This window comes from Cherax quadricarinatus, chromosome 68 (genome assembly GCF_038502225.1).
Source record: "Cherax quadricarinatus isolate ZL_2023a chromosome 68, ASM3850222v1, whole genome shotgun sequence".
Classification (NCBI taxonomy): Eukaryota; Metazoa; Arthropoda; class Malacostraca; order Decapoda; family Parastacidae; genus Cherax; species Cherax quadricarinatus.
This window is the reverse complement of record NC_091359.1, coordinates 19,461,132-19,593,631: the sequence shown is the minus strand read 5'-3', so window position 1 is coordinate 19,593,631 and position 132,500 is coordinate 19,461,132. Positions and strand designations below refer to the sequence as shown.

Below are 132,500 nucleotides of genomic sequence, written 5' to 3'. Positions count from 1 at the left end.
TCAGTAGCCAGCAGGCTGTAAAGAAGATAGGAGAGGGTGTAGCACGCTAAGAGTTGGCGCCATTTCCCTAGTTTCTCTTTCACACACACAAAAAAAAAAAAAAAAAAAAAAAAAAAAAAAAAAAAAAAAAAAAAAAAAAAAAAAAAAAAAAACTTGGTAATAAGTTATTGCCATTGTAATCCCTCTCCTGCAATAAGTACACATTGGATTGTCATGATTTTTGCAGATATTCTTGAGGAATGATGGTTCTACAAACACCCAGGGAGGATTTGCCATATTGTGAACAGCTTTTTGTTAATGATTTTTTCCTCCTTTAAAAAAAATTCAACATTTTTTTTTATGGAATCTACTGACATTATCACTAAACTGTCCTGGTTCGTTAATAATCTAGCCTTTATCTTTCATCTGAGGTTAACTAGAGCATTGTACATCTTCAGAATTTAGTAGAACACAAGTCCTAGGACCCATGAAATTGTGCATAATTTATTTTTTCTACCTAACTTGAAAGCTAACAGTCAAAACAAACACAGCCTGTATGTTTTTTTTATGCTGCTTAATCCACTGTCAAAATCTCATTGAAATTGGACAAAAAAAAAATATTGGTGATTTCACTTGCCCCTCAGAGAGATTTGTGCAATGTGGACTAAAGTGTATTCATTTGTGGAGGAACATCACCCTGAGAAAGCTGTTGCAATCTGTGATGGCGACTTTTACAATGACAAAGCCATGTCCTATTTTAGGCAAATCTTAGAGAGATGCCAGAAACAGATCTCTCTGGACAGATATCTTGTGACAGGGGTCCAGTGACTCAAGCTGGTCCTAGTGGCATTAAAAAACAAAGGAGGGAAGTGACCCTAGATAAGGACTTGGTACCTAGAGTCCTTATGGAGGGGGATTCCCTTTCCAAAGAATAACCTCTTCCCTCTCCCCTCCTCAGTCTTCCATCCATCAACAACGGCCATCAATAAAGGTAAGTGTCATGTTGAATTTTCATTCTTTTGTGCATGTAAATCCATCTTTAAGGTAAAAATTTTTTTTTGTTAATACTTCTGGGTGTCTGGAATGGATTAATTGGATTTACATTATATTTCTTAAGGAGAAAATGGTTTCAGTTTTCGCCGACGTCCATTTTCCAAGGGTTCACTGTATTTTCTTCAAACTATATAAGAATCACGTTACACAGTATATAAAAACATGCAATGTTTATATGCGATGTATGTTTAATAATAATCACTTTTGGGCACATTAAATGTCTTATTTTTGGTTAATATAGACATTTTCATTAATCCATCTATGATATTTTCTTCAAAATTACATAAGGGAGGGAGGGTGTAGGGTAAACATTATCTTTTCTCTGATTCATTGTTAGAGAAAAACTGAATATGGTGTCTGGTCCAGTCACCGCCTTTCAAAAGCATTTGTTTACAATTCTCGGCAAGAATTATTCATTACTTCTCCCTTTGTTTATGATGGCATCTAAAGGTAGTTGTTGGAAACGATTAAACCTAGTGAACATGGTATGTTGATGTAACAATACGGCTGTGTAGTGTAGCCTAGGGGGGATACACAAGTGTACCTACATGTAGTATTTGTAGTCTTCATGTAGGGCGAGAGGCGAGTAGTAATTTGTAGGAATTACCTACATTGAATTCCTACAAATAACTACTACTCACCTCTCGCCCTACATGAAGACTACAAATACTACATGTATTTTAAGGTAATGAGGGGGATTCCCAACTCCCTCCCTCTTCCCCGCCTTCAATACGCCAACAAGAATCTTCAACAAAGGTATGTAATGTTCATTTATTATTAAAATTTGTGCTTTATATTTATTTCTCATTGTTTTGTGTATGTAAAACTAGCTACTCTATAAAATGTATTTTTTTTAATGCTTTTGGGTGTCAAACAGATTAATTGGATTTACATTATTTCGTATGGGAAATGTTATTTCGGTTTTTGGCCATTTAGGATTTAGGAAGATCATCTGGAATGGAATACAGCTGATAACTGAGGGTCCACTGTATTAAGAAAGTTCAAACTCTTGAAGAGCAGTGGGGCGTGTTGTCTGGTGCAGGAGCTGGCGATCATCTGAACAGCAGCTTTTTGTCGAGTTATTAACCCTTTCAGGGTCCGTCCCGTAGATCTACGGCTTCACGTTGAGTGTCCAAACCGTAGATCTACGTCAAAATTCTAGTTCCGTCAAATTTAGCATGAAAGCGCTCACAGGCCTACATGTAAGAGAACGGGTCTGCATGGTGGGTGTGCATCATAAACAAAAAATCTAGGCGCCCGCATAGCACTGTGGGAACGCCGGCTCAGTTACCCTTGTTCACCATGCCTCGTCGCAAGTCAGCTCTCACTCCCCGGAAAATTGGGACTCTCCTCTTCCTATCTGATAGTTCCGACACTGATGGAAGTGGAAATGAAGACGAATTCTACGGCTTTGATCAGTTAGTGACCGAAAAGAATGACCAGGATATCAATAATAATGCAGAAAACCCTGACGATCCTCAACCTTCTACCTCTGGTGTGGGCACTCGTGACTCACGGTCGATTGTTCCTCAATGCAAGAGAAAACTAATATTTTCGCGTGGCCAGGCCTCTGACTTCAGTAATGATGATAGTGACGTGGATTGTGATTTTATTGCGCTCGACGATCATTCGAGTAGTGATAGTGAGGAATCATATTCACCAGTGAAGCGTCGGTATGTTCGCCACCGCATGCGCTCGGGTAGTGTACCCTATGCTGTGCCCAGGGGACGGAGTACATCCCGTGGCCCTACACCAGTTTTAGGTAGTGATAGTGAGGATGATGTGGCTACACTTGGCATGGATAGACCACAGGCATCAGTGGATGATGATAGTGGCACTGCCATGCGTGACTCACCAGCCCAGGGTGGGACCCACGCTGCTGACTCGTCAGTTCAAGGACAAAGCGGAGCGTCAGCCACCAGCCCACCACAACCAGCCTATGATGTCCAGTATCCACCAGCAAACCGTATGTGGGATTGGCAGCAAAATCCCAATTTTGTTCCCAAGCCCCACCACTTTGATGACTCTCAAAGTGGAATTCTACCTACTTGTCCCCTTGAAACCACGGCCAATGAACTGGAATTCTTTGAATTATTCTTTGACCAGCCATCTCATGGACATTTCAATGCTCAATGCATATAATATGTACCAAATAAAGATTGGCAACAGACCACCGTATGGTGAATTTTGTTTGTCTGTTGTCAGACAACTCATAATGAAGTACCAGGTAACAACACCTGCTATACAACAAGGTCCTCGAATTACTCAGGATATACCCAAGCGTTTGAGGAGGGAAGGTGATCATTTCATAATACAACTTCCTTCAACTCAGAAGAAATTTGCTCAGAAGAGATGCATCGTCTGTGCACAAACAAAACGACGGCAACAAAGACGCAAAGACACTCGGTTTATGTGTGAGGAATGTAAGGTGCCTCTGTGCATGGTGCCTTGTTTCAAGGAGTTCCACAAGCTCCAGCAGTTCTAAAACCATGTCCAGTGATTGTAAATATATGATAGAACATTAGTATTATACAAGATTTGACCATGTTTATTGTAATAAACAACAGTGGTAAACAGTAATATGATAATAACTTTAGTGCGGTTATTGTGTTCAATACAGTGAGTTTACATACAGTGGACCCCCGCATACCGTTGGCCTTACATAACGTTAAATCCGCATACCGATACATTTTATCGCTACGATTTTGCCTCGCATACCGCTAAAAAACGCGCTCAACGCTGTTCGTCCGAGACACGTCTAATGTGTGGCCTTAGGGAGCGGTCAGGTGAAACATATCGACTTCTTTATTTTTCAACCGATTACGTTCATTTTTGGTGTACTATTAGAAGCTTATATCAAATATCCTGTGCTGAAGTTTCAATCATATCGGCCAAAAAGGAAATGAAATATGCAAAATTTACGAAAAATTGCATTTGGCAGGGGAGTCCTTCTCAGTGGTACTTGGAAAAGTGGTTTTGACACTTGCTGCTGATAGAACACCTCTAATTCCATCACTGTAAGTGTACCTATTCTAAAATAAACCTTATCTTCATGCTAAAAAAAAATAAGTTTCATAACTTTTTTGACATATTGGAAGATGTCGGTCTTGTTGCCCACATAAATCTAAAAATATTTGGGATAGTTCAGAGAGGTACACTCCACCTTGTAAAGCAATCATTCTCCTATGTTTGTTGTGAAAATCAAGTCAATTCAATCATAAATAAAGATGGATTGCCCCTAAATAGTTAAATAAGTTACTTTCGAGATATAGGCCGAAGCGCGCGGCACCCCAGCTGCCTGCGAAATAATTTTTTTCCCCGAAAAATTCGCTTTATTTTACACTTTTTGTGACCTACGAGTGTTTATTACAGTTAACCATTGTAAATCCGTTTTCTCTCATCACTTGTAAGAGATACGAAACTTCAGGGGATACACCGATAGAAATTTTTCCCTCTTGGGCATCATATTATGCTATATATTATTTTTTACGGTGTGCTTTTTATGTTTATATGCTATTATTATATTGCATTATGTCATAATAGATCAATTGTGATAGATAAATAAGCCTTATAATTGATATTAGCGTGGGTATGGAATATTTATGGAATATTTTGTTGGCTGGAGGTGTCGGCCATTTTGGGTACTATACCCAGGGTACCTGACTGGTTACTTGACCATATTAGCTCCGCCCGCTCGGGCATGATCTCGGACAGTGAATTTGTATTATATTAGACAAAGATATAAGAAAACGATAAAAATAACACGGGGAAAAACGTAAACAAAGCCGAGTCAGCGCTTCTTGCGCAATATGACGCATCAGCACTGTCACCATGCCTGTTATAAATGGCTGTAATTCCTTTTAGAAACATCGTACAAGGATAATAATTATACCAGAGTGTAGCCAGAAAGTTCAGCTATTTTTTGGTAACAATAACTCCATTTTCATATGTTTTCGAATTTTTTTTTGCTCCGCGCGCGTGAACCTGACCGCTCCCTTAGCCAGCCTCACATGTTCCGCCGGTGGCATTGTTTACCAGCCAGCCTCCGCGGTAACATCCAAGCATACAATCGGAACATTTCGTATTATTACAGTGTTTTTGGTGATTTTATCTGCAAAATAAGTGACCATGGGGCCCAAGAAAGCTTCTAGTGCCAACCCTACAGGAATAAGGGTGAGAATTACTATAGAGATGAAGAAAGAGATCATTAATAAGCATGAAAGTGGAGTGCGTGTCTCCGAGCTGGCCAGGTTGTATAATAAACCCCAGTCAACAATCGCTACTATTGTGGGCAACAAAAAGGCAATCAAGGAAGCTGTTCTTGCCAAAGGTTCAACTGTGTTTTCGAAACAGAGATCACAAGTGATGGAAGATGTTGAGAGACTCTTATTGGTGTGGATAAATGAAAAACAGATAGCAGGAGATTGCATCTCTCAAGTGATCATAAGTGAAAAGGCTAGGAAGTTGCATCAGGATTTAATTAAAAAAAATGCCTGCAACTAGTGATGATGTGAGTGAATTAAGGCCAGCAAAGGTTGGTTTGAGAGATTTAAGAAGCGTAGTGGCATACATAGTGTGATAAGGCATGGTGAGGCTGCCAGTTCGGACCACAAAGCAGCTGAAAAATATGTGCAGGAATTCAAGGAGTACATAGACAGTGAAGGACTGAAACCTGAACAAGTGTTTAATTGTGATGAAACAGGCCTGTTTTGGAAGAAAATGCCAAGCAGGACCTACATTACTCAGGAGGAAAAGGCACTCCCAGGACATAAGCCTATGAAAGACAGGCTTACTGTTGATGTGTTCCAATGCTAGTGGTGATTGCAAAGTGAAGCCTTTATTAGTGTATCACTCAGAAACTCCCAGAGCGTTCAGGCAAAAGAATATCCTCAAGGCTAATTTGTGTGTGCTGTGGAGGGCAAACAGTAAGGCATGGGTCACTAGGGACTTTTTCTATGACTGGTTACACCATGCATTTGCCCCCAATGTGAAAGATTACCTAACTGAAAAGAAATTAGACCTTAAGTGCCTCCTGGTGTCAGACAATGCCCCTGGTCATCCTACAGACGTGGCAGAGCGACTTTATTGGGACATGAGCTTCATTAAGGTGAAGTTTTTGCCTCCTAATACCACTCCTCTCCTGCAGCCCATGGACCAGCAGGTTATTGCAAACTTCAAAAAACTGTATACAAAAGCTCTGTTTGAAAGGCGCTTTGTAGTGACCTCAGAAACTCGACTGACTAAGAGAGTTTTGGAGAGATCACTTTAATATCCTCAATTGTGTAAACCTTATAGGTAAGGCTTGGGAGGAAGTGACTAAGAGGACCTTGAACTCTGCTTGGAAGAAACTGTGGCCAGAATGTGTAGACCAAAGGGATTTTGAAGGATTTGAGACTAACCCTGAGAGGAGTATGCCAGTTGAGGAATCAATTGTGGCATTGGGGAAGTCCTTGGGGTTGGAGGTTAGTGGGGAGGATGTGGAAGAGTTGGTGGAGGAGGACAATGAAGAACTAACCACTGATGAGCTGCTAGATCAACTTCAACAGCAAGAGGCCAGACCTGAGGAAACTGGTTCGGAGGAGGGGAGAGAGAAATTGAAGAAGTTGCCTACTACAAAGATTAAGGAAAGTGCAATGTGGCTGAAAGTGCAAACCTTTATGGATGAAAATCACCCTCACACAGCTATTGCAAGCCGTGCTGGTGACTATTACACTGACAATGTTGTGAAACACTTTAGGGAAGTCATAAAGGAACGAGAGGTACAGGCCACTATGGACAGATATGTTGTGCGACAAAAGTCCAGTGACTCTGAAGCTGGTCCTAGTGGCATTAAAAGAAGGGAAGTAACCCCAGAAAAGGACTTGACACCTCAAGTCTTAATGGAAGGGGATTCCCCTTCTAAACACTAAGACTCTCTCCTCCTCCCATCCCATCAATCATCACCAGATCTTCAATAAAAGTAAGTGTCATGTAATTGTGCATGCCTTTTTCAGTTTGTGTTTATTAAAATTAATATTTCATGTGGTAAAAATGTTTTTTTTTCATACTTTGGGGTGTCTTGCACGGATTAATTTGATTTCCATTATTTCTTATGGGGAAAATTCATCCGCAGAACGATAATTTCGCATAACAATGAGCTCTCATGAACGGATTAATATCGTTATGCGGGGGTCCACTGTATATACATTATATACAGTATTGGTCTCTCAGGCCCCAAATGTTAGTAGGAATAGAAAAAAATTGAAAAAGAAAAGAAAACTATAAAAACCACAAAATAATGTAATGCGCGTATGTAGAATTCGTCGATGTTGCCGCCACCACATCATTTTTGACAAACTTCTTGGCACTGTATCTCGGTAAGTACTGATCAGAATTTTTTTTTTTTGTCTTATTACCTTCACAAAACTATGCTCTTTAATTCTGTAAGAAAAAATAATTTTTTTGTTTTTTTCAAAATTTCTTGGACACTGGAGCACCACTTCAGATTTTGGCCTTGGACCCTGAAGGGGTTAATGGTGTAAGGCGATTGGTCATAGTAGATCCCCAAGAGCAAATATCATAGGTGAAGGAAGGGTACATTAGAGTGTGGTATAGTATAATTTTTGTGCACAATTTGAAGAATTTAGGGAAAAACTATCATTAATTAATTTTGCACTAAATCAAAATTTGCACTATTTCAACTCGCTACTCAAGACCTGGCCACATTTCTCTTTACCATTCAGTATTTCAAGACATTTCCATGGAAATTTTTTTCGAGTCTTAAGGCAGCCGATTTTACTGTTTCAGTCAAATTTGCTTTAATTTTTCTTGGCCTATTAACCAACCTCACCAGCACTATACTGTACTTCATTCTGTATATTTTTTTTTCTTGCAATCTTTCTCATCCACTACATTAAAATATCTCTTCACCCATTCAATATCACCCTTAAGCCTTTGACTGTCGCAAGCCCCTTTCTGAAACTGTCATTCTATGTCGCAAAATGTTTGAAAAAAAAAAAAAAAAAATTTTATCAAATGATAGAGAATCCTTTCCCGATGCAAATGACACTAAAATTAAAAAATTTGATCGAAAACTTACAGAATTACGCTCCCGTGAAGTTAGCGATCTCGGCGATATATACATATCGGCAATTTCGCTGACTTTAGAGCCCTATTTTCGGCCAATTCCATTGTTCCAGTCGACCAAACTCATAGCAATTTATCTAGAACTCCATTTTTTCTATCAACTGAGTACAAGAAACTGCCCATTTACCAATTTTAACTACCCAATAAAGTGGTCAGAATCTGGCAATTTGGCCAATTTTACACAAATTAAAAAAGATGCCAATTTCAAAATAGGGTCCAGAATAAACAATGCAGACATTCTTGGCACTAAAATAACATCCTCTGTTCATTAGTCACATCTCCAGGCCCCTCTTATATTACTCTTGCTTTCTATTTTGATTTTTTATTCACACAAAAAATAGAAGATTTACTGTTATGCAGACTACTGCAATATTGTAAAAATGGTATAAATAACATCAGTGCACTAGTGAAAAAATATTAGACTTCCCAGTTGACGTGTATTGGACGTGTGGTGTGATTTGTTTACTTTTGAACATTGGTAAAAATCGAACATTTCCACTACTTTGAGCTCAATTTCAAGGTCGTTTTTGTTGTGAAACTAATCAAAATCACCACTATTTGTTTTCCAATCTATCAAATGACACCATGAAAACGAGAATACAACAATAAATACATACTATACGAAAATACACCTCAAAGTTGTCATTATAATTCAAAAAGTCAGAATTTTTTTTCTCATTATGCATTGCATGCTGCAGGATTTTTTTTTATACAGTGCACACTGACCACACAGACCCATTCTCTCACATGTGGGCCTACCAGCTTTCTCCTGTTTGATCTGAAGCCACTAGAATTGTTGAGTATATATACGTCTGAAACGCTGGCTCGTAAGACGTATATACATGGTCGAAACAGTCAAAGGGTTAATGATAAAAAGACCTAACCCTCTAAACCTGTGAGGGATCATACGGAAACGAGGGAATGGGAGGCAATATGGTTTGGACCCAGGTAATGGAGGGTAGCTCCAATTCCTTGGATCAAATATATTTCACTAGCATTAACCCTTTCAGGTTCGAGAGGCCCTCTCCTAAAACTTCTCAGGGTTGAAAATTTTTCGGGAAAAAAAAAAAAATTATTTTGTCTAATGAAATGATAGAGAATCTTTTCCTGATCATAATGACACCAAAAGTATGAAATTTGATGGAAAACTTACAGAATTATGCTCGTGCGAAGTTAGCAGTCTTGCCGATGTTTACGCATCAGCGATTCCGCCCACTTTGAGCCCTACTTTTGGCCAATTCCTGTTTACTAATCAACAAAAATCATATTTATTTTGCTACAACTTCATTTTTTCTATCGAATGAGTACAAGAAACCACCCATTTACCAATTTCAACTACCCAATAGTGGTCAGAAATTGGCAATTTTGCCAATTTCACACAAATTTCAGAAGATGCCAATTTCAAAATAGGGTCCAGAATAAACAAGAAAGACATTCCTGGCATTAAAATAACAAGTTCTCTGTTCGTTAGTCATGTCCCCAGGCCCCTCTTATATTTCTTTTGCTTTCCACTTCGAATTTTTATTCTTACAAAAAAAATAGAAGACTTACTGTTATGCAGACTACTGCATTAGTGTAGAAATGGTATAAATAATATCAGCGCACTTGTGAAAGAATATTAGACTCGCTAGTTGACATGTACTGGAAGCTTGACACAATTTGTTTACTTTTGACCTTCGGTAAAAATCGAAAATTTCTGTTACTTTGAGCTCAATTTCAAGGTTCTTTTCATTGTGAAATCAGTCAAAATCATCTCAATTTCTGTAATACTTCTTCCATTCTATAAATTGAGACCAGGAAAACTAGAATACGTACAACCATAAATACCATGCGAAAATACAGTGCAAAGTCGCTGTTCTAATCCAAAAACACGGTCAAAGATTTTTTTTTTCTCATTACGCACACTGACCACATAGACCCATTCTTTCATGTGTAGGCCTACCAGCATTCTCTCGCTAGATTTGAAGGCGCTAGAATTTAGGTGTACTAGTACGTCAATAATCCTGGCGAGTAAGCCATACTAGTACGTCGAAAACCCTGAAAGGGTTAAGGCACCCTCTATTGACTGTAAAGGTAACACTCACAGAAAGAAAAAGTCACTGACTCACCTGCAAACAATGGAAGGCTAACCCTGGGCCTGTATAAAGCTTCTTTTGACAATTGCCGCACTTGAAGTGTCTGGCTCGCTGATGTAGTATTAAAACCCTTTCATCGTCGAAGTCACGGGTGCAGTACCTAGGATAGCATGTAAGCAAGTTTATTTTGGTACAACTGCACAATTTTTGGATGTACACAATTGCCTTGCAAAATAACATGCACACAATTGCCTTGCGAAACACATGAATTACCTCGGATAAACAAAAAAAAAAGTCAAACAAAATGACTTGCTATAAATGATGCGGATGGGTCTATGAAAGATGAGGTGAATCATAGAATTGATGAGGGGAAAAGAGTGAGTGGTGCACTTAGGAGTCTGTGGAGACAAAGAACTTTGTCCTTGGAGGCAAAGAGGGGAATGTATGAGAGTATAGTTTTACCAACGCTCTTATATGGGTGTGAAGCATGGGTGATGAATGTTGCAGCGAGGAGAAGGCTGGAGGCAGTGGAGTTGTCATGTCTGAGGGCAATGTGTGGTGTGAATATAATGCAGAGAATTCGTAGTTTGGAAGTTAGGAGGAGGTGCGGGATTACCAAAACTGTTGTCCAGAGGGCTGAGGAAGGGTTGCTGAGGTGGTTCGGACATGTACAGAGAATGGAGCGAAACAGAGTGACTTCAAGAGTGTATCAGTCTGTAGTGGAAGGAAGGCGGGGTAGGGGTCGGCCTAGGAAAGGTTGGAGGGAGGGGGTAAAGGAGGTTTTGTGTGCGAGGGGCTTGGACTTCCAGCAGGCATGCGTGAGCGTGTTTGATAGGAGTGAATGGAGACAAATGGTTTTTAATACTTGACGTGCTGTTGGAGTGTGAGCAAAGTAACATTTATGAAGGGGTTCAGGGAATCCGGCAGGCCGGACTCGAGTCCTGGAGATGGGAAGTAGAGTGCCTGCACTCTGAAGGAGGGGTGTTAATGCTGCAGTTTAAAAACTGTAGTGTAAAGCACCCTTCTGCCAAGAGAGTGATGGAGTGAATGATGGTGAAAGTTTTTCTTTTTCGGGCCACCCTGCCTTGGTGGGAATCGGCCAGTGATAAAAAAAAAAAAAAAAAAAAATGAAAACTAAATACCATACTGTATTTTACACATTACGTACATGGCTGAGTGTAAGGTTATTTAGGCACAGGTAAACAAGTACAGTTATCATACATAGTGCAAGTTACCTAGGATAACCCAAAAAAGTTAGACAAAGCAACTTATTTCCATTGGGGTTATAAGAGTGTGATGAGAGATATATGATGTGAGCTCAAGTTATTTCCATAACCAGAATTGGTTATTTAAAATACCGAGGCTCCTTTCGAGTGCTAAACACATTAAAAAAAATGCACACAAACACCACACATACTGATACATACATGTGTACAGTACTACCTTAAACATTGTGTTAATGTGCAATATCTTGTGTTAATGCCTAATATCTTACAAATTGTGTAAATGTACAAACTTACCTTACACAATAATTTAAATATTATGTTAATGTATACAGTAGAACCTCAGTTGTCAACCACATTACTTGTTGAACAAATCGATTTTCAAATGAGAAAAATGTCCTGGTTTTCATATGTTCTCTTGGTCATCAACGAACAATGCGAACAGCTCAGGTCACATGCTCACAGAATGGACAAGGAGTCAACAGCATGGGTCTTTGTTGTTGTGAGATGAGCCACAATGGGTCCAAAGAGATGAAAGCGAAAAGAAAAGAAGTAAAATGCAAGGGGAGTTCTGGAAGGATCATTTCAATATCCTCACCTGCTTGAGGCTGACAGACAAAGCCTGGGGGAGTGTGTCTTCCTGGACCATGCAGTCAGCATGGAAGAAATTGTGGCCTGACTTTGTAGCAGCCAGGGATTTTGAAGACTTTGAAGATGAGCCTGAGCTGGTAGAGGATATTGTGACCCTGGGGAAGACCTTGAGCCTAGAGGTGACTGAAGATGATGCAGAGGAGTTGGCAGGAGAATAGAACAGAACTCACCACAGAACAGCTTGCAGGCCTTCTGAATGAGCAGCAACAGACTGCAGCAGAGGAGCTGTCATCAGAGGAAGCGGGAAGGGATAATGTGCCCTCCGTACTTGTAAAGGAATGTGTGATAAATGGCGTGCTTTCAGCATTTTATGGAGAGGGAACATGGACACAGGGGTCATCCCCCCCCCCACACACACACTAAAAACATATATAGCCCCACTCCACTGACAAATAGAACACAAAGAGTAATAGTAAACAGAGTAAAGTCCAAGGCAGCCACGGTAAAAAACTTAGTTCCACAAGGCACAGTACTTGATCCCATTCTACTCATCCTCATTTCTGACAGAGATGTAAGCCATTGCTCCGTGTCTTCCTTTGCGAACGACACCCAGATTACCATGGCAGTGACCTCCATTGAAGACACCGAGGGAGACTCCAAGCGAACATCAACCAAATCTTCGAATGGGCCACTCAAAACAATATGAAGTTCAACGAGGAGAAATTTCAACTATTTAGACATGGAAAACTCGAAATTAAAAATGTGTCAGGGTATACGACAAATTCTAACCACACAATAGAGCGGAAAAGTAATGTGAAGGACCTGGGAGTGATAATGTTAGAGGATCTCGCCTTCAAAGCCCACAACAATGTACCTACCTCATCTGCTAGAAATGATAGGATGGATAATGAGAACTTTCAAGACTAGGGATGCCAAGCCCATGACGATTCTCTTCAAATCGCTTGTGCTCTCTAGGCTGGAATACTGCTGTACAGTAAAGGCCCCCTTCACGGCTGGCAACATTGCAGACCTGGAGTGTACAAAGAACTTTCACGGCACACACAAGTACGATAAGGCACCTAAATTACTGGGAACAGTTGAAGGTCCTTGATCTGTATTCCCTGGAATGCAGGCGAGAGAGATGCGTGATAATACACACTGGGAAGGTCCTGGAGGGATTGGCACCAAACCTACACACGAAAATCACTCCACTCCCTATGAAAGCAAAAGACTCAGCAGGAGATGCAACACTCCCTTGGTGAAAAGCAGGGGCGCCACGAGTACATTGAGAGAGAACACAACGAGTGTCCGGGGCCCCTGACTGTTCAATTGCCTCCCAGCATACATAAGAGGGATTACCAACAGACCCCTGGCTGTCTTCAAGAAGGCGCTGGACAGGTACCTAAAGTCAGTACCTGACCAACCGGGCTGTGGTTTGTACGTCAGCTTGCATGCAACCAGCAGTAACAGCCTGGCTGATCAGACCCAGATCCACCACAAGGCCTGGTCTCAGGCCTGGCCGCAGGGGCGTTGACCCCCCGAAACCCTCTCCATGTAAACTCCAGGCAAGTGCAGGAGTTTGCTGAAAAATAGCATCCAGACAAAGCAGTGGCCATCAGTCTCTCTAACATGTACAATGACAGTGTAATGTCTCAATTCTGACAAGTGTTAAAACGGAGCCTGAAACCAAACATCACTGGACAAGTTTTTAGCGAGACAAAGAACCAGTGAGCCAGAACAAGGTATTAGTGGTGAAAAGAGTCAAAGAGAAACAACACGAGGACAGTTGCCTGACATATTAAATGGGGACTCTCCTTCCAAGCAGTAACATACCCCCTCCTCTCCTCTACCTTCTGCTTCCAGTATGCCATTAGCTCTCCTAACAGGAAAGGGGCAGTTAAATTTCATTTATTGTATAGTATTTCAGTTAAAGGTTTCTATTAGTAATCATTTTTAGTTTTATGTGGTAGTACATTTTAATAAATTATTATATTGTCATATTGGGTCTAGATTATTATTATTATAATCAAGGGGGAAGCGCTAAACCCGTAGGATTATACAGCGCCCAGGGGGGGATGTGGAAGGCATTCAGGCTTAATTCGGGGAACTGGAGCACAGATTCAATTCCCTAAATCAAGAGCCCCTCACCAACATCAAGGAACCTTCCATGAGGGGTATTGGGTCTAGAATGGATTAATTCTATTTATGTTATTCTTTAGGGGAAAAATCGTTTAGGTTGTCGAATCGACGTCTGGAACAAATTAAGTTCGACAACCAAGGTTCCACTGTAATCCTAATAATAAACCTAATAACAATAATAGGGTCAGCCAGCCTTGGTGGGAAATGGCCGATGCGTTAAATATAATAATAATCTTAACATCTACGTGTACAAGGTATACAGGCCTAGCTGATATCACTGACATACTGCTATATATAAAGCCCCTTATTATGCAGAGCATTTTGGGCAAAGTCAATTTTGTCCACAACTCCCTCCAGGTAAACTCCAGGTAAGGCTGTAACCCACACCAGTCTACTAACACCCAGGTACCTATTTTAGTGCTAGGTGAACATGGACACCAGGTGTCTTAAGGAAACACATCCTAATATTTCCACCTGTACTGGGGATCGACCCCGGGACCTCGGTGTGTGAACTAAGTGTGCTACCACCGTTGTATTAGTGTAAACGTATAATACCATCTTAAACATTGTTACTGAAGAATACTATCTTAAACATTGTGATAATGAAAAATATTTATACTGAACAATGTATTAATGTTTTACAGTATACTATATCAATTAATGTCTATAGTTATAATATTGTATTCAGGGGAAGCACTAAAGCCGTATGGGATGCACAAGGATAGAAACTGTTGGTATTATTATTATTATTATTATAATCAAGGGGGAAGCGCTAAACCCGGAGGATTATACAGGAAACTGTTGGTAGTTATCCTGAATATTTTAAATCTTGAGGAAGCACTAAGCCCGTAGGGATCACACAGCACATGGAGGGAATGAAAGACAATGGGGGTCGTGGGGAGGTCAAGATAAGGTTAGATACATCCAATGCCTTGGATCAGGTGCCTACCTTGAAGTTATCGTAAAAAAAATTCACTTATAATGATCGACCAAAAAGGCTACATTCATGGGGGAGGCGCTAAACCTACATGGGCCATATAGGAGGTAATAAAGTTCAGATCCGAGGAAATGGAGGAGTAGATCAAGTTCCCGGGATCAAGAGCCCCCCCTTGAAGTCAGCGTAAATAAATCTGAACGTTATCTTACGCTATCGATCGACCCAAGAGATCACATTCATGGAGGGGAGGCGCTAAACCTGCACGGGCCACAACACTCCCACGGAATGGGAGGTAACAAACTTCAGATCCGAGGAAATGGAGAAGGGGTAAATCAAGTTCCCGGGATCAAGAGCCCCCTCCCCTAACAAGCATCAAGACACCGCCAGTAATCCCCCCCCCCCCATCATAACCAGCGCCATAATTCAAGCACTTATATAACCCTCCCCATAACTCCCCCATGACCCACACCACCATGAACTCACCAACACACCCATGGCTTGGTCTGTGGCTTCTTCCTGCGTCCCATAATGGTGAAAAATGGTGTTGAGAGCGAGGAGGGAGGTGAGTGAGGCTGAGTGAACAACTACCAGCCGCCGCAAGATGGCGACACCCAACATTAAACCACCGCCATATTTAAACAAGTATTTCAACCATTGACCGGTTTTAAGTTATTATTTGTAAATAAACTTGTCCAGTGGGTTCAGCTATGGGTGGGGGAGATGTTTTAACACTCATATGGGTGGTGGAGATGGTTTAACACTCAAATGGGTGGTTATGGATGGTTTAACGCTCACATGAGTATAGGGGATGGTTTAACACTTACATGAGTGGTGGGGATGGTTTAACACTCACATGAGTGGTGGGGATGGTTTAACACTCACATGAGTGTTGGGGATGGTTTAACACTCACGTGAGTGTTGGGGATGGTTTAACACTCACATGAGTGTTGGGGATGGTTTAACACTCACATGAGTGTTGGGGATGGTTTAACACTCACGTGAGTGTTGGGGATGGTTTAACACTCACATGAGTGTTGGGGATGGTTTAACACTCACGTGAGTGTTGGGGATGGTTTAACACTCACGTGAGTGTTGGGGATGGTTTAACACTCACATGAGTGTTGGGGATGGTTTAACACTCACGTGAGTGTTGGGGATGGTTTAACACTCACATGAGTGTTGGGGATGGTTTAACACTCACGTGAGTGTTGGGGATGGTTTAACACTCACATGAGTGTTGGGGATGGTTTAACACTCACATGAGTGTTGGGGATGGTTTAACACTCACATGAGTGTTGGGGATGGTTTAACACTCACATGAGTGTTGGGCATGGTTTAACACTCACGTGAGTGTTGGGGATGGTTTAACACTCACATGAGTGTTGGGGATGGTTTAACACTCACGTGAGTGTTGGGGATGGTTTAACACTCACATGAGTGTTGGGGATGGTTTAACACTCACGTGAGTGTTGGGGATGGTTTAACATTCACGTGAGTGTTGGGGATGGTTTAACACTCACGTGAGTGTTGGGGATGGTTTAACACTCACATGAGTGTTGGGGATGGTTTAACACTCACATGAGTGTTGGGGATGGTTTAACACTCACATGAGTGTTGGGGATGGTTTAACACTCACATGAGTGTTGGGGATGGTTTAACACTCACATGAGTGTTGGGGATGGTTTAACACTCACATGAGTGTTGGGGATGGTTTAACACTCACATGAGTGTTGGGGATGGTTTAACACTCACATGAGTGTTGGGGATGGTTTAACACTCACGTGAGTGTTGGGGATGGTTTAACACTCACATGAGTGTTGGGGATGGTTTAACACTCACGTGAGTGTTGGGGATGGTTTAACACTCACATGAGTGTTGGGGATGGTTTAACACTCACATGAGTGTTGGGGATGGTTTAACACTCACATGAGTGTTGGGGATGGTTTAACACTCACATGAGTGTTGGGGATGGTTTAACACTCACATGAGTGTTGGGGATGGTTTAACACTCACGTGAGTGTTGGGGATGGTTTAACACTCACATGAGTGTTGGGGATGGTTTAACACTCACATGAGTGTTGGGGATGGTTTAACACTCACATGAGTGTTGGGGATGGTTTAACACTCACATGAGTGTTGGGGATGGTTTAACACTCACATGAGTGTTGGGGATGGTTTAACACTCACGTGAGTGTTGGGGATGGTTTAACACTCACGTGAGTGTTGGGGATGGTTTAACACTCACATGGGTGGTATACGGTGGTTTAACACATAGTTAACAGTGTAGTACTGGTACTAAATTACCAGTACCACACTACCAGTACAACACTACCAGTACTACACTACCAGTACAACACTACCAGTACAACACTACCAGTACAACACTACCAGTACAACACTACCAGTACTACACTACCAGTACAACACTACCAGTACAACACTACCAGTACAACACTACCAGTACAACACTACCAGTACAACACTACCAGTACTACACTACCAGTACACTACCAGTACTACACTCCCAGTACACTACCAGTACTACACTCCCAGTACACTACCAGTACTACACTCCCAGTACACTACCAGTACTACACTACCAGTACACTACCAGTACTACACTACCAGTACACTACCAGTACTACACTCCCAGTACACTACCAGTACTACACTACCAGTACTACACTCCCAGTACACTACCAGTACTACACTCCCAGTACACTACCAGCACTACACTACCAGTACACTACCAGTACTACACTCCCAGTACACTACCAGCACTACACTCCCAGTACACTACCAGTACTACACTCCCAGTACACTACCAGTACTACACTCCCAGTACACTACCAGTACTACACTCCCAGTACACTACCAGTACTACACTCCCAGTACACTACCAGTACTACACTCCCAGTACACTACCAGTACTACACTACCAGTACACTACACTACCAGCACACAACACTACCAGTACTACACTCCCAGTACACTACCAGTACTACACTACCAGTACACTACCAGTACTACACTCCCAGTACACTACCAGTACTACACTCCCAGTACACTACCAGTACTACACTCCCAGTACACTACCAGTACTACACTCCCAGTACACTACCAGTACTACACTCCCAGTACACTACCAGTACTACACTCCCAGTACACTACCAGTACTACACTCCCAGTACACTACCAGTACTACACTCCCAGTACACTACCAGTACTACCAGTACACTACACTACCAGTACACTACCAGTACTACACTCCCAGTACACTACCAGTACTACACTCCCAGTACACTACCAGTACTACAGTACACTACCAGTACACTACCAGTACTACACTCCCAGTACACTACCAGTACTACACTACACCAGTACACTACCAGTACTACACTCCCAGTACACTACCAGTACTACACTCCCAGTACACTACCAGTACTACACTCCCAGTACACTACACAGTACACTACACTACACCCCAGTACACTACCAGTACTACACTCCCAGTACACTACCAGTACTACACTCCCAGTACACTACTAGTGCTACACTTCCATTACTTTACTAGTACTACACTCCCAGTACTTTACTAGTACTACACTCCCAGTACTTTACTAGTACTACACTCCCAGTACTTTACTAGTACTACACTACCAGTACTTTACTAGTACTACACTCCCAGTACTTTACTAGTACTACACTACCAGTACTTTACTAGTACTACACTACCAGTACTTTACTAGTACTACACTCCCAGTACTTTACTAGTACTACACTCCCAGTACACTACCAGTACTACACTCCCAGTACACTACCAGTACTACACTCCCAGTACACTACCAGTACTACACTCCCAGTACACTACCAGTACTACACTCCCAGTACACTACCAGTACTACACTCCCAGTACACTAGGAGTACTACACTCCCAGTACACTACCAGTACTACACTCCCAGTACACTACCAGTACTACACTCCCAGTACACTACCAGTACTACACTCCCAGTACACTACCAGTACTACACTCCCAGTACACTACCAGTACTACACTCCCAGTACACTACCAGTACTACACTCCCAGTACACTACCAGTACTACACTCCCAGTACACTACCAGTACTACACTACCAGTACACTACCAGTACTACACTCCCAGTACACTACCAGTACTACACTCCCAGTACACTACCAGTACTACACTCCCAGTACACTACCAGTACTACACTCCCAGTACTACACTCCCAGTACACTACCAGTACTACACTCCCAGTACACTACCAGTACTACACTCCCAGTACACTACCAGTACTACACTCCCAGTACACTACCAGTACTACACTCCCAGTACACTACCAGTACTACACTACCAGTACTACACTCCCAGTACACTACCAGCACTACACTACCAGTACACTACCAGTACTACACTACCAGTACTACACTACCAGTACACTACCAGTACTACACTCCCAGTACACTACCAGTACTACACTCCCAGTACACTACCAGTACTACACTCCCAGTACACTACCAGTACTACACTCCCAGTACACTACCAGTACTACACTCCCAGTACACTACCAGTACTACACTCCCAGTACACTACCAGCACTACCAGTACTACACTCCCAGTACACTACCAGTACTACACTACCAGTACTACACTCCCAGTACACTACCAGTGCTACACTCCCAGTACACTACCAGTACTACACTCCCAGTACACTTCCGGTACTACTCTCCCAGTACACTACCAGTACTACACTCCCAGTACACTACCAGTACTACACTCCCAGTTCATTACTAGCACTACACTCCCAGTACATTACTAGCACTACACTCCCAGTTCATTACTAGCACTACACTCCCAGTACATTGCTGGCACTACACTCCCAGTACATTGCTGGCACTACACTCCCAGTACATTGCTGGCACTACAGTCCCAGTACACTACCAGTACTACACAGTACTACACTACACCAGTACACTACCAGTACTACCAGTACTACACTACACCAGTACACTACCAGTACTACCAGTACTACACTACACCAGTACACTACTACCAGTACACTACTACACTCCCAGTACACTACCAGTACTACACTCCCAGTACACTACACTACACCAGTACACTACCAGTACTACACTCCCAGTACACTACCAGTACTACACTCCCAGTACACTACCAGTACTACACTCCCAGTACACTACCAGTACTACACTCCCAGTACACTACCAGTACTACACTCCCAGTACACTACCAGTACTACACTCCCAGTACACTCCCAGTACACTCCCAGTACACTCCCAGTACACTCCCAGTACACTCCCAGTACACTCCCAGTACACTCCCAGTACACTCCCAGTACACTCCCAGTACACTCCCAGTACACTCCCAGTACTACACTAGTACACTAGGAGTACAACACTCCCAGTACACTACCAGTACTACACTCCCAGTACACTACCAGTACTACACTCCCAGTACACTACCAGTACTACACTCCCATTACACTACCAGTACTACACTCCCAGTACACTACCAGTACACTCCCACACTACCAGCACTACACTCCCAGTACACTACCAGTACTACACTCCCAGTACACTACCAGTACTACACTCCCAGTACACTACCAGTACTACACTCCCAGTACACTACCAGTACTACACTCCCAGTACACTACCAGTAGTACACTCCCAGTACACTATCAGTACTACACTCCCAGTACACTACCAGTACTACACTCCCAGTAAACTACCAGCACTACACTCCCAGTACACTACCAGTACTACACTCCCAGTACACTACCAGCACTACACTCCAAGTACACTACCAGTACTACACTCCCAGTACACTACCAGTACTACACTCCCTGTAAACTACCAGTACTACACTCCCAGTACACTACCAGTACTACACTACACCAGTACACTACCAGTACTCCCAGTACACTACCAGTACTACACTCCCAGTACACTACCAGTACACTCCCAGTACACTACCAGTACACTACACTCCCAGTACTACACTACACCAGTACACTACCACTCCCAGCACTACACTCCCAGTACACTACCAGTACTACACTCCCAGTACACTACCAGTACTACACTCCCAGTACACTACCAGTACTACACTCCCAGTACACTACCAGCACTACACTCCCAGTACACTACCAGTACTACACTCCCAGTACACTACCAGTACTACACTCCCAGTACACTACCAGTACTACACTCCCAGTACACTACCAGTACTACACTCCCAGTACACTACCAGTACTACACTCCCAGTACACTACCAGTACTACACTCCCAGTACACTACCAGTACTACACTCCCACTACCAGTACACTACCAGTACACTACACTACCAGTACTAGTACACTACCAGTACTACACTCCCAGTACACTACCAGTACTACACTCCCAGTACACTACCAGTACTACACTCCCAGTACACTACCAGTACTACACTCCCAGTACACTACCAGTACTACACTCCCAGTACACTACCAGCACTACACTACCAGTACACTACTAGTATTACACTCCCAGTACACTACCAGCACTACACTACCAGTACTACCAGTCCCAGTACACTACCAGTACTACACTCCCAGTACACTACCAGTACTACACTCCCAGTACACTACCAGTACTACACTCCCAGTACACTACCAGTACTACACTCCCAGTACACTACCAGTACTACACTCCCAGTACACTACCAGTACTACACTACCAGTACACTACCAGTACTACACTCCCAGTTCACTACCAGTACTACACTCCCAGTACACTACCAGCACTACACTACCAGTACACTACCAGTACTTTACTAGTACTACACTCCCAGTACTTTACTAGTGCTACACTACCAGTACTTTACTAGTACTACACTACCAGTACTACACTCCCAGTACACTACCAGTACTACACTCCCAGTACAACTACACAGTACACTACAGTACACTACCAGTACTACACTCCCAGTACACTACCAGTACACTAGGAGTACAACACTCCCAGTACACTACCAGCACTACACTCCCAGTACACTACCAGTACTACACTCCCAGTACACTACCAGTACTACACTCCCAGTACACTACCAGTACTACACTCCCAGTACACTACACACTCCCAGTACACTACCAGTACTACACTCCCAGTACACTACCAGTACTACACTCCCAGTACACTACCAGTACTACACTCCCAGTACACTACCAGTACTACACTCCCAGTACACTATCAGTACTACACTCCCAGTACACTACCAGTACACACTCCCAGTACACTACCAGTACTACACTCCCAGTACACTACCAGTACTACACTCAGTACACTACCAGTACTACACTCCCAGTACACTACCAGTACTACACTCCCAGTACACTACCAGTACTACACTCCCGGTACACTTAGTACTACACTCAGTACACTTACACTTAGTACTACACTCAGTACACTACCAGTACACTACCAGTACTACACTTCCAGTACTTTACTAGTACTACACTCCCAGTACTTTACTAGTACTACACTCCCAGTACTTTACTAGTACTTCACTCCCAATACTTTACTAGTACTACACTTCCAGTACTTTACTAGTACTTCACTCCCAGTACACTACCAGTACACACTACCAGTACTACACTCCCCAGTACACTACCAGTACTACACTACCAGTACACTACACTACCTCCCAGTACACTACCAGTACTACACTCCTACCAGTAGTACACTACCAGTACTACACTCCCAGTACACTACCAGTACTACACTCCCAGTACACTACCAGTACTACACTCCCAGTACACTACCAGTACTACACTCCCAGTACACTACCAGTACTACACTCCCAGTACACTACCAGTACTACACTCCCAGTACACTACCAGTACTACACTCCCAGTACACTACCAGCACTACACTCCCAGTACACTACCAGTACTACACTAGCAGTACACTACCCACTCCCAGTACACTACCAGTACTACACTCCCAGTACACTACCAGTACTACACTCCCAGTACACTACCAGTACTACACTCCCAGTACACTACCAGTACTACACTCCCAGTACACTACCAGTACTACACTCCCAGTACACTACCAGTACTACACTCCCAGTACACTACCAGTACTACACTCCCAGTACACTACCAGTACTACACTCCCAGTACACTACCAGTACTACACTCCCAGTACACTACCAGTACTACACTCCCAGTACACTACCAGTACTACACTCCCAGTACACTACCAGTACTACACTCCCAGTACACTACTACCAGTACTACACTCCCAGTACACTCACTCCCAGTACACTACCAGTACTACACTCCCAGTACAAGGTATATAGCATCGACACAATGCCTAACCCTTCTAGGGTAGGGTAGGTGCCTGAGCCCGAGCCTTTAGCTCATAAAACTGTCATTCCCATTTGCTCCCTTGGGGAGGGGGATGGCAGACCAGAGAGGCCTAGCTTGTGCCTAGGCCTGGGGACAGTTGGTCCCAAAGATGAGGAGGTACTTGTATCTCCTCCCATGGGAGACTTAGGTCTCAGACACTCCCTAAAGAGGGAGCCAAGGCCGGGCCACCACTTGGAAAAGGCCCGGGCCGGGAGAATACCGGCGAATCTTTAATAATAATAATAATAATAAGGTATATAGGTCTAGCTGACATTAATGACATAATGCTATATAGAAAGCTGTTTGCTATGCTGAACATTTCTGGCAAATTAGGTCAGTTTTGTCCCAGGATATGACCCACACCAGTCCACTAACACCCAGGATGTGACCCACACCAGTCCACTAACACCCAGGATGCGACCCACACCAGTCCACTAACACCCAGGATGTGACCCACACCAGTCCACTAACACCCAGGATGTGACCCACACCAGTCCACTAACACCCAGGATGTGACCCACACCAGTCCACTAACATCCAGGATGTGACCCACACCAGTCCACTAACACCCAGGATGCGACCCACACCAGTCCACTAACATCCAGGATGTGACCCACACCAGTCCACTAACACCCAGGATGCGACCCACACCAGTCCACTAACACCCAGGATGTGACCCACACCAGTCCACTAACACCCAGGATGTGACCCACACCAGTCCACTAACACCCAGGATGTGACCCACACCAGTCCACTAACACCCAGGATGTGACCCACACCAGTCCACTAACATCCAGGATGTGACCCACACCAGTCCACTAACACCCAGGATGCGACCCACACCAGTCCACTAACATCCAGGATGTGACCCACACCAGTCCACTAACACCCAGGATGCGACCCACACCAGTCCACTAACACCCAGGATGTGACCCACACCAGTCCACTAACACCAAGGATGCGACCCACACCAGTCCACTAACATCCAGGATGTGACCCACACCAGTCCACTAACACCCAGGATGCGACCCACACCAGTCCACTAACATCCAGGATGTAACCCACACCAGTCCACTAACACCCAGGATGCGACCCACACCAGTCCACTAACATCCAGGATGTGACCCACACCAGTCCACTAACACCCAGGATGCGACCCACACCAGTCCACTAACACCCAGGATGTGACCCACACCAGTCCACTAACACCCAGGATGCGACCCACACCAGTCCACTAACACCCAGAATGTGACCCACACCAGTCCACTAACACCCAGAATGTGACCCACACCAGTCCACTAACACCCAGGATGCGACCCACACCAGTCCACTAACATCCAGGATGTGACCCACACCAGTCCACTAACACCCAGGATGCGACCCACACCAGTCCACTAACACCCAGGATGCGACCCACACCAGTCCACTAACACCCAGGATGCGACCCACATCAGTCCACTAACACCCAGGATGTGACCCACACCAGTCCACTAACACCCAGGATGTGACCCACACCAGTCCACTAACACCCAGGATGTGACCCACACCAGTCCACTAACACCCAGGATGCGACCCACACCAGTCCACTAACACCCAGGATGTGACCCACACCAGTCCACTAACACCCAGGATGTGACCCACACCAGTCCACTAACACCCAGGATGTGACCCACACCAGTCCACTAACACCCAGGATGCGACCCACATCAGTCCACTAACACCCAGGATGTGACCCACACCAGTCCACTAACACCCAGGATGCGACCCACACCAGTCCACTAACACCCAGGATGCGACCCACATCAGTCCACTAACACCCAGGATGTGACCCACACCAGTCCACTAACACCCAGGATGTGACCCACACCAGTCCACTAACACCCAGGATGTGACCCACACCAGTCCACTAACACCCAGGATGCGACCCACACCAGTCCACTAACACCCAAGATGTGACCCACACCAGTCCACTAACACCCAGGATGTGACCCACACCAGTCCACTAACACCCAGGATGCAACCCACATCAGTCCACTAACACCCAGGATGCGACCCACACCAGTCCACTAACACCCAGGATGCGACCCACACCAGTCCACTAACACCCAGGATGCGACCCACACCAGTCCACTAACACCCAGGATGCGACCCACACCAGTCCACTAACACCCAGGATGCGACCCACACCAGTCCACTAACACCCAGGATGCGACCCACACCAGTCCACTAACACCCAGGATGTGACCCACACCAGTCCACTAACACCCAGGATGTGACCCACACCAGTCCACTAACACCCAGGATGTGACCCACACCAGTCCACTAACACCCAGGATGCGACCCACACCAGTCCACTAACACCCAGGATGTGACCCACACCAGTCCACTAACACCCAGGATGTGACCCACACCAGTCCACTAACACCCAGGATGTGACCCACACCAGTCCACTAACACCCAGGATGCGACCCACACCAGTCCACTAACACCCAGGATGTGACCCACACCAGTCCACTAACACCCAGGATGCGACCCACACCAGTCCACTAACACCCAGGATGCGACCCACACCAGTCCACTAACACCCAGGATGTGACCCACACCAGTCCACTAACACCCAGGATGTGACCCACACCAGTCCACTAACACCCAGGATGTGACCCACACCAGTCCACTAACACCCAGGATGCGACCCACACCAGTCCACTAACACCCAGGATGTGACCCACACCAGTCCACTAACACCCAGGATGTGACCCACACCAGTCCACTAACACCCAGGATGCAACCCACATCAGTCCACTAACACCCAGGATGCGACCCACACCAGTCCACTAACACCCAGGATGCGACCCACATCAGTCCACTAACACCCAGGATGTGACCCACACCAGTCCACTAACACCCAGGATGCGACCCACACCAGTCCACTAACACCCAGGATGTGACCCACACCAGTCCACTAACACCCAGGATGCGACCCACACCAGTCCACTAACACCCAGGATGTGACCCACACCAGTCCACTAACACCCAGGATGCGACCCACACCAGTCCACTAACACCCAGGATGCGACCCACACCAGTCCACTAACACCCAGGATGCGACCCACACCAGTCCACTAACACCCAGGATGCGACCCACACCAGTCCACTAACACCCAGGATGCGACCCACACCAGTCCACTAACACCCAGGATGTGACCCACACCAGTCCACTAACACCCAGGATGTGACCCACACCAGTCCACTAACACCCAGGATGCGACCCACACCAGTCCACTAACACCCAGGATGTGACCCACACTAGTCCACTAACACCCAGGATGTGACCCACACCAGTCCACTAACACCCAGGATGCGACCCACACCAGTCCACTAACACCCAGGATGTGACCCACACCAGTCCACTAACACCCAGGATGCGACCCCCACCAGTCCACTAACACCCAGGATGTGACCCACACCAGTCCACTAACACCCAGGATGTGACCCACACCAGTCCACTAACACCCAGGATGTGACCCACACCAGTCCACTAACACCCAGGATGCGACCCACACCAGTCCACTAACACCCAGGATGCGACCCACACCAGTCCACTAACACCCAGGATGCGACCCACACCAGTCCACTAACACCCAGGATGTGACCCACACCAGTCCACTAACATCCAGGATGCGACCCACACCAGTCCACTAACACCCAGGATGCGACCCACACCAGTCCACTAACACCCAGGATGTGACCCACACCAGTCCACTAACACCCAGGATGTGACCCACACCAGTCCACTAACACCCAGGATGTGACCCACACCAGTCCACTAACACCCAGGATGTGACCCACACCAGTCCACTAACACCCAGGATGCGACCCACACCAGTCCACTAACACCCAGGATGTGACCCACACCAGTCCACTAACACCCAGGATGTGACCCACACCAGTCCACTAACACCCAGGATGTGACCCACACCAGTCCACTAACACCCAGGATGCGACCCACACCAGTCCACTAACACCCAGGAGGATGTGACCCACACCAGTCCACTAACACCCAGGATGTGACCCACACCAGTCCACTAACATCCAGGATGCCTAACACCCACACCAGTCCACTAACACCCAGGATGACCCAGGATGTGACCCACCAGTCCACTAACACCCAGGATGACCCACACCAGTCCACTAACACCCAGGATGTGACCCACACCAGTCCACTAACACCCAGGATGTGACCCACACCAGTCCACTAACACCAGTCCACTAACACCCAGGATGCGACCCAGGATGTGACCCACACCAGTCCACTAACACCCAGGATGTGACCCACACCAGTCCACTAACACCCAGGATGTGACCCACACCAGTCCACTAACACCCAGGATGTGACCCACACCAGTCCACTAACACCCAGGTACTTATTATACTGACGGTGAACATGGACAGCAGGTGTAAGGAAATAATTTCAATGTTTCTACCGTCGCCGAGAATCGAACCCGGACATTGCGAAGTAAAGCGAGCGCTTTAGCCACCAGGCCACGCCACACTGTTACTTATGAATAAATAAGTTTATTTAGGTACAAGTACACATAAATACAGTTACATAAATTATCATATATAGCAGTATATGTGTACATTACCCAGGATGACCCAAAAAAGTCAAAGTGACTTATTTCCATTGGAGTTCTTGTATATTTTTATCTCAGCGTACATTACGTCTTTTATTGATATTAAATATTAAAATGATCTGCATGATTTTATACTGATATATGAAATGTGACATTTTTAAGAGAGATTGAAGTGTTGAGTGAAGTAGCGGAGATGTTAACAAACAGTGGTAGTGGACACAACACTACACATTATACTGCTATATTTAACACTCTCTACACCTCTATATGATGTTGGTCTCAGTTTTAAGGTGGTCTCTGGTTGAAGGAGCTTGGAAGGTCAGTTTTCACTCACCGTTAATGATATTATTTGATGAATACATTAAAAAAATGTTTTATTACGATGTTGATCAAGATGATTCTGTGTGAGAGACAATCAATACTAATGTTTCTAAATTAATAAATCTTTTAAGGCAGAAAAATTGATGTCATTGAGGGGCTTTTGATGCCAGGAATTGTAACTATCCTCCATTTCCTCGGATCGAACCTGACTGCCCTCCAGTTCCTTAAGCACTGCAGGACATTTTGGGTTTAGCGCTTCTCCATATTTATAATAATTAAATACTGCGATAAATAATTACGAATAACATTAAAAGAAGCCACATTACCATCGCTGCTACTCTATACTGCTACAGTGAAGAGGCAGGGCCAGGAGCTGTGACTCGACCCCTGCAACCAAAACTAGGCGAGTACATCCTGCTACAGTACAATATATATATATATATATATATATATATATATATATATATATATATATATATATATATATATATATATACACTGCTATAGTACAATATATATATATATATATATATATATATATATATATATATATATATATATATATATATATAAATACACTGCTACAGTACAATATATATATATATATATATATATATATATATATATATATATATATATATATATATATATATATATATATATATATATATATATACTGCTACAGTACAATATATATGTATATACTGCTACAGTACTGTTATTATAGCAGGCTTTCAGCAGCAACAGCCTGGTTGACCAAGCAAGCACTAGACAACCCTGGCCCATGGCCAGGCTCCGAGAAAGAAAATCCCCAAAAAGAAAATACATTTTATCATCATTCAACACTTTCACCTCATACATAATAACTGTCTTTGTAGAAGCGCTCAGATATGACAGTTTAGACAGTCACTCCAAACTGTCAATATCCCAAACATCTCCTTTAAAGTGCAGGTATTGTACTTCCCATTTCCAGGACTCGGGGCCAGCTAACCGGTTTCCCTAAATTTTACCCTTCACAAAATATTACCCTGCTCACTCCAACAGCTCGTCAGGTTCCAAAAACCATTTGTCTCCATTCAAACTTTCTCTATAAGTATTACAATGCTGAGTTTACAGAATTTGGTTATTGTGTGGTTTACATGTAGTAAAATAATAATTACAGAGTGTAGCACTAGAACGCCTAGCATGGCTAGGCATTTCGGGCACGCTTTCTGGAAATCCAAGCCCCTCGCCCACAAAACCTCCTTTACCCCCTCCCTCCAACGTTTTCTAGGACGACCCCTACTCCGCCTTCCTTTCCCTACAGATTTATACGCTTTCCAAGTCATTCTACTTTGACCCATTCTCTCTAAATGACCAAACCACCTCAACAACCCCTCTTTAGCCCTCTGACTAATACTTTTAGTAACTCCACACCTCCTGCTAATTTCCACACTCCGAATTCTCATTGCCCTTAGAATGGACATCTCCACTGCCTTCAGCTGCCTCCTCGCTGCATTTACAACCCAAGCTTCACACCCACATAGGAGTGTTGGTACCACTATACTTTCGTACATTCCCTTCTTTGCCGCCATGGATAATGTTTTTTTGCCTCCACAGATGCTTAAATGCACCACTCGCCTTTTTTCCTTCATTTCTATGGTTAACCTCATCCTTCATAAACCCATCTGCTGACAAGTCAACTCCTAAATATCTGAAAACATTTACTTCTTCCATACTCCCTTTCTCTAATGTGATAATGTGATGTCCAATTTTTCTTTATCTAAATCGTTTGATACCCTCATTACCTTACTCTTATCTATGTTCACTTTCAGATTTCTATCTTTATACATCCTCTCAAACTCGTCCGATAACCTTTGCAACTTTAGAAGCTCCCATAAGCACAGTATCATCAGCAAGAAAGTAACTGTGTCAATTCCCATTTTGTATTTGATTCCCCATAATTTAATCCCACCCCTCTCCCCAACACCCTAGCATTTACTTCTTTTCCAACCCCCATCTATAAATATATTAAACCATGGTGACATTACACATCCTTGTCTAAGACCTACTATCCCAGGAAGTAATCTCCCTCTCTCTTACACACCCTAACCTGAGCCTCACTAACCTCATAAAAATTCTTTACAGTATTTAGTAACTGACTACCTATTCTATACACTTGCAACATCTGCCACATTGCTCCCTTATCCACTCTATCATATGCCTTTTCTGAATCCATCACTGCAATGAAAACTTCCCTTCCTTTTTCTAAATACTTTTCACATATATACTTCAATGTAAACACTTGATCTACACATCCCCTACCCACTCTAAAGCCTCCTTGCTCATCTGTTCTTGCAATAATAGCCCTACCATACACTTTACTTGGTATACTCAGTAAACTTTTTTCTTTATTAGCGCACTGGCCAATTCCCACCAAGGCAGGGTGGTCCAAAAAAGAAAAACTTTCACCATCATTCACTCCATCACTGTCTTGCCAGAAGGGTGCTTTACACTACAGTTCTTAAACTGCAACATTAATACCCCTCCTTCAGAGTGCAGGCACTGTACTTCCCATCTCCAGGACTCAAGTCCGGCCTGCCGGTTTCCCTGAATACCTTCATAAATTTTACCTTGCTCACACTCCAACAGCACGTCAAGTATTAAAAACCATTTGTCTCCATTCACTCCTATCAAACACACTCACGCATGCCCGCTGGAAGTCCAAGCCCCTCGCACACAAAACTTTTACCCCCTCCCTCAACCTTTCCTAGGCCGACCCCTACCCCGCCTTCCTTCCACTACAGACTGATACACTCTTGAAGTCATTCTGTTTCATCCTATTCTCTCTACATGTCCGAACCACCTCAACAACCCTCCCTCAGCCCTCTGGACAACAGTTTTGGCAATCCCGCATCTCCTCCTAACTTCCAAACTACGAATTCTCTGCATTATATTCACACCACACATTGCCCTCAGACATGACATCTCCACGGCCTCCAACCTTCTCCTCGCTGCAACATTCATCACCCATGCTTCACACCCATATAAGAGCGTTGGTAAAACTATACCCTCATACATTCCCTTCTTTGCCTCCAAGGACAAAGTTCTTTGTCTCCACAGACTCCTAAGTGCACTGCTCACCCTTTTCCTCTCATCAATTCTATGATTCACCTAAAATCTGGAATTCATTACCTGTAAATATAAAAGAAACACTACCTGTTTATAAATTCAAGTCTCTTCTCAAAGATCACTTACTCACCCAAAACCAAATAAATACTGAATAACTGAACCTTATAAATTGTATATCTTAAATGTTTCTCACAATTATATCACATAAATGTTAAACCTAAAACCCAATCTAACCTTATTATTTTTTAAATACACTACCTAACAGAATCACTACCTAACTGAATGCAACCATATGACCTGTCTTTGTAATACTCACTTGTGCTTTATAGTAATCTGTTTACATTAATGTTTTATGACTGATTTCATCATTGCTTAGTTAATCTTAAGTTAATTTTAAGCCAGCCCGTAATGCTATGCATAGTATAAGTGGCTTTGGCATGCTGCTCTTATCTGTATTTTTTTGTACCTCTGTGTGTGTGCTCAAATTGGAAATAAATAAATAAATAAATAAATAAAAAATCTTTCATAGACCCATCCGCTGACACGTCCACTCCCAAATATCTGAATACATTCACCTCCTCCATACTCTCTCCCTCCAATCTGATATCCAATCTTTCATCACCTAATCTTTTTGTTATCCTCATAACCTTACTCTTTCCTGTATTATCTTTTAATTTTCTTCTTTTACATACCCTACGAAATTCATCCACCAACCTCTGCAGCTTCTCTTCAGAATCTCCCAAGAGCACAGTGTCATCAGCAAAGAGCAACTGTGACAACTCCCACTTTGTGTGTGATTCTTTATCTTTTAACTGAGTAAACTTATTCCCCTATAATTTTTACAATCTCTTTTCTCCTCCTTCCTTTTATATAAAGGAACTATACACGCTCTCTGCCGATCCCTAGGTACCTTCCCCTCTTTCATACATTTATTAAACAAAAATACCAACCACTCCAACACAAGACACAGATCTCTTTTTGATATACCTTGTGTCCATATCACACTGTGTAAAAACTCTATGCACATAAAGGGCCCCAAAATATGGAATTCATTACAAGAAGATATTAAAGTAACCCAGTCTGGAAATCAATTTAAGACTCTTCTCAAAAGCCACTTAATCACCCTAGACTAAATGCTAAATACTCAATACAGTACACACACACTCACTTGTGTACTCCCACATCATAACTTCAACGATCACTTTGAACCTTTTATCCATTGTTGACAGGAATATAATTGAATCATTGTTTTCACAAGAAGCAGTTTTGAATATATGAATATATCTTTTGTCTTATACAAATTTTGATTCACTTATAATTAATAATCTACTGTACAACTATGATATAATCCTTAGTGTTAAGTAGTGTGTAAGCCAATAATGTTAAGTTGGCCCATAATGGCTGGGAATAATAGAGGCTCTCTTTGCATTGCAACCCACTATTGTAAATACAGAATCTCAATGTACTGTTTGCAAAGACATAAAATAAATAAATAAAAAAAATAAATATCATCCCCTGCTTTTAACATTTCTGTCATGATCCCGTCAGTTCCAGCTGCTTTACCCCCTTTATTCTACATAATACCTCGCGCATCTCCCCCACATTTGCATCCTGCTTCTCTTCACTCTTAAAAGATGTTATACCTCCCTGGCCAATGCATGAAATTACCGCCTCCCTTTCTTCGTCTACATTTAAAAGTTCCTCAAAATATTCCCACCATCTACCCAATACCTCCAGTTCCCTATCAACTGACTCCCCTACTCTGTTTTTAACTAACAAATCCAGTTGTTCCCTAGGCTTTCTCAACTTGTTTATCTCACTCCAAAATTTTTCTTATTTTCATCAAAATTTCTTGACAGTGCCTCTCCCACTATCATCTCTCCTTTTGCACTCTCACCGCTGTCTTCACCTTTCTTTTACTCTCCATTTATGTACTTGGCTCTTCGTATAACACTTCTGCTTTGTAAATACCTCTCATAAGCTACCTTTTCTCTTTTATCACACCCTTTACTTCATCATACCACCAATCACTTCTGTTTCCTCCTGCACCCACCCTCCTATAGCCACAAACTTCTGCCCCACATTCTAATATTGCATTTTTAAAACTATCCCAACCTTCTTCAACCCCCCCTCCCCCCACTATTCATACTTGCACTAGTCCACCTTTCTGCCAATAGTTGTTTGTATCTCACTCTAACTTCCTTCTCCCTTAGTTTAAACACTTTAACCTTTCTTTTACTTGCTGTTGCCAATTTCCTTTTGTCCCATTTACCTCTTACTCTAACTGTAGCTATAACTAAATAATGATCCGATATATCCATTGCCCCTCTGTGAACATGTACATCCTGTAGCCTACCCATCAACCTTTTATCCACCATTACATAATCTAACAAACTACTTTCAGCAGACCCTTGGGATGCATAATTTTGTCTTATATTGTACAGATTTCTTACACAACGCCTCACCCAAAGAGACAGTATTTACGTACAATCAGCAAGAAGCGATTGGAAACTATGAAAAAAGCCACAGAAGGCAGCTGGCTGCCACCGCCACCACTGTGGCTGCTGCTGCCACCAACACCACTGTGGCTGCTGCCGCCACCAACACCACTGTGGCCACAGTGATCATGTCTTCACCTAAATATACATCCGTCTTGACCACACCTGTGGTTACATGTGTGACAACCTCACCACTAATTGTAGATAAACACAAGCTAGGTGTGGGGTTATGGATTGGGAAGATACTAGAGTGGGAGAGTAAATGGCGGATGCTTTCTGCCACTGCCGGTGTTGCCATCACTTGCCATATTCTGGCCTCTTTTATTCATTCTAGCATTATTTTGTCATGCCTCCTGAGAGGCTGGAATGGATTAATTGCATTTTAATTAATTAAATGAGGAAAATTGACTCGGCATATGAACAACTCAGGATACAAATAAGGTCACGGAACAGATTAAATTCATAAGCCGAGGTTCCACTGTATATCTTTCCTATTAAGTACAGTATTGTTTGTTAAGTGCTAAACCCTTATGGGTCATTCAGCACAAGACACAGTAGAGGCTCAATCCTCCGTCTGCTGAGCGCCAAACAGACGTGCTTAATTGTACTTGCCTACCCCTCTTAGGTACAGTATACTTAGTTGCTTTGAATATTAGGTTATGTATTTAAGCAAAGAACATAAGAAAGAAGGAACACTGCAACAGGCCTACTGACCCATGCGAAGCAGGTTCATGCCACCCCCCTGGCCTATAGCAATGACCACCTAGTCGGGTCACTTCCGCTTAAGGAAGGAGCACAGCACCAGACCTGGTAGCCCTAGCTAGTCAGGTCGAACTCACACTCACCCACACCCACTCGTGTATTTATCCAACCTATTTTTAAAACTACACAAGGTCTTAGTTTCTATGACGGTCCTCGGGAGTTTGTTCCACTCATCCACAACTCTATTACGAAACCAGTGCTTTCCTATGTCCTTCCTGAATCTGAACTTTTCAAACTTGAAACCATTGCTGCGAGAACTGTGTTGGTAGGATAATTTTCAGCACGCTATTTACATCCTCTTCATTTATTCCTGTTTTCCATTTATACACCTCAATCATATCCCCCCTAATTCTACGCCTTTCTAGAGAGTGCAGATTCAGGACCCTCAGTCTATCCTCATAGGGAAGATTTTGGATACATGGGATCAACTTTGTCATCCTCCTCTGTACATTTTCCAGTGCATTTATATCCATTCTGTAATATGGTGACCAGAACTGTGCAGCATAATCTAAATGAGGCCTAACCAAGGATATATAGAGTTGAAGAACAACCTGAGGACTTCTATTATTTATACTTCTTTATATGAAGCCAAGGAAAATATTTTTATTTGTTAATTGAAGCTTTGAAACCCGCAGGCTGTGAACCCTCACATCCCACTGATCAAGTTTCGGAAAGGAGGATTAACAGAATTTGGTAAGTGGAATTGGTCACTATACAGTTTTATTAAGTTTATTGAGGTACAGGTTCACATAAGTGAGTGGTGGTGAAAGTGTTCAATGATGATGGAATTTTTTTTTATTCTTTCTTTTTGGGTCACCCTACTTTGGTGGGAAATGGCCTACACTGTTTAAAAAAAAAAAAAGTTCACATAAGTACAATTATCATACATAGTTTAACATGCATATGTGTAAATTACCAGGATAACCCCAAAAAAAGTCAGTGACTTGTTTCCATTGAGTCCTTGTATTACAGTATCTTAATATGCAATATGATCACAGTAAACAGGTGATTTCAGAATATGCAAAACAACCACTGTGAAAGAATAGAGAAATTCCAAGCGCTTTCGTGACTACTCACATTATCAAGGAACAATAAAAATAATGCATCAAAAGAAGGCATATAAAGGGTCTAGACCACACCTCACTATCACATCCCACAACAAAGCAACACCTGACGTGCGACTCATAAGAAAGGGAACACTGCAGTAGGCCCGCTGGCCCAACTAGACAGGTCCTTCACACAACCCACGAACAAACTATTCTACCCAAGAATTAAGAATTTAATAATACATTGGACAAATAATAAATTTTAATACATATTCTTAATTCTTGGGTAGAATAGTTTGTTTGTGGGTTGTGTGAAGGACCTGTCTAGTTGGGCCAGTGGGCCTACTGCAGTGTTCTCTTTCTTATGAGTCGCGCATCAGGTGTTGCTTTGTTGTGGGATGTGATAGTGAGGTGTTATCTAGACCCTTTATATGCCTTCCTTTGATGCATTACTTTTATTGTTCCTTGATAATGTGAGTAGTCACGAAAGTGCTTGGAATTTCTTTATTCTTTCACAGTGGTTGTTTTGCAATATCTTAATACATGTATGTGGAAAAATAGACACAAATGCAGTATAATATGATCCTTGATTGACTATGTTTTGCCCATAGTGGGCTTTATCAAGTCAGGTCTGTCTGTGACTTGATAAAGCCTACTGTATGGACAAAATTAGTCAATAAAGGATTGCATTATACTGCATTCGTGTCATATTTTTGTGTTGATATTTTATACCATTTACATACAGACCGATAGTGCAAACGTCCCATATCATGAAAATCTTTGAAAGGGTTCTAAGAAGCAAGATCACCACCCATCTAGATACCCATCCGTTACACAACCCAGGGCAGCATGGGTTTAGAGCAGGTCGCTCTGTCTGTCCCAACTACTGGATTACTACAACAAGGTCCTGGATGCTCTAGAAGACAAACAAAATGCAGATGTAATATACACAGACTTTGCAAAAGCCTTTGACAGATGTGACCATGGTGTAATAGCGCACAAAATGTGAAATAAAGGAATAACAGGAAAAGTTGGTACGTAGATGGATCTATAATTTCCTAACAAATAGAACACAGAGTAATAGTTAACAGAGTGAAGTCTGAGGCAGCTACAGTGAAAACCTCTGTTCCACAAGGCACAGTACTCACTCCCATCTTGTTCCTCATCCTCATATCGGACATGGACAGGGATATAAGCCACAGCACCGTGTCTTCCTTTGCAGATGACACTCGAATTTGCATGATAGTGTCCTCCATTGCAGACACTGCAAGGCTCCAGGCGAACATCAACCAGATCTTTAAATGGGCTGCAGAAAACAATATGAAGTTCAGTGATGAGAAATTTCAATTACAATGGACCCTCGGTTATCGGCCGTAATCCATTGCAGAAGGTCGGCCGAAAACCGAAATAATATTTCTGATAAGAATTAATGTAAATACAATTACTGTAATGCGTTCCAGACACCCAACAGTATTCACAAAAAATAGTTTTTGTAAAGATAAATTATAGTTTTACATACACAAAACAATGAGAACTAAATAAAATAAATACATGAACAGTTAAATCACTATTACATACTTTTATTGAAGACTCTTGTTGACTTATGGAAGATAGGGAGGAGGAGAGAGGGAGGATTTATTGTTTGGAAGGGGAATCCCCCTCCATAAGGACTTCAGGTATCAAGTCCCTCTCTGGAGTTACTTCTCTTCTTTGTCTTTTACTGCTACTAGAACCAGCTTGAGAGTCACTGGACCCCTGTCACACAAAAAGTCTGTCCAGAGAGGTCTGTTTCTGGGTTCTCTTTAAGATTTCCCTGAAGTGGGACAAGGTTTTCTCACTGAACATGTTGCAGATATGGCTTGTTTCAGCTTGATCAGGGTTATATTTCTCCATAAACTGACCATGAACTGCTGTACTCCAAATTAATGCACTATGGTATCAGAGGCCACTCCCTCAACTACCTAAAGTCATACCTTAGTAACAGAACTCAATATGTGTATGCAAATGATGCAAACTCTTCCACCCAACCAATCACAGTAGGAGTCCCACAAGGAAGCGTCCTTGGACCACTCCTCTTTCTCATCTACATCGATGATCTACCGAATGCATCACAGCTACTCAAACCCATATTATTTACAGATGACACTACATATGTCTTTTCCCACCCAAACACAGTCATACTAGCAAACACAGTCAATGGTGAATAACAGAAAATATCTGCCTGGATGATGACTAACAAACTTACCCTGAACACTGATAAAATCTATTTCATTCAGTTTGGAAATAAAGCTGCAAATGATCCAATTAACATAACGCTAAATGGATCATCAGTCACAAGACTCACAGAGGGAAAATTTCTAGGTATCCACCTTGACAGTAGCCTTAAGTTCCGGACACACATACAACAAATCACCAAGAAAATCTCCAAGACTGTAGGCATACTATCAAAGATAAGGTACTATGTTCCACAATCAGCTCTCCTGGCACTGTACCATTCACTCATATACCCTTATCTTACATATGGAATTTATGCATGGGGATCAACAACATCCAATCACCTAAAACCCCTAATAACCCAGCAAAAGGCAGCAGTAAGAATAACAAATTCCCACTCCCGCCAGTATACTCCACCAATTTTCAAAAGTCTGAATCTGCTCGCCATTAAGAACATCCATACTTATTCATGTGCCTACTACATACACAGAACAATACATGCAAATATAAACCCTCCACTCAAACTTCTCACCAACCTAAACAGGACACACGACCACAACACAAGACATAGATCTCTTTTTGATATACATCGTGTCCATATCACACTGTGTAAAAACTCTATGCACATAAAGGGCCCCAAAATATGGAATTCATTACCAGAAGATATTAAAGTAACCCAGTCTGAAAATCAATTTAAGACTTCTCAAAAGCCACTTAATCACCCTAGATTAAATGCTAAATACTCACTTACTCACCTATGTACTCCCACATCATAACTGAAACAATCACTTTGAACCTTTTATCCATTGTTGACAGGAATATAATTGAATCATTTTTTCACAAAAAGCATTTTTGAATAAAAATATATCTTTGTATTATACAAATTTTGATTCATTTATAATTACAACTGTACAACTATGAAATAATTACTATCCTACTGTACAACTATGATATACTCCTTAGTGTTAAGTAGACTGTAAGCCAATAATGTTAAGTTGGCCCATAATGCCTAGGCATAATAGAGGCCTCTTTGCATTGCAACCCACTATTGTAAATACAAAATCTCAATGTACTGTTTGCAAAGACAAAATAAATATATAAAAGCTTGCACCCTACTCCACATTGCACAAATCTCCTTAATCTCTGAAGAAAGCACCTCCTTCCCTCCCTCTTCCTCCTCTGAAGCAAGTTCCTCAGCTGTGGTCTGTTGCTGTTCCAGATGAAGCTCTTGCAGCTCTTCAGTGGTTAGCTCTTCCCTGTGGTCCTCCACCAACTCTTCCACATCCTTGCCACTAACCTCCAACCCCATGGACTTCCCCAAAGACACAATAGATTCCACAACAGGCATAGGGTCCTCAGGGTCATCCCCAAACCCTTCAAAATCCCTCTCTTGGACACAATCTGGCCACAATTTTCTCCAAGCAGAGTTCAAAGTCCTGGAAGTCACTCCCTGCCAAGCCTTACCTATAAGGCTTATGCAATGGAGGATACTGAAGTGATTCCTTCAGAATTCTCTTAGGGTCAAATGAGTATCCGAGGTCACTTCAAAGCACCTTTGAAACACTGCTTTGAAGTTGAAGTTTTTTTAAGTTAGAAATGACCTGCTGGTCCATGGGCTGGATGAGAGGAGTCGTGTTAGGAGGCAAGAACTTCACTGTCATAAAACGAAGTCCCTAAACAATTGGTCTTCCAAATCTGGAGGATGAGCAGGAGCATTGTCCAGCACCAGGAGGCACTTGAATGGCAATTTACGTTCCAGGAAGTATTTTTTCACACTTGGGCCAAACATATCATTAAACCACTCTTTGAAAATGTGTCTTGTGACCCATGCCTTATTATTAGCTTTCCACATCACACACAATCTATTCTTCACAACATTGTTTTTCTTGAACACTCGGGGATTTTTAGGGTGATTCACCAGTAAAGGCTTCACTTTGAAATCTCCACTAGCATTAGCACAGAACAAAAGAGTAAGCCTGTCTTTCATAGGCTTGTGTCCTGGTAGTGCCTTTTCCTCCTTCATAATGTAGGTCCTCCTTGGCATTTTCTTTCAAAAGAGACCTGTTTCATCACAATTGAACACTTGTTGGGGAGGAATCCTAGAGCCTCTACGTACCCCTTGAATTCCTGCACGAATTTTTCAGCAGCACATTTGTCAGAACTTGTAGCCTAGCCATGCCTTACCACACTGTGTATGCCACTATGCTTCTTAAATCTCTCAAACCAGCCTTTGCTGGCCCTAAATTCACTAACAGCAGCACTTGTTCCAGGCATTTTCTTTACAAGATCCGCATGCAACTGCCTTGCCTTCTCACAAATAAGTGACTCCACAACACTATCTCCCACTAATTGTTTTTCGGTGATCCACATAAACAGTAACTTCTCCATATCTTCCATTATTGGTGACCTTTGTTTCGTTAGCACATTTACTCCTTTTGCAACATTATCTTCCTTGATTTCTACTTTCTTTGCCACGATAGAAGTGATTGTTGATTTGTTTTTCCCATACATCCTGGCAAGTTCCAGCACCCGCACACCACTCATATTTTTCAGTAACTTCTTTCTTAAATTCCATAGTGTTTCTCACTTTCTTTACCAAAGGAACTATAGTAGGAGCTTTCTTTGGGGCCATGGTTACTTATTTCGCCGTTGCGCTTAATAACCACAAAAACAATGGATTATAGCGAAATGTTTGGATGAATGATCAGAAGCTTCCTCACTTGCCCAGACACACAGCCAGACTGACGCGTGAGCGGCTGGTGGCAACGGCAGGTTGATGCAACCCATATGGCCAATAACCGGAAGTTGAAAAACCAGCCAATAACCAAGTTGGCCGATAAGCGGAACAGCCAATAACCGAGGGTCCACTGTACTCCGATGTGGAAAACATGAGGAAATTAAAACTTCATTGGAGTATAAAACAAATTTCAACCACACAATAGAGCGAAAAACTAATGTCAAAGGCTTAGGAGTGATCATGTCAGAGGATCTCGCCTTCCAGGACCATAACATTGTATCAGTTGCATCCGCTAGTAAAATGACAGGATGGATAATGAGAACCTTGAAAACTAGGGATGCCAAGCCCATGATGACACTCTTCAGGTTGCTTGTTCTGTCTAGGCTGCAATATTGCTGCACACTAACAGCACCTTTCAAGGCAGGTGAAATTACTGACTTTGAAAATGTAAAGAGAACCTTCACTGCATGCATAACTGCAATAAAACACCTCAATTACTAGGAATGCTTGATCTTCCTCAACCTGTACTCCCTAGAATGCAGGCAGGAGAGATACATTATATACACTTGGAAAATCCTAGAGGGATTAGTACCAAACTTGCACACGAAAATCACTCCCTATGAAAGCAAAAGACTCTGCAGATGATGCAACATCCCCCCAATGAAAAGCAGGGGTGCCACTAGCACGATAAGAGACAACACCATTAGTGTCAGGGGCCCAAGACTGTTCAACTGCCTCCCAGCATACATCAGGGGGATTACCAATAGACCCCTGGCTGTCTTCAAGCAGGCACCGGACAGGCACCTAAAGTCAGTATCTGACCAGCCAGGCTGTGGTTCGTCTGTTGGATTGCATGCGGCCAGCAGTAACAGCCTGGTTGATCAGGCCCTGATCGACCATGAGGCCTGGTCACAGACCAGGCCGCTGGGGCATTGACCCCTGGAACTCTCTCCAGGTATACTCCAGGAATACCAGGGACTAGATGTTGTGGTGATGACAGTTCTGTGATGCTCTGCCCTGCTCTACACCTACCACCAGTTCTGCAACCTGCACAGGATTGGCTTTTGGCTCTGAGTAATGTGTGGTCCTCTCATTTGTTTAGAGGATAATAATATTACTATGTAAATGGAATAATCCTTTAATTGTATTTTCTTGTCAGTTCGTGGTTCACCTCGACCTCTAGCTGCTACTGGCCCTGTTACCGCAGGATCCACCTCACCTACCCGTTCTTCAGTTGTGCTAGAAGAGTGGCAGGTGCCACAAAAATATCGTAGAGAGCGAATTACCGATGAAGAAATAGAGTATATAAATGTAAGTTACGTTTATTTTTGAGCCAGTAAATCTATTCTGTGGTGATTTCATTTAATAAGGTGATGATAATCTGGGTATTTTCTGAAAAAGAACAAAAAGGCACAATACCATGACTGGAACAGTATGCAAATAACGTGCATATAGGAGAGAGGAGCTTACCACGACGTTTCGGTCCAACTTAGATCATTTACAAAGCCATACAGCATGTGACTTTGTAAATGGTCTAAGTTGGACTGAAACATTGTCATAAGCTCCTCTCTTCTATGTGCAGGTTGTGTATGGGTACTGTCTATATCCCTTCCTAATTATAAAATGTGATTTCACAAGCTTGTCTCTTTCATTTCAGAGAGGCGGCCCCGCATAATAGAGATGAAAGTTTGTTTATAATATTTTTTCTGTATATACTGATTGCAGTTGTAATGTTAAGTATTGCCTTGTTATCCTTTTATCCTAAGAGTATTGAAATAAATTAATGTATGCTCTCTTGTGTGTTTTACATACTTTTTTAGGAGTAAGTATCCAAGAGAAGGGGACAGAGGCTTTAAATCTACCTCTTGTGCCCCTTATGGGTTTAGTGTTTCCCTATGAAAAATATAATGTCAAGATGGGTTTGCACTGAGACATGGGCATTTGGTGCCAAGATACTTACCATTACAATCCTTGGGTGTAATAATTTACCTAATGTTTCACTAACACACTTGGTTAAATTCATCATACAGTATTTTATCTACAGAGTACGTATTTCATTTTTGTATAATGTCCCAAACAGCATTCACCTACAAAATTTATTCATCCAATAAAAGCACAAAAAATGTTATAGAAATCCACAATAACAATATATGATAATTTATTCAAAGCTCTTATAAATATATACAGTATATAAATATGTAACTTACATGAATTTCTTAAATTTTTCTGTTACTAAATTACCAAACACCTTACATTATTTCATAAAACAAGATTTCCCAAGCACCTTACAGAATTTCATAAAACAAGATTTCCCAAGCATTTTAGAGCATTTAATGTAAAACTCTCAAACCATTCATAATAGATTTATATTTACTCTAACACTGTTTGGTTACCTGAGAAAAGATATCAGGCCTGGAGGTTATCAGATACTGTAAAGGGTAACCATGACACACGAGGTACTACATGATATAAAGTGCAAAAATAACGTCTTCTGATGTGCAGTTAGTAATGTCAAGAAAGACATTGCAACAGACTGCAGTGATATATACTGTATATCACATTCCTGATATGCACATACAGTATGTATTGTTTAATCAAGACATCAACAATATCATTTGTCTTTCTAAGGTACAGTAATATTTACATCTGCCCTAGAGGTATGACTTGCTCATACAATTTGTATTTTCAGGTAATAATGTAAAGTAATGAATTCCAATGCCAATTTTGCCACTGTCTCCTATAATGTGGGAGCTTGATGCCACTCTGTAAGGATTATTAGGTTATTGTAATTGTCAAACATATATGGATAACTTCTGTTCATCAGACAGCACATCAAATTCACTTCAAATGCCATTTTCATTGAAATAACTTAAATACAGTACTTTGTCTGCCCTTTTCTTTGATGGTCCCATCTTCAATGAAGACACTGCTGGCAATACCTGGCATCCAACAAATTATAGCAAAAAGTCTTTCAAAGAGGGGGGAGGGGGGAAGTGTCCCTTGATAGTGAGATAGTGAAGGACTCTTGATTTGAAGATCTGAAGTTACCCTCCCTTTTCCTGGATTAAACCTGATTGCCCCTCATTTCCCAGGTGCTGTATTACCCTTACAGGTTTAGTGCTTCCCAATAATTTTGACATTTGTAAAAATTTTCTGTAAATACAGTAAAACCCTCGATATAATGAATTAATAGGTATGATTTTTCCAAGCTTTTACTAAATCAGAATGTTTAAAAATAATAAAAGCATTTAACTACTCTACTGTATACCTAATAGTACTGTACACACAATTTAGCCTATTATTTTAAAAGTGTGATATATCAGGGTTTACTGTTTTTTGAAAGTATTCCCTGTATATCTTTACATCAATAAGAAAGAACCATCTTGCACATATTCATCTCCATTCTTTTTAAGTTCACCTTCCACTTGCTTCCACTTTGTCACTGAAAGAAAATAAACTGTTACAAGCACATACAAAATGCACAATAACAGCTGTTTAATACTGTACAACATTATTATAATCAAGGGTCATACAGCTGTTTAACCCTTTGACTGTTTCAGGCCCCTTTCTGAAACTGTCATTCTATGTTGCTCAATTTTTGAAAAAAAAAAAAAAATTATTTTTTCTTATGAAATGATAGAGAATCTTTTCCTGATGGTAATGACACCAAAAGTTCGAAATTTGGTCGAAAACTCATGGAATTATGCTCCCACGAAGTTAGCGGTCTCGGCGACATATGCGTATCGGCGATTTCGCCGACTTTGAGCCCTATTTTTAGCCAATTCTATTGTTCCAGTTGACCAAACTCATAGCTATTTCTTTAGAACTCCATTTTATCTATCAGCTGAGTACAAGAAACCTCCCATTTACTAATTTGTACTACCCAATATGGTGGTCAGAAATTTGCAATTTGGCCAATTTCACGCAAACTAAAAAAGATGCCAATTTCAAAATAGGGTCCAGAATAAACAAGGTAGACATTCGTGGCACTAAAATAACATATGCTCTGTTCATTAGTCACATCTCTAGGCCCCTCTTATATTATTATTGCTTTCTATTTTGATTTTTTATTCATACAAAAAAATACAAAATTTACTGGATTACTGGATTACTCCTTCATGATAAAGTTGATATGTTAGCCAAGAAGAGTATCGAGAAGGAGAATGTAGAATATAACTTTGGTATAACTGTGTCTAGCATTAGGAATAATATTAGGAGAGAAGTAAATAATGAAAATGATTGTTATAGGAATGCAGTTAGAAGCCTGAGTAGATCTATAACCCACTATGATAACATGAACGTAGATAAGTATGTTTATGGAGCAACTTGCAATGTGAACAGACTGACTGATGTTGTAGTGGCCAGGCTTAGGCTTGGTTACAAGTACTTCTGGCAGTTTGGGAGACACACAGATGATGATCAAACTAAATGTAAATTATGTGATCAGGCATATGGTCATTCTCTTGAATACTATGTGCTTAATTGTCCACTTATTGAGGAATACAGAGACAGACAGTATAATAACCTATGTGACATGTCAAGATATCTTATTAATGAAAATAAGATACCAGATATACTAAGCAAATTTCCTAAATTTGCTTGTAACAGATAAGTGAACTATAGATATGTAGATATAAATCCATATGTATTCCTGTTAACCCTTTGGGGCCTAGTTCCTAGGCCTTTTGTGTATCCATATGCTCTCGCGCTACCGTCCACAGGATGGATATGGGGTGCACAATAAACTAGCCACTTCGGTGGCAAAATCTAAATCTGCAGACTACTGCATTATTGTAAAGTAAAAATGGTATAAATAATATCAGTGCACTAGTGAAAGAATATTAGACTCCCCAGTTGACGTGTATTGGACGTGTGGTGTGATTTATTTACTCCTGAACATTGGTAAAAATCGAACATTTCCGCTACTTTGAGCTCAGTTTCAAGGTCATTTTCATCGTCAAAGTAATGAAAATCATCTCTATTTCTGTAATATGTTTTCCATTTTATCACCTAAGACCATGAAAACGCGAATACAACGATAAATACTATATGAAAATACACCTCAAAATCGGCGTTTTATTCCAAAAAAACGATCAGTTTTTTTTTTCTCATTACGCAATGTGTGCTGCAGGATTTTTTTTATGTGGTGCACACTGACCACACAGACCCATTCTCTCACATGTGGGCCTACCAGCTTTCTCCCGCTTGATTTGAAGCCGCTAGAATTATTGAGTATATATACGTCAGAAACATTGGCTCGTAAGACGTATTTATACGTCGAAAACAGTCAAAGGGTTAATACTGTACAACATTATTATAATCAAGGGTCATACAGCTGTTTAATACTGTACAACATTATTATAATCAAGGGTCATACAGCAATACTGTACAACATTATTATAATCAAGGGTCACAGCAATACTGTACATTATTATAATCAAGGGTCACACAGCAATACTGTACAACATTATTATAATCAAGGGTCACACAGCAATACTGTACAACATTATTATAATCAAGGGTCATACAGCAATACTGTACAGCATTATTATAATCAAGGGTCATACAGTAATACTGTACAGGCATCCCTCACTTTGTGACACAAACATATCTATATCATACACCAATATTACATAAAGCGAACCCAATATAACAAGTAAAAAACCACATTTCCCGAATGCTTACTACACATGTATAATACATATGGATTTAGCGCTTCCCGATGATATTACAATACCACATGCAGCAATCAATCGTACTACAAAAAAATATTGTCCAAAAAGAAGAGAACATAAAAAACATATTGCATTATAACTCTTGTACAATTAACATAACCAGAATTTTGATTTTTTCACTTTTATTTTTATCAAAAGTTATGAGCATAACACATACGCACCAAACAGCTATAAACAAAAAAATAATGAAAGGGAAAAAAATCTAAAGTACAGAGTTGAATCACACACTTTAATAACTCAATTTGCTCGTATATCAAATAAATTTTCCTCATTAAAATTAATTGAAATGCTATTAATCCATTCCAGCCCCCCAAAAAACCACCCCAATTTTTTTGTTACAGGTTTTTAAATAAGGAAAATATAAATAAGAAATATTGTATAAAAACATAAAACATAAAAGAGAGTGTAAAGAAATAAACTAGTTTTATAAAGTGTATTTACATTGGAGATCAGACGACTTGGGCTAACAGAAGATGCTGGCGGCGGTGGAGGGTGGATACCCTCCACCTCTACCTCACGGTATCTCCTGCGAGCTGCTTCTCCGTCAACCACACCAACAGCAGCTTCTCCATCTTTTTATGGACAGAGGTCCTCACCTTAGATATTATTTTAATGCCCTTGGCTGGCATTATAGCATTTATCGACTCCTCCTGCTTTAGCATAGTAAATATCATTTAAGTACTACACTTGTACTGCCTCGCCAAGTCGACTACATGCACACCTCGCTCGTGTTTTCCTATGATTTCATGCTTTAATTCAATGGACATCATCCTCCTCTTCTTCTCAGCACTGTCCTTTGCGCTTGCTCTCTTAGGATGCATGGATAGAAAAAAGAAATTTGGCAAAATAACTGCACAAAATGCAAGCACAACACAAGAGAGATGCTTCCACAGCGGGGTAACCATGTGCATTGAATGAGTGAGACTAGTGATGGCATATCTGAAGCTTGCTCACAACTCGGATTTTGGCTCGCAACTCGTAGCAAAAAAAATCGACTGAGCGATGGCTCGTAACTTGGAAAACTCGTAAATTGGGGCACTTGTAAGTCAAGGTAGCACTGTATATAGGAAAGGTTGCATCTCATCTCATACAAGGCAGTGGCACATGGGGGGGACATCATCTCCCCCCATTTGCCACCTTCCCTATATAGTATTCATGTTCCACTTTCACTTAATGTATCTGCTGAAGAGGATCCCAGAAGGGGATTGAAATACATATACAGTGGACCCCCGGTTAACGATATTTTTTCACTCCATAAGTATGTTCAGGTGCCAGTACTGACTGAATTTATTCCTATAAGGAATATTGTGAAGTAGATTAGTCCATTTCAGACCCCCAAACATACACGTACAAACGCACTTACATAAATACACTTACATAATTGGTCGCATTCGGAGGTAATCGTTATGCGGGGGTCCACTGTACAGATTAAGTACTCTTCTGAGTTTCTGTCTCCATGTGGGCTATTGAGCATAATTCATAATATTTTTTTTTTTTTATTATCACACTGGCCGATTCCCACCAAGGCAGGGTGGCCCGAAAAAGAAAAACTTTCACCATCATTCACTCCATCACTGTCTTGCCAGAAGGGTGCTTTACACTACAGTTTTTAAACTGCAACATTAACACCCCTCCTTCAGAGTGCAGGCACTGTACTTCCCATCTCCAGGACTCAAGTCCGGCCTGCCGGTTTCCCTGAACCCCTTCATAAATGTTACTTTGCTCACACTCCAACAGCACGTCAAGTATTAAAAACCATTTGTCTCCATTCACTCCTATCAAACACGCTCACGCATGCCTGCTGGAAGTCCAAGCCCCTCGCACAGAAAACCTCCTTTACCCCCTCTCTCCAACCTTTCCTAGGCCGACCCCTACCCCGCCTTCCTTCCACTACAGACTGATACACTCTTGAAGTTATTCTGTTTCGCTCCATTCTCTCTACATGTCCGAACCACCTCAACAACCCTTCCTCAGCCCTCTGGACAACAGTTTTGGTAATCCCGCACCTCCTCCTAACTTCCAAACTACGAATTCTCTGCATTATATTCACACCACACATTGCCCTCAGACACGACATCTCCACTGCCTCCAGCCTTCTCCTCGCTGCAACATTCATCACCCACGCTTCACACCCATATAAGAGCGTTGGTAAAACTATACTCTCATACATTCCCCTCTTTGCCTCCAAGGACAAAGTTCTTTGTCTCCACAGACTCCTAAGTGCACCACTCACTCTTTTCCCCTCATCAATTCTATGATTCACCTCATCTTTCATAGACCCATCCGCTGACACGTCCACTCCCAAATGTCTGAATACATTCACCTCCTCCATACTCTCTCCCTCCAATCTGATATTCAATCTTTCATCACCTAATCTTTTTGTTATCCTCATAACCTTACTCTTTCCTGTATTCATCTTTAATTTTCTTCTTTTGCACACCCTACCAAATTTATCCACCAATCTCTGCAACTTCTCTTCAGAATCTCCCAAGAGCACAGTGTCATCAGCAAAGAGCAGCTGTGACAACTCCCACTTTGTGTGTGATTCTTTATCTTTTAACTCCACGCCTCTTGCCAAGACCCTCGCATTTACTTCTCTTACAACCCCATCTATAAATATATTAAACAACCACGGTGACATCACACATCCTTGTCTAAGGCCTACTTTTACTGGGAAATAATTCTCTCTTTCCTACATACTCTAACTTGAGCCTCACTATCCTCGTAAAAACTCTTCACTGCTTTCAGTAACCTACCTCCTACACCATACACTTGCAACATCTGCCACATTGCCCCCCTATCCACCCTGTCATATGCCTTTTCCAAATCCATAAATGCCACAAAGACCTCTTTAGCCTTATCTAAATACTGTTCACTTATATGTTTCACTGTAAACACCTGGTCCACACACCCCCTACCTTTCCTAAAGCCTCCTTGTTCATCTGCTATCCTATTCTCCGTCTTACTCTTAATTCTTTCAATAATAACTACCATACACTTTACCAGGTATACTCAGCAGACTTATCCCCCTATAATTTTTGCACTCTCTTTTATCCCCTTTGCCTTTATACAAAGGAACTATGCATGCTCTCTGCCAATCCCTAGGTACCTTACCCTCTTCCATACATTTATTAAATAATTGCACCAACAACTCCAAAACTATATCCCCACCTGCTTTTAACATTTCTATCTTTATCCCATCAATCCCGGCTGCCTTACCCCCTTTCATTTTACCTACTGCCTCACGAACTTCCCCCACACTCACAACTGGCTCTTCCTCACTCCTACAAGATGTTATTCCTCCTTGTCCTATACACGAAATCACAGCTTCCCTATCTTCATCAACATTTAACAATTCCTCAAAATATTCCCTCCATCTTCCCAATACCTCTAACTCTCCATTTAATAACTCTCCTCTCCTATTTTTAACTGACAAATCCATTTGTTCTCTAGGCTTTCTTAACTTGTTAATCTCACTCCAAAACTTTTTCTTATTTTCAACAAAATTTGTTGATAACATCTCACCCACTCTCTCATTTGCTCTCTTTTTACATTGCTTCACCACTCTCTTAACCTCTCTCTTTTTCTCCATATACTCTTCCCTCCTTGCATCACTTCTACTTTGTAAAAACTTCTCATATGCTAACTTTTTCTCCCTTACTACTCTCTTTACATCATTCCACCAATCGCTCCTCTTCCCTCCCGCACCCACTTTCCTGTAACCACAAACTTCTGCTGAACACTCTAACACTACATTTTTAAACCTACCCCATACCTCTTCGACCCCATTGCCTATGCTCTCATTAGCCCATCTATCCTCCAATAGCTGTTTATATCTTACCCTAACTGCCTCCTCTTTTAGTTTATAAACCTTCACCTCTCTCTTCCCTGATGCTTCTATTCTCCTTGTATCCCATCTACGTTTTACTCTCAGTGTAGCTACAACTAGAAAGTGATCTGATATATCTGTGGCCCCTCTATAAACATGTACATCCTGAAGTCTACTCAACAGTCTTTTATCTACCAATACATAATCCAACAAACTACTGTCATTTCGCCCTACATCATATCTTGTATACTTATTTATCCTCTTTTTCTTAAAATATGTATTACCTATAACTAAACCCCTTTCTATACAAAGTTCAATCAAAGGGCTCCCATTATCATTTACACCTGGCACCCCAAACTTACCTACCACACCCTCTCTAAAAGTTTCTCCTACTTTAGCATTCAGGTCCCCTGCCACAATTACTCTCTCACTTGGTTCAAAGGCTCCTATACATTCACTTAACATCTCCCAAAATCACTCTCTCTCCTCTGCATTCCTCTCTTCTCCAGGTGCATACACGCTTATTATGACCCACTTCTCGCATCCAACCTTTACTTTAATCCACATAATTCTTGAATTTACACATTCATATTCTCTTTTCTCCTTCCATAACTGATCATTTAACATTACTGCTACCCCTTCCTTTGCTCTAACTCTCTCAGATACTCCAGATTTAATCCCATTTATTTCCCCCCACTGAAACTCCCCTACCCCCTTCAGCTTTGTTTCGCTTAGGGCCAGGACATCCAACTTCTTTTCATTCATAACATCAGCAATCATCTGTTTCTTGTCATCCGCACTACATCCACGCACATTTAAGCATCCCAGTTTTATAAAGTTTCTCTTCTTCTCTTTTTAGTAAATGTCTACAGGAGAAGGGGTTACTAGCCCATTGCTCCCGGCATTTTAGTCGCCTCATACGACACGCATGGCTTACGGAGGAAAGATTCTTTTCCACTTCCCCATGGACAATAGAAGAAATAAAGAAGAACAAGAGCTATTTAGAAAAAGGAGAAAAACCTAGATGTATGTATATATATATGCATGTGCGTGTCTGTGAAGTGTGACCAAAGTGTAAGTAGGAGTAGCAAGATATCCCTGTTATCTAGCGTGTTTATAAAAAATATAATAATAATGTGAGCCCGTAACTACAAACATCTTTCTCTACTTCACTCCCTTTACCCTTACTTCTGACTTCATGTCAGCATCAGCTAAATTATTATTATATTCAGAGAAAGCACTAAATGGACAAGGGTCATACAACGCTGCGGGGCAGTACATAGTGCGAAGGTTATAATCAGCTAGGTGGAGAGGGGATCAGAGGTGAGGAAAGAAAAGGGATGGAAGGGACGCTAAGCACTGTGTCAAAGTTTGTATAATAAGGCAGTCGCTGACAAAAAGTCAAAAAGTGCTTGGGAGTCAAATGTGGGGTCATCTGCAAGTAGGGAAGATAAAGTAAGAGTGGTAGGGCAGTGGCGTCGTTGGAGGTAAATCCTACGAGCTCACTGGTAAATTGGGCAATCAACAAGGAAGTGAAGAACTGAAGTAGGGACCTGACAAGCGTCACAAAGAGGAACAGGGCGTCTATCCATGAGATAACCATGGGTAAGGCGTGTATGACCAATGCGGAGCTGGGAGAGCGCAATCTCCAGAGGATGACAACGGTGGTAGGAAGATGGCCATAAACCTAAAAGCGGTTTAATAGAGTGCAATTTGTTACGGCATATGCCTGACCACCGTTGTTGCCAATGGCAGCGGAGACAGGCAGAGATGACTGGAAAGTAGTCCCTGTACGGAATACCCCTATAAGAAACCGGGAGATCCTGCACCACTGACCGCGCAGCAGCATCTGCCTGCTCATTGCCCTTCACACCAACATGACCAGGGACCCAGCAGAAAAAAACATCTTTATTCTTGCTAGCCACACAGTACAACCATTGTTGAATATGGAGGACTAATGGATGAGGGGAGTTGAATTGTTTAATGGCTTGTAAAGTACTGAGGGACTCTGAAATGATCACGAATGTCGAAGGAGACATATACTGTATATACTAATATGAAGAAGCGCTATGAGGATGGTATACAACTCTGCAGTAAAAACACTAGCCGAGTCCAACAAGTGGCCTCGGACAAAGTCATCAGGGAAAACTGCCGCAAACCCAACACCATCAGCAGATTTAGAACCATCTGTATACACAGCAATGGCATGAGCATGTGACTGGAAGTGCTTGAGAAAAAGAGAGCGAGTAAGAACATAAGAAAGAAGGAACACTGCAGCAGGGCTATGGGCCCATGTGAAGCAGGTCCATGTCCCCCCCCCAGATTAGCCCAATGACCCACCTAGTCAGGTCACTTCCACTTAAGGAAGGAGCATGGCATCAGACCTAGTAGCACAAGCTAATCAGGTCCAATTCACACCCACTCATGTATTTATCTAACCTATTTTTAAAACTACACAACGTTTTAGCCTCTACAACTGTACTCTGGAGTTTGTTCCACTCATCCACAACTCTATTACCAAACCAGTGCTTTCCTATATCCTTCCTGAATCTGAATTTTTCCAACTTGAAACCATTGCTACGAGTCCTGTCTTGGCTGGAAATTTTCAGCACGCTATTTACATCCCCTTTATTTATTCCTGTTTTCCATTTATATACCTCAATCATATCCCCACTAATTCTACACCTTTCAAGAGAGTGCAGATTCAGGGCCCTCAGTCTGTCCTCATAGGGAAGATTTCTGATACATGGGATCAACTTTGTCATCCTCCTCTGTACGTTTTCCAGTGCATTTATATCCATTCTGTAATATGGTGACCAAAACTGTGCAGCATAATCTAAATGAGGCCTAACCAAGGATATACAGAGTTGAAGAACAACCTGAAGACTTCTATTATTTATACTTCTAGATATGAAGCCAAAGATTCTGTTAGCTTTACTGCGAACACTAATGCACTGTTGTCTTGGTTTTAGATTACTGCTAACCAGAACTCCTAAATCTTTTTCGCAATCTGTAATATTAAGATCTACATTATTTAGTTTATATGTGGCATGGTTATTTTCCTGTCCAACATTTAGAACTTTGCATTTGTCTATATTAAAGTAATCCAGTCTGAAAATCAGTTTAAGACTCTTCTCAAAAGCCACTTAATCACCCTAGACTAAACGCTAAATACTCAGTACACTCATACTTACCTATGTACTCCCACATCATAACTTCAACAATCACTTTGAACCTTTTATCCATTGGTGACAGGAATATAATTGAACCATTGTTTTCACAAAAAGGCATTTTAGACTATATGAATATATCCTAGTTTTATACAAATTTAATTCACTTATAATTAATAATCTACTGTTCAACTATGAAATAATTACTGTCCTACTGTACAACTATGATAAAATCCTTAGTGTTAAGTAGTCTAAGCCAATAATGTTAAGTTGGCCCATAATGCCTAGGCATAATAGAGGCTCTCTTTGCATTGCAACCCACTATTGTAAATATAAAATCTCAATGTACTGTTTGCAGACATAAAATAAATAAATAAATATGCCACTTCTCCGACCATTGCATCAGTCTTTTCAAATCATTCTGGAGTGCTCTAGTGTCCTCATTAGAATGAATTGGCCGGCCTATTTTGGTGTCATCAGCAAATTTGCTTATGTCGCCATTTATTCCCTTATCTATGTCGTTTATGTAAATTGTGAACAACAACGGGCCCAACACTGACCCCTGCGGAACACCACTTGTGACTTGCCCCCATTCTGATTTCTCCCCTTTATGCAAACTCTCTGCTGCCTATTTGTCAGCCATGCCCCTACCCACGAAAAATTTCTCCTCCTATTCCGTGTGCCTTAAGTTTCCTCAATGTGGAACTCTATCGAAAGCCTTACTGAAGTCCATATACACAATATCATATTCATTACCATGATCTACCTCCTCAAACACCTTAGTGAAAAAAATTAGTAAATTCGTAAGACAGCAATGCCCCTTTGTAAAACCATGTTGAGATTCATTATGCCTATGAAGATGGCTACGAATTCCTTCGGCAATTATTGATTCCATAAACTTTCCCACTATGGAGGTAAGGCTTATTGGTCTATAGTTCGAAGCTGAGGACCTGTCACCTGCCTTGTAAATAGTAATTACATTTGCCATTTTCCACTTATCAGGCACTATGCCAGTTTGTAGTGATATGTTAAAAAGATTAGCCAAAGGTATACTAAGTTCCTCTTTACATTCCTTTAACACCCTTGCAAACAGTTCATCAGGGCCTGGGGATTTGCTAGGTATTAATTTCTCTATTTGTCTGAGGACCATGTCACTAGTTACTGCAATCGTGCATAGTTTATCGTCCTGTTCTACATAATCTATTATTTCAGGAATTTCGCTAGTATTTTCCTGGGTAAAAACTGAAAGGAAGTAGGTATTGAAAATTTCACACATACCTTATCACTGTCAGTGATCTGACCAGAGTTACTCTTAAGTGGGCCTATCTTGTCCCTAATCTTCCTTCTGTATACCTGAAAGAACCCTTTTGGGTTAGTCTTCGAATCCTTTGTGACCTTGACCTCATAATCCCTTTTTGCTTTTCTTATTCCTTTTTTTATTTCTCTCTTTAATTGAATATATTGATTTCTTAACTGCCCATCCCCTCTTCTGATACACCTATATATGCCTCTCTTTTGACCAATGAGATGTTTTAATCTATTGTTCATCCATTTGAGATCATTTTTATTAGATCTAATATCCCTACTCGGAACAAAAGTTGTCTGGGCAGCTAGAACTATGCTCTGAAAAATGTCATACTGGCAACCAAGATCACCTACCTGACCCATAGTCAGGTAATCCCAATATAGCCCACCCAGGTAATTTTTCAGTCCCATGAAATTGGCCAAGCAAAAGTCTGGGACAGAGATTTGATTGCAGTTATCTGGGTAATTCCATGATATATTGAAACTAAGTGATTTGTGATTACTTTCCCCAAGCTCATCATTAACCTCAAGATTTTTAATTAGCAATTCTTTGTTGGCAAGAACCAAGTCAAGTAGATTGTTTCCTCTAGTTGGTTCTGTCACAAACTGTTTTTAAAAGCAGTCCTGAACCACATCAAGAAAGTCACTAGACTCAAGATTTCCTGTCATATTGTTTCAATCAATTTGTCTAAAGTTAAAATCTCCCATTAACACAACATTTTCATATCTAGATGCCTTATGAATTTCATCCCATAACAGCTTACTAAACTCCCTATCAAGGTTTGGGGGCCTATAAATCACACCCAAAATTAATTTGTCATGACCCTCGAGAAACTGTAGCCAGATTCTGTGTTTGATGTTTCTAATTTTATATCATGTCTAAGACAACATTTTAAATTATCTCTGACATACATCGCCACTCCACCGCCCTTCCTGTTGACCTTATCAGTGTGGAATAGTTTATAACCCTGTATGTTGCATTCAGAAGGCATTTCTCTATCATTCAAGTTGAACCAGGTCTCTGTTATACCAGTAATATCTATATTACCTGCACTTGCAAGTAATCTTAGCTCATCTATCTTATTTCTTAGACTCCTACTATTTGTATAGTAAACCTTAAGGGAGCTAGTCACTCAATGCCCTCTACTATCTCTCTCTGTTTGTTGATCAAGTGATTTACCTTTACTAGCAACTTTATTTTAAATATTGTCTTTTAAACATATCCCTGAGGTATCCTGGTAATATCTGCTGTTTTCAACCCTAATACTGCAGCCTGATTGCTTCCCACAAACACCCATACCTCTATAATCTATCAGTTTAAATTCCTAGACAAGTCATCAATTACCCGCTCAACTAAATTGGCTAATGCAACCACTCCAGCCCCAGAGAGATGAACCCCATCCCTTGTATACATATCACATTTGTCATAGAATATGTCCCAGTTATCAATATGGGATTGCAAGTTTCTTGCAGTACCTGTCTAGCCAGCAATTTATACCATTTGCTCTAGACATCCATTCACTGCCCACTCCCTTTCTAGGCAAGATGCTACATATGATTGGGATCCTTCCCTTAGACCTGACTACTTCTATGGTTGACCTGTACTTATCCAGCAGCTCCTGTCTCCTGCCCTTTCCAATGTCATTACCCCTAGCACTAAGATAATGGGCTTGTTCCCATTACCTGACATAATATTATTCAACCTGATGACTATGTCACCAACACCAGCTCCTGGAAGGCACACCCTCTGTCTGACCTTTCTATCTCTGTTACAAAAAGCACAGTCCATATATCTTACCTGAGAATTTCTGACAATTAAAACATTCTTACCTTGATTAGCAGAGGACTCAGTGGTACCTTCAACCTCACTAACCACTGAAGTGCACTCGTCCTGGAGAACAGAGAATTGATTTCCTACCTTCACATCATCTCTGTTAACCCTCCTTTTCTTCCTTCTTCCTGAACTGTGAAGCACTTGCCATTTAACGTGGCTGTCACTCTCAGTGCTGGTGACCATTTCCTCCTTTCCAGCTAAATCCTTCTTACACTCACTCCCAAACTCATCTAGGCGAAGCTTCAGTCTCCTATTTTCCTCCTGAAGAAGTGGAACCTCCTTCTTCAACACATTAACCTGAGATTCTAAAACACTACAACAAGCCATGGTGCTTGGTAACACCCCATGCTAACTCCCAGAGAGCTTAGGACAGACATGACCACACGTGACCACTGACCTCAGCGTACTGAGGCATAGGTAAGAAAGCTTTGATGCACGGCAGTGGGGGGAGGGCAGACATGAACTGTCGGAACTTCCCAAGAGGGAAGGGAAAAGGCAGATGCAAAATGAATGTCCAAGGGGAGCAACTGGAGAGAAGATCGGAGTGAATTCAATTCAATTCAATTCAAATTCAAAGTTTATTCTCTATAAGGATTACAATGCTGAATTTACAGAATTTGGTTATTGTGTGGTTTACATGTAGTTAAATAATGATTACAGAGTGTACCACTAGAACACCTAGCATGGCTAGGCATTTCGGGCAGACTTAGTTTAATTCTTTATTTTAAAATATTACAAATTATGAGGTAAGTTGTTATTATGGCTAAATGACTAAATACTAGTTTGTGAGTTTAGCAATGTGAATGCTTTTGTTTTGGCACAGTACATAGTTTCAGTATTGGAGTATCATAGGATTCATTATTTTAAGATTGAGATTAATATTTCTGTTTATGGTCAAATGGGTGAGTGAGTAAGTGTGAACCACCAGGTGGTATTCGTGTAGTTAGTTGATGGGGTGTATCAGGGAGATAAGATGTTTTCTAATGGTAGTTTTGAAGAGAAAATGGTCGGAGTAGGCAGGGGTGTTGAACAAACAGTGGATTCCTACTAAAGTCTGAGACTAACCTATACGTGGAAGGAACACAAAGATCGCAAGCGCGGACAAAATAACATGGACAATGAGTATCACGATGATCAGTCAGGGAAGGAACATTCGCCTCTGCATGGAGGCTTTTAACAGGGGATGAATGAAAGGCACCAAAGTACAAACGGAGACCTTAGTGATGAATGGGATCTAACTTAGAAAGAGCTGCGGGAGAGGCCGCAGAATAGACTTGGTCACCATAATCAAACTTGGACAAGACTAGGGTGGAATGCAAATGGAGGAGAGTGTAACGATCTGCTCCCCATGAATGATGTGTGAGAACCTTAAGGAGATTTAGCCGACTATGGCAAGTTGTCTGTAAAGAAGAAATGTGAGGTCAGCTGGGAATCAAAGAGCAGGCCAAGAAACCTGACTATATCACATGCCAGAATACGTGAACCATGTAAGTATAATGGAGTATCCGGAATAAGAGGACGTCTTGTGAAGGTAATGAATCGGATTTTCATACTAGAAAATTTAAAGCCATGATAAGTGGTCCAATGGGAGACTCGGTCTATCACAACCAGTAGGGAGGCTGCTACTAGTTGACAGTCAGCTCCCAAGTAAGCTATAGCGAAGTCATCAACATAGCTACGACCAAATATGCGAAGGAAGAACAGAAGGTAGATCATTTATAGCTAAGAGAAAAAGAGTAGTGCTGAGGACACAACCTTGTGGGACTCCCTCGGCTTGTACAAAGTCCGAGGAAAGCGAGGCACCAATACGGACGCGAAAATGTCTATCGGACAAGAAAGCAGTGATGAAGTTTGGTAGATTACCGTGGAGGCCTAAGAAGTGGGCTTTTCCAAGAATGTTATATGTACCTCCAAGTGGTGTCATATGCCTTCTCTAGATCAAAAAAGACTGCTAGGACACAGTGGTTGTTAGCAAAGGCATTTCGAATATACGTAGTATCTATGTGGAATAAGGGTGTAAAGCAGAGCGGCCTTAGTGAAAGCCATATTAGCGAGGGGAAAGGCTATTGTGAGTTTCTAAGAACCACATCAAATGTCTATTTACTAATTGTTCCATCACTTTGCAGACCACAATGGTCAGGGCAATGAGGCGATGGTGAGATGTGTCATGCCCTGAGGCGCCCGGTTTGCAAAACGATAGTACAAGAACCGATTTCCATTGTTGAGGGAGAACCCCTGGCTCCCAAATAACATTGAAAAGATGTAAAAGAAGGGCCATTGAATGGAGATGATGTAGCTTACCGATGTGGATATCATCAAGCCCCGTTGCCGATGGCTGGCAAATGGAAAGCGTGGACTCCAATTCTAAGAGAGTAAAAGGTTCGTTATACGGCACCAATCCATTGGAGGAGAAATCTAAGGGCAATTGCTCTTTGGTAGGCTTAGATGCAAGAAATGAGAGACAGAGGTGAAGCCATCGGGAGATACGGACAAGATAGTTCCCGATTTCTGTGGCAAATTCTAGAGGTTCTGTGACATCATCTCCAGCAACCTGCAAAATGGGAGCTAGGTCCAGAGTGTACTTACCACACAATTTTCGCACTTTTTTCCAAATCGCGCACATAGGAGAACATGAAGTAATGGTAGATGTGTAGTCTCGCCAAAAAGTGCTTTTAGCATCGTGGGTGTGGTGAGCAACTGCCCTTGCCTGCTTAAAATCCAACAGATGCTCCAAAGGTATGATTATATCAATAATGGCCCCATGCAGCATGTTTTAAGCGCACTGCACAGGCGCATGTAGGAGACCACCAAGGTATGCATGTCTGAGAATGCCTACCTGAGGTTTGGGGGACAGACTGTGTCGCCGCAGTTAGGACTAAGGTCGAAAATTGGTGTGCCAGTTCATCGATAGAGGACGAAAGGGGGTCCTCGCAACAGGTGGTAAGATGGGAGTGTAAGTCTCAATCTGCCTGAGCAAATTGCCAACGAAGGCTATATGTAGTAAGAAGGATAAGAAAGTGATCACTATCATGTAAATCTGGAAGAAGAGACCACGCGAAATCAAGTGCAGTGAGCGAGGAACAGATAGAAAGATCAATACAGGAGAGAGACTGAGTATGAGAGTCACAATGGGTAGGAGCACCTGTATTTAAAACATGAAGAGGATGAGAAGTGAGAAGTCTCCAACTGATCACCACAAGAGTCGCAGTGGGACCCTACCCACAGGTGATGGTGAGCATTAAAATCACCCAACAAGATGGGCGGCAGTAAGGAAGAACTTAATGTGATATCAGAGATACAGAATGAATGGGAGGGAGAAAGATAGAGCAAACTGTAAACCATCTGTGTGAATAAATACGAGCTGCAGTATAATACACCAGGGAATGAACAAAAGCTTGTTGATACAGTATATCAACTCGCACAAGAAGTGTGCTTTCATTAAATGATTTGTCAGGTAAAAGATTGGAAGAATGTAACAGCACTTAGCCCGAAATGTTGGGCCACCCTGCCTCACTGGGGTATGGCCTTAGTGGGATATGGCCAGTTTGTTGAAAGAAGTTTTCTATGTATGCAAGCAGGATTTGAACCTAGGTCATCAACTCTCCAAAAGTGTGCTAGCTGTCATCTGTAGGTGAGTGGTAAAAGGTGCTAGGTTGGCAGCTACCTACACTCATGGAGTGCTGACGAACTAGATTCGAATCCAGTGGGCTGCGATATTTCTCTGCATATACTTTCATCTGTTTGTGTGAGGGGGCATTATTTTCATATATGTTGAGGCCCCACTTAACATGCATGTCATATTTCCACTCACACATGATTTTGCACACACATTCACTGTGTTTGAATACTATTTTACATTTCACTATAATTCAGTTTAAATATATCAATAAATGTTAGCTTTAATGTTATAAGAATAGCATTTTCATGCAAATTTTAACTCCCAAATAATAATGTTAATGGATACAACTGATATAAAGAACTCAGATTGTGTATATACAGGGAGATACACACAATATATATATCTACTTTACTTTATCTGTTATAGGGGACTAAAGTATTCCTAATGTTAAGGCACAGGTGAAATGCTGCCTTAATGAACTAGTATAGACCACTCTTACCTCCTTGATTATTCAGCATAAATTATAGGAGTAGTGTGTGTTGAGCCGGCATACAAACTGCCTGAGCAACCTGACTTGGGGTTGTAGGGAGTATAGTGATTGGGAGATCCCACACCATGGTCTCGATGTCTAGGCTGCTTGGTGCACGCCACTCTATTTCTTCCTTTTCATTGGGAGGAAGTGATGGACCCTTAACCTCAGTAGTACTTGTCACAAACTCAAAATGTAGCTGCCACTGCAGACTCACTGTTTAGATACAGATGTCAAATATATGAACATAAGAATATAGTAGCACTACAGACCCACTGTCTGAGCACAGATTCAAGATACAGCTAAAAAGATAAGAACAGAGAGGAGCAATGAAGGGTTACTCTTTTTACCACAGACCAATCAAATTATGAAATGTAAACACACATTTGTGGTAAGTTACAGATAAGAACAGAGAAGCGCTGCAGAATAGGACAGGTAATACTATAACCATATTTATGTTACGTAACAAATAATTTCAAAGAAAAATACAGCTAGTTAATGTATACAAATACATTAAAGTTTGTTATTCCTAAAACAAATATTTATCCATTAATTTAATTTTTTATGTCAAGATTATTTGCTATGTGCACATTAAAATTGAAAAGAATAAAAAGGCACAAAACTGTGACTGGAGCAATATACAAATATCCCACACTGAAATTTATGACGATGTTTCAGTCCAACTTGGACCATTAACTAAAGAAATTACATGATGTTCATCGATGGTGGTGATGAGGGGCTCATGATAAAAGAAATTGGAGCTATTCCATTGGATCAAACCTAATTATCCCCCCCCTCCCATTCCCCAAGTTTGGTATGACCCCTAGGGGTTTAGTGCTTGCCCATGATAATTTCTCTAGTACCTGTACTATAGAACTCCTCACAGGACCCCAATGGATATACAGTGAGTCAATCTGTCTGACTTTTTTGGGTTATCCTAGGTTCTCTACATAAACCATACCACGGGCGGGGTTAGAACTGCGGGTTCTAACCCCGCCCGTGGTATGGTTTGTTTGCAATTGTGTCATTATGATTTCGTGAGTCATGCTCTCTACACATATGTAGTTGTAGTTACAGTTAGAGTAAGAGGTAGATGGGAAAAGAGGAAGGTGGCAACAACAAGTAAGAGGGAGGTGAAAGTGTATAAACTAAGGGAGGAGGAAGTTCGGGCGAGATATAAGCGACTATTGGCAGAAAGGTGGGCTAGTGCAAAGATGAGTAGTGGGGGGGTTGAGGAGGGTTGGAATAGTTTTAAAAATGCAGTATTAGAATGTGGGGCAGAAGTTTGTGGTTATAGGAGGGTGGGGGCAGGAGGAAGGAGTGACTGGTGGAATGATGAAGTAAAGGGTGTGATAAAAGAGAAAAAGGTAGCTTATGAGAGGTTTTTATAAAGCAGAAGTGTTATAAGAAGAGCAGAGTATATGGAGAGTAAAAGAAAGGTGAAGAGAGTGGTGAGAGAGTGCAAAAGGAGAGCAGATGATAGAGTGGGAGAGGCACTGTCAAGAAATTTTAATGAAAATAAGAAAAAATTTTGGAGTGAGTTAAACAAGTTAAGAAAGCCTAGGGAAAGTATGGATTTGTCAGTTAAAAACAGAGTAGGGGAGTTAGTAGATGGGGAGAGGGAGGTATTAAGTAGATGGCGAGAATATTTTGAGGAACTTTTAAATGTTGAGGAAGAAAGGGAGGCGGTAATTTCATGCACTGGCCAGGGAGGTATACCATCTTTTAGGAGTGAAGAAGAGCAGAATGTAAGTGTGGTGGAGGTACGTGAGGCATTACGTAGAATGAAAGGGGGTAAAGCAGCTGGAACTGATGGGATCATGACAGAAATGTTAAAAGCAGGGGATGATATAGTGCTGGAGTGGTTGGTACTTTTGTTTAATAAATGTATGAAAGAGGGGATGGTACCTAGGGATTGGCGGATTGTATGTATAGTTCCTTTATATAAAGGGAAAGGGGACAGAAGAGATTGTAAAAATTATAGAGGAATAAGTTTACTGAGTATACCAGGAAAAGTGTACAGTAGGGTTATAATTGAAAGAATTAGAGGTAAGACAGAATGTAGGATTGCGGATGAGCAGGGAGGCTTCAGAGTGGGTAGGGGATGTGTAGATCAAGTGTTTACATTGAAGCATATATGTGAACAGTATTTAGATAAAGGTAGGGAAGTTTTTATTGCATTTATGGATTTAGAAAAGGCACATGATAGAGTGGATAGAGGAGCAATGTGGCAGATGTTGCCAGTATATGGAATATGTGGTAAGTTACTAAATGCTGTAAAGAGCTTTTATGAGGATAGTGAGGCTCAGGTTAGGGTGTGTAGAAGAGAGGGAGAATACTTCCCGGTAAAAGTAGGTCTTAGACAGGGATGTGTAATGTCACCATGGTTGTTTAATATATTTATAGATGGGGTTGTAAAAGAAGTAAATGCTAGGGTGTTCGGGAGAGGGGTGGGATTAAATTATGGGGAATCAAATTCAAAATGGGAATTGACACAGTTACTTTTTGCTGATGATACTGTGCTTATGGGAGATTCTAAAGAAAAATTGCAAAGGTTAGTGGATGAGTTTGAGAATGTGTGTAAAGGTAGAAAGTTGAAAGTGAACATAGAAAAGAGTAAGGTGATGAGGGTATCAAATGATTTAGATGAAGAAAAATTGGATATCAAATTGGGGAGGAGGAGTATGGAAGAAGTGAATGTTTTCAGATACTTGGGAGTTGACGTGTCGGCTGATGGATTTATGAAGGATGAGGTTAATCATAGAATTGATGAGGGAAAAAAGGTGAGTGGTGCGTTGAGGTATATGTGGAGTCAAAAAACGTTATCTATGGAGGCAAAGAAGGGAATGTATGAAAGTATAGTAGTACCAACACTCTTATATGGATGTGAAGCTTGGGTGGTAAATGCAGCAGCGAGGAGACGGTTGGAGGCAGTGGAGATGTCCTGTCTAAGGGCAATGTGTGGTGTAAATATTATGCAGAAAATTCGGAGTGTGGAAATTAGGAGAAGGTGTGGAGTTAATAAAAGCATTAATCAGAGGGCAGAAGAGGGGTTGTTGAGGTGGTTTGGTCATTTAGAGAGAATGGATCAAAGTAGAATGACATGGAAAGCATATAAATCTATAGGGGAAGGAAGGAGGGGTAGGGGTCGTCCTCGAAAGGGTTGGAAAGAGGGGGTAAAGGAGGTTTTGTGGGCGAGGGGCTTGGACTTCCAGCAAGCGTGCATGAGCGTGTTAGATAGGAGTGAATGGAGACGAATGATACTTGGGACCTGACGATCTGTTGGAGTGTGAGCAGGGTAATATTTAGTGAAGGGATTCAGGGAAACCGGTTATTTTCATATAGTTGGACTTGAGTCCTGGAAATGGGAAGTACAATGCCTGCACTTTAAAGGAGGGGTTTGGGATATTGGCAGTTTGGAGGGATATGTTGTGTATCTTTATACGTATATGCTTCTAAACTGTTGTATTCTGAGCTCCTCTGCAAAAGCAGTGATAATGTGTGAGTGTGGTGGAAGTGTTGAATGATGAAAGTATTTTCTTTTTGGGGATTTTCTTTCTTTTTTGGGTCACCCTGCCTCGGTGGGAGACGGCCGACTTGTTGAAAAAAAAAAAAAATTGTGTATATCTGAATAAACTTACTAACTCCCTTCCTTGGATCAAACTTGAATGCCTCCCATTCCCCAGGTGCTATATGACTCCTATGGGTTTTGCACTTACCCCATGAATATAATAGCAATAATGTACTCCTGTGTAAATGATTAAAGTATCAATAAAATTGATAAAAAATATAAAAGATATGTAAATGAGCAGAAATAAAACTTACCTAAATCTGTAGTAAAAGTTGGTGTAACATGAAGAGGAATTGGTAGTAAAAGATGAGTATGAGATAAATTAAGACAGACTTCATGAGCCTTGCTGTAAGGTACGAGCATTGGTTTTTGAGATGGACGGTGGCGGCAAGATTCAGCAATGATTTCCTCACTCTGCAGTGTTACGGAGTACTGTAAAGAAAGTCGAGACAATTATTCACATCTATAATCAAATAGGAATAGGTTTCACTGTTCTTAAAGAAATCTGCTGAACCATTTGAGATGTGTATGATACTGGGGATCATAACATTCACAATAGTGTACACTGACCCCATTGTTGTCAAGGGACATGTTTGCTACTTCTGTGTTCCCTTCAATTTGTAGGCTGCTTGATCCAGATCTTCCCAATCCTATCAGAATTTTACAACCTCTAGGATTGTTAGATCACTAACACCTCTGCTAACACTCGGGTCACAAATTACATAGTCTTTCTGGTAAGACTTGAGGTGACAAATTAACACATTAACCAGGCTTATTTTGTGACTGATTATTCTATCTCCGAGTCTAGTTCTTTTGGTGATAACACCTTCTCTACTACTTACTGCTAAGTTAATTAAGATGGCCGTAACTCAGTATGAGAATCACAATGACTTCAGATAAAGTAAGTCCACACTTGGTTGGGTAAGGCAGCTGGGATTGATGGGATAAAGATAGAAATGTTAAAAGCAGGTGGGGATATAGTTTTGGAGTGGTTGGTGCTATTATTTAATAAATGTATGGAAAAGGGTAAGGTACCTAGGGATTGGCAGAGCATGCATAGTTCCTTTGTATAAAGGCAAAGGGGACAAAAGAGAGTGCAAAAATTATAGGGGGATAAGTCTGTTGAGTATATCTGGTAAAGTGTATGGTAGAGTTATTATTGAAAGAATTAAGAGTAAGATGGAGAATAGGATAGCAGATGAACAAGGAGGCTTTAGGAAAGGTAGGGGGTGTGTGGATCAGGTGTTTACAGTGAAACATATAAGTGAACAGTATTTAGATAAGGCTAAAGAGGTTTTTGTGGCATTTATGGATTTGGAAAAGGCGTATGACAGGGTGGATAGGGGGGCAATGTGGCAGATGTTGCATGTGTATGGTGTAGGAGGTAGGTTACTGAAAGCAGTGAAGAGTTTTTATGAGGATAGTGAGGCTCAAGTTAGAGTATGTAGGAAAGAGGGAGATTATTTCCCAGTAAAAGTAGGCCTTAGACAAGGATGTGTGATGTCACCGTGGTTGTTTAATATATTTATAGATGGGGTTGTAAGAGAAGTAAATGCGAGGGTCTTGGCAAGAGGCGTGGAGTTAAAAGATAATCACACATAAAGTGGGAGTTGTCACAGTTGCTCTTTGCTGATGACACTGTGCTCTTGGGAGATTCTGAAGAGAAGTTGCAGAAGTTGGTAGATGAATTTGGTAGGGTATGTAAAAGGTTGGTTGACAGCAACCACCCAGGGAAGTACTACCGTCCTGCCAGATGACTGTGAAACAAAAACCTGTAACTGTTTTGCATGATGGTAGGATTGCTGGTTTCTTTTTCTGTCTCATAAACACGCTAAGATAACAGGGATATCTTGCTACTCCTACTTACACTTTGGTCACACTTCACAGACACGCACATGCATATATATATATACATACATCTAGGTTTTTCTCCTTTTTCTAAATAGCTCTTGTTCTTTTTTATTTCTTCTATTGTCCATGGGGAAGTGGAAAAGAATCTTTCCTCCGTAAGCCATGCGTGTCGTATGAGGCGACTAAAATGCCGGGAGCAATGGGCTAGTAACCCCTTCTCCTGTATACAATTACTAAAAAAGAGAAGAAGAAAAACTTTATAAAACTGGGTTGCTTAAATGTGCGTGGATGTAGTGCGGATGACAAGAAACAGATGATTGCTGATGTTATGAATGAAAAGAAGTTGGATGTCCTGGCCCTAAGCGAAACAAAGCTGAAGGGGGTAGGAGAGTTTCAGTGGGGGGAAATAAATGGGATTAAATCTGGAGTATCTGAGAGAGTTAGAGCAAAGGAAGGGGTAGCAGTAATGTTAAATGATCAGTTATGGAAGGAGAAAAGAGAATATGAATGTGTAAATTCAAGAATTATGTGGATTAAAGTAAAGGTTGGATGCGAGAAGTGGGTCATAATAAGCGTGTATGCACCTGGAGAAGAGAGGAATGCAGAGGAGAGAGAGAGATTTTGGGAGATGTTAAGTGAATGTATAGGAGCCTTTGAACCAAGTGAGAGAGTAATTGTGGTAGGGGACTTGAATGCTAAAGTAGGAGAAACTTTTAGAGAGGGTGTGGTAGGTAAGTTTGGGGTGCCAGGTGTAAATGATAATGGGAGCCCTTTGATTGAACTTTGTATAGAAAGGGGTTTAGTTATAGGTAATACATATTTTAAGAAAAAGAGGATAAATAAGTATACACGATATGATGTAGGGCGAAATGACAGTAGTTTGTTGGATTATGTATTGGTAGATAAAAGACTGTTGAGTAGACTTCAGGATGTACATGTTTATAGAGGGGCCACAGATATATCAGATCACTTTCTAGTTGTAGCTACACTGAGAGTAAAAGGTAGATGGGATACAAGGAGAATAGAAGCATCAGGGAAGAGAGAGGTGAAGGTTTATAAACTAAAAGAGGAGGCAGTTAGGGTAAGATATAAACAGCTATTGGAGGATAGATGGGCTAATGAGAGCATAGGCAATGGGGTCGAAGAGGTATGGGGTAGGTTTAAAAATGTAGTGTTAGAGTGTTCAGCAGAAGTTTGTGGTTACAGGAAAGTGGGTGCAGGAGGGAAGAGGAGCGATTGGTGGAATGATGATGTAAAGAGAGTAGTAAGGGAGAAAAAGTTAGCATATGAGAAGTTTTTACAAAGTAGAAGTGATGCAAGGAGGGAAGAGTATATGGAGAAAAAGAGAGAAGTTAAGAGAGTGGTGAAGCAATGTAAAAAGAGAGCAAATGAGAGAGTGGGTGAGATGTTATCAACAAATTTTGTTGAAAATAAGAAAAAGTTTTGGAGTGAGATTAACAAGTTAAGAAAGCCTAGAGAACAAATGGATTTGTCAGTTAAAAATAGGAGAGGAGAGTTATTAAATGGAGAGTTAGAGGTATTGGGAAGATGGAAGGAATATTTTGAGGAATTGTTAAATGTTGATGAAGATAGGGAAGCTGTGATTTCGTGTATAGGGCAAGGAGGAATAACATCTTGTAGGAGTGAGGAAGAGCCAGTTGTGAGTGTGGGGGAAGTTCGTGAGGCAGTAGGTAAAATGAAAGGGGGTAAGGCAGCCGGGATTGATGGGATAAAGATAGAAATGTTAAAAGCAGGTGGGGATATAGTTTTGGAGTGGTTGGTGCAATTATTTAATAAATGTATGGAAGAAGGTAAGGTACCTAGGGATTGGCAGAGAGCATGCATAGTTCCTTTGTATAAAGGCAAAGGGGATAAAAGAGAGTGCAAAAATTATAGGGGGATAAGTCTGTTGAGTGTACCTGGTAAAGTGTATGGTAGAGTTATAATTGAAAGAATTAAGAGTAAGACGGAGAATAGGATAGCAGATGAACAAGGAGGCTTTAGGAAAGGTAGGGGGTGTGTGGACCAGGTGTTTACAGTGAAACATATAAGTGAACAGTATTTAGATAAGGCTAAAGAGGTCTTTGTGGCATTTATGGATTTGGAAAAGGCGTATGACAGGGTGGATAGGGGGGCAATGTGGCAGATGTTGCAAGTGTATGGTGTAGGAGGTAGGTTACTGAAAGCAGTGAAGAGTTTTTACGAGGATAGTGAGGCTCAAGTTAGAGTATGTAGGAAAGAGGGAAATTTTTTCCCAGTAAAAGTAGGCCTTAGACAAGGATGTGTGATGTCACCGTGGTTGTTTAATATATTTATAGATGGGGTTGTAAGAGAAGTAAATGCGAGGGTCTTGGCAAGAGGCGTGGAGTTAAAAGATAAAGAATCACACACAAAGTGGGAGTTGTCACAGCTGCTCTTTGCTGATGACACTGTGCTCTTGGGAGATTCTGAAGAGAAGTTGCAGAGATTGGTGGATGAATTTGGTAGGGTGTGCAAAAGAAGAAAATTAAAGGTGAATACAGGAAAGAGTAAGGTTATGAGGATAACAAAAAGATTAGGTGATGAAAGATTGAATATCAGATTGGAGGGAGAGAGTATGGAGGAGGTGAACGTATTCAGATATTTGGGAGTGGACGTGTCAGCAGATGGGTCTATGAAAGATGAGGTGAATCATAGAATTGATGAGGGAAAAAGAGTGAGTGGTGCACTTAGGAGTCTGTGGAGACAAAGAACTTTGTCCTTGGAGGCAAAGAGGGGAATGTATGAGAGTATAGTTTTACCAACGCTCTTATATGGGTGTGAAGCGTGGGTGATGAATGATGCAGCGAGGAGAAGGCTGGAGGCAGTGGAGATGTCATGTCTGAGGGCAATGTGTGGTGTGAATATAATGCAGAGAATTCGTAGTTTGGAAGTTAGGAGGAGGTGCGGGATTACCAAAACTGTTGTCCAGAGGGCTGAGGAAGGGTTGTTGAGGTGGTTCGGACATGTAGAGAGAATGGAGCGAAACAGAATGACTTCAAGAGTGTATCAGTCTGTAGTGGAAGGAAGGCGGGGTAGGGGTCGGCCTAGGAAGGGTTGGAGGGAGGGGGTAAAGGAGGTTTTGTGTGCGAGGGGCTTGGACTTCCAGCAGGCATGCGTGAGCGTGTTTGATAGGAGTGAATGGAGACAAATGGTTTTTAATACTTGACGTGCTGTTGGAGTGTGAGCAAAGTAACATTTATGAAGGGATTCAGGGAAACCGGCAGGCCGGACTTGAGTCCTGGAGATGGGAAGTACAGTGCCTGCACTCTGAAGGAGGGGTGTTAATGTTGCAGTTTAAAAACTGTAGTGTAAAGCACCCTTCTGGCAAGACAGTGATGGAGTGAATGATGGTGAAAGTTTTTCTTTTTCGGGCCACCCTGCCTTGGTGGGAATCGGCCGGTGTGATAATAAAAAAAAAAAAATAATAAATGTAAAAGAAAATTAAAAGTGAATACAGGAAAAAGTAAGGTTATGAGGATAACAAAAAGATTAGGTGATGAAAGGCTGGATATCAGATTGGAGGGAGATAGTATGGAGGAGGTGAATGTATTCAGATATTTGGGAGTGGACGTGTCAGCAGATGGGTCTATGAAAGATGAGATGAATCATGGAATTGATGAGGGGAAAAGGGTGAGCAGTGCACTTAGGAGTCTGTGGAGACAAAGAACTTTGTCCTTGGAGGCAAAGGGGAATGTATGAGAGTATAGTTTTACCAATGCTCTTATATGGGTGTTGAATGTTGCAGCGAGGAGAAGGCTGGAGGCAGTGGAGATGTGATGTCTGAGGGCAATGTGTGGTGTGGATATAATGCAGAGAATTCGTAGTTTGGAAGTCAGGAGGAGGTGCTGGATTGCCAAAACTGTTGTCCAGAGGGCTGAGGAAGGGTTGTTGAGGTGGTTCAGACATGTAAAGAGAATGGAGCGAAACAGAATGACTTCAAGAGTGTATCAGTCTGTATTGGAAGGAAGGCGGGGTAGGGGTCGGCCTAGGAAAGGTTGGAGGGAGGGGGTAAAGGAGGTTTTGTGTGCGAGGGGCTTGGACTTCCAGCAGGCATGAGTGAGCGTGTTTGATAGGAGTGAATGGAGACAAATGGTTTTTAACCCTTTCAGGGTTTCGGCCATACTAGTACGGCCTATGAGCCAGGGTTTTGACGTACTAGTACGCCTAAATTCTAGCGCCCTCAAATCTAGTGAAAGCTGGTAGGCCTACATATGAAAGAATGGGTCTATGTGGTCAGTGTGCACGGTATTAAAAAATCCTACAGCATACAGTGCGTAATGAGAAAAAAAGAACTTTAACCGTGTTTTTGGATTAAAACAGTGACTTTGCACTGTATTTTCGTATGGTATTTATTGTTGTATTCTAGTTTTCCTGGTCTCATTTTATAGAATGGAAGAATATTACAGAAATTAAGATGATTTTGACTGGTTTTACAAAGAAAACTACCTTGAAATTGAGCTCAAAGTAGCAGAAATGTTCAATTTTTACCAAAGTTCAAAAGTAAACAAATCATGCTATGCGTCCAATACATGTCAACTGGTGAGTCTAATATTCTTTCACAAGTGCGCTGATATTATTTATACCATTTCTACACCAATGCAGTAGTTTGTATAACAGTAAATCTTCTATTTTTTTTTTGTGAGAAAAATTCAAAGTGGAAAGCAAATGAATGTAAGAGGGGCCTGGGAATGTGACTAATGAACAGAGGAAATGTTATTTTAGTGCCAGGAATGTCTTTCTTGTTTATTCTGGACCCTATTCGGAAATTGACATCTTTTGAAATTTGTGTGAAATTGGCAAAATTGCTAAATTCTGACCACTGTATTGGAAAGTTGAAATCAGTAAATGGGTGGTTTCTTGTACTCATTCGATAGAAAAAATGAAGTTCTAACAAAATAGTTATGATTTTTGTCGACAAGTACACTGGAATTGGCCAAAAATAGGGCTCAAAGTGGGCAAAATCGCCGATGCGTAAACATCGTCGAGACTGCTAACTTCGCAAGAGCATACATGTTATTCCATAAGTTTTCCATCAAATTTCATACTTTTGGTGTCATTATGATCAGGAAAAGATTCTCTATCTTTTCATAAGAAAAAATAATTTTTTTTTTTAAATTTGGCCGACCCTGAGAACAAGCCTCTGAGAGGGCCTGTCAACCCTGAAAGGGTTAATACTTGACGTGCTGTTGGAGTGTGAGCAAAGTAACATTTATGAAGGGATTCAGGGAAACCAGCAGGCCGGACTTGAGTCCTGGAGATGATAAGTACAGTGCCTGCACTCTGAAGGAAGGGTGTTAATGTTGCAGTTTAAAAACTGTAGTGTAAAGCACCCATCTGGCAAGATAGTGATGGAGCGAATGATGGTGAAAGTTTTTCTTTTTCAGGCCACCCTGCCTTGGTGGGAATTGGCCAGTGTGCTAATAATAAAAAAAAAACTTTTTCAAAGCCCAGATGAGCCTTGAACTCATGATCTAGAATTCACTAGTTCAATGTGCAATTACTGTAAGTAAAAAGAAAAGTACAGTGGACCCCCGGTTAACGATTTTAATCCGTGCAAGAGGGCTCATCGTTATGCGAAATAATCGTTATGCGAATGAATTTTCCCCATAAGAAATAATGGAAATAAAATTAATCCGTGCAAGACGCCCAAAAGTATGAAAAAAATTTTTTTTTACCACATGAAATGTTAATTTTAATACACACAAACTGAAAAAGGCATGCACAATTACATGACACTTACTTTTATTGAAGATCTGGTGATGATTGATGGGATGGGAGGAGGGGAGAGCATTATCTTCTTACTGTTTAGAAGGGGAATCCCCTTCCATTAGGACTTGAGGTAGCAAGTCCTTTTCTGGGGTTACTTCCCTTCTTCTTTTAATGCCACTAGGACCAGCTTGAGAGTCACTGGACCTCTGTCGCACAACAAATCTGTCCATAGAGCTCTGTACCTCCCGTTCCTTCAAGACTTTCCTAAAATGGGCCATAACATTGTCATTGAAATAGTCACCAGCACGGCTTGCAACAGCTGTGTCAGGGTGATTTTCATCTATAAAGGTTTGCAGTTCAACCCACTGTGCACACATTTCCTTAATCTTTGAAGTAGGCACAATGGATTCCACAACTGGCATAGGCTTCTCAGGGTTAGCCCCAAACCCTTCAAAATCTTTCTTAATTTCCATACTAATTCTCACCCTTTTTACCACAGGGTTGGCACTAGAAGCTTTCTTGGGGCCCATGGTCACTTATTTTCCAGAAACAGCACCGAAAACACTGTAATAATACGAAATATTCCGAGTGTATGCTTGGATGTTACCGCGGAGGCTGGCTGGTAAACAATGGGACGGCCGGCACATGTGAGGGCACATTGGACGCGTCTCGGACGAAAATCGGTAAGCGGGTTTTTAATCGGTATGCGCGGCAAAAATTTTGCGATAAAAGTAATCGTTATGCGGAAAAATCGCTATGTGATGCCATCGTTATGCGGGGGTCCACTGTACTATAGTGTTAAACCACACTTTTTTATTTTTTTATTAACACATCGGCCATTTCCCACCAAGGCATGGTGGCCCGAGAAAGAAAAACTTCCATCATCATTCACGCCATCACTGTCTTGCCAGAGGCATGCTTGCACTACAGTTATAAAACTGCAACATTAACACCCCTCCTTCAGAGTGCCGGCACTGTACTTCCCATCTCCTGGAATCAAGTCCAGCCTGCTGGTTTCCCTGAACCCCTTCATAAATGTTACCTTGCTTACACTCCAGCAGCACGTCAAGTCCTAAAATTCATTTGTCTCCATTTGCTGCTATCTAACACACACACACGCTTGCTGGAAGTCCAAGCCCCTCACACATAAAACCTCTTTTACCCCCTCCCTCTAACCTTTACTAGGCTGATCCCTACCCCGCCTTCCCTCCACTACAGATTTACACACTCAAAGTCATTCTATTTCGTTCCAGTCTCTTTACATGTCCAAACCATTTCAATAACTCCTCCTCAGCTCTCTGGATAATAGTTTTGGTAATCCCGCACCTCCTCCTAATTTCCAAACTATGGATTCTCTGCATTATATTCACACCACACATTGCCCTCAGACATAACATCTCCACTGCCTCCAGCCTTCTCCTTGTTACAACATTCACCACCCATGCCTCACACACACACAAAAGCACTGGTACAACTATACTCTCATATATTCCCCTGTTTCCTTTCATGGATAAAGTTCTTTGTCTCCACAGACTTCTCAGTGCACCACTCACAATTTTTTCCTCGTCAATTCTATGATTCACCTCATCTTTCATAGACCCATCTGCTGATACGTCCACTCCTAAAATACGAATACATTCACTTCCTCCATACTCTTTCCCTCCAATCTGATATCCAATCTTCCGTTGCTTAATTTTTTTTATCCTCATCACCTTACTTTTTCCTATATTCACTTTCAATTTCTTTCTTTTATATGTATACCCTACCAAACTCATCCACCAACCTCTGCAACTTCTCTTCAGAATCTCCCAAAAGCAGAGTGTCATTAGCAAAGAGCAACTGTGACAACTCCCACTTTGTGTTAGATTCTTTATCTTTTAACCCCACACCTCTTGCCAACATCCGAGCATTCACTTCTCTTACAACTCCATCTATAAATACATACAGTGGTCCCTCGTTGTTCGTAATTAATCCGTTCCTGGAGCCGTTACTATAAACGAAATTTACAATTTACGAATCAATTTTCCCATTAGAAATAATGTAAATACAATTAATCCGTTCCTGACACCCAGAAGTATTAAAACAAAAAAATTTTTAACATGAAATATACATGTAGTACATAAACAATACAATGGGAAATGATGAATGAAACATTAACAGCATAACACTTACCTTTATTGGAGATTCTTCTTAGTGTATGGGAGACTGGAGGAGGAGAGAGAGTGGATTGTTTATAGTTTGGAAGGGGAATCCCCTTCCATCAACACCTCAGGTACCATTTGCTTTTCTGGGGTTGCTTCTCTTCTCTGTTTCTTAATGCCACTAGGACCACCTTGAGAGTCACTGGAGTCCTGTCTAACAAAATAACTGTGGAGAGAGCTCTGTTTCTGGCATCTCTTTAACACTTCCCTAAAATGGCCCAAGACTTTGTCACTGTACATGTTGCCAACCTGGCTTGCAACAACCTTGTTAGGGTGATGTTTCTCCATAAAGCTTTCCATCTTACCCCACATAGTAAAAATCTCTTTAATTTCTGAAGGCACCTTCTTCCATCTCTCTTCCTCCTCTGCAGCAAGATTCTGAGCTGCGATGTGTTGCTCTTCCTGCTGAAGCTCTTGCAGCTCCTCAGTGGTGAGCTCTTCATTGTGGTCTTCCACCAATTCTTCCACATCCTCCAAACTCACATCCAACCCCATGGAACTCCCCAGTGCCACAATTGATTTTACAATAGACATAGGCTCATTAGGGTCAGTCCCAAATCCTTCAAAATCCCTCTTGTCGACACAATCTGGCCACAATTTTCTCCAGGCAGAGTTCGAAGTCCTGGTAGTCACTCCCTCCCAAGCCATACCTATAAGGGTTATGCAGTGGAGGATACTGAAGTGTTCTCTCCAAAATTCCCTTAGGGTCAAGAGAGTGTCTGTGGTCATAGTCAAGCACCTGTGAAACATTGCTTTTGTGTAGAGTTTTTTGAAGTTTGCAATAACCTGCTGGTCCATGGGTTGGAGGAGAGGAGTGGTATTCGGGAGCAAGAACTTTACTGTGATGAACCCAAACTCCTCGAAAATTAGGTCATCCAAGTTTGGAGGATGAGCAGGTGCATTGTCCATTACTAGCACACACTTGAGATCCAGTTTCTTTTCCAGGAGATACTCCTTCACACTAGGGCCAAACACTTCATTGAACCACTCGATGAAAATTTCCCTCGTGACCCATGCCTTACTATTAGATTTCCAAAACACACACAATTTACTCTTCACAACATTGTTTTTCCTGAACACTCTGGGATTTTCAGAATGGTACACTAGTAATGGCTTCACTTTGAAATCCCCACTAGCATTAGCGCAGAACATTAGCGTCAGCCTGTCTTTCATAGGCTTATGTCCTGGCATTGCCTTTTCCTCTTGTGTAATGAAGGTCCTCTTTGGCATTTTCTTTCGAAAGAGGCCTGTTTCGTCACAATTGAACACTTGTTCAGGTTTCAGTCCTTCACTGTTTATGTACTCCTGGAATTCATACACATATTTTTCAGCCGCCTTGTGGTCCGAACTGGCAGCCTCACCATGCCTTACCACACTGTGTATGCCAGTACGGTTCTTAAATCTCTCAAACCAGCCTTTACTGGCCTTAAATTCACTCACTTCACTACTATTTGCAGGCAATTTCTTTACCAAATCTTCATGCAACTGCCTAGCCTTTTCACAAATAAACGAAGTCATAAGAGTATCTCCTGCTAATTGTTTCTCATTTATCCACACCAATAATAACTTCTCAACCTCTTCCAGTACTGGTGATCTCATTTTTGTCAGCATAGGTACTCCCTTTGCAACAACAGCATCCTTTATTTCATTTTTCTTGGCCACTATGGAACATAAGGTTGTGTAGGGTTTCTTATACATCCTGGACAGTTCAGCCACACTTGTACCACTTTCATATTGTTCAGTGATGGTTTTCTTAAATTTAATCGTATTTCTCACCTTCTTTACCACAGGCTTGGCACTAGGAGCTTTCTTTGGAGCCATGGTAGCTTATTTAGTACTTGCAAGCACTAAAATAAATGGAATATTATGAAATATTTCGCTGGAGCACGCGAGGGGACCTTCGCTCACTGGTAAACAATGCCAGACTGGCTGCCGCCCTGGCTCACGCCATGCGTATGCGTCCTGGACGAACTACGACTCGCGAGTCAACCTATGAAAAGCGAGTCCATGTTTATACGAAAATACCCCTATGATTGGCGAATTTTACGATTGCCGGGAACTACGAAAAGCGGGGGACCACTGTACATGGAACAACCATGGTGATATCACACATCCCTGTCTAAGGCCTACTTTTACTGGGAAATAATCTCCCTCTCACCTACATACTCTAACCTGAGCCTTTGTCTGGAATGACCAGACAATGTCACATTTCCAAAACATCCTGAGGAGAAGGCAGAAGCAAAGTTCTTTGGAAAGGTTTTTAGTAAAAGTCAAACCTGGTGAGCTTCAACCAGGTCCAAATAGGAAAAAGAGACAGAAAAGAGAAGGGGGACTCTCCTTCCAAACAATAACATTTCCTCCTCCCTTCTCAGCACTATCCTAGTAGACACTCGACTCTTTTCAGCAAAGTAAAGTGAGGTTAAATTGGCATTTATTTCATCTAATTCTTTTGTATTTATGTATTTTAGTATTAAGCAGTGTTTAAATTATTTTACACAACCCCATCAATGTATAATATGTCAATAACAATAGGATTTTTTTTCATAGGAACAGATTAATCGTTTTCCCTATACATATTTCTTATGAGAAAATTCGTTTGGTGTTTGTCCTGTTTGGTATAAGTCCAAGGTTCTGGAATGGATTAAGGACATATACCGAGGTACCACTGTATTACTCTTCAAGGGGATGGGGGAATGAAAGGGTCCCCTGATACTAGTAATGGGGTTTTGATCCAAGGAACCAGGGTTACTCTCTCCTTCCTTGGACTGTGCCTGACTATATACCTCCTATTACCCAGGTATTGTATAACCATTATGGGAGTCATGTGTTTCTCCATAAATATAATAAGCTTACAGATGACCATCCATCCCTCCACAAGTCTTCAGTATTTCTTTTCTACAAAAATTTGTATCATCAAAGACTCTGATTATTTTCATACTTTTGTTCTACCTCCCCACACCTGTATAACTGGTGAATTTTGTTTAATGTTGTAGAAGGAACAACAAGTACTGTTGCTGCTAGTGTATATTTAAAACAAAATTACCTTAAATGCAAAGAGCTGTATATGATTATGGTACCAATAAGTCTCACCTGTACGCATGTAACTTCTGCTGAGCTGAAGTCGAAAGTAGCTACAATATCTTCTCCCAGCCTGAAGCTGGTTTTGTAAATGCAGAACCGCACTACCTTGCCTCGAGTATTTGTTATATTATACTGGCTAACATTTTTCCGAGTGGAAACATTCTGCACAAAAAAATATGCAATATTGATTAAAAAGGTATAATTACATAAATATGAAAGTTTTTATTATTAAAAATAGGTTTTAAATCCTAAATATGGAGATACTTCTCAGCAGAAAGCTTATAAAAATTTATGCACTTGGCAGTAGTACCAAAGAGTATGTATTTTTTTCATTTAACACCATTGAAATTTTCCCACTTTCCCTTGATTATTAACATAATCAAGGGGAAGTGATGACCCATAATTCAGGTTTATAACTGGTAAAATTGATCTCTTTTCAACTGCCATATTCTCATTATGCTGTAAAACATACAGCAAATACTTCATTTATCAACAAAGTAGAGTAGTATTTGAATGTTTTAAACATTTATATTCACTCCTTCCATATTTTAATGTATAAAAATTTAGAAATAAAAATATTTGATTAAAAGTGTACAGTTTTCTCTTGGGATCCTAAACTTGCATAGTTCACATTTTCACTTACTGTAGTTTAATTATGTTATAAGTCAAAATGAGCTCATAAGAGGTCATATTTTTTATTCTGCTTCATTTCATATGTAGTGCAATTCATAATGACATTGTTATCAATATACAACAGTTACCACATGCTACTTATGAACTACTAGCCAAGACCCTCCAAGGAAATTTCTACTGTCTTGTCTTATGAATATGAAAGCCTATTAAATGTGTTGCATTCCATACCACGTGTCACAAAACTACCTCATTGGTAACTACCCAAATACGTACTCTATTCCTAGCCCCAACAAACCCTATTGAAATCTCACTCCTCAAAAAAACACTCAAGAACAAGGCAGGAGACCCAAATAACTTACCACCACTAATGTATAAAAAAGCTTCTCATTTGTCGTCATCCATTATTGCAACACTTTTTAACAAGTCGACTGAATCTTCAACCTTCCCATCCCTACTCAAGACAGCAAGGGTTACTCTGATCCACAAAGGAGGTGATCCTACTGATTTAAATAACTATAGATCTATATCTATATCTTCTATCTACAATCTTCGAAAAAATAATTCACAAGCAAGTTTACTCCTACTTAGTATCCAACAACATACTTAACCCCTGTCAGTTTGGATTTAGGTCAAGCAAAAGTACAAATAATGCATTTACACATATGCTTGAACTTTTATATACGATGCTTGAAAAAAAAGGAAATTCCACTGGGTCTCTTCACAGACCTACGGAAAGCATTTGATACGGTCAACCACGATCTCTTGCACCTAAAACTTGAACATTATGGTGTCTGAGGACACTTGTTTGATTACCTAAAATCATATCTTAACAACAGACACCAGTATGTATACACAAATGGTGTTGTGCAAGAATGGTATAAAATACCGACAATATGAAAGTTAAGACACATGTGCAACATCTGGATATCTTTATTGTAGACGTTTTGCCATCCAGTGGCTTTATCAATACAGATTCTAGGACATAATTAGAAGGCAGTAGAACAATATACAAAAGATGAGGTAATCAGTCCCTCAGCCTTGGACTGATTACCTCATCTTTTGTATATAGTTCTGTAACCAGGCCTCCTGGTGGATCAGAGCCTGATCAACCAGGCTGTTACTGCTGGCTGCATGCAAACCAACGTACGAGCCACAGCCCGGCTGGTCAGGAACCGACTTTAGGTGCTTGTCCAGTGCCAGCTTGAAGACTGCAAGGGGTCTGTTGGTAATCCCCCTTATGTATGCTGGGAGGCAGTTGAACAGTCTCGGGCCCCTGACACTTATTGTATGGTCTCTTAACGTGCTAGTGACACCCCTGCTTTTCGTTGGGGGGATGTTGCATCGTCTGCCAAGTCTTTTGCTTTCATAGTGAGTGATTTTCGTGTGGAAGTTTGGTACTAGTCCCTCTAGGATTTTCCAGGTGTATATAATCATGTATCTCTCCCTCCTGCGTTCCAGGGAATACAGGTTTAGGTACCTCAAGTGCTCCCAGTAATTGAGGTGTTTTATCTCCGTTATGCGTGCCGTGAAGGTTCTCTGTACATTTTCTAGGTCAGCAATTTCACCTGCCTTGAAAGGTGCTGTTAGTGTGCAGCAATATTCCAGCCTAGATAGAACAAGTGACCTGAAGAGTGTCATCATGGGCTTGGCCTCCCTAGTTTTGAAGGTTCTCATTATTCATCCTGTCATTTTTCTAGCAGAGGCGATTGATACAATGTTATGGTCCTTGAAGGTGAGATCCTCCGACATGATCACTCCCAGGTCTTTGACGTTGGTGTTTCGCTCTATTTTGTGGCCAGAATTTGTTTTGTACTCTGATGAAGATTTAATTTCCTCGTGTTTACCATATCTGAGTAATTGAAATTTCTCATCGTTGAACTTCATATTGTTTTCTGCAGCCCACTGAAAGATTTGATTGATGTCCGCCTGGAGCCTTGCAGTGTCTGCAAAGGAAGACACTGTCATGCAGATTCGGGTGTCATCTGCAAAGGAAGACACGGTGCTGTGGCTGACATCCTTGTCTATGTCGGATATGAGGATGAGGAACAAGGTGGGAGCGAGTACTGTGCCTTGTGGAACAGAGCTTTTCACCGTAGCTGCCTCGGACATTACTCTGTTGATGACTACTCTCTGTGTTCTGTTAGTGAGGAAATTATAGATCCATCGACCGACTTTTCCTGTTATTCCTTTAGCACGCATTTTGTGCGCTATTACGCCATGGTCACACTTGTTGAAGGCTTTTGCAAAGTCTGTATATATTACATCTGCATTCTTTTTGTCTTCTAGTGCATCTAGGACCTTGTCGTAGTGATCCAATAGTTGAGACAGACAGGAGCGACCTGTTCTAAACCCATGTTGCCCTGGGTTGTGTAACTGATGGGTTTCTAGAAGGGTGGTGATCTTGCTTCTTAGGACCCTTTCAAAGATTTTTATGGTATAGGATGTTAGTGCTATCGGTCTGTAGTTCTTTGCTGTTGCTTTACTGCCCCCTTTGTGGAGTGGGGCTATGTCTGTTGTTTTTAGTAACTGTGGGACGACGCCCGTGTCCATGCTCCCTCTCCATAGGATGGAAAAGGCTCGTGATAGGGGCTTCTTGCAGTTCTTAATGAACACGGAGTTCCATGAGTCTGGCCCTGGGGCAGAGTGCATGGGCATGTCATTTATCGCCTGTTTGAAGTCATTTGGCATCAGGATAACATCGGATAGGCTTGTGTTAACCAAATTCTGTGGCTCTCTCATAAAAAATTCATTTTGATCTTCGACTCTCAGTCTGGTTAGCGGCTTGCTAAAAACTGAGTCATATTGGGACTTGAGTAGTTCACTCATTTCCTTGCTGTCATCTGTGTAGGACCCATCTTGTTTAAGTAGGGGCCCAATACTGGACGTTGTTCTCGACTTTGATTTGGCATAGGAGAAGAAATACTTTGGGTTTCTTTCGATTTCATTTATGGCTTTTAGTTCTTCCCGCGATTCCTGACTCCTATAAGATTCCTTTAGCTTAAGTTCGATGCTTGCTATTTCTCTGACCAGTGTCTCCCTACGCATTTCAGATATATTGACCTCTTTTAGCCGCTCTGTTATTCTTTTCCGTCGCCTGTAAAGGGAGCGCCTGTCTCTTTCTATTTTGCATCTACTCCTCCTTTTTCTTAGAGGAATAAGCCTTGTGCATACATCGAGTGCCACGGAGTTAATCTGTTCTAGGCATAAGTTGGGGTCTGTGTTGCTTAGTATATCTTCCCAGCTTATATCGGTTAGGACTTGGTTTACTTGGTCCCACTTTATGTTTTTGTTACTGAAGTTGAATTTGGTGAATGCTCCCTCGTGACTAACCTCATTATGTCGGTCTGGGGCTCCATGCATACATGTCTGAACCTCAATTATGTTGTGATCTGAGTATATTGTTTTTGATATGGTGACATTTCTTATCAGATCATCATTGTTAGTGAAGATGAGGTCTAGTGTATTCTCCAGTCTAGTAGGCTCAATTATTTGCTGGTTTAAATTGAATTTTGTGCAGAGATTTAAAAGCTCGTGTGAGTGTGAGTTTTCATCAGAGATGCCTCCTGGTGTTATTACTGCAACAATATTATTTGCTATATTCCTCCATTTTAGGCGCCTTAAGTTGAAATCCCCCAGGAGCAAGATGTTGGATGCAGGAGGTGGAAGATTTTCCAGACAGTGGTCAATTTTTAACAGCTGTTCCTGGAATTGCTGGGATGTTGCATCCGGAGGCTTGTAGACTACCACAATGACTAGGTTTTGGTTCTCGACCTTTACTGCTAAAACTTCCACTACATCATTTGAGGCATTAAGCAGTTCTGTGCAAATAAGTGACTCTGCAATGTACAGGCCAACCCCCCCCTTTTGCCTGTTCACTCTGTCACATCTGTATAGGTTGTAACCTGGGATCCATATTTCGTTGTCCAAGTGATCCTTTATGTGGATGTCAGTGAAAGCCGCAAACATTGCCTTTGCCTCTGCAAGCAGTCCACGGATGAAAGATATTTTGTTGTTTGTTGCTGGCTTTAGACCCTGTATATTTGCAAAGAAGAATGTCATCAGACTGGTGGTATTGTTGGTACTGGGGGGGATTTTTTTTCCGGCATTAGTATCTGTATCTGTTGGTTTGGAGTGGAGGCCATCGACTGTGGTTCCACTCCAGGAATGACTGGATTTGGTGTACGATTTCTGCCATTTCCTGCCAGTTTTTTTTTCCTTCCTGGCACTAAAAAACCTCTCCCTCTTGAGTGGCTGTGGCTACCCAGGTTTTCCCATGGCCTGGATGTTTTGTATCTTTTTGTCCCCTTTAGATGGTGTGCCTGGCAATTTAAGTTATAGCACAGTCTTTCCTGGCCACAAAATAGAGCGAAACACCAACGTCAAAGACCTGGGAGTGATTATGTCGGAGGATCTCACCTTCAAGGACCATAACATTGTATCAATCGCATCTGCTAGAAAAATGACAGGATGGATAATGAGAACCTTCAAAACTAGGGAGGCCAAGCCCATGATGACACTCTTCAGGTCACTTGTTCTATCTAGGCTGGAATATTGCTGCACTCTAACAGCACCTTTCAAGGCAGGTGAAATTGCCGACCTAGAAAATGTACAGAGAACTTTCACGGCGCGCATAACGGAGATAAAACACCTCAATTACTGGGAGCGCTTGAGGTTTCTAAACCTGTATTCCCTGGAACGCAGGAGGGAGAGATACATGATTATATACACCTGGAAAATCCTAGAGGGACTAGTACCGAACTTGCACACGAAAATCACTCACTACGAAAGCAAAAGACTTGGCAGACGATGCACCATCCCCCCAATGAAAAGCAGGGATGTCACTAGCACGTTAAGAGACCATACAATAAGTGTCAGGGGCCCGAGACTGTTGAACTGCCTCCCAGCACGCATATGGGGGATTACCAACAGACCCCTGGCAGTCTTCAAGCTGGCACTGGACAAGCACCTAAAGTCAGTTCCTGATCAGCCGGGCTGTGGCTCGTACGTTGGTTTGCGTGCAGCCAGCAGCAACAGCCTGTTTGATCAGGCTCTGATCCACCAGGAGGCCTGGTCACAGACCGGGCCGCGGGGGCGTTGACCCCCGGAACTCTCTCCAGGTAAACTCCAGGTACTGAAGAGGTACACATTTCAGGGTGAAAAAGCTTACAGGAAGGGAGTTTGCATTTTCCTGTTGTCATATGGGCACGGCATTTTCTAGGGTGGTCATAGTTGCACGTCCCGTCTGTTTTTCCAGATTTCCCATGTCTGCAGATACCAAGTGCATAGTATGTGCACAGGCTTGGTTTCCGTTTGCCTTGGGTTTCTGTGACTGTATTCCCTGTTGGTGCATGTTTCCCTGTCTTATTCCTATCCTTCCTAGCACCAACAATGGAGCTCCCACCAGTTGTTTTTGGTAATATATCCTCACTATTGCTAGTGGAGTTCTCGTGTTTGCTATTTCCTGTGGTATTTCTAGTTTGCAATATTGGTTTTATCTTATCTTTGACTACACTTGTTTCCCAACTATGTTATATATGTCTAGTATTAAGTAGTCTGTTAAGCATTTAGTTTAGTCTGCCTGAAATGCCCTGGCATGATAGTGGCTTTCAAAATTGTAATTACACATTGTAAACTATGCAAAGAAATAAAATCCTTAATTACATGTCATTATGATTTCGTGAGTCGTGTTGCATTATGGCAGGATTGCTGGTCATGTCTTTCAGTCTCATAAACATAATATGACAGATGAATCTTAGAAACTAATGTTGACATTTAGTATTCATTTATTTTTACTATCCTTCATATTTCCTAACACTTCTTATTTCTGTGATATATCTTTTCCAGTCCAGGAGGCCTGGTGTGAGACAGGGTTGCAGAGGCAATGATGTACAGTATGTAAATAAGACACAATGTGCAGGTTATGGCATCTCATTAACAAAGACATCTCATCCACCAGGGTCTCTGTCAATTTTCAAATTAAGAATCAATGAAGCCCCTGGTAGATGAAACATCTTTATTAATAAAATTCCATAACCTACACAGTGTCATATTTGCATACTACTGTCAGTATATTCTACCACTGTAATACCATAGCCAATAATCCCTGGAACCATTAACATATATACCTTTGAGCTTTATAAGCTGAAGAACTGAAGGAATATCAGAAATGCTTATTTGCCTAGCATATAATTGAAACATTCATTATCTCTGTAACTGCTAAAAAATCAAAGCTTGCCTGAATAATTTGTAGAGCAGTGTGCCTTGGAGTGTCTCGATGAGGTGTATGTAGAAATGGATTCGAGGGTGCTAGATCCCCACTTTCACTATAAATACAAGCTTCACTTAGCCCTGTAAAAAAATAAAATTATTATTATTATTATTATTTTTTATTCAAACCTCTCATTAACAAATTTCAGCAATTTTAGACAAAAAAAACTGACTGGACAAATATTATAATCATTTGGAGAAAATGGTAAAAAGTCTATAATTCTGGATTTTGTCTGTAGTAATAGTGACCAGTTGTCTTCTGAAATATTGGACCAAGTCTGATGACTCTAACATTTGTCCAGTACTGACCAGAGTGGCCATGTCCAGGACCTGTCTGTCTGATTTGTTTCCTAAGCTTTAGACTGCCTGCACCAGTTTATTGCTTGTAGTCGCTCATACACTCCTCATTCAGTCTCTAATTTCTCCTGAAGTATTTTATGTGACCTTATTAGCATTATTCAGTAAAGTGTAATTAACAATGGCTTCTAAAGCAAGTGGTGATGTCAAGAGGAAATGTGTGGTTCCATGTTCAGCAGAAACTTGAACTGATAAAGAAGGTTGAGTCTGGGTTTTCAGTGCCACATCTTCTCAGCTTTCTACATTATTTTCACTAGTAGAGCTTTACAGCTCCTCTGACCCAGAATAAAAGTTATTCTGAGTCTCCACTATTAATCATGGGGGTTTACATTTCATCTCTCCACCATGAAAAGGTAAATAAAATAACTAAATTACAAAAAGTACTATAAAATTTCTATAATACAGTACTGTACTGTATTGTAGGTGGTAGGTTGGCAGACAGCAACCACCAGGGAGGTACTGCCGTCCTGCCAAATGAGTGTAAAACGGAAGCCTGTAATTGTTTTACATGATGGAAGGATTGCTGGTGTCTTTTTTGTCGCATATACATGCAAGATTTCAGGTATGTCTTGCTACTTCTCCTTACACTTAGGTCACACTACAGGTACATTATTATTATTCTTTTTTATGAACACATCGGCTGTTTCTCACCAAGGTAGGGTGGCCTGAAAAAGAAAAACTTCCATCATCATTCACTCCATCACTGTCTTGCCAGAGGCATGCTTACACTACAGTTATAAAACAGCAACATTAACACCCCTCCTTCAGAGTGCCGGCACTATACTTCCCATCTCCAGGAATCAAGTCTGGCCTGCTAGTTGATTCTTGATACACATACATGTACAAGCATATATATACACACCCCTCTGGGTTTTCTTCTATCTTCTTACTAGTTCTTGTTTTTGTTTATTTCCGCTTATTTCCATGGGGAAGTAGAACAGAATTCTTCCTCCGTAAGCCATGCGTGTTGTACGAGGAGACTAAAATGCCGGGAGCAAGGGGCTAGAGCCCTTAAATTTAAAAGGAGAAACTTTTGTTTTTCTTTTTGGGCCACCCTGCCTCGGTGGGATACGGCCAATTTATTGTAAGGAGGAGGATTGCTGGTGTCTTTTTTCTGTCTCATAAACATGCAAGTTTTCAGGTACTTCTTGCTACTTCTACTTACACTTAGGTTACACGTCACTTGCATGTATAAGCACATATAAACACACCCCTCTTGGTTTTCTTCTATTATCTTACTAGTTCTTGTTCTTGTTTATTTCCTCTTATCTATATGGGTAAGTGGAATTCTTCATCTGTAAGCCATGCACGTTGTAAGAGGCGATTAATATGCTGGGAGCAAGGGACTAGTAATCCCTTTTCCTGAATACATTACTAAAGTTAAAAAGAGAGACTCGTTTTTCTTTTTGGACCACCCTGCCTTAGTGGGATACAGCTGGTTTGTTGAAAGAAAGAAGAAGAAGAAGTACTGTATTGTAGTACTACAGGCTACAGTTCCCATATTGCTAGTGTCTGGTTGTTGTCCAAACCAGGAGACCAAGTTTGTTTGCTCAGAACACAATGAGATAATCATGAACAATTCATAATTTAGAAGTTTCCAACAATTTAGTCAGTTAATTGGAGGGATCGCTGTATTATTATTATTGTGTGTGTTCCACACATTATGCAGATGATATTCCAGGCCTATGATAACTGTACTAAACTCAATTAGTCCATTAAAACTTAATTTTGTATGATACAAATCTTCAACAAGCTTTGTAAACTGCTCCAGCCACTTATGATGAATGTATATCACACTAATGGAATTACCACACTAATGGAATTACCAGACAGCACTGTACCCAAAATGGGTCATAGTGAGAATAAATCAAATAGAAAATCATTCATTGTGTTATGAATATGATAACTGGTTGCTTGATCAAATTTAAGTCAACGAATGAGAAAGCTGGATTTTGGTATAGTTTGAGCAATTGGCAAGGACTGGCTTGGTCAATAGGGTGCTGCCCACAGAAGCTGTAAGTTGCTGATTGGTTATTTTAACCCTTAACCCTTTGACTGTTTCGGTCATATATATATGTCTTACGAGCCACCGTGTTTGACGTATATATACTCAAAAATTCTAGCGGCTTCAAATCGAGGAGGAGAAAGCTGGTAGGCCCACATGTGAGAGAATGGGTCTGTGTGGTCAGTGTGCGCCATATAAAAAAAATCCTGCAGCACGCAGTGCATAATGAGGAAAAAAACTCTGATAGTGTTTTTGGATTATAATGCTGACTTTGAAGTGTATTTTCGTACAGTTTTTATGGTTATATATATATATGGAAAACATATTATAGAAATAGAAGTGATTTTGATTGGTTTTACTACGAAAAGGGCCTTGAAATGGAGCTCAAAGTAGGAGAAATGTTTGATTTTTGCCGATGTTCAAGAGCAAACAAATGATGTCATTGTCCAATAAATGTCCACCTAGCCATTCTAATATGCAGTCATAAGTGAGTTGATGCTTTTTATACAATTATTATAATATTGCAATAGTCTGCATAACAGTACAGGAAGGCCCCACTTATACGGCGGGTTAGGTTCCAGGCTACCGCCGTAAAGCGGAAATCGCCGTAAAGTGGAACACCCTTTTTTTCCACTTATAAATGCATACAAACACTAGATAACAAGTTTACACTAACATATATTAAGTTAGCAATAGAACCAGGCATCAAAAAACAATAAAAAGGTACAATACACACATAGTGCACTCATTACTTACCTTAAAATATTTATAGTCTTAATCTAGGGTGAGACAAGTAGTATTTATTGTAAGAAATCAAGTGTGGTATGTATTGTAATAGCCTCACCAGGCCACCCCACCCACACATACTATTCTATGATATTTAAGCATCCCAGAGCGATAAAATGTATATACAGTTCACTCATTACTTACCTTAAAATATTTGTAGTCTTAATGTAGGGTCAGGAGTAAGTAAATGAGATAAAACGAATAAATGAGAGAGAGAAAGAATGAATACATGAGAGGGGGCAGGCGCAGTTATGTAAACAAACCAGGGGAAGGTAAGTTTTGTAAACAAACGAAGTGTACACGTCTGGTTTGTGTACAAGTTACATTGTGTACAGGTTGTCTCTACATTGATACGGTAGAATTAATAAAGAAGAACACTCCCATTCTCATGTAACATCATTTTGAGAAGAAATGAAGCTCTGAGTGAAGGCAATGGAAATAAGTCACACTGACTTTTTTGGGTTATCCTAGGTTCTCTACACGTATGTTGTTATGTATGATAATCTATGTAACTGTATTTGTGTATACCTGAATAAACTTACTTACATACATACGAAAGGAATAATTTTCTACAGTTACCCCCAGTAACACATTTACTCTTATGTTAGATTAGAGAAAATGTTATTCTTGGCGTCACTTGTACAAGTTATGTGGCTCCCACATCTTATATTTATGTTTATTTATTCTATTGTGGGGTGTATTTATCATCTTTTTATGTTATGTATCGTGTTTATTATATAATTTTGAAAAAAATATCATGGATGGATTAATGAAAATGTGTATATTACCGTAATATACGACATTTAATGAGACTCGGTATTGTTATTATCACCACTTGTGCAAGTCGTCTGCTACGACATCTCACATTTGTTTATTTATTCTACTGTGGGGTGTATTTATCTTATTTATATGTTATGCATCGTGTTTATTATATGATTTTGAAAAAAATATCATGGATGGATTAATGAAAATGTGTATATTACCGTAATATACGACATTTAATGAGACTCGGTATTGTTATTATCACCACTTGTGCAAGTCGTCTGCTACGACATCTCACATTTGTTTATTTATTCTACTGTGGGGTGTATTTATCTTATTTATATGTTATGCATCGTGTTTATTATATGATTTTGAAAAAAATATCATGGATGGATTAATGAAAATGTGTATATTACCGTAATATACGACATTTAATGAGACTCAGTATTGTTATTATCACCACTTGTGCAAGTCGTCTGCTACGACATCTCACATTTGTTTATTTATTCTACTGTGGGGTGTATTTATCTTATTTATATGTTATGCATCGTGTTTATTATATAATTTTGAAAAAAATATCATGGATGGATTAATGAAAATGTGTATATTAACGTAATATACGACATTTAAATGACTCGATGTATGTAAGTTTATTTAGGTACAGGTATACATAAGTATAATTATCAGAGTATATATAAAATATGAAATAACTTTTAAAAACATTTGAAATTTTGGAGTTTTCAGACAAAATGGAGACACTTAGTGCTTACTGAGCTCATGGAGAATGTAAACAAACAGGGTGGGGCACGGTGACCGTATTAGAAAGTCAGGTGGGGGGAGCCGTATAGTGAGTTTTGGTCATAATTTGAAATGTCCGTATTAGCGGAACGCCGTAAAGTGAAACGCCGTAAAGCGGGGCCTTCCTGTAAATCTTCTATTTTTTGTTTGAATAAAAATTCAAAACAGAAAGCAAGAGTAATATCAGAGGAGCCTGGAGATGTGACTGATGAACAAAGAAAATGCTATTTTAGAGCCAGGAATGTCTGCATTGTTCATTCTGGACCCTATTTTGAAATTGGCATATTTTTTTATTTGCGTGAACTTGGCCAAATTGCCAATTTCTGACCACTTTATTGGGTAGTTGAAATCAGTAAAGGGTAGTTTCTTGTACACAATCAATAGAACAAATGGAGTTCTAAAGAAACAACTATGAGTTTGGTCAACTGGAACTATGGAATTAGCTGAAAATAGGGCTCAAAGTGGGCGAAATCGCCAATTCGTAAATATCGCCAAGGTCACTAACTTCACGAGAGCGTAATTCCCTAAGTGTTCCATCAAATTTCGTACTTTTGGTGTCATTACCATTGGGAAAAGATTCTCTATCATTTCATAAGAAAAATAATTTTTTTTTTCAAATATTTTGCAACACCAGGAGACACCTCAGGATTTTGGGTTTCGACATAAAAGGGTTCAACTGCCCAAATGAAGATCTAAGTTTTTTCTACATGCTTTCAAATGGGGGAAATCAAGGTCGGGGCGCTACGTGTGTAAAAGTAGATCTACGTTTGGACAGTTAAACCCTTTGAGGGTCGACAGGCCCTCTCTGAAACTCGTTCTCAGGGTCGGCCAAATTTAAAAAAAAAAAAAATTATTTTCTCTTATGAAAAGATAGAGAATCTTTTCCCGATCATAAAGACACCAAAAGTTTGAAATTTGATAGAAAACTTACGAAATTATGCTCTCGCAAAGTTAGCGGTCTCGGCGATGTTTACGCATCGGCGATTTTGCCCACTTTGAGCCCCATTTTCGGCCAATTTCGCTGTACTAGTCGACAAAAAACATGAATATTTCGCTAGAACTCCATTTTTTCTATCGAATGGGTGCAAGAAACCACCCATTTATGAAATTCAACTATCCAGTACAGTGGTCAGAATTTAGCAATTTTGCCAATTTCACACAAATTTCAAAAGATGCCAATTTCCGAATAGGGTCCAGAATAAACAAGAAAGACATTCCTGGCACTAAAATGACATTTCCTCTAGTCATTAGTCACGTCTCAAGGCCCCTCTTATATTCTTTTGCTTTCCATTTTGAATTTTTATTCTCACAAAAAATATAAGATTTACTGTTATGCAGACTACTGCATTAGTGTAAAAAATGGTATAAATATTATTGGTGCACTTGTGAAAGAATATTAGACTCACCAGTTGACGTGTATTGCACGCTTGGCACGATTTGTTTACTTTTGAAGTTTGGTAAAAATCGAACATTTCTGCTACTTTGAGCTCAATTTCAAGGCACCTTTCTTTGTAAAACCAGCCAAAATCATCTCAATTTCTGTAATATGTCTTCCATTCTATAAAATGAGACCAAGAAAACTAGAATACAACAATAAATACCATACGAAAATACACTGCAAAGTCGCTGATTTATTCCAAAAAAATGGTCAAAGTTTTTTTTTTCTCATTATGCACTGTGTGCTGCAGGATTTTTTTTAGACTGTGCACACTGACCACATAGACCCATTCTTTCATATGAAGGCCTACCAGCTTTCTCCCACTAGATTTGAGGCCGCTAGAATTTATGCGTACTAGTACGTCAAAAACCCCTACGCGTAAAACGTACTAGTACGACGAAAACCCTCAAAGGGTTAAGGGTTAAGCGTGCTTGAATAATCTGCACTATGGTGACTGTTCTGAGCTAATCAATCAGAGCTTTCTGCCTGATGTAAGGCAGGAAAAGGCAGTTCAGAGTCAGTTGTCAGGGAGTTAACAGTCTTTAAGCCATCAATGAACAGCAGACAGCAGCAAAACACCATTTGCAGTGGCCGGTGTTGATGATGAGGATAGGCACTGTAACTGGTGACAGTACTGTGAGAAACTACAGTGACTAGTGACAGCTTCAGGAGAAGTTATAACAGTGATACATTGATTATTAGTGATATAGTATCAAGAGGAACTGCAACAATGATAATCTTCAAAAACAGAAATATTATGGTTTCAATATTATAAGAACACTATACCGTGTTCTGTCTCTTCCCACAGTAAAACTGTCACTGTACATTTTTAACTGTGTTTGCCTGAGTCTGCCACCCTTCACATGTATACATGTGAACACACCCAAAAGCTAGGGTAACATTTTGCAACACTAGGGAAAAGTCCCTTTGCCTGACTGATATACATAAGCAGAGTTCTTAATGCCTATTATCATAAACTGGTGAAGTTGTAACCAAAGATTTTAGCAACTATAAAATAATTTTTGTTTTTTCAACACACTGGCCAGCTCCCACCAGGGTAGAGTGACCTGACAAAGAACTTTTTCTTCTTTTTACATTTAGTAATATATACAAGAGAAGGGCTTACTAGCCCCTTGCTCCCAGCATTTTGGTTGCTTCTTACAACACTCATAGCATACTGAGGAAGGATTCTTCTCCACTTCCCCATGGAGACAAAATAATATTACCTGTACTAAAAATGTTATGTACAGTATTAACTTGATTTAACACACACATTAATTATTTTCACTTACATTATCTTACACTTTTCACTCTATAAATCTCTTAAGAAACTTCAATTACCCTGTACATACTTCAATAAAAATAAATCCCACAAATTGATCAAAATATGTACACTTAAAAGAGATATGAAGTCAACAAAGCTTACATGATTAGGAAATATTACCTTGGAGTACAATGACTCTGATAGGAACACGAAGTAGCTTAGTTGGTCCTCCAAGCCTCTGAGTACCAATGGTTATCTTGTAAGCGTATTTAAGCAGCTGACCACGATACGTCGGAGGAGCATCGCAGGGAAGTGTCTCTTTGTATACAACTGTTCACAGGGCAAACAGACAATGTCTTTAAATTTCTTTTTTAATACATCAGCCATTTCCCACCAAGGTAGAGTGACCCAGAGAAGGATATAGTTTCACCATTACTCATTCTCTAGTTCTTTCCAGAACTGTGCAGATATCATGATTCAAATAACCTTCCAAGCTACAAAATTCCCATCCACTGATCAGAGTGCAGGTGCTGTGCTTCCCATCTCCAGAACTCAAGTCTGGATAACCAGTTTTCCTGAATCCATTCATAAATATTACCTTAATCACACCTTAATTAAGAGGGGGGGGGTAAACGTGTTTGGAAAGAAAAAAATAAGGAAAATTTATGGAAAAAATGTTTTCTTACTGAAAAATAGTGCATAATTCTGACAACATGTTGATTACCACAACATTTTCTGTGGTAAGTAACATCTGTTACTAATTAATAATACTATACATGATACTTAAAATGCATAAATGAATATGTAGAATATTGTGTAACAAATTACACACAGTAAAGAACAAAAGGCATAATACCATGACTGGAACAATACACAAATAACCAGCACATGGGAGAGAGAGGAGCTTACCATGATGTTTCAGTCTGACTTGGACCATTTACAAACTCACACTGATAGAAAGGTAGCAAGGGCAAAGCTGGTTAGTCCAGTCCACCATGTAATACTGTACTAACAGAATTACTGAACAACTGGATATATGTACATGTAAAGCTTCAAGGCTAATATTATTTTCATCAGAAAGTGATAAACCTGTAGGGGTCATACAGCACCTGGGGAATGGGAGGCAACTGGATATGATCCAGAGGGGTAAATCTACTTCCCTGGATCAAGAGCCCTATTTCGTGAAGCACAAAACCCACGTAGATCATTCAGTGAAAGAAGAAGTGGAGGCTTGATCCTCTCTCTGCTAATCCTGAGCTGGTCTGTGTTTAGTCAGGCGTGAGAAAAGACACTGAAGATAATATGATGGTCATTTTTTAGTATATAGTTACTGCAGCAAATACAGTGGCATAAAATGCTGCATCAGCTGGCAAAGAAAGCTGTGTGTGAAGTGGAAAGAAGAAATAAAATTTCAAAGGTAGAGGATACTATCTCCAAGGATACAGACCACTACAGTCGACTAACACCCACGTACCAGTCTTACTGCCAGGTGAACATAGATAGCAGGTGTAAGAGGACTTACCTGTGTGTTTCATCTTGCCATGAAATCAAATTCGGATTTTTTTGATTGTGAGCTTTTTTTTTTTTTTTTTGGCTGTGGGATTCAGATCTGAGGCTACCGTATTAAAATATCGAGTACGTTGAGATTCACAAACATGTTCACCTAGCAGCCAATAGGTATCCATGTATCATTTGACAGTTGTGGATCACATATTGGGGTATGATAAACTGATAATATACCCAAGACAGAGCAGGATTTTGAAATGAGCTCCTGTCAAGGCCTCATTTTGATACCAGTGAAGGGCTCTTGATCCAAAGAATTGGAGCCATCCCTCTCATTTCTCAGATTAAATCTTATTGTCTCTCATTCTACTACAAGTTTAGCACTTCCTATAACTGTATTAATAATAATAATAATAAAAATAATAATAATTTGAAATAAGGATAATACTCATGCTCTCTATAGGAATGCATTGACTAAACCAAATAAGGAGACATTCGAGTGCAAATCAATCAGTAATGTGAAAGGAGGAAAGTACACTGTAAAAATTAAAAAAGAGAGGGTTATCAGTCTTTGATGATAAAATTTACCTTAGCTCCTAGTCCTTAAATTCAAAATTATAAAAAAATACTGTATAAGAAATATTGTTGGAATAAAGTTTTCAAGAGGAAACAGGATTAATTTCAACAAGTGGCAGATTATTTGGGTTTTGACTGTATGGTTACAGGCCACTGACACATACAGTCTGGAAGTCAACAAGGAGCTCTGGTAGCAGATCGGACTGCAAGAGTAGGAGAACCAGTGAAAATAACCACAGGTACAAAACTTTGTTGCCCTTACATGATCGACTTTCACCAGGCAACAACTGTAGGTCACAAAAGAGGATTTTTGGTTTGGTCGAGAGAACAACATGACCACGTTCCCCTCGATGTGGAGCAAATGATGTATCTGTTAAACACAAAGTATACACTTATAAGGATAAAACAAAATATTTTATCTCCTTCAAATATAAAATTATCAGCACAAGAACTATATCACATTTTTAAAAAAGAATATGAAGAGTCAATAAAAATGTATATTATTATTGCATATTATGATGTTTCAGAGGAGTTGGAAGCATTTTTTGACATACAGCCTCTCCTCACTTACCGATGTAATCATTTACCGACGCCTCAGACTTACAACGGGCTTTCTGACCAGTATTTATACCAAAATAATGTACATTAGAGCTGATTTCCTCTATTCTCTTTATTTCAATATACATTACACTACTGCATAAACATTTAAAAGTATACCAGAAATGTTATAAATGGTGCAAAGGTGACATTAAAACAATATTAAAGATGGGTGACACAAACCCACTACCACTATAGTACTGTATGCTCCTTACTTAGTGACGAATTCGTTTAATGACGTGGATTTAGGAACAGAACTCCATCATTAAGTGAGGAGACGCTGTACTTCATTTTTTAGCTAAAATAGGTAGATTTATAGGATTGTTCTGTATATAACAATTAATGTTTCATTTCAAATTTCAGCACATTGACTATGAAACTTCTCTTATAGACAGCATATGCACCTTCAATAAAATAAACTAAATATGTACCAGCATTAGCAACAACTCTCTCCTCTGCTTGTTTCGGGTTGGATGCAGGTAAATGTACGCGGTGCTCATTCACCGAACACTGGCAGTGAATTTGTGCACTGCCCCATGCAAGAACTTCACATACATCACTGTAAAAATGAGATGGTACATGTAAGCGAAATTGCTGTAATAAATTCTTAAGATTCAGTACTGCAGTAATACATAGCTGGAATAAATGGCTATACTAATTAAAAATGGGCAATGAGAAGAATGATTTATGCTGGCAACAGTGTTAAAAGTACTGAACTAATATACAGAGGTGGGGTAGTGATAATTACCTATTGATAATATACCAAAACTGGCAAAAAATAGAATGATGAATAGCAATAAAAGTTTTATATGCATTTATATGGTAAAAACTAATGGCAAATTTACATTCATCATTAGTCTTTTGTAGTACAGTAATGTATGTGCCTATCTGTACTGCCAGATGTACACCTGCTTCATTTATGAAGATGCATAATCTATAAATATTAGGTAGAACACCTATGCAACTAATGTGACATATTATGATGGCACATAAGGTGCATGATACATCTGTGTCCTTTTATCCAACATTTTATAGGTAATTCTACCATTATTACAATCTATATAGTAAATGACAAATAAAATGAACATTGTTTTAAGGAAACATAAAAAAAAAAAATTATCTTGTAGCTTCTGCTTTTTCAACACAACAAACATGCACAAAATGAGGGCAGATGGATTTTTGGGTTGCTAACTCCCAGAAAGGAATAGTAAACAGAGCAAAGTCCAGCATCAGCGAGGTAAAAAGCTCAGTTCCCAAGGGCACTGTTCTGGTACCTCTGCTGCTTCCCATCCTCATAGCAGATAGAGATACAAACACCCGTCACAGTTTTGTATCATCATTTGCAGATAACACTAAAATAAGCATGAAAGTCACTATGGTAGAAGACACCGAAAAAATTACAGGAAGACATAAGCAGGGTTTTCCAGTGGGCAGTGGAGAACAACATGACATTCAATGGTGATAAGTTCCAGGTGCTTAGGTATGGAAAGAATGAAGAATTTAACCTTTTGACTGTTTTGGTCGTATATATATGTCTTACGAGGTACCGTGTTTGACGTATATATACTCATAAATTCTAGAGGCTTCAAATCAAGTAGGAGAAAGCTGGTAGGCCCACATGTGAGAGAATAGGTCTGTGTGGTCAGCGTGCACCATATAAAAAAATCCTGGAACACGCAGTGCATAATGAGAAAAAAAAGACTCCGACCGTTTTTTTAATTAAAATGCCGACTTTGTGGTCTATTTTCATATAGTATTTATGGTTCTATTCTCGTTTTCTTGATCTCATTTGATAGAATGGTAAACATATTATAGAAAGAGAGGTGATTTTGATTGATTTTACTATAAAAAGAACCTGGAAATGGAGCTCAAAGTAGGGGAAATGTTTGATTTTTGCCAATGTTCAAAAGTAAACAAATGATGTCATTGTCCAATAAATGTCCAACTATCCATTCTAATATGCAGTCATGAATGGGTTGACATTATTTGTACGATTATTACAATATTGCAGTAGTCTGCATAACAGTAAATCTTTTATTTTTTGTTTGAATAAAAATTCAAAATAGAAAGCAAGAGTAATATCAGAGGGGCCTGGAGACGTGACTGATGAACAAAGAAAATGTTATTTTAGAGCCAGGAATGTCTGCATTGCTCATTCTGAACCTTATTTTGAAATTGTCATATTTTTTAATTTTCGTGAAATTGGCCAAATTGCAAATTTCTGACCACATTATTGGGTAGTTGAAATCGGTAAATGGGCAGTTTCTTGTACTCAATCGATAGAAAAAATGGAGTTCTAAAGAAATAGCTATGAGTTTGGTCAAAATTAGCCGAAAATAGGGCTCAAAGTGGACGAAATCGCCGATTTGTAAATATCGCCGAGGTTGCTAACTTTGCGAGAGCATAATTCCGTCAGTTTTCCATCAAATTTCGATTTTTTGGTGTCATTACAACCGGGAAAGATTCTCTATCATTTCATAAATTTTTTTTTTTTTTGAAATTTTGTGACACCAGGAGACACCTCAGGATTGGGGGTTGCAACAGTCAAGGGGTTAAAAGGAACACCGTATACAAAAGTCAAGAGGGTCACTAAATAGAATGAAAGGAACACATAAAAGATTTGGGAATAATTATGTCAGCTGACCTTTCTTTTTAAGAACATAATAAGACAAAGATCACGACAGCCAGGAAGATGATGGGGTGGGTATTGAGAACTTTTAAAACAAGGGAAATAATGGCAATGGTGACACTCTTCAAATCACTAGTGCTCCCTCATTTAGAATACTGCTCAGTGTTGACAGCCCCATTCAAAGCAGAAGAAATATCAGAGCTGGAACAAATACAAAGATTGTTTACAGCTCACACTAAGCCAGCAAAGCACTTAAATTACTGGGAACACCTTAAAATCTTGAACATGTACTCGCTGGAGTGGAGGAGAGAGAGATATATGATAATATATGCCTGGAAAGTACATGAGGGCCTGGTCCCAAATCCGCACACTGCCATAACAACATACTGGAGTGAGAGATATGGGAGGAAGTGCAAAATAAACCAATGAGGAGCAAGGGTGTGGTGAGCACACTAAGGGAACATTGTATCAACATTCGTGGCCCCAGATTATTCAACATCTTACTAGAAGATATCAGAAACATGGCTGGAACAAGTGTAGAAGCCTTCAAGAGGAAACTGGACAAGTATGTTCACCAGGTGCCAGATCAACCAGGCTGTGATGGATATGTGGGGCAGCGGGCCTCCAGCAGCAACAGCCTGGTTGATCAGGCTAGCACTAGATGAGCCTGGCCCATGACTGGGCTCCGAGAGTAGCGAGACTCAAAACTCATCAAGGGTATATCAAAGGAAAAGGTAACATCACTTATGCAACACAGTATTTCAATGTCAATAAATTAAAAGGAGTGAAGAGCTTGCCTGGACTGAGCACGAAGAGCAGGATCTAACGAGGGAACAGTGATGGTGATACAGACCTGCACAGTGTCACCTGCTAGGTGCACAAGACCCCCTAACACTTGAGCCCGTACTTCCACCATTTTCTGCAACAGAATTACTATCAATCAGTGAATGTTGTGTAGTCTGAAGGAAAAAAATTGTATGATCTTAAAATAATTATATTTTTGCTCTAGTTACAAAATATTATTGTTAATGCTAGTTAGGAAGACAACAGGCTTGTCAAAATAGAATACAGTATAAAAAATGTATGCCATGCCCTGTAGCACAGCTAGAATTTCAATCTAGGTGTAAGTATGTTTATTCAGGTACACACAAATCCAGTTATATAGATTATCATACATAGCAGCATATGTGTAGAGAACCTGGGATAACCCAAAAAAATTAGACAAAGAGACTTATTTCCATTGGGGTCCTTTTAATACCTTATTATTATACTATAAAGGAGATAATATCTTATTATTATACTGTAAAGGAGATATATTAGGAATAAGGTAAAATGAGTTATTTATATTAACATGTGTGTTAGCTAAAAAAATAAAAAATTATCCTCTTCCCTTTCTGTCAATACATTCATTAGGCACTTTTCGGCTCTCTCCTTGAACTGGCTTAAGCCATCCATGATTTCAATCTGAGGGATGGCTTAAAAATCACAAGATGCTTAAAAAATCAAAGAAATCTTTAAAACCACTTGATTTTCACTATTCATGAAAAATTTCCTAAACTACTGTAGGATGCTTTTGTGTTTACTGGTTAATATAATGCAGTGAAAATTAGGCATTAATTGAAAAAAAAAAAAAAAATTATCTAGGGTAACTGTAGCTGTCTCAGCTCTCCCCGACGGCTGTGCCACCGACTATGCCACGAATATAGACAAGTTTTAATGGTTACGAGTTAATTACAATAAGCAATGTCTGGATATTGTTGTCAGACTATCATTATAATTTGAGGAAATGCTAAATCCATAGGACTCATACAGTGTATGGGGAATGGAAGGCAATCTAGTTCGATCCAAGGAAGGGGAGGATAAGTTAATTTCCTTGGATCAAGAGCCTCTCATCAGCCTCATGGGGATATTGTTTTGTCCAGAATGGCTGGTAATATGCCACTAAGTAAGTTTATTTAGGTACACATACAGTTACACAAATTATCATATATAGTAAAATATATGTAAATTACCCAGGATAACCAAAAAAAAGTCAAAGTGACTTATTTCCATTGTTGTCCTGAAGTCTTGAACATCTGTGACTGAGTCATCTCTAAATTTATTATTATTTTTTTAGTATTGGAGCACGTACGTTGTATAACCCTTATAGGTTTAGCGCTTCCTTTTTATTATTATAATAATAAGAGCACATAACGAGGCAGTGTGGCAGTAGTTCCTCTGGGAAAGTTGTGGCCCAGAGGCAGTGGTCACCTCAATTAAAAAAAATTACTTAATCGTCGCCAGTGATAAAAAAAACTGTGTGATACTGACAGGTTGAAAATAAACACAACTTGCACATAATGTGACATTTTATTTGAAACGTTTCGGTCCTGACTTTAATAAAATGTGACCCAGAACATTTTCTTGATCCCCAGAACCTACCTGGCATGAACCAGTGTTGTCCTAGTATACTGGTGCTTCTCTCTTATGATCCAAGTTTATGAAGAATATCTTCTTCTGGTTGTTAACAAATAAGTCTGTAGAAATCTTGTTGTTGTTGTTGAGGTTGTTAAAGAACACTAAACCTTACGCTTTATTGAACCTTATTTCACGGAAGTCGGGTATTGTACTACTACTACTACTACTACTGCTACTACTACTACTGCTACTACTACTACTACTACTACTACTACTACTACTACTACTACTACTACTACTACTACTACTACTACTACTACTACTACTACTACTACTGCTGCTGCTGCTGCTACTACTACTACTACTACTACTACTACTACTACTACTACTACTACTACTACTACTACTACTACTACTACTACTACTGCTGCTGCTGCTACTACTACTACTACTACTACTACTACTACTACTACTACTACTACTGCTACTACTACTACTACTACTACTACTACTACTACTACTACTACTACTACTACTACTACTACTACTACTACTACTACTACTACTACTACTACTACTACTACTACTGCTACTACTACTACTACTACTACTACTACTACTACTACTGCTGCTGCTGCTGCTACTACTGCTACTACTACTACTACTACTACTACTACTACTACTACTACTACTACTACCACCTCCACCACCACCAATAATAAAAATAATAACAATAATAATCTTTGGTAGGTTAAGACACAGAGGCAACAGTTAGGCAACTTTATTCCGAAACGTTTCGCCTACACAGTAGGCTTTTTCAGTCGAATACAGAAAGTAGGCAGGAACAGTAGAGATGTGAAGACGATGTAATCAGTGCATCACCCTTGAAGTCGTAGAATTTGAGGTTGTCAGTCCCTCGGCCTGGAGAAGTTCAGTTCCATAGTCAGGAACTGAACTTCTCCAGGCTGAGGGACTGACAACATCAAATTCTACGACTTCAAGGGTGATGGACTGATTACATCGTCTTCACATCGCTACTGTTCCTCAATCTTCAACTTGTCGGTTTTTCAAACCATTCATCGCGGTCTACTGTTCCTGCCTACTTTCTGTATTCGACTGAAAAAGCCTACTGTGTAGGCGAAACGTTTCGGAATAAAGTTGCCTAACTGTTGCCTATGTGTCTTACCTACCAACCTGTCGGTATTGTATACCATTTTGATGTTCATAATAATCTTTATTTCTACAAGTACATGTACATGGTGTACAGACCTAGTTGACATCAATGACATACTATTATATAAAAAGCCCCTTGTTATGCAGAACTTTTCGGGCAATTTAAGCCAATTTTGCCCCAGGATGCGGCCCACACCAGTCGATTAAAACCCAGGTACCCATTTTATACTGCTAGGTGAACATGGACAGCAGGTGTCTTAAGGAAACACGTCCTAATGTTTCTACCCATACGGGGGATTCGAACTCCGGACTTCAGTGTGTGGGTTGAGTGCGCTAGCGATCGAGCTACGGGACACCAATGTATTACCCAAATCTACATTAGAGTTACAAAGGAAACTAAATTTCACTAGGAAATAAAATTTCACTAGGAATAAAATGCTCTCAATTAGGTCAGGTGGACCCCTCGTACTGGAACCCCGGCACAGTCAACCACCTACTGGCACCGCCACCTGAATGTACAACAAGAGACTTTCCTTAGGCTTAGAATTAGTTAATTTATTCCCCTGCCGGACCAGTTGTCTGGAGGACTTCTGAGCCAACTTTCATAGAGTATGGATGTCTTTCCTGAGCATCAGTAACAAATTTCGCCTGGTCTCTTTGGGGTGCTTGTCATATTTTGCTTGCTGGGCACATTACAGGCGGGGCACCATTCACTGGCTCCGTTTTTTCCACTCTGAAGATTTTTATTTACAGGTTTTGGTGGGAAGCCGGTTGCTGAACTCAAGGAGGAGTGTATTAATTTTACAATCAGAATTAAATGCTAAACCTACAAGGGTCATACAGGGGTGAGGGTGTAGGTGTCCCGTTCTGTGGGGTTGGACAAAGAGGGTCCACTTTCCTCGCCTGGCAACTTTTTGTTCCTATTTCCATTGCAAAGGCAAATCGTGTGCCCTTTCGTTTTATTGCTTAGATTTGAGAACTCTGTGCCATTAGTTTAATATGTTTATTATGCACCCCATACCCATCCTGTGAAAATTTGTGTGGACTGCCTCCAAGTGAGTCGCCTACCCTGGCAAACTCTGTTGACACCGAGCTCTGAGGTGGGTACCTCAGCCTCACAAGTGGCTTATAGGACAGATTTTCACAAATGATTGAAGGTGCAAGAAACTCGCCTGCATGCACGTTTAAAGGACTAACTTACTTGGTGTTGCAGCATATATCCTGATCTTCAACTTCCCTAAGCTTAGCCTTAGCCCCTTTGGACTTCCCCTCAGAAACCACGTGCAACCGGGAGCCTTAATTTCTGCAATATTTAATCGTTATTAGTGACCTGCCTGCACCTCAGAAATTCCTATATCCAAGAGGGTATGTATCCCCTAGTATAACTATGCAGACATGGACACTAGCTTCCAGACTTACGAGAGACACTGGTACTTACTGGGCATGCACTGCCAGCTGCAACACAGGCCCACAGATCAAACTCACTCACAATTCTCCCCAAACACTGGCCAGAAATCTACGAGGAAAAGTGGAGGTCTTGTCTTACTGTATGGGCCTGACGGAGGTCATCTACGGTATATTGAGGTGCCTCTACCAGATTTCCTTAGGTCTCAAATGTGAAGACATGTGGGGGGGGAGCGCCGTCTGCTGATCATGGCACGTCTTGTCCAGTTGGTGTCTGTCTTAAGAAGAACGAGCTGGTCTCTCTTCCAGACCCTCATCTCTTCGTTCAAACTAGGGCTGCCAGTTCTCCCTAGCTAACTTATCCTAGTGTTTGCCTACATTATCAGCCTATTACTACCTATGTTAAGGTCTTAGGTCTACATTATTATTATCTACAGTTGCCTTAGTAAACCTAATATTAGTGTACTACCAGTAAAACTACCTACTCCTTCCCTGAAGGGTAAATATATAAATTAAATAAGCTTACCAACAATCCACGCCAACTCGAGAGAATGCTTTGTTTGGGTGAGTTTAAGGGCCACCCAGCTCAGCCGTTCCATTACGGCCATGCTGGATCTGTCCTGTGGAACTTTAGGGACCAAATAAATTTTCACATCCTCCCGCCGGCGAAGGTAGGCGCTAAGTCTAAATCAAGTTCACCTTCTGCAAGCCCCCACAGCGGACCCTGGACACGAGTGCCATCCGGCCACTCTCGTCAAGCAGACTCTGGTCTAACTTCAACCGTCCAGTTTCCCCTGTGTGGACCTCTGGGGGTGTAAACTTGTTGGTTCCGGTGGTCTTAGCACCCTTTCCTTTAACTTTAACGTCTTTCGTATGTCTAACCTTGACTGAGTGTCTCCGTACTTTCCCACCCAGTGGCCCACATGCCTTGGTAGCCTTTCCTCCCACTGTTACGAGGTTCCCTAGATTTAATGGCAATCTATCTCCCTCTTTATGTACCCTGTAAAAGTGTTTTCCCAAGGTGGCCGAGTGTTCGTCACTACCTACCTGGTTCAGCTTCCCTGGCGGTTCATAGTGTATACTGGTATTCATTATCACTACTCCCCCAGCTATCATGGGGACAGCTTCTCCTCTATCTGGCGTGGCAGGGAATTCAGGTGGAATCCTGCCGCCTATGATGTATCCTACTGGGGATCTGTATAAACCAATTCCTTTCTTAAACATCCGTCGTGTAGACAGGAAGTCATCTATATGATTGGCTCCCACCAGGATACCTACATTTCTGACTGTGTCAGTGGTAATTCCCTGGTCTGCCAGCTTCACATCAAGGTCTTTCAATTGCTTAGCTGCTGCAGCAAGACCTCTCGCTGTAATTGCCGTGGGTAGCGTCTCTACCACCAAGGCTGTAATGTCTCTGCGATGTCCACCTAAGTTGACTGTGACATCCACCACATCATAAGATTTGGGTGGGACCTGACTTATAGCCCCTCCCAACATCATACTAACTTTCCTTGTGGCCTTCAACTTTAATTTAGCCACCAACTTCTTTGTTATCAAGGATACTTGTGCTCCTGGGTCAAAGAATAATCGGGTTGTTTCGGACTTGTGCCCACTCACAACCTTTGCCATGACTGTAGGTAGGGCAGCACCTCCGTGATTCTCACTCGGATTAGAGACTTCACTCCCACTAATCACGCTGGCTACCATTTCAGGCTCAGACTCACTTTCTATCTCTACCTGAGAGATATCCCTACTAGCTTGGGGTTCCCTTAAATTATTGGGACATAGTGCAGTATGGTGCTTACCTTTGCAACAGACTCGACACTCACTGAGCTGGGTGCCACAGTCTCTCGCAAAGTGTTCCCCACAACACTTGAAGCAGAGTCTCGACTACCTTAGTCTCTGTTGCTTACTGCTCAGTGTTATATACTCCGAGCAACTCGTGCTAGCGTGTTCGCCTTCGCAGAACACGCATATTCTGGCATGAGTGCCTCTGAGGTTCTGCTTAGAGGTTCTTACTTTAGACACCTCTTTACCATAGTACACTCCAACGTTAGTCGTATGAGCTTTAGACTGATCTCTCGAGATCTTTGAGTGACTGTCTGGGTTTTTATGTGGTGATGGTGGTGACTCTTCTCTCACACCTATGCTCAAATGAGAAACGAGATTTCCCAACCCCTCAACAATTTGTTGTATCGTGAACCTATTCGTCTGATATTTTAAGTGTAACTCATGCACTGTAGTGCCAGCCAGTTTCCTCTGAATCACCTGACTGATGAACCATTCCGACTTACCCCAATCATGTAAATCTTTAAGACTATTCGTCAAACTCATAACTTCGATTCGGAACTTCTCTAGGCTCTGACGGTCATGGCGACAAGCCTCTAGATCCAACAACCGATAAAGTATAGCTACCTTTATCTCCTCAGTGTTGCCAAACGTGTCCTTTAATTGGTCTTTGGCATGTTGGTAATTGGTGTCGGTGGTTTGGTAATGCCGGACCAAGTCCAAGGCTTTACCCTTGAGCTGTGAACATAAATATTGTAATTTGACGGCATCTGACAAATCGTCTCTGTCATCTATCTGGGCTTTAAACTGATCCCAGAAAGCAATGTACTCTGTTAAGGTTCCGTCGAACATTGGTAAATTCAACTGGGGCAATCTGGGCAACACATTAACAGGTGTGCTGTTGTTCGTGTTCCTTGAAACATTTGCTCCCCCTGCTGTACCGGCCTTCAAAGTCTTTATTAACTGCCTGCAGAGTCTCATCTCTGCTTTACACTCTGCCCTTCGTTCGTCATAGTCCGTCCGTGCTACTTCGACTGCATATTCAGACTCACCTGTAGTATAGGCCTCTGTCTCATGAAGGATAAATGATCTCTCAAAGGCCTCCAGTCTTTGCTCCAAAGGTTTCAGGCAACTCTCTAGTTCCTCCCAGTCTACGTCCTGATCTTGCCTGACCGTACAACACTCCTCACATGCTTTGCTCAGGCGCCCCTTATAGGCTCCCATAGACCGCTTTAATTGACTTAGAGCTGGGACAGCTGGTACTACATCTTCACCTACCATAGTTGCGGTTTAGTTAAGATCACGGTACTAATTTGTACTTCAATTAGCCCACCCCACAGCACGAACGGTATTAGGTGAGAATGAACGAGTCTCAAGGCTTCTCAACAAGCTTAACAATTCCCTTTATTATATTGACTCTACTCTGAATCAAGAATGTACACTGTTAGCTCTCAAATCCCAATCAAAATGTGTATCGACGTGAAAGCTTAACCTAGCAATTTCCTGTACAATGCCAGCAAATAATTACAGGACTTAACCTAGTCTCAGGTACAATTCACAAATCCCACATTAAAATGAATCAAAGACAATTAAAATCACACAATAAAAAGTGCAGTATACAAATTAAAATCACTTGGTTAACACAAATAAATTCAACAATTCAACTTGTGAAACAGTAAATAAATAATGTGTGTAAACAGCTTGACCTAGCTTACTCAGTCTAGCATGGATGGTTGGATAAGGTAAATCCTAACCTAGCTAGTGTGCTAGCTTAAACCTGGCTTTATAACTCCCTGTAAATAACTAGGTTAAATCTGTCCTAGCTACTATAACTGTTGTAAATATTGCACAAGCCTAGCCTAACTATGGCTACCTTGCAAAACCACTGTAAGTAATTAACACACAAGTCTCCTACTCTGGATTACTTGTAATCACTGTAAATAATTAAATTCACAAGCTTCTCTAGCCTACCTGGCCTGCCTGTAAATTACTGCAAATAACAACTTCTGTGTATAGTCAGCTTGGCCTAGCCTCTGTGTAACTCTGGGCCTAGGTGTGCTAACTTAACCTAACTCTGTTAAACTGGTTCCTAACTGTAGCCTAGCTATGATAGCTTAACCTAGCTATTCCACATCCGGTTCGAAGGACCACTTTTGTGAAAATTTGTGTGGACTGCCTCCAAGTGAGTCGCCTACCCTGGCAAACTCTGTTGACACCGAGCTCTGAGGTGGGTACCTCAGCCTCACAAGTGGCTTATAGGACAGATTTTCACAAATGATTAAAGGTGCAAGAAACTCGCCTGCATGCACATATAAAGGACTAACTTACTTGGTGTTGCAGCATATATCCTGATCTTCAACTTCCCTAAGCTTAGCCTTAGCCCCTTTGGACTTCCCCTCAGAAACTACGTGCAACCGGGAGCCTTAATTCCTGCAATATTCAATCGTTATTAGTGACCTGCCTGCACCTCAGAAATTCCTATATCCAAGAGGGTATGTATCCCCTAGTATAACTATGCAGACATGGACACTAGCTTCCAGACTTACGAGAGACACTGGTACTTACTGGGCATGCACTGCCAGCTGCAACACAGGCCCACAGATCAAACTCACTCACAATTCTCCCCAGACACTGGCCAGAAATCCACGAGAAAAAGTGAAGGTCTTGTCTTACTGTATGGGCCTGACGGAGGTCATCTACGGTACATCGAGGTGCCTCTACCAGATTTCCCTAGGTCTCAAATGTGAAGACACATGAGGGGGCGCCGTCTGCTGATCACGGCACATCTTGTCCAGTTGGTGTCTGTCTTAAGAAGAACGAGCTGGTCTCTCTTCCAGACCCTCATCTCTTCATTCAAACTAGGGCTGCCAGTTCTCCCTAGCTAACTTATCCTAGTGTTTGCCTACATTATCGGCCTATTACTACCTATGTTAAGGTGTTAGGTCTACATTATTATTACCTACAGTTGCCTTAGTAAACCTAATATTAGTGTACTACCAGTAAAACTACCTACTCCTTCCCTGAAGGGTAAATCTATAAATTAAATAAGCTTACCAACAATCCACGCCAACTCAAGAGAATGCTTTGTTTGGGTGAGTTTTAGGGCCACCCAGCTCAGCTGTTCCATTACGGCCATGCCGGATCTGTCCTGTGGAACTTTAGGGACCAAATAAATTTCCACACATCCTGTGGGAGGTAGTCAAAAGATTACAGAGGTACATAATGGGTCCAGGGACTGGGCCCCAAAGTTTTGATAGCTGAGCAAGTTACAAAGGCAATGAACTCCAGGTAGATACGGTCACAATCATGACAAGTTACAAAGGAATTTACAGATTACGGAGGTACATAATAGGTTTTCCGGCCTTGGTAGTATGTGGACGTTTTGCTCTCGACAAAGGTATGTGACAAATTTCCCCAGTTCTCTCTAGGACGTTTGTCCTCATCTTTTTCTGCCGACTGGTCACTTAACAGGAGGGGCACCATTCGTCAGCTCCATTTTTCCTATATATGGATATTTCTCGAAAGGTTTTGGTGGGTAGTCAGTTACAGTACTTAGGTAAGGCGTGGGAGACCCTGCTCTGCCGTGGCTCTGCATGGGATGGGAAGTAAGTAAGTTTATTCAGGTATACACAAATATAGTTACATAGATTATCATACATAGCAGCATGTGTGCAGACAACTTGGGATAACCCAAAAAAAGTCAGAGAGAGTGACTTATTTCCATTGGAGTCTGGCGTACCTGAGAAGGGCTAGTTTCTATTTCTATTTGCAAAGGGATTACTGTTCCCTTTTCTTTAATTGTCTAGGCTTTGGCAATATCTCTTCTTTGTACTTGGGTGTCCTGTGACTCAGTTTTTAACGCATTCGCCTCACACACTGAGTATCAGTGGTTTGTTCCCCGGCATGAGTGGCAATGTTTAGCATGTTTCCTTGAACTTTCTGTCAGTAAGATACACGTAAGTGCAATTATCATACATAGTAACATATATGTAAATAACCTAGAATAACCCGAAAAAGTCAGACAAAGTGACTTATTTATTTCCGTTCATGTCCTGCTTTCCCCATTCACCTAGTAGTAAGTAGGTACCTGGTTGTTAGTTGACTGGTGTAGGCCGCATCCTGAGGGACAAGATTAAAGGATCATAATGAAAATACGACAGACAATCCTCTTTATTGGGTTATCCTGGGTGGCTAATTCTCCCTATCATGAGTGCAAAATTAAAAAAAAATCTTATCTACATAAATAACCCGCACATGGGAGAGAGGTTTCTCTCTCCCATGTGCGGGTTATTTGTGTATTGTTCCAGTCACGGTATTGTGCCTTCTTGTGCCCGGGGCACTCGCTTCACACGGCGAGTGTCCGGGTTGGATTCCCGGCGAGGGTAGAAACACTGGGCGTGTTTCATTATACCGGTAATCTATGTTCACCCATCAGTAAAATAGGTAAAATAGGTGCCTGGGTACCTGATGTCAACTAGACTTATATACCTTGTACATGTACTTGTAGTAAATAAAGATTATTATTATTATTATTATTATTATTATTATTATTATTATTATTATTATTATTATTATTATTATTATTATTATTATTATTATTATTATTATTATTATTATAAATCTCTTCGGAAAGTAGGGCTCGACACGGAATAAGCTGCAAGTGTCCCTTATAAATCCAAAAAGAAGAAGAAGAAGAAGAAGACTTGTAGATAAATGGTTCAAATAACCGACAACTTGATAAATTAGACACATGTGCAACACTTCGGTATCTTTATTGAGGAAACGTTTCGCCACACAGTGGCTTCATCAGTCCATACAAAGGAGAGCGTTGAAGAACAGGAGTAGTTTGAGGTAATCAGTCCCTCAACCTTGAGTCGATGTGGTCAGTCCATCAATCTTGAAAAGAATACAGCGTATGTGCGAAGAAGTGGCTTATATACTGTAGGCAGGAGAGGTGCAGCAGTCATAAGATAAGATTTCATTCGGATTTTTAACCCTGGAAGGTTAGCCACCCAGGATAACCCAAGAAAGTCAGTGCGTCATCGAGGACTGTCTAACTTACTTCCATTGGGGTCCTTAATCTTTTCCCCCAGGATGCGACCCACACCAGTCGACTAACACCCAGGTACCTATTTGCTGCTAGGTGAACAGGACAACAGGTGTAAGGAAACGTGTCGAAATGTTTCCACCCCGCCGGGAATCGAACCTGGGCCCTCCTTGTGTGAAGCGGGAGCTTTAGCCACCAGGCCACCGGGCCACCGGGCCACCGGGCCTGGTAGTATCACACTTGACAAATCCAAATGTGGAAGTAGGTCAAGCCTAGAGGTTAAGCAAGTGAAGAATTCCCTGTACTAAGATCCCAAGATGTTGCTGTGTCTACAGTATATAATCCACTTCTCCGCACATATGCTGTATTCTTCTCAAGATTGAGGGACTGATTACATCAAAGTCCTCGTGTTCTTCACCATTCTCCTTTGTATGGACTGATGAATCCACTGTGTGGCGAAACGTTTCCTCAGTAAAGGTACCCAAGTGTTGCACAGTTAGTTAGTTAGTTAGTTTAATATGTTTATTATGCAGCCCATACCCATCCTGTGGGCGGTAGTCAAAAGATTACAGAGGTACATAATGGGTCCAGGGACTGGACTCAAAAGTTTTGATAGCTGAGCAAGTTACAGAGGTAATGAATTCACAATTTACAAAGGTAATGAACTCCAGGTAGGTCTAGTCACAATCATGACAAGTTACAAAGGTATTTACAGATTACAGAGGTACGTAATGGGTCCAGGGACTGGACTCCCAAAGTTGGATGGCTGAACTAGGTACAAAGGTAATGAACTCACAAGTTACAAAGGTAATGAACTCACAAGTTACAAAGGTAATGAACTCACAAGTTACAAAGGTAATGAACTCACAAGTTACAAAGGTAATGAACTCACAAGTTACAAAGGTAATGAACTCACAAGTTACAAAGGTAATGAACTCACAAGTTACAAAGGTAATGAACTCACAAGTTACAAAGGTAATGAACTCACAAGTTACAAAGGTAATGAACTCACAAGTTACAAAGGTAATGAACTCACAAGTTACAAAGGTAATGAACTCACAAGTTACAAAGGTAATGAATACTGTAAGAATGGTTACTTACGTTTATACATGGCTACAATCATGAACAAATTATAGTGTAATGAGCAATTCACACTTCCACACCCGGTCACAACTGTAGTGAGTTATTGGTGCAAATATTGATTGTTGAGACACACACACACACACACATATATACAAATTCATACACACACACACACACACACACATAAACACACACACTTGCACATATGTCTAATTTCTCAGAAGACTTGTCTGGAAGACTGAAGATGAGGATAACAGCATCAAGGAAACAAAACAGGAAAATTTGTCACTGATTCTCAAGATAAAGGAGAGAGACGGTCACACCCCACCAGTGATTACGTCACAGTAGTGTCTCACAGTAACCTTCTACAACACTACACTCACAGTAGTGTCGCACAGTAACCTTCTACAACACTACACTCACAGTAGTGTCTCACAGTAACCTTCTACAACACTACACTCACAGTAGTGTCTCACAGTAACCTTCTACAACACTACACTCACAGTAGTGTCTCACAGTAACCTTCTACAACACTACACTCACAGTAGTGTCTCACAGTAACCTTCTACAACACTACACTCACAGTAACCTTCTACAACACTACACTCACAGTAGTGTCTCACAGTAACCTTCTACAACACTACACTCACAGTGACCTTCTACAACACTACACTCACAGTAACCTTCTACAACACTACACTCACAGTAGTGTCTCACAGTAACCTTCTACAACACTACACTCACAGTAGTGTCTCACAGTAACCTTCTACAACACTACACTCACAGTAACCTTCTACAACACTACACTCACAGTAGTGTCTCACAGTAACCTTCTACAACACTACACTCACAGTAGTGTCTCACAGTAACCTTCTACAACACTACACTCACAGTAGTGTCTCACAGTAACACTCACAGTAGTGTCTAACAGTAAGCTTCAACACTACACTCACAACAGTGTCTAACAGTAAGCTTCAACACTACACTCACAGTAGTGTCTAACAGTAAGCTTCAACACTACACTCACAACAGTGTCTAACAGTAAGCTTCAACACTACACTCACAGTAGTGTCTAACAGTAAGCTTCAACACTACACTCACAACAGTGTCTAACAGTAAGCTTCAACACTACACTCACAGTAGTGTCTAACAGTAAGCTTCAACACTACACTCACAGTAGTGTCTAACAGTAAGCTTCAACACTACAAGCTTCAACACTACACTCACAACAGTGTCTAACAGTAAGCTTCAACACTACACTCACAACAGTGTCTAACAGTAAGCTTCAACACTACACTCACAGTAGTGTCTAACAGTAAGCTTCAACACTACACTCACAGTAGTGTCTAACAGTAAGCTTCAACACTACACTCACAGTAGTGTCTAACAGTAAGCTTCAACACTACACTCACAGTAGTGTCTAACAGTAAGCTTCAACACTACACTCACAGTAGTGTCTAACAGTAAGCTTCAACACTACACTCACAGTAGTGTCTAACAGTAAGCTTCAACACTACACTCACAGTAGTGTCTAACAGTAAGCTTCAACACTACACTCACAGTAGTGTCTAACAGTAAGCTTCAACACTACACTCACAGTAGTGTCTAACAGTAAGCTTCAACACTACACTCACAGTAGTGTCTAACAGTAAGCTTCAACACTACACTCACAGTAGTGTCTAACAGTAAGCTTCAACACTACACTCACAGTAGTGTCTAACAGTAAGCTTCAACACTACACTCACAGTAGTGTCTAACAGTAAGCTTCAACACTACACTCACAGTAGTGTCTAACAGTAAGCTTCAACACTACACTCACAGTAGTGTCTAACAGTAAGCTTCAACACTACACTCACAGTAGTGTCTAACAGTAAGCTTCAACACTACACTCACAGTAGTGTCTAACAGTAAGCTTCAACACTACACTCACAGTAGTGTCTAACAGTAAGCTTCAACACTACACTCACAACAGTGTCTAACAGTAAGCTTCAACACTACACTCACAGTAGTGTCTAACAGTAAGCTTCAACACTACACTCACAGTAGTGTCTAACAGTAAGCTTCAACACTACACTCACAGTAGTAAGCTTCAACACTACACTCACAGTCTAACAGTAAGCTTCAACACTACACTCACAGTAGTGTCTAACAGTAAGCTTCAACACTACACTCACAGTAGTGTCTAACAGTAAGCTTCAACACTACACTCACAGTAGTGTCTAACAGTAAGCTTCAACACTACACTCACAGTAGTGTCTAACAGTAAGCTTCAACACTACACTCACAGTAGTGTCTAACAGTAAGCTTCAACACTACACTCACAGTAGTGTCTAACAGTAAGCTTCAACACTACACTCACAGTAGTGTCTAACAGTAAGCTTCAACACTACACTCACAGTAGTGTCTAACAGTAAGCTTCAACACTACACTCACAGTAGTGTCTAACAGTAAGCTTCAACACTACACTCACAGTAGTGTCTAACAGTAAGCTTCAACACTACACTCACAGTAGTGTCTAACAGTAAGCTTCAACACTACACTCACAGTAGTGTCTAACAGTAAGCTTCAACACTACACTCACAGTAGTGTCTAACAGTAAGCTTCAACACTACACTCACAGTAGTGTCTAACAGTAAGCTTCAACACTACACTCACAGTAGTGTCTAACAGTAAGCTTCAACACTACACTCACAGTAGTGTCTAACAGTAAGCTTCAACACTACACTCACAGTAGTGTCTAACAGTAAGCTTCAACACTACACTCACAGTAGTGTCTAACAGTAAGCTTCAACACTACACTCACAGTAGTGTCTAACAGTAAGCTTCAACACTACACTCACAGTAGTGTCTAACAGTAAGCTTCAACACTACACTCACAACAGTGTCTAACAGTAAGCTTCAACACTACACTCACAGTAGTGTCTAACAGTAAGCTTCAACACTACACTCACAGTAGTGTCTAACAGTAAGCTTCAACACTACACTCACAGTAGTGTCTAACAGTAAGCTTCAACACTACACTCACAGTAGTGTCTAACAGTAAGCTTCAACACTACACTCACAGTAGTGTCTAACAGTAAGCTTCAACACTACACTCACAGTAGTGTCTAACAGTAAGCTTCAACACTACACTCACAGTAGTGTCTAACAGTAAGCTTCAACACTACACTCACAGTAGTGTCTAACAGTAAGCTTCAACACTACACTCACAGTAGTGTCTAACAGTAAGCTTCAACACTACACTCACAGTAGTGTCTAACAGTAAGCTTCAACACTACACTCACAGTAGTGTCTAACAGTAAGCTTCAACACTACACTCACAGTAGTGTCTAACAGTAAGCTTCAACACTACACTCACAGTAGTGTCTAACAGTAAGCTTCAACACTACACTCACAGTAGTGTCTAACAGTAAGCTTCAACACTACACTCACAGTAGTGTCTAACAGTAAGCTTCAACACTACACTCACAACAGTGTCTAACAGTAAGCTTCAACACTACACTCACAGTAGTGTCTAACAGTAAGCTTCAACACTACACTCACAGTAGTGTCTAACAGTAAGCTTCAACACTACACTCACAGTAGTGTCTAACAGTAAGCTTCAACACTACACTCACAGTAGTGTCTAACAGTAAGCTTCAACACTACACTCACAGTAGTGTCTAACAGTAAGCTTCAACACTACACTCACAGTAGTGTCTAACAGTAAGCTTCAACACTACACTCACAACAGTGTCTAACAGTAAGCTTCAACACTACACTCACAGTAGTGTCTAACAGTAAGCTTCAACACTACACTCACAGTAGTGTCTAACAGTAAGCTTCAACACTACACTCACAGTAGTGTCTAACAGTAAGCTTCAACACTACACTCACAGTAGTGTCTAACAGTAAGCTTCAACACTACACTCACAGTAGTGTCTAACAGTAAGCTTCAACACTACACTCACAACAGTGTCTAACAGTAAGCTTCAACACTACACTCACAGTAGTGTCTAACAGTAAGCTTCAACACTACACTCACAACAGTGTCTAACAGTAAGCTTCAACACTACACTCACAGTAGTGTCTAACAGTAAGCTTCAACACTACACTCACAGTAGTGTCTCACAGTAAGCTTCAACACTACACTCACAATAGTGTCTAACAGTAAGCTTCAACACTACACTCACAGTAGTGTCTAACAGTAAGCTTCAACACTACACTCACAGTAGTGTCTAACAGTAAGCTTCAACACTACACTCACAATAGTGTCTAACAGTAAGCTTCAACACTACACTCACAGTAGTGTCTAACAGTAAGCTTCAACACTACACTCACAGTAGTGTCTAACAGTAAGCTTCAACACTACACTCACAGTAGTGTCTAACAGTAAGCTTCAACACTACACTCACAGTAGTGTCTAACAGTAAGCTTCAACACTACACTCACAGTAGTGTCTAACAGTAAGCTTCAACACTACACTCACAGTAGTGTCTAACAGTAAGCTTCAACACTACACTCACAGTAGTGTCTAACAGTAAGCTTCAACACTACACTCACAGTAGTGTCTAACAGTAAGCTTCAACACTACACTCACAGTAGTGTCTAACAGTAAGCTTCAACACTACACTCACAGTAGTGTCTAACAGTAAGCTTCAACACTACACTCACAACAGTGTCTAACAGTAAGCTTCAACACTACACTCACAGTAGTGTCTAACAGTAAGCTTCAACACTACACTCACAGTAGTGTCTAACAGTAAGCTTCAACACTACACTCACAGTAGTGTCTAACAGTAAGCTTCAACACTACACTCACAGTAGTGTCTAACAGTAAGCTTCAACACTACACTCACAGTAGTGTCTAACAGTAAGCTTCAACACTACACTCACAACAGTGTCTAACAGTAAGCTTCAACACTACACTCACAGTAGTGTCTAACAGTAAGCTTCAACACTACACTCACAGTAGTGTCTAACAGTAAGCTTCAACACTACACTCACAGTAGTGTCTAACAGTAAGCTTCAACACTACACTCACAGTAGTGTCTAACAGTAACCTTCAACAATACACTCACAGCAGTGTCTAACAGTAAGCTTCTACACTCACAGTAGTGTCTAACAGTAAGCTTCAACACTACACTCACAATAGTGTCTAACAGTAAGCTTCAACACTACACTCACAGTAGTGTCTAACAGTAAGCTTCAACACTACACTCACAGTAGTGTCTAACAGTAAGCTTCAACACTACACTCACAGTAGTGTCTAACAGTAAGCTTCAACACTACACTCACAGTAGTGTCTAACAGTAAGCTTCAACACTACACTCACAGTAGTGTCTAACAGTAAGCTTCAACACTACACTCACAACATTATCTCAAAGTAACCTTCAACACTACACTCACAACAGTGTCTAACAGTAAGCTTCAACACTACACTCACAGTAGTGTCTCCCAGTAACCTTGAACACTACTCACAGTAGTGTCTCACAGTAACCTTGAATACTACTCACAGTAGTATCTCACAGTAACCTTGAATACTACTCACAGTAGTATCTCACAGTAACCTTGAACACTACTCACAGTAGTGTCTTCAACAGTAAGTAACCTTCAACACTACTCACAGTAGTGTCTCCCAGTAACCTTCAACACTACTCACAGTAGTGTCTCACAGTAACCTTCAACACTACTCACAGTAGTGTCTCACAGTAACCTTCAACACTACACTCACAGTAGTTTCTCACAGTAACCTTCAACAACACTACACTCACAGTAGTGTCTCCACAGTAACCTTCAACAACACTACTCTCACAGAAGTCTTCCACAGTAACCTTCAACAACGCTACTCTCACAGTAGTCTTCCACAGTAACCTTCAACAACACTTCTAACAGTAGTGTCTCTCAGCAACCTTCAACACTACTCACAGTAGTCTTCAACAGAAACCTTCAACAACACTACTCTCACAGCAGTCTTCCACAGTAACCTTCAACAACACTACTCTCACAGCAGTCTTCCACAGTAACCTTCAACAACACTACTCTCACAGCAGTCTTCCACAGTAACCTTCAACAACACTACTCTCACAGCAGTCTTCCACAGTAACCTTCAACAACACTACTCTCACAGTAGTCTTCCACAGTAACCTTCAACAACACTACTCTCACAGCAGTCTTCCACAGTAACCTTCAACAACACTACTCTCACAGCAGTCTTCCACAGTAACCTTCAACAACACTACTCTCACAGCAGTCTTCCACAGTAACCTTCAACAACACTACTCTCACAGCAGTCTTCCACAGTAACCTTCAACAACACTACTCTCACAGCAGTCTTCCACAGTAACCTTCAACAACACTACTCTCACAGCAGTCTTCCACAGTAACCTTCAACAACACTACTCTCACAGCAGTCTTCCACAGTAACCTTCAACAACACTACTCTCACAGCAGTCTTCCACAGTAACCTTCAACAACACTACTCTCACAGCAGTCTTCCACAGTAACCTTCAACAACACTACTCTCACAGCAGTCTTCCACAGTAACCTTCAACAACACTACTCTCACAGCAGTCTTCCACAGTAACCTTCAACAACACTACTCTCACAGCAGTCTTCCACAGTAACCTTCAACAACACTACTCTCACAGCAGTCTTCCACAGTAACCTTCAACAACTACTCTCACAGCAGTCTTCCACAGTAACCTTCAACAACACTACTCTCACAGCAGTCTTCCACAGTAACCTTCAACAACACTACTCTCACAGCAGTCTTCCACAGTAACCTTCAACAACACTACTCTCACAGCAGTCTTCCACAGTAACCTTCAACAACACTACTCTCACAGCAGTCTTCCACAGTAACCTTCAACAACACTACTCTCACAGCAGTCTTCCACAGTAACCTTCAACAACACTACTCTCACAGCAGTCTTCCACAGTAACCTTCAACAACACTACTCTCACAGCAGTCTTCCACAGTAACCTTCAACAACACTACTCTCACAGCAGTCTTCCACAGTAACCTTCAACAACACTACTCTCACAGCAGTCTTCCACAGTAACCTTCAACAACACTACTCACAGCAGTCTTCCACAGTAACCTTCAACAACACTACTCTCACAGCAGTCTTCCACAGTAACCTTCAACAACACTACTCACAGCAGTCTTCCACAGTAACCTTCAACAACGCTACTCTCACAGCAGTCTTCCACAGTAACCTTCAACAACACTACTCTCACAGCAGTCTTCCACAGTAACCTTCAACAACACTACTCTCACAGCAGTCTTCCACAGTAACCTTCAACAACACTACTCTCACAGCAGTCTTCCACAGTAACCTTCAACAACACTACTCTCACAGCAGTCTTCCACAGTAACCTTCAACAACACTACTCTCACAGCAGTCTTCCACAGTAACCTTCAACAACACTACTCTCACAGCAGTCTTCCACAGTAACCTTCAACAACACTACTCTCACAGCAGTCTTCCACAGTAACCTTCAACAACACTACTCTCACAGAAGTCTTCCACAGTAACCTTCAACAACGCTACTCACAGCAGTCTTCCACAGTAACCTTCAACAACACTACTCTCACAGCAGTCTTCCACAGTAACCTTCAACAACACTACTCTCACAGCAGTCTTCCACAGTAACCTTCAACAACACTACTCTCACAGCAGTCTTCCACAGTAACCTTCAACAACACTACTCTCACAGCAGTCTTCCACAGTAACCTTCAACAACACTACTCTCACAGAAGTCTTCCACAGTAACCTTCAACAACACTACTCACAGCAGTCTTCCACAGTAACCTTCAACAACACTACTCTCACAGAAGTCTTCCACAGTAACCTTCAACACTACTCTCACAGCAGTCTTCCACAGTAACCTTCAACACTACTACTCACAGCAGTCTTCCACAGTAACCTTCAACAACTACTACTCACAGCAGTCTTCCACAGTAACCTTCAACAACACTACTCACAGCAGTCTTCCACAGTAACCTTCAACACTACTACTCACAGCAGTCTTCCACAGTAACCTTCAACAACGCTACTCACAGCAGTCTTCCACAGTAACCTTCAACAACACTACTCTCACAGCAGTCTTCCACAGTAACCTTCAACAACACTACTCTCACAGCAGTCTTCCACAGTAACCTTCAACAACACTACTCTCACAGCAGTCTTCCACAGTAACCTTCAACAACACTACTCTCACAGCAGTCTTCCACAGTAACCTTCAACAACACTACTCTCACAGCAGTCTTCCACAGTAACCTTCAACAACACTACTCTCACAGAAGTCTTCCACAGTAACCTTCAACAACACTACTCTCACAGCAGTCTTCCACAGTAACCTTCAACAACACTACTCTCACAGCAGTCTTCCACAGTAACCTTCAACAACGCTACTCACAGCAGTCTTCCACAGTAACCTTCAACAACACTACTCTCACAGCAGTCTTCCACAGTAACCTTCAACAACGCTACTCACAGTAGTCTTCCACAGTAACCTTCAACACTCTACTCTCACAGCAGTCTTCCACAGTAACCTTCAACAACACTACTCTCACAGAAGTCTTCCACAGTAACCTTCAACAACACTACTCTCACAGAAGTCTGCCAAAGTAACCTTCAAACACTACACTCACAGCAGTCTCTCACAGTAACCTTCTTCAACACTCTCACAGTAGTCTGTCTCTCAAAGTAACCTTCAACAACACTACTCTCACAGCAATGTCTTCCACAGTAACCTTCAACAACACTACTCTCACAGCAATGTCTTCCACAGTAACCTTCAACAACACTACTCTCACAGCAATGTCTTCCACAGTAACCTTCAACAACACTACTCTCACAGCAATGTCTTCCACAGTAACCTTCAACAACACTACTCACAGCAGTCTTCCACAGTAACCTTCAACAACACTACTCTCACAGCAGTCTTCCACAGTAACCTTCAACAACACTACTCTCACAGAAGTCTTCCACAGTAACCTTCAACAACGCTACTCACAGCAGTCTTCCACAGTAACCTTCAACAACACTACTCTCACAGAAGTCTTCCACAGTAACCTTCAACAACACTACTCTCACAGCAGTCTTCCACAGTAACCTTCAACAACACTACTCACAGCAGTCTTCCACAGTAACCTTCAACAACACTACTCTCACAGCAGTCTTCCACAGTAACCTTCAACAACACTACTCTCACAGCAGTCTTCCACAGTAACCTTCAACAACACTACTCTCACAGCAGTCTTCCACAGTAACCTTCAACAACACTACTCTCACAGCAGTCTTCCACAGTAACCTTCAACAACACTACTCTCACAGCAGTCTTCCACAGTAACCTTCAACAACACTACTCTCACAGCAGTCTTCCACAGTAACCTTCAACAACACTACTCTCACAGCAGTCTTCCACAGTAACCTTCAACAACACTACTCACAGTAGTCTTTCCCACAGTATCATTCAACAACTCACAGCTAACTTCACAGCAGTCTTCCACAGTAACCTTCAACAACGCTACTCACAGCAGTCTTCCACAGTAACCTTCAACAACACTACTCTCACAGCAGTCTTCCACAGTAACCTTCAACAACACTACTCTCACAGTAGTCTTCCACAGTAACCTTCAACAACACTACTCTCACAGCAGTCTTCCACAGTAACCTTCAACAACACTACTCTCACAGCAGTCTTCCACAGTAACCTTCAACAACACTACTCTCACAGTAACCTTCTACAACACTACACTCACAGTAACCTTCTACAACACTACACTCACAGTAACCTTCTACAACACTACACTCACAGTAGTGTCTCACAGTTACCTTCTACAACACTACACTCACAGTAACTTTCTACAACACTACACTCACAGTAGTGTCTCACAGTAACCTTCTACAATACTACACTCACAGTAGTGTCTCACAGTAACCTTCTACAACACTTCACTCACAGTAGTGCCTCACAGTAACCTTCTACAACACTACACTCACAGTAGTGTCTCACAGTAACCTTCTACAACATTACACTCACAGTAGTGTTTCACAGTGACCTTCTACAACACTACACTCACAGTAGTGTCTCACAGTAACCTTCTACAACACTACACTCACAGTAGTGTCTCACAGTGACCTTCTACAACACTACACTCACAGTAGTGTCTCACAGTAACCTTCTACAACACTACACTCACAGTAACCTTCTACAACACTACACTCACAGTAGTGTCTCACAGTAACCTTCTACAACACTACACTCACAGTAGTGTCTCACAGTAACCTTCTACAACACTTCACTCACAGTAGTGTCTCACAGTAACCTTCTACAACACTACACTCACAGTAGTGTCTCACAGTAACCTTCTACAACACTACACTCACAGTAACCTTCTACAACACTACACTCACAGTAACCTTCTACAACACTACACTCACAGTAACCTTCTACAACACTACACTCACAGTAGTGTCTCACAGTAACCTTCTACAACACTACACTCACAGTAACTTTCTACAACACTACACTCACAGTAGTGTCTCACAGTAACCTTCTACAATACTACACTCACAGTAGTGTCTCACAGTAACCTTCTACAACACTTCACTCACAGTAGTGCCTCACAGTAACCTTCTACAACACTACATTCACAGTAGTGTCTCACAGTAACCTTCTACAACACTACACTCACAGTAGTGTCTCACAGTAGCCTTCTACAACACTACACTCACAGTAGTGTCTCACAGTAACCTTCTACAACACTACACTCACAGTAACCTTCTACAACACTACACTCACAGTAGTGTCTCACAGTAACCTTCTACAACACTTCACTCACAGTAACCTTCTACAACACTACACTCACAGTAGTGTCTCACAGTCACCTTCTACAACACTTCACTCACAGTAGTGCCTCACAGTAACCTTCTACAACACTACACTCACAGTAACCTACAACACTACACTCACAGTAACCTTCTACAACACTGCACTGACAGTAGTGTCTCACAGTAACCTTCTACAACACTACACTCACAGTAGTGTCTCACAGTAACCTTCTACAACACTACACTCACAGTAGTGTCTCACAGTAACCTTCTACAACACTACACTCACAGTAGTGTCGCACAGTAACCTTCTACAACACTACACTCACAGTAGTGTCTCACAGTAACCTTCTACAACACTACACTCACAGTAGTGTCTCACAGTAACCTTCTACAACACTACACTCACAGTAGTGTCTCACAGTAACCTTCTACAACACTACACTCACAGTGACCTTCTACAACACTACACTCTCAGTAACCATCTACAACACTACACTCACAGTAGTGTCTCACAGTAACCTTCTACAACACTACACTCACAGTAGTGTCTCACAGTAACCTTCTACAACACTACACTCACAGTAACCTTCTACAACACTACACTCACAGTAACCTTCTACAGCACTACACTCACAATAACCTTCTACAACACTACACTCACAGTAGTGTCTCACAGTAACCTTCTACAACACTACACTCACAGTCACCTTCTACAACACTACACTCACAGTAGTGCCTCACAGTAACCTTCTACAACACTACACTCACAGTAACCTACAACACTACACTCACAGTAACCTTCTACAGCACTACTCACAGTAACCTTCTACAGCACTACACTCACAGTAGTGTCTCACAGTAACCTTCTACAACACTGCACTCACAGTAGTGTCTCACAGTAACCTTCTACAACACTGCACTCACAGTAGTGTCTCACAGTAACCTTCTACAACACTACACTCACAATAACCTTCTACAGCACTACACTCACAGTAGTGTCTCACAGTAACCTTCTACGACACTGCACTCACAGTAGTGTCTCACAGTAACCTTCTACAACACTACACTCACAATAACCTTCTACAGCACTACACTCACAGTAGTGTCTCACAGTAACCTTCTACAGCACTACACTCACAGTAGTGTCTCACAATAACCTTCTACGACACTGCACTCACAGTAGTGTCTCACAGTAACCTTCTACAACACTGCACTCACAGTAGTGTCTCACAGTAACCTTCTACAACACTACACTCACAGTAGTGTCTCACAGTAACCTTCTACAACACTACACTCACAGTAACCTTCTACAACACTACACTCACAGTAGTGTCTCACAGTAACCTTCTACAGCACTACACTCACAGTAGTGTCTCACAGTAACCTTCTACAGCACTACACTCACAGTAACCTTCTACAGCACTACACTCACAGTAGTGTCTCACAATAACCTTCTACAACACTACACTCACAGTAACCTTCTACAACACTACACTCACAGTAGTGTCTCACAGTAACCTTCTACAACACTACACTCACAGTAGTGTCGCACAGTAACATTCTACAACACTACACTCACAGTAGTGTCTCACAGTAACCTTCTACAACACTACACTCACAGTAGTGTCTCACAGTGACCTTCTACAACACTACACTCACAGTAGTGTCTCACAGTAACCTTCTACAACACTACACTCACAGTAGTGTCTCACAGTAACCTTCTACAACACTACACTCACAGTAGTGTCTCACAGTAACCTTCTACAACACTGCACTCACAGTAGTGTCTCACAGTAACCTACAACACTACACTCACAGTAGTGTCTCACAGTAACCTTATACAACACTACACTCACAGTAGTGTCTCACAGTAACCTTCTACAACACTACACTCACAGTAACCTTCTACAACACTACACTCACAGTAACCTACAACACTACACTCACAGTAACCTTCTACAGCACTACACTCACAGTAACCTACAACACTACACTCACAGTAACCTTCTACAACACTACACTCACAGTAACCTACAACACTACACTCACAGTATCCTTCAACAACACTACACTCACAGTATCCTTCAACAACACTACACTCACAGTATCCTTCAACAACACTACACTCACAGTATCCTTCAACAACACTACACTCACAGTATCCTTCAACAACACTACACTCACAGTATCCTTCAACAGTACACTCACAGTAACCTTCTACAACACTACACTCACAGTAACCTTCTACAACACTACACTCACAGTAACCTACAACACTACACTCACAGTAACCTTCTACAACACTACACTCACAGTAACCTTCTACAACACTACACTCACAGTAACCTTCTACAACACTACACTCACAGTAACCTACAACACTTCACTCACAGTAACCTTCTACAACACTACACTCACAGTAACCTTCTACAACACTACACTCACAGTAACCTTCTACAGCACTACACTCACAGTAACCTACAACACTACACTCACAGTAACCTTCTACAACACTACACTCACAGTATCCTTCATCAACACTACACTCACAGTATCCTTCAACAACACTACACTCACAGTAACCTTCTACAACACTACACTCACAGTAACCTACAACACTACACTCACAGTAACCTTCTACAACACTACACTCACAGTAACCATCTACACCACTACACTCACAGTAGTGTCTCACAGTAACCTTGAAAAAGGCCACCAGGACACAAGACATATAGAGCCGTATTTTCATGTTTGGGGTAGCCCTTAATAATAATAATAATAATAATAATAATAATAATAATAATAATAATAATAATAATAATAATAATAATAATAATAATAATAATTATTGTTATTATTATTATTATTATTGTTATTATTATTATTATTATTATTATAAAATCAGGACAAGATTTTACCTGGAAAGGGTTTGGGGGGGTCAACGCTGGCGGCCCGAACCGTGACCAGGCCTCACGGTGGATCAGGGCCTGATCAACCAGGCCGTTGCTGCTGACCGCATGTAAACAAATATACGAACCACAGCCCGGCTGGTCAGGTACTAACTTTAGGTGCCTGTCCAGTGCCGTCTTGAAGTCATCCAGGGGTCTATTGGTAATCCCCTTATGTATGTTGGGAGGCAGTTGAACAGTCTTGGCCCCTGACGCTTACTGTGTTGTCTCTCAGTGTACTCGTGGCGCCCCTGCTTTTCATTGGGGGAATGTTGCATCTCCTGCCGAGTCTTTTGCTTTCATAGGGAGTGATTTTCGTGTGCAAATTTGGTACTAATCCTTCTAAAATTTTCCAAGTGTATATTATCAGTTGTCTTTCTAACCTGCATTTCAGAGAATACAAGTCAAGGAACTTCAACAGTTCCCAGTAATTTAGGTATTTTATCATACTTATGTGTGTTGTGAAGGTTCTCTGTACATTCTCCAGGTCAGCAGTTTCACCTGCCTTGAAAGGCACTGTTAGTGTACAGCAATATTCCAGCCTAGAGAGAACCAGCGATTTGAAGGTTCTCATTATCCATCATTTCTTGTTGTGATCTTTGAAGGTGAGATACTCTGACATTATCAGTCTCAGGTCCTTCACATGATTTTCCGCTCTATTGTGTGGTTGGAATTTGTTTTATACTCCGATGTACTTTTAATTTCTTCAGGTTTTCCTTATCGGAGTAATTGAAATTTCTCTTCATTGAACTTGATATTGTTTTCTGCGGCCCATTTGAAGATTTGGTTGATGTCTACCTGGAGTCTTGCAGTGCCGTCGATGGAGGACACTGTCATGCAAATTCAGGTGACAGCCGCAAAGGAAAACACGGTGCTGTGGCTTACATCGCCATGTTAGATATGAGGATGAGGAACAGGATGGGAGCGAATACTGTGCCTTGTGGAACAGAGATTTTCATCGTAGCTGCCTCAGACTTTACTCTGTTTACTAGTACTCTTTGTCTTCTATTTGCTACGAAGTTATAGATCCACCTACCAACTTTTCCTGTTATTCCTTTATCACGCATTTTGTGCGCTATTACACCAGGTCACGCTAGTCAAAGACTTTTGCAAAGTCTGTGTATACTACATCTGCGTTTTGTTTGTCTTCTGGGACATCCAGTGCCCTGTCATAGTGGTCCAGTAGTTGGGATAGGCAGGAGTGACCTGCTCTAAACCCATGCTGCCCTGGGTTATGTAACTGATGGGTATCTAGATGGGTGGTGATCTTGCTTCTTAGAACCTATTCAAAGATTTTTATGACATGGAACGTTAGCGCTATCGGTCTGCAATTAGTTGCTATTGCTTTACTGCCACCTTTGTGGAGTGGGGCTATGTCTGTTGTTTTTAGTGACTATGGGATGACGCTTGTGTCCATGCTTCCTCTCTATAGAATGCTAAAGGCAGGTGACAGGGGATTTTTGCAGTTCTTGATGAACACGGAGTTCCACGAGTCTGGGCCTGGGGCAGAGTACATGGGTATGTCATCAGTTGCCTTTTCGAAGTCATGTGGTGTTAGGATAATATCAGAGATGTTTGAATCGACTAAATTCTGCATCTCGATCATAAAAAATTAATATCATTGACTCTTAGCCTGGTTAGCGGCTCACTAAGTCATACTGGGACTTTGGTAACTCACTCATTTCCTTGCTGTCATCTGTGTAAATCCCATCTCGTCTAAGCTGGTATTTTTCTAACCCAGAGTTAGCCATTCATCAGCCCTACGAAGTTAATGTGTCAGAGGGGACTGAGTGTCTAATTTCCATTAGTGTTCATTAACCTTTACAGGATGCGACCCACACTAGTCGACTAACACCAAGGTACCTACTTACTGCTAGGTGAACAGGGACAGCAGGTGTAAGGAAACATGTTCAAGGCGCCCGTGCCGGGGCGCATTTCCCGGTACAGATGGAAACATCAGGATGTATTTCCTTAAGACACTCAGTGGTGGGCACAGCGAACCTAAAAGTTAGCTTCGCTAACCGCTAACTAAACAATTAGATCCACTAACGTTAAACCGCTAAACGGCCGAGAAAATCAGCGGAAGCTAACACTAACCACTAACTTTTCACATGAATTCAGACTCGGTTTATTTTTTATTTTATTTTTTACTTTAAGACTTTTAGAACAGACTTAGAGAGCTTCCTAATAAGATATAGAATATCAAGGTTATATGATAATGATGTGCTGCCAGTGTGAAAATAGCGACTGTTTAATTTTGAGATGTAACGCCAGCGACGGACAAGGACACACTTGTCGCTGTAATACAGTCTCATAGCGCCTCAACACACTGAGTTAACTTATTTGACTGTTTTCCTCATTAGTTCCAGTTACTCATTGTATTCGTTTATTTTATTCTGTTTCTGTTAATGTTTGCATTTAACTTAATTTTGATTTTGAACCCAATAAACTACGAACAAGTAGTTGAAAATATTGATTCAAGTTGCAACCCTGAAGACAACTTATGGTGCACCAGTGATACAGTCATACAGTGTACACAACTTATGGTGCACCAGTGATACAGTCATACAGTGTACACAACTTATGGTGCACCAGTGATACAGTCATACAGTGTACACAACTTATGGTGCACCAGTGATACAGTCATACAGTGTACACAACTTATGGTGCACCAGTGATACAGTCATACAGTGTACACAACTTATGGTGCACCAGTGATACAGTCATACAGTGTACACAACTTATGGTGCACCAGTGATACAGTCATACAGGTGTACACAACTTATGGTGCACCAGTGATACAGTAATACAGTGTACACAACTTAAGGCTGCACCAGTGATACAGTCATACAGTGTACACAACTTAAGGCTGCACCAGTGATACAGTCATACAGTGTACACAACTTAAGGCTGCACCAGTGATACAGTCATACAGTGTACACAACTTATGGTGCACCAGTGATACAGTCATACAGTGTACACAACTTATGGTGCACCAGTGATACAGTCATACAGGTGTACACAACTTATGGTGCACCAGTGATACAGTCATACAGTGTACACAACTTAAGGCTGCACCAGTGATACAGTCATACAGTGTACACAACTTAAGGCTGCACCAGTGATACAGTCATACAGTGTACACAACTTAAGGCTGCATCAGTGATACAGTCATACAGTGTACACAACTTATGGCTGCACCAGTGATACAGTCATACAGTGTACATAACTTAAGGCTGCACCAGTGATACAGTCATACAGTGTACACAACTTATGGTGCACCAGTGATACAGTCATACAGGTGTACACAACTTATGGCTGCACCAGTGATACAGTCATACAGTGTACACAACTTAAGGCTGCACCAGTGATACAGTCATACAGTGTACACAACTTAAGGCTGCACCAGTGATACAGTCATACAGTGTACACAACTTATGGTGCACCAGTGATACAGTCATACAGTGTACACAACTTAAGGCTGCACCAGTGATACAGTCATACAGTGTACACAACTTAAGGCTGCACCAGTGATACAGTCATACAGTGTACACAACTTATGGCTGCACCAGTGATACAGTCATACAGTGTACACAACTTATGGCTGCACCAGTGATACAGTCATACAGGTGTACATAACTTAAGGCTGCACCAGTGATACAGTCATACAGTGTACACAACTTAAGGCTGCACCAGTGATACAGTCATACAGTGTACACAACTTATGGCTGCACCAGTGATACAGTCATACAGTGTACACAACTTATGGCTGCACCAGTGATACAGTCATACAGGTGTACATAACTTAAGGCTGCACCAGTGATACAGTCATACAGTGTACACAACTTAAGGCTGCACCAGTGATACAGTCATACAGTGTACACAACATATGGCTGCACCAGTGATACAGTCATACAGGTGTACACAACTTAAGGCTGCACCAGTGATACAGTCATACAGTGTACACAACTTAAGGCTGCACCAGTGATACAGTCATACAGTGTACACAACTTAAGGCTGCACCAGTGATACAGTCATACAGTGTACACAACTTAAGGCTGCACCAGTGATACAGTCATACAGTGTACACAACTTATGGCTGCACCAGTGATACAGTCATACCGTGTGCACAACTTATGGCTGCACCAGTGATACAGTCATACAGGTGTACACAACTTAAGGCTGCACCAGTGATACAGTCATACAGTGTACACAACTTATGGTGCACCAGTGATACAGTCATACAGTGTACACAACTTATGGCTGCACCAGTGATACAGTCATACAGGTGTACACAACTTATGGTGCACCAGTGATACAGTCATACAGTGTACACAACTTATGGTGCACCAGTGATACAGTCATACAGTGTACACAACTTATGGTGCACCAGTGATACAGTCATACAGTGTACACAACTTATGGTGCACCAGTGATACAGTCATACAGGTGTACACAACTTATGGTGCACCAGTGATACAGTCATACAGTGTACACAACTTATGGTGCACCAGTGATACAGTCATACAGTGTACACAACTTAAGGCTGCACCAGTGATACAGTCATACAGGTGTACACAACTTATGGCGCACCAGTGATACAGTCATACAGTGTACACAACTTAAGGCTGCACCAGTGATACAGTCATACAGGTGTACACAACTTATGGTGCACCAGTGATACAGTCATACACTGTACACAACTTATGGTGCACCAGTGATACAGTCATACAGTGTACATAACTTAAGGCTGCACCAGTGATACAGTCATACAGTGTACACAACTTAAGGCTGCACCAGTGATACAGTCATACAGGTGTACACAACTTAAGGCTGCACCTGTGATACAGTCATACAGGTGTACACAACTTATGGTGCACCAGTGATACAGTCATACAGGTGTACACAACTTACGGCTGCACCAGTGATACAGTCATACAGGTGTACACAACTTACGGCTGCACCAGTGATACAGTCATACAGTGTACACAACTTATGGCTGCACCAGTGATACAGTCATACAGTGTACACAACTTATGGTTGCACCAGTGATACAGTCATACAGTGTACACAACTTATGGTTGCACCAGTGATACAGTCATACAGTGTACACAACTTATGGTGCACCAGTGATACAGTCATACAGTGTACACAACTTATGGTTGCACCAGTGATACAGTCATACAGTGTACACAACTTACGGCTGCACCAGTGATACAGTCATACAGGTGCAGATAAATAGTTAAATAAACAAACGAAATCAAACATCAGTTTAAATCCAACATACACTTTATTTACTGTACAAAATGCATAGCATGGGTATCATGCCAAGATCAGATGATGGCTGGGCTGATTACTGCTCTGGCTGGGCCTTCACCATCGCTCTGGTGTGATGCTGATTGACCTTCATGAACATCAGCCTGTCAATGTTTCCATCTGAGAGGGTGGTTCTCTTGACACTCTGAGATATCTTTGCCTATGGAGTATAGGTGCTTAACTGCAGCACTGGCTGGGATGACGATTTTGTACTTATTGAATAGGTGGATCAAGACCTGCTCACCCAATAAAGCGACTTCACTCGTGACCTCCTTCGAGCGGTCTTCAGCCAGGTCTTCACCCATGCTGTGTGCCTTCGACTTCAGTGACTGTCCCGGAACTGAGTGATGCTGCTGGAGAATCGTCTTCATCCTCATTAATGGTGGTGCTGCTCTCCTCACCGCTTTCCCACTACCAACAACTATGAATTTTTTTAGCGGACTCAAAATAGCGGAACTTTATTTAGAGGAAGCTCATTGGTCCGCTAATGGTTTCCGAAATTAGCTGAAATGCTAATCCGCTAAACAAAAAGTTAGTTCCACTAATTAACGGTTAGCGGAACTGTGCCCACCACTGAAGATACCTGCTGTCCATGTTCACATATCAATAAAATATGTACCTGTGTTAGTCGACTAGTGTGGGTCGCATCCTGGGGACAAAACTGTCCTAGAAAGTCGCTTGCATAACAAGGAACTTTCTATATAGTAGTACGTCACTGATGTCAGCTATGGTCTGTATACCTTGTACATGTACTTGTGGAAATAAAGATATTATTATTAATATTATGGCTCTCTACGGTAGTAGGAGTTATACAGCACCTGGGTGAGGAAGGAGCAGGCTAGACGACATAATATTATGATAGACAGAGGAAGTGACAACTGAAGAAAGACCTAGACTAATGAAATCAGGGAACAGGTGGAGTTTGAACCTCTGTCAAGTGAGTCCTAAAATTTGCAGGTCAGTGCGTTAACAACCCGTTTTCAGTCGTGTTATTACATGTCACAGGTGACGCCGTCACACTCCCCACGACAGCTCTGTGCCATCTCTCCAGGCTAGAGGATGTGGGGGGCTACTGGGAGACAGTCTACGTGAGATGGAATCCATTGAAGACTTACTTTGTGCTGGAAGAGTGACTAGTTTATTACGCAGCCGCAGATCATCCTGTGGTACGGTCACAATGGGTGTCTGTCAGATCTCTTCAGGCTTAATCGCTGTATAGCCCTTGTGGCTTAGCGCTTCTTTTTGATTATAATAATAATAATAATTCAAGCTTAATCACAACCTCAAAACTTTACATTACAGTTTTATATTTTATAATTTTGTTTATACAGCTAATATATGAAATAAAACACGCAGATACAATCTTAAGAAAAATCTATTTATTACATCTGCAAATATTAGTCAATTACCAGGTTATAATATCACATAACAGTTAATTTATTCAGCCTGGGCAAAATGTACATACAATCTCTTTTTTTTTCATATATAATTAACAGTGAAGTTATTTTCGATTTTCTGTTTGCTTGGTCGCGTCTCTAAACGGCTGGATGTTAAGACAGACTGAAATATAATGTTCTAGTTTAATGCCCTGTCTCTGTCCACACACTTTACATTTCATGTCCTTGCCATCTTCAGATAAGATAAGATAAGATAAGATAAGATTTCGTTCGGATTTTTAACCCCGGAGGGTTAGCCACCCAGGATAACCCAAGAAAGTCAGTGCGTCATCGAGGACTGTCTAACTTATTTCCATTGGGGTCCTTAATCTTGTCCCCCAGGATGCGACCCACACCAGTCGACTAACACCCAGGTACCTATTTGCTGCTAGGTGAACAGGACAATAGGTGTAAGGAAACGTGTCGAAATGTTTCTACCCGCCGGGAATCGAACCCGGGCCCTCCGTGTGTGAAGCGGGAGCTTTAGCCACCAGGCCACCGGGCCACCCAAATTGTACTGCCAAAAAATGTGTATAATGTAGCAATTAGTCCTGTGGTCTACTGGCCTTGTTATCTTGTCCACACACGTTTTACTAGACACATTTCATTATGACTGGCAATGGATCTGCTAGTTCTTCTTTGACCTGTTTTAATTTTTCAGCCTGTAACGAGTACCCCCGGCTGAGGTGGAAGATGAGAGAGAGCAAAGTGAAGAGCCTGGTAGATAGCGAGATCTCATGAAGGACAGTGGGACGGGTCCAGCCCTTAATCCCTAAGAAAACAAAAATACTGCTTTCTCCGGCATCATCCCTGAGGGATGGGCACTGTTAAATTTCACGTAAATATGTACCATCGTGGTGGGTGGTTCATATGTACCATCGTGGTAAATATGGGTGGTACATATGCACTATCGTGATGCGGTGGTTGGGGTGTGAGAATTACATGTGACAAACCTATGTTGAAGACTACGTGACATTGACTATAAGTTTATGAGGAACTATCTTATGGCAAGTATATTAGATGACAATATTCTACAATAACTCAAGTCCAAGTATATATACACACTGTGTAACATAGTAACAATCATGTACACACTTGAGAATATTATCACTCGAGCACCGCCTCTAAACACCTCAATTTTCTTCACTAGAGGCAAAGTTTTAGGCTTAAAATTCCTTTTTGCACCTTCACCAACACTAGATTTCGTTTTTGATGCCATAATTAATATTTAGAGACAACACAGGGCGACGAAAAGATGGGAAATGGATCTGATCAGGGAGTGTCTTGTCGAGCTAAACAAGCGAAGTCTGTTACACACCCTGATCCAGTTGGTACCTGACAGTGACCAGTACACGGACGAAGAGGAACCTCGATGCTGATCTTAATTTCAGTGTCCGCTGTTGCAGGAGTGGAGGGTTTGGTGATGGCAGAGTCTGGCTTACTGATGGAGGATGCTGGTGGAGGGATGGTGGATATCCAGATCGGTAAGTACACACCACCTGCGGATGTCTTTTCTGAAGGATACACAATCCTCGACGCATCAGTCACGGGGAGTCGATCAGGGTAGATGATGTTCGATCTGGAAGTTCCTGTATTTGAAAGAGAAAGCCGCGTATTATCATAAGGCCTTATATTCGTAGGAGAAGGCCTTATATTATAAATAGGAGGCCTTGTCCTCGAAACAGAAGCTCTTCTATCCGTAAAAGGAGGCCTTGCATTAGGAAGAAAAGGCCTTGTATTCGAAATAGAAGACCTTATATTCGTAGGTGAATACATAAGAACTTTACCAGAAATCACAACCGTTCCCTGCTGTATAACATCCTTAGCCGGCACGAAGGATGCTGAAGTCGAAGACGCTGATGAATTCCTTTCCTGCAGAGCTTCCTGCAGGACATCGGCGGGTGAGGCGGATGCTGGTTCGCGTGTGTGCTCCAGTTTCTGTTGAAGACGTCCTCTGTGAGGCTGGTGCCGTTGAGCGCTGAGCTGCAAGGGAAGCTGGACGCTATGGGGAGGCGAACGAGGAGCCGGGATTGAAATCCGTTCTTCGGGAATATTGAAAAGGGAAACAGGAGGCCTGGGGGTGTTCCATTCCGTGCCTGGGGAAGGAAAGGGAATAGGTACTTGCTGCACATCC

The 132,500-nt window shown here is 41.3% G+C and overlaps 4 protein-coding genes across 7 annotated transcripts in view; 1 reads left to right on the top strand and 3 right to left on the bottom strand.

Annotated features, from left to right (window-relative positions):
- The window catches only part of LOC128697698 (uncharacterized), an 80,709-nt gene extending 64,956 nt beyond the window's left edge, over nt 1-15,753 (bottom strand). For all 3 annotated transcript variants that reach the window (XM_070099745.1, XM_070099746.1, XM_070099747.1), the window contains exons 1-2: nt 15,606-15,753; nt 10,266-10,392 (exon numbers count right to left, since the gene is read on the bottom strand). In XM_070099745.1, the coding sequence (XP_069955846.1) occupies nt 10,266-10,392; nt 15,606-15,649 (171 nt within the window). In that variant the 5' untranslated portion in view covers nt 15,650-15,753. The remainder of the gene's footprint in view (nt 1-10,265; nt 10,393-15,605) is intronic.
- A 12,596-nt stretch (nt 15,754-28,349) lies between these two features.
- LOC128697673 (alpha-ketoglutarate dehydrogenase component 4) lies at nt 28,350-42,671 on the top strand. The gene is made up of 4 exons (XM_053789498.2): nt 28,350-28,507; nt 35,517-35,574; nt 42,038-42,189; nt 42,536-42,671. Exons 1-4 carry the CDS (start codon nt 28,457-28,459, stop codon nt 42,551-42,553), a joined length of 279 nt encoding a protein of 92 aa, XP_053645473.2. The 5' UTR covers nt 28,350-28,456; the 3' UTR covers nt 42,554-42,671.
- Nucleotides 42,672-43,019: 348 nt separating this feature from the next.
- Nucleotides 43,020-99,524, bottom strand: LOC128697700 (RAB6A-GEF complex partner protein 2). 2 transcript variants are annotated; one of them, XM_070099743.1, is made up of 10 exons: nt 99,370-99,524; nt 97,746-97,867; nt 94,751-94,878; nt 93,985-94,092; nt 91,824-91,973; nt 84,202-84,314; nt 77,343-77,495; nt 64,725-64,902; nt 60,870-61,115; nt 43,020-44,320 (listed from the first exon to the last, which is right to left on the bottom strand). In XM_070099743.1, the coding sequence occupies exons 2-9, from the start codon at nt 97,862-97,864 to the stop codon at nt 60,892-60,894; spliced, it is 1,173 nt and encodes a 390-aa protein (XP_069955844.1). In that variant the 5' UTR covers nt 97,865-97,867; nt 99,370-99,524; the 3' UTR covers nt 43,020-44,320; nt 60,870-60,891. The 2 variants fall into 2 exon arrangements, with proteins under 2 accessions (XP_069955844.1, XP_069955845.1); XM_070099744.1 differs by lacking the exon at nt 60,870-61,115.
- Nucleotides 99,525-130,287: 30,763 nt separating this feature from the next.
- Nucleotides 130,288-132,500, bottom strand: part of LOC128697697 (uncharacterized) — a 265,769-nt gene continuing 263,556 nt past the window's right edge. Inside the window, exon 2 of the mRNA XM_053789537.2 lies at nt 130,288-132,462. Coding sequence (XP_053645512.2) covers nt 131,639-132,462 — 824 coding nt within the window. The 3' untranslated portion in view covers nt 130,288-131,638. The remainder of the gene's footprint in view (nt 132,463-132,500) is intronic.

Excerpts from the sequence above, each read along its gene's own strand:
- LOC128697673 (XM_053789498.2), top strand. The coding sequence starts at position 28,457 with ATGATGTTGGTCTCAGTTTTAAGGTGGTCTCTGGTTGAAGGAGCTTGG. Across the intron at positions 28,508-35,516 it reads TGGTTGAAGGAGCTTGGAAG|GCTGTGAACCCTCACATCCC; the intron begins GTCAGTTTTCAC and ends TGAAACCCGCAG. Across the intron at positions 35,575-42,037 it reads AGGAGGATTAACAGAATTTG|TTCGTGGTTCACCTCGACCT; the intron begins GTAAGTGGAATT and ends TTTTCTTGTCAG.
- LOC128697700 (XM_070099743.1), bottom strand. The coding sequence starts at position 97,864 with ATGGTGGAAGTACGGGCTCAAGTGTTAGGGGGTCTTGTGCACCTAGCA. Across the intron at positions 94,093-94,750 it reads GAGAGTTGTTGCTAATGCTG|ATACATCATTTGCTCCACAT; the intron begins GTACATATTTAG and ends TGTGTTTAACAG. Across the intron at positions 77,496-84,201 it reads CTGCTCTACAAATTATTCAG|AATGTTTCCACTCGGAAAAA; the intron begins GCAAGCTTTGAT and ends TTTTTTGTGCAG.